This window comes from Tenrec ecaudatus, chromosome 5, assembly GCF_050624435.1.
Source record: "Tenrec ecaudatus isolate mTenEca1 chromosome 5, mTenEca1.hap1, whole genome shotgun sequence".
Lineage (NCBI taxonomy): Eukaryota > Metazoa > Chordata > Mammalia > Afrosoricida > Tenrecidae > Tenrec > Tenrec ecaudatus.
The window spans coordinates 180,456,909-180,601,087 of record NC_134534.1 but is presented as its reverse complement, the minus strand read 5'-3'; the positions used below and the strand labels follow the sequence as shown (position 1 = coordinate 180,601,087).

At 41.7% G+C, this 144,179-nt stretch overlaps 1 protein-coding gene across 7 annotated transcripts; it reads left to right on the top strand.

The window, feature by feature from the left end:
- Nucleotides 1-63,688: 63,688 nt before the first annotated feature.
- Nucleotides 63,689-139,322, top strand: WAC (WW domain containing adaptor with coiled-coil). Of its 7 annotated transcripts, none has more exons than XM_075550371.1 (14): nt 63,689-63,707; nt 64,682-64,718; nt 66,130-66,325; nt 103,055-103,173; nt 112,242-112,357; nt 112,857-112,969; nt 117,103-117,411; nt 127,322-127,567; nt 128,574-128,696; nt 129,644-129,792; nt 131,672-131,790; nt 134,800-134,986; nt 136,274-136,401; nt 137,860-139,322. In XM_075550371.1, exons 3-14 carry the CDS (start codon nt 66,187-66,189, stop codon nt 137,927-137,929), a joined length of 1,818 nt encoding a protein of 605 aa, XP_075406486.1. In that variant the 5' UTR covers nt 63,689-63,707; nt 64,682-64,718; nt 66,130-66,186; the 3' UTR covers nt 137,930-139,322. The 7 variants fall into 7 exon arrangements, with proteins under 7 accessions (XP_075406486.1, XP_075406483.1, XP_075406488.1 ...); XM_075550368.1 differs by lacking the exon at nt 63,689-63,707 and adding an exon at nt 63,869-64,297 and having other exon boundaries at nt 134,803-134,986; XM_075550369.1 differs by lacking the exon at nt 63,689-63,707 and adding an exon at nt 63,870-64,259 and having other exon boundaries at nt 64,682-64,719; nt 66,111-66,325.
- Nucleotides 139,323-144,179: the final 4,857 nt, after the last annotated feature.

The following is a 144,179-nucleotide window of genomic DNA, read 5'->3' as shown; positions in this document are numbered from 1 at the left end:
ACCCATTTGGAGAGAATATTGCCCCTAGACTAACAGGTATGCGATATGCAGTTCTACTGGCACCAGCTAGACAGAGGTAACGGTTTAGAAGCCCCTCCACTGAATCTGTCTCTGGGAACCTCTTAAAGCTACCAGTGTTGATAGCAGTCGGAGCTAATGCAAAGCATAATCTGCGGTTGATCAGAGCTGCACTGGGGTCCAGCTGAGCCTTCTATATTACTGTTAGCAAGGGCAGGTGCGTGGAGGCAGTCCAGAGCCCAGGTCAGAGGAACGTTCTAGGGGCAAGGGGAGAGGTCTGGGTTACATGGCAGTTGTTGCCATGGTAAGCCTGCTCAGTATGAAAAGAACTGCAGCTTCAGACTTTCGGTGTATGTGCTTGGCCAATGGGGGATTATGACGAAGCACTTCTAAGTCAGAATGCCGCCCAGGAGATGTATCAAAGACTCTAGATTCATCGGTGTAACATCTGCATTCAACAGTTTGGAAAAGCAACCCAACAAAATTCAGGCAACCTCCACCTCAGTAAAGAATAAGCTATTGCCTCTGTCCCCTCCCCATAGGACACTTATGAATATAGATAAAATATAGATATGGATATAGATATATATGTAGCATGAAGGAATATAACAGTTAATTAGTCCACACAGCGGTATAGAGGGCTCAGTTCAACTCACTTCCATGGAACAGTTAATATTCTGGAAATCCTTCAACTCACGAGGGCTGCTGGGTCCAAGGTAAAGGAAGCAGACAGCCGAGTCTTCCCTAGGGCAATGCAGGCAGTCCAGACACTGGCAGCAAACAGCAGGGCAGGTCACCAACAGTCAGCTGCTCAGGAGCTTAGCGAAGCAGGCCCTGAGGGGATATCAAACTCAAGCAATGCAAGATGTGCAAGATGACAGGATCCACAAGCCTCAAGCTCAAGCGATGTACACACCAGCAGCGTGGCGAAGCAGGTCTCAAAGGAACCCCAAATCCTAGCAACACGATCCATGCTTGGGTGTTCCACAGACAGTGTAGCTCAGAAGTTTGGGCAGAGAACTAGCTAAAACAGCTGCACCCTGGCCCAATCACCAGAGTGCAAGATAGATAGGGACAGGCCTTGCCAAGCCATTTATCTCTTTGACCTCCAATTAAATTGTTAATTAATACTACCTTGTTAATCCCACAGGTTTGTCTTGACCAGGTTGGCACGATAAACCTACCTATCACAATCATGGAAGAATGATGTGCAAAGGGAAAATTCATTCACTAGACAAGATGGAATTGGGGAAATAGAAAAAGGATGTAGTTTCTGGAAGTGCTGGGGGTGAGATTAGCAAGGGTGGGCCCAGTGAAATGTGGGAAGAAATCAAATAGACATCAAGTTTCCAACGTAGTAAGGACTCAGGCAAAGAAATATCAGTGAAGTTAAATTCCCAGGTGACTGAGTGGAGGATCAGATCCATCTGTAGTCAGAGCCTGACCCAGTGTTGACTTGATGGCCTGCTCTCCTGGAGCTCCTGTTGCACCATTTAGCTGAGGTTCTGAATTATTCCAGATGCTGAGCGGGGATTTTCCCACTTTACAGATAGGAGCTTTAGTCGAGCTTAAATGCTGAGCACCCTGGTGTACAGGAGGCTGACAGTGACAGTCCAAAATCCACTGCAGAATCTGCACATAGATTAAGCCGCCACTGAAATCCTTCGGACAAAGACTGTGGATCATTTTGGCCTCAGGCAGAGTTCATTTGGAAAGTCGATTACCTCCACCTCCTCTAGCCTACCCTAGGAAGGGCTTGCCGTCTCTTTGGGGTGTTCTTGACAGGCAGCACAGGGTTCAGTCATCAGCCATGCCCTTTGACACTTTCTGTTCCTCGTTTTTACTTTCATTATTTCTCCCATTTGCTTTAGCGACTCTACATTCAAATGCAAGTTCCTGAGTCTCTCCTGACACCCACTTTGATATTTTCTTTCTTTCTGTGTTTTTATTTGCTTTTACTTTCTCTGTGTAGGAGATTCTTCATGTCACCACACAGCTCCTCAAGTCTTCGGTCATTAGTGTGCAGCACACCACATCTGTTCTAGAGTTGCTATCTAAGTTCAGGAGAGAAAAGCTCAAGGTTGTATTTGGGCTCTCGTGGATTTCTTTTCATTTTCTTCCACTTTAACCTGAATTTACATATGAGCAATTAATAGTCTGAACCGCAATCAGTCCCTGGTCTCATTTTTTGGCTGCTGATACTGAGCTTTTTCACAATCTATTCTCACAAATGTAGTCAATTGTATCCTGTGCATTCCACGTGGCGGGGGCCATGTGTGCACTCACCATTTATGTTGTTGGGGGCAGAATAAGGGTATTTGCAAGGAGGAAGTCGTTGGCCTTAGAAAATTCTAACATGTGATCTTCCAATTTGTTTCTCTCACCAAGGCCATATTCTCTAACTACTGTTTCTTCCTCTTTGATTCCAACGTTTGCATTCTAATCACCAATAATGATCAATATTTCAATTGTATGTTGGGCCAATATCAGACTGGGAAAGCTGGTTGAATTCTTCAATTTCTTCATCACTAGTTTTAGTGGTTGCTGTGTAAATTAGTAAAATATTAGTAAAATAGTAAATTATACTAAAATAGTAAAAACACTATTAGTAAAATAGTAGTCATGTTAACCGGAAAGTCCTATCACAGACGGCATTACACTTTACAATGGATCTTGAAGTGTTCTTTTTGAGGATGACTGCAATGTCCTTCCTCTTGGATTTGGCATTTGGGGGATAATAAGCCGTAAGATTGACTCAAAGTGGCCAATGGCTCACTAATGCTTAGGGTATTCATCTTTGCATGTTCTATTGCATTTCTGAAGACTTCCAAGTTTTCCAAATTCATACCTTGTCCATTCCACAGTCCGATAATTAATCGGTGTTCGCAACTCCTTCTCCTGTTGAGTGGTGGCCAATCCGCAAGTGACGGTCCTGCAAGCTTGGCTTCATCCTGCCAGCCTGGTGGGCTCCACTTGGAGAAGGCAGCTCTTCCTCGGTCTTTTTTGAGTGCCTTCCAATCTGAGAGTCTCGTCTTCCAGCACTCTCCCTGACAATGCTCGGCTTCTAAGGTTTCTAAGGTTTTCAGTGGCTGATGCCTCCACGCTGGACAGCCTATTTCTCCTTTGTACTCTGTTCATCGTCTGAAACTGGCTCGGCTTAACCTTGTTCACCATGAGTGATTTTATTCATACTGGAAACACTGGTGACATAGCTTCCAGCATCAGAGGGACGTGAAAGCCACCACAATAGGACAAGCTGACAGACAAGGGGTGTCTTCACAGGTAATTAAGCCTCTGATATGTCTCATAGCTGGAGGCAAATCTACATTATTTCTTTAACGGTACTGAGACTTTTATTAAGGGGACTGTGATGCCCAGTGGTTATGCACTTGATTACTAAGCAAAAGGCCAGCGTTGGAAGAAGCATGCAGCATCGTGGAGACCTAGGACCGGCTTCTATAAGGAACACAGTCTAGGACACTGGGGCAGCTGTACTCTGCAGCAGAGAGTCGCTGCAAATCTCAATAGGCATGAAGGCATACAACAACTTCTCATTTGGTAATTCTCATAAATTTGAGGCATTTCGCTCTTATGGGAAACCACGCAGTCTTCCGTTTTATTCACAAAGTCCTCACGTCTTTCCATCTCCTCGCATGGGCAACGTTTCCAGTGCCACAGGGCCAAGGACGGGAGCAGGCTCTTCCCCTGTGGTCCGAGATTGCAAGTGTATTCTGCTCCCAGTGCAGTCCAAAGATTGCAGTTTTGGCTGGATCTCTGGAGTCGACTAGATCTACAGACGACGGGACTCCAAAATTCATGACTCAGTCTTGGCCAAAGTTTAGGTCCACCAGCCATGCCTCCAGGGAAAGCCCCGGTGGTTATCGAACCAGAAACCACCATAGCGACAGGTGACTCTTTGGTCCCTGATACGTAACAGAGGAGAGCTTGATCTGGACTAGACCTCTGCACCACCAGCATTGTCATGAACCCTTAATAATTTATAAATTATTATTATTTTCATATCTTACACTGACTGCTGTCTCTCTTCACCCACGTTTCTGTTGTTTGTCTCCCTGTGGGGTGGGGTGAGGCAGTTATATAGCAATCATTGCGATCTGTTCTCCCTTACTCCCCCTACCCTCATGGTATCACTACTTTCATTATTCCTGAGGGATTTATCTGTCCTGGATTCCATGTGTTGAGAGCTCTTATCTGTACCAGTGTACATGTTCTGGTGTAGCTGGATTTGCAAGGTAGAACTGGGGTCATGATAGTTGGGGGAGGAAGCATTAAAGAACCAGAGGAATGTTGTGTATTTTGTCGGTGCTATACAGCACCATGGCTTGCTCATCGCTTCCTTGTGACCCTTCTATGAGGGGATATCTAATTGTCTACAGATGGGCTTTGGGTCTCCACTCCACTCCCCAACCCCCTTGTTCACATTGATAAGATTGTTTGCTCTGGGTCTTTGGTGCCTGATAACTTGATCCTATAGACACCTCGTGATCACACGGGCTGGTGTGCTTCTTCCATGTGGGCTTTATTGCTTCCCAGTTAGATGACCGCTTGTTTATCTTCAAGTCTTTAAGACCCCAGACGCTATATCTTTTGATAGTCGGCACCATCAAATTTGCCACTCTTAAAATCGCCTGTATTTTCTCATTTGTATATTTTCTCGACTGAGACTTTGGATACTTTTTTAGATTGTCAACTTCCTAGCCAAGATGCTTCTTTATATAGACAAACACATACATTTCAACAAGGAGACTGAGATCATGGATGATAAAATCATGTGGCTACCTTTTCCTTTGTTTCCAAAAATTTTCACTGAGCATCCTTTGGGTGTATTCCTTAAAATGTCATTATTGGTAGTGGAGTAAACAGCTCGGTGAGATAAAGAAAATATTCAGGCTTACTTTGTGCTAATTATAGGTTTGAGACAACATTATTGGAAATTGGTCATACATAAAGTTCAGGTATTGATAAAATATAAGTGGTTGATGTCAAGTAAAATTTCACTCATTATTCATTAGGAAAAAAAACTCAGCACTCAGGAGAATAAAAGAAATCCTCTGATACACAAAAATAAATAAATAAGAACACATGCATCCAGACAGGTAAGCGTACACTTGCAGAGCATTGTGAAAGCATTTGCTGATTTCTGATCAACGAGAGGGGTTACCAAAGAGCTCTGGTGGTGTCTTGGTTACCTGTTGGGCTGCTAACCAGGAGGTCAGCAGTTTGAAACCACTAGCCACTGCATGAAAAGAAGAGTGGGCTTTCTACTCCAGTCAAGAGTTCCAGTCTCAGAAACTCACAGAGCCAGTTCTGTCCTGTCCTGTCCTATGGAGTCACTATGAGTCAGCATCGACTCGATGGCAGGAAGTTGAGTTTGAGAGAGGTATAACAGTTACTGTCTTGGACCCCCAAAGTGAAAAGTTGGGTCAAAACCCCCTGCCACATACATAAAAAGCAGAACCCCTGAAAGGAGCAGCCCCACAAACTTACAGCAAATAAAGTAGAAAATAACCCATATGTAGAGAGAAATGTACTTAAACAAACACACAAAAAAGCTTAGATTGCACACGTGAAATTCACATTTAAGTGGAGCCCTGTACTTTCATTGGTTAAATCTGACAACCCACCCACAGAGCAAGAGACCAATGGAACTTCCTGCTTGGTCTTGGCACAGTCTAGAGAAAAAGAGTTGGGGATAGTTTGCCTGGGAAATCCTTACCATAAGCAGGCCCTTTTCCAGGTATAAGGCGTGAGTTCATCCCCAGGAATATGGAAGGAGCCAGTGGAAATAGGTTCTGAAGGAACTAAATTTAAGCACAGGCCACAAAACATGGCAACAGATTGATTTTCAACAAACATTAACTCAATAAAATGCTTTCTTTTTTAAAGAAGAAGCAAACACAATGAGTAAGAATCAGCAGATATAATAACTAGTAGAACCAGACTTGCAAAAACCAAGTATTTAACATTCCAGATTTGGAATATAAAATAAGTATGCTTAACTTGTATAAATAAATAAAAGCGCTTAACCTAGTTTCAATCCAGCCCTTGGTGGCCCAGGCCCTGTGCCATAGACTACTGGGACTTTAGACTATTCTTTAGAGGTGCATACATCCTTCATAGGCCACACCAGAAGGACTGGATGTGGGAATCCCACTAAGTGAACTGGGCTTTACTTCAAACCCACCTATAACCCTTGGACTTCAGGCTGAAACTTCATAGTGTGAGAAGAAGCAGATGACTGCTGGTCCAAGAGTACAGAACTGGTGGTGTTGGACTTCGGATTACTTGCCTTGAGGGTGTTTGCAGCTACCATAGACTTACTATTTCAATGCCCTCTTTGCTTTATTAAAATGCTTGTTAATCTGGTAGGCCAGGTTCTGTCACTGTGAATGAATATTAGTGAAATGTTTGCCTTATCACCAAGCCCCATTGTTGATGTAAATATTGTCCAGTCATGTAAGAGTTTAATCTGTACAAGTCAATAATTCATGTATTGTGGTTGGTAGCCAGCCTCTGCTCGTATAATCTCCTTTTCTCAACTGTGTTTTAAATTCTATACCATTGGCTAAATTAATTACTCTATCAATAGAATTACCTTACACCAGATGATTAATAAAGTCCTCTAATATAAAATCACAATGATGTCTGTAAGGTGAACTGGAGACATAAATGAACTATGGAAAATTCAATGGATACGGGGCTTCCCCTTCATTTTAGCTCCAATCTGAGAACAATCAGTTCTTATAACTTGACCCTGCTTGATACTTGCCTCATGAAAAGATCCCTGAAGATGTGGGTGCTATAGCAAGTGTGGTGAAGAAAGTAGACAGTGCCCAGCTATCAGAAAGAATAGTGTCTGGGGTCCTAAAGGTTTGATTTTTAAACAAGCAGCCATCGAAGTGAGATATCAAGTAAGTCTACATGGAAGAATCACACTAGCCTGTGTGATCCAAGGATTGTAAATAATATAATCCAAATCGAAAGGAGGCAATAGCACCAGAGCTTCCATTGGGAACACCTGGTTTACAGGCTATGGATGACCGCGGAAGCCCAAAATCAATTTTCAGGGTTCACACATAGATTAGGCCTCTGGTGAATCCCCTCGGGCCATAGTCAAGATACGTGAATAGTCCTGTGATCAAACAGAGAGCATTATCGAGATGATTATAATAGATGTAGCCCAAACCAAACTCATTGCCACTGAGTCTATGCTGATCCACAGAGACTCTGTAGGACAGGGTAGAACTGCCCCTCTGAGTTGCTGAGGCTGTAAGTCTTTATGAGAGTAGGAAGATCTGTCTTTCTGATTCAGAGTGGCTAGTGATATCAAACTCAAGACCTTGGGGTTGCAGCCAACACGTAATCACTAGGTCACCAGGGCGCCTTCATTGTTTTTAATCAGAAACAACTTTTAATGGGTCAAAAGGGAGATTAAAGAAGATATTTACATTTTACCTGATCTTATATTGTAACCGACTGTATATACTCAAGTATAAGCTGACCCGAATTTTAGCTGACGGCACCACAGAAACTGCATTAAAAATGTGCTGAAAAACTTGGCTTATACACAAGTATAAGTGATATTGTATTTATCTATTTTATCTACAATAGGTATAACTCACTTCCATCCAGTCAGTGGGTTTCTGCAACTGTAACTGTTTCCAGGGAGTAGGAAGCTCAGTTTCTCCCCTGTTGCTGCTGGTGGTGGTTTTGAACTATCGATCATGCTGATCGCTTAACCACTGCACCCCTAAAGCTCCAGGGTAGATATAGTGAGATTAAAATGTGCTATCTTATTGGGTCTCCCTTTTGACACATTTAAAAGTTATTTCAGTTTTTGAAAGAAGAAGGGGGTGGGGCATACATGTGGATTCAGGCTCTGGTAGCTCTTCTGACCATAAACTAGGGATGTGAACAGCCTGGCTATCAATTATGGCAGCAGCAGGCGGGTTAAAATTTATCATCTGATCTCTTTATCATCTGATCTCCCGTCTGACCCATTGTAAAGCTGTTCCAGTTTTTAATATTTTCTGCTTTCTTTTCTGTTTTGGTTTTTCTCTATTTTACTCTGTTATTGTTGTTAGGTTTTTCGTTTCTCTCTCTCTCTCTCTCTCTCTCTCTCTCTCTCTCTCTCTCTCTCTCTCTGTATGTGTGTGTGGTTTTGGGCATATGAAACCCAGGACAGGTGAATCTACAGAGACAGCAACCAGACTGACGATTTCTTGGGGGTACGTCAGGGGAGGCTGGGGGGAATGGAGAACTAATAACGATAAGTCCAAGAAAGAAGGGAATGTTCTGAAATGGATTGTAGTAATCATTGTACAACTCTTCCTGATGTGGTTCAACTATTGAGTTGTATGATGTGTGGATTATGTCCCCATAAAACTGTATAAATAAATAAAACAGGGTATCAGGTGCATAATTAAAAAAAAAACCCAAACCAAGCATGCTGACCTCGAGTCTCTGCCAACTCACAGTGACCCTGTGGGAATAGGCAGGACTGCCCCTGTGAGTTTCCAATACTGCAGGGAAACTTAAGGGAGTAGAAAGCCCGTCGTTCTACTGGAAGTGGTCGGGTTGGCCCTGCTGACCTTGGGGTGATCAGTCCAGCGATTAAACATGAAACCCCCAGGACTCCTAAAGAAGAGACAGGAGCTGAAAATATAACCAGGCGTTCAAAGAACTGCATAGAGTATTTAGAAATAAAATGTTTACTTTTTTAAATTAGAGCTAGAGTGGATTGGTTATTCAATAAATTAAAGAGAGATGATGGAATAGGAATTGTGACAGGGAGATGAGGAGACAAGTTAAGCTTGGTAGAGGCACAGTAGAATATGTATGACCAGAGGTCCAAGAGAAAGAGGATGGGGAGGGGGGTGTAAAGTAATTCTTAAATATATAATGACTGAGACTTTCTCAGAATGAAAGACTCAATCGGGTTGAAAGAGAAGAAAAAAATCAAGGCTGCACACACACATACCTCTCTCCTGAATTATCCTTTTGGGGGGGATCATAGAATAGTGACTATATCTGGAGAAATATAGATTTGAGAATTTTTAACAACTCATAGGATTCCTAAACACTATTAACAACTACCTTGATGTTGTAAAACTAATCTAATTTTGCCTTCTGCCCTATTTTAAGTGACTGGTTAATTAATAGCTATCTAAGACTTATAACAATTAATCTTATCTTTATAATGATGTAAAAAGTTTATATATAGACTCAGTATATAAATACACTTCAAGGCAAAGCAAGTTCCTTTGTTATAACTTAATTAAGAGTATGTTTTTCATCACTTATTATTCATATAAAGAACAGTAGCAGTAATTTCATAGTTTCAGATATCTGCTCTTCCATCAAGAGAAAATTATTTCCCACTTACATTTCATGGATCACAGAATGATAAGGATGACAACGTACCATGGTGATGATGAGGCAGCTAACACTTACTGAATTACAATGGTAACCATTAGAACAGGAGTCAGTAAGGTTGTGGGGGGTGCTGTTATTACAGAGAGCAGATATACATATTGGAGACTGTCTGGGTTGTATAATCTTTGCCTCCACTACTCTGGATTCTGCACTGTATATGAAAGCCACAGGCAATATGTAAAGTAAGGAGAAAGGCTTTATTTCAATAAAATTTAATTTATAAAAAATAGATGACCCCAGTAAGGTTTTGGACCTGAGGATTTTATTTATTGATTGTTTTATTCATCATTGCTGTTTTATTTTATTTTTCCTTTTAATCATTTTATTGGGGCTCATACAACTCTTATCACAATCCACAAGTACATCAATTGTGTGAAGCACACTTAGACATTCGTGGCCCTCATCATTCTCAAAACTCTCGCTTTCCGCTTGGGCTCCTGGAATCAGCTCATTTTCCTTCCCACCTCCTCCCTCCCCGCTCCTCCCTCCCTCATGAACCCTTGATAATTTATAAATTATTGTTTTATCATATCATACACTGCCCGGCGTCTCCCTTCACTCACCTTTCTGCTGCCCATCCCCCAGGGAGGAGGTTATATGTAGATCCTTGTAATTGGCTCCCCCTCTCCACCCTCTCTTCCCTCTTCTCTCTGGTATCGCCACTCTCACCACTGGTCCTGAGGAGTTCATCTGTCCTGGATTCCCCGTGTTTCCATTTCCCATCTGCACCGCTATGCTTTGTCTGGTCTAACCAGGTTTGCAAGGCAGAATTGAGATCATGTTAGTGGCAGGGAGAAAGCGTTTAAGAACTAGAGGAAGATTGTGAATTTCATCAATGCTACACTGCACCTGGAGTGACTCATCTCCTCCCCACTACCTCTCTGCATAATTCTTGATATAAAGTTCTCTCTTAGGTATCATCAATGATTTGTTTCTCTAGTCTCCCCAGTCTAACACACCACATGTATCAGGGTTGAATTGCACTCCACAGCATTTTCAGTAGCTGCTCATCAGACTTGCCTTCCAAAGAGCTCTCGGGGTGGATGCCACCATCCTCCTGCCAGTTGGCCACTAGCTGGGATAACTGCTGGCATCTCTCAAGGACTCGAGCAGGTATTGAAATAGGCACCAAACTAAGAGCTGTAGAGGAAAATGAGCAGGGGCAGCTCATAGAGTAGACTGGTTTTGTACCTAACCTGCATTCATGGCCTAAACCAGTGGTTCTCAACCTGTGGGTTGTGACCCCTTTGGGGGTTGAACGACCCTAGGGGTCGCCTGATTCATAACAGCAGCAAACTGACAGTGATGAAGTAGCAACAAAAATAATGTGATGGTTGGGGGTCACCACACATGAGGAACTGTATGAAAGGGTCACGCCATGAGGAAGGTTGAGAACCACTGGCATAAACCTTTGTTGCCAGGGAAGCTCACGGCCTGTTCTTCAGGCGATGCTCTTGGGTCGTTTGTGCTCTCCCATTCCACACCCCACCCCCGGCTCAGCGCTGCAGCCATGGAGACGCACCAACTAGTCCACTCTGTAGTCCAAGCCAATCTTCTTTTCAAGCTATTTACAGGGCAACGTGTGTGGTACTTAAAACCATGGCCCACACGGAACGCCTTTCAAATTGCTTCCACGTTTGATTCCAGGTCACTTACCTCCTCGGACCAGCCAACCCCAGAGCCCTTTATTTATCTAGTTTAGAAATATGCCCTGTCTGCTATGAAAAAGACTCACAGTAGCTTCTAGATCTATTTTCCTCAGTTTCCCTGAGTGTCAGAGAAGCTTATTCCTGTCTGGTTGGGACCCTAAAGCCTGAGTCCTCTTGCTGGCCACATGCACCCCACTCCTGTGTCAGACTGAATCTTAAAAAAGTTTCTTCTTAACTCTACTTCCTTTTGAAGAAACACATTGAGCAAGGCTTATCTCCCTTAAGCGAGTCTAGCTTTCAAACTATCTCCTCCATTCAGTAAAGTGTGGTTTCTCCAAAACGTTTAAAGGGTTTTTGTTCATCTTTTCGGTTTTCCCCAGCCCTTCCCATTGGTGGAGAGCTCACGTTTTGTTGTCCTTAGAAACCATTGTTAAATAGTACCATATGCCTGGTACCCAATTACCAGGCCATTTCCCCAAATCAACACGGATTTCCAAGTAGAATTTACAAACTTACAACTCTCCTTTTAAAAAGTGATTCTAAAAACATTGCAAACTTATTATCAAGAGTGATCCAAATATACTCTCTCCTGTATGGGCCACTGAGTCAGAAACCACTCAATGGCAATGAGTTTGACCTTTATCTGCATTACTGCTCTGGTTTCTCTCTTTAATAAACACTAGGAAAAACAGGAGCCTCAGACAATCTGTTTTAATTCTTCCTCAAATTTCAGTCCTGATAGAACTAGTCTTCTGTTAGTTTCCAAACTCGCTCTTTCTTTCTTTTAGATCATTTTATTGGGGGCTCTTACAATAATCCAGACATCAAATGTATCAAGCATATTTGTACATATGTTACAATCACTATTTTCTAAACATTTACATTCTAGTTGAACCATGGTATCAGTTCCTCTTTTCACCCTCCCTCCTTCCTCTCACCCTTGTGACTCCTTGATAAATTATAAAGTATTATTAATTTCATATCTTACATTGACTGCTGTCTCCCTTCCCCCAAGGGTTCTTCCTCTTTCTCTACCCCCTCCCCTTCTCCCCTCCTGGTATCTCTACTCCCATTTCTGTTCCTGAGGGGTTTATCGGACCTGGATTCCATATGTTGTGAGCTCTTATCTGTATCAGTGCACATGCTCTGGTCTAATCTAGCCCGCAGTGAAAGGCAGGACTGGAGTCAGGATAGTGGGGGGTGAGGCAGCCTCAAGGAACCAGAGAAAGACTGGGTTTCATTGGTGCTAGACTGCACCCTGGTTAACGCATCCCTTCCTTGAGACCCTTCCGTAAGGGGATGTCCCATTGTCTGCAGATGGGTTTGGGGTTTCTGCTCCGACCCTCCTTGTTCTCAACAATATGTTTTTGTGTTTGTTTTGGGCCTTCTGATACCTGCTCCCTGATTCCTTTGACACCCCATGATTGCACAGGCCATTGTGCTTCTGCTGTGTGGGCTTGTTGCTTTTTTGCTAAATAGCCGTTGGTTTAACTTCAAGCCTTTAAGATCCCAGAAGCTGTATCTTTTGGTAGCCAGGCACCAGCAAGCTGACTGTTTCTGATAAGAGGAGATTTATGAAATAAGGGGGAAATCTGGCCATGGTTGAGCTACATTGCTAATAGGGAGCAGGAGTTAATATGGCGACTCCCCAAGAAGAGGAAAACAAAAATCTGCATCAGATAGAATGTAGGATAGGAAGCTTTTAGAATAATCTTTCTTCTTCTTCTTCTCCTCCCCAGTTGTTATTTTTTTATTTTATCACAATTTCAGAGTTACAGACAAAAATATAGGAGCTCATTACTTCTAGACTTTGTCTAATATAGCTATTCATTTTCAGCGTAGACTATAATTGGGGGACTTCTCAGGATCTCAGTAACCCGTGATTATGTTATTCAAGTTGCTGGTCAAGGGCAGTTCCTTTTACTTCAGCTCATGGAAGAAAAATTTGAAAAACAAACAACGAAACCTAAGATTCTGTTTCAGCTGAATTTGAGGAAGAATATGAGAAAGGGTCACAAAGTACTTTTCAACAGGCGGGGCTTGGGGTGGGAGGTAGGAGTGACTTCTGACGTACATGACGGGGCTTCCCCAGGAGTGGCCCTTCCTTCGGGGAAAGCTCTGGATACTAAAGAGGAGAGAGACCATCGGGCCCAGCTCCATGATGTCACCTCTGTCCACCAAGCTTCTCCTGAGCCCTACGCAGTCTGCCTTTGCTACTGCCAGCACCCGCTTTCTGAAGCACCTCATGGGGTGCCCAGGGAACCTGCACTTCATTGGAACTCAGACGGAATCCCCCTGCAGGGGCTTGGAGTCATGCTTGTCTCTGGGCGTGGAGCAGTCCCTGTGACTGCGGCCAAGCAAAGTGAGGGGGGCACATGCGTTTGCAGGAGTGAGGCTGCAGCAGGATGGAATAGCCACAGACTAGGCAGTTTGTCCTGACTCCTCCTCCCTGTCTTTCCTCCTGGTGCTCCTGCTCTTCACACCCTCACTGCTTTGTTTCCCTCCCCCCACCCCCGCTTTTTAACAGTTTTAGTAGCTCTTCATCCACACGGCATATGATTCAATAACTCAATCAGATTGAGAAGAGTTGTCCAATTGGCACCATATTCAATTCTAGAACATTTTCTTCTTCCTTGGACTCATTGTTCTTTGTGCACTTAAAGAAATCATTTTATTGGGGCTCGTATGGCTCTTATCACAATCCATCCATCCATCCCTTGTGTGTCAAGTACCTTTATACATTTGTTGCCACCATCCTTTTCAAAAAAATTTCTTTCTACTTGAACCCTTGGTATCAGCTCCTTATTTTCCTCCCTCCCTTATGAACCCTTGATAATATATAAATCGTTATTTTTTTCATGTCTTATGCAGATTGCTGTCTCCTTTCACCCATTTTTCTGTTGTCCATCCCCTCTGGGGGAGGTTATATGTGGATCATTGTGATCGGTCCCCCTTTTCTCCACCGACCTTCCCCTTCCCCTCCTGGTATTGCTGCTCTCATTGGTCCTGAGGGGTTTATCCACCCTGGATTCCCCGTTGGATTTCCAGCTCTGATCTGTACCAGTGAACATGCTCTGGTCTAGCCAGATTTCTAAGGTAGAAAGCGGGGGGGAGCATTAAAGAGCTAGAGGAAAGTTGTATGTTTCATCGACGATATTCTGTACACTGACTGGCTTGTCTCTTCCCTGGGACCCTTCTTGAAGGGATGTCCAATTGTCTATAGATGGGCTACAGATCCACTCCACCCTCCCCCTCATTCACATAGATAGGATTCTTTGTTCTGGGTCTTGGATGTCTGATACCTGTTCCCATTGACACCTCATAATCACTCAGGCTGATGTGATTCTTCATAATTTTTTTTCTAATGGTGGCAACAATCACAACAAAACAGACTCCAATTTCACAACTTCTATTTGTATAGCTCAATGCCATTGATTATACTCCTCGTGTTGTACACCCAGTATTGATATCCTTTTCCAAATTATGCCACCACCACTGACATAAACAACATGCCCCCTAAGCAACAGCTTTCCCCCCATTACCCAGGGTAACCACTGGTCAAGTTTGGTTTCTTTCTTTTTTTAGTGGTTTTCTTGCTATAGTATTCACATATCATATAATTCCATGGTTAAATAGCTTTTACAACTAGTTGTATATACATCACCACCATCAGTTCTAGTGCTCCCTCCCCTCTCCTGCATTCATTGTTTGCTCCCCAAATCCCCTCACCCTCCTCATTTCCTACCCATTCCCCACATCCCCCAATAAATCCCTTTTTCCCCTTCTATCTACGTCTTATTACTTTTATTACTCACCACTCACTCGCAATTTCTTCTCTGTCTTGCAGCTCCTTGAATATCGTCCATCATGTGCTTGTTAGAGACCTGCCTCTTCTCGGTTTTTGTTGGGGGGTAGGGGGGGCACACACAACAGCAACAGGGGGACCCTGCGCTCAGTGGAGAAGCAGTTGAGCTAACCCCAAAGAGATGGAAAACTTCCCTTTTAGAGCTGCCATGTGCCCTGGAGCCCCTTAGCTTCCTCTCACTCACATCTGGGGACACTTATGGGGCACTTGTGATCAGTCACAGGAGTCCACTCCTGCCAGCAGTTGTCAGAAAGTCTGAGGACTGAGAATGACCACATTACCCGTTCTCCCTGACGGCTATTGGGATAGAAACCGTATTAATTAGGAGCTAAGCAATATTTCTTTCTCTTTTCTGATTAATCATTTTATTGGGGGGGGTTTCTTACAAATTTTATAACAATCCATCATTCAATTGTCTCAAGCACACTTGTACAAACATTTCCAAAACATTCTCTTTCCAAAACAGAGCCTTTGGTATCTGTTCCTCCTTTTCCCCTCTCCCTGACCCACCCTCCCACTCTTGTGAACCTTGATCAATTATATATTATTATTTTATGCAGTCAATATTTCGAAATTAATCTCTTGTTTTATATGTTTCACAACTTAGCATACCTAAGGAAACTAAGAAATGGGGCCAGGATGTAAAATTTTCTTCCTGAACATTATGCGTACACAGAGCCTGTATTGATGATCAGTGAGTGAGGTGGGGGAAGGCTGATTGATTATAATGGGGACAATTATTGCCACTGGCTGTTCTTTGGGCAACCCAATCTCCCTTCTGAAGCCCCACCTTTGTGTGCAATTTTTGGAGGAAGTGTCTGCTTTCTGTTAGGGGCCTGACTTGTGGGGGTGGGGCAGGGGGAGCAAGTCTGGGGAGTCGGAATGAGCAGATGAGTTTGGCCTGGACAACCAGACACTGGCTCTGAGACTTTGAATCTGAAATGAAGGAAGCGCTGTTACAGAAATGGTTACAAGTGCACATGTTGTTACTGTTGCCCGAGTTTGGCCGAGGAACGCTTCCGCAACCTTGAGAGTCACTAGTCTTTGTCCAAGCCCAGCTCCCAGCTTTCCAGGAATCCACCAAGCCCTTCCAAAAGTACCATTTGCCTGACAGACTCAGAGCTGGTTGGGTAACAACAATAACCAGATGCTAGCCGACTGAACAGATAGTGCTTAGGACTCCATAACCGACTGCCCCCCCCCAAAATGTGCTGAGCTCCTGTTGCCAGAAATATTTTATGACAGACTAACCGCTCAGGTAGAAAGATAATGTTTTTAAAATGACAATGGCAACATATGTACAAGTTTGCTTAATATAATTGCTATCATATCTGTAAGAACCTCCCCCAAAACATTTTTTTAAAAGAAATCTTTTAGGACATCGGCTTTACATATATAGGGCTCTCTGGAGTGGCTGAGCAGTCCACTAATTGTCCTGAATACTTTTAGGAAATGTTTCATATTTTTTAATCAATTTTTACATTAAAAATAAACATGTACATCATTCCACTGCCTAGGAGGCAGGGTTGGGTTATCGTACGACCTGAGAGCTGCTTCTCATCTTTGTTTTGGTGTTTTCCTTGTAGTAGTGATCTCATACAATATGTGTCTTTTTGCGATGGGCTAAGGCCACCAAGGTTGTAAAATAAATAAATAAATAAAAATAAACATGTAGGAATAGAATAAAAACACAAGTAAAAAAACTAAAAATAAAATAAATAAGAACTCAAGTAAACCATTGTCTCACCAGCTAAAGACAGCTACTGTGGCCACTATTTCACAAGGTTTCACAAAAGGGGGGAAATTTTAAGAAGACATTTCTTGTGAAGTTCAGCACCGGGCTGTCAACCACAGGGAGAACAGCAAGTTTCAAACCCACGTGGTTTCTTAGGATCCAGAGATAAACTGCACACACACACACACTCACACACACACACACACATCAGCAGCAAAGAGTTAAGCCACAGTTCCATTAGAGCAGAGAGTCACTTCAAAAGAAAAGTCAGACCCTTCTCACGAGTTAGAAAGGGCACCGTAAGCTCCTGGAGAGAAGCGGCCTGGCCTCTCAGCTGTGGGAATGTCGAGTACTTAAATGGCACTTTCTAATAAGAGGGGGTTGCCCCTCGGCAAATGGCCGAGTAACTAGTCACCCAGTTCGTCCTTGCTTCTCGTTCATCTTTCCTTTCTGTTTAATCTGGACTGCTGCCCTGGGGCCAGCATGTCTCAGAATTATCTTCCAGGGTACGGTCCTGTGTCAAGAATTTACTAGCCCCTGGCTTCAAGGTCAAGTTGTTTACCAAGCCAGTTCTCACATAATCTTTTGTTGATAACTTGTTCTCCCCAGGCCCTTAGTGCATTCCCTGAGTGGGTAACGCAGAGTTTCCCCCGCTTGTCCATCTATCTACCCATCCCAGGAAGAATCAGGTAGATTTTTGTTTGTTTGTTTGTTTACTTTTCCTCTTTGCTAGTTGAACTTTTTCCATTTGTAGTCGGTTCCATACGCAGTAGAACGTCACCAGTGTTGCGTTTGTCAACCACAGAAATATCTGTCACCTTATTGAACTTTAAATCTTTACCTTTCTGTTTGTTTGTTTGTTTGTTTGTTCAATTGGCAGGGGCGAAATCATGAACATACTCAAGCCAGATTGTCTTTGACATCTCATTCACAGTGGGCGACAAACATCTACAATTACCCAATGTAATATTGAAATTCCAGTTCCTACATTTACTGGCTGTGTGACGGGGGCTTATGACATGCCTTTTATGCGCCTCACTTCTCTGTATGCACAAAACCCATGGCACCATCTGCATAGGAAATGAATGTGAACACGGAAGAGGTAAGAAACACGTGTAGTGTAATGGCGTAGGAGTCCTCTGTGTGTGGTGTCTCTAACATACTTGCATCTCCCACGGTAGTAGGCTGTCAATGATATTAGACAAGAGTAAATATTTGTAAGGAGGATTTTTCCTCCTTCAACCAGTGTTTTTTGCTTTGGGGTCAAACTCTGCTTGGGGGCCAAAGAAAACTGGAAAATAAACATCACAGGACAGCCCAAATGTTGTATCCAAGTGTTTCCATACAGTTTAGATGAACTTAGAGAAGCAGTTCTGGTCAGAAGGCTGTGCTAGAAAGGACACAGAATACTTTTGTCCTAAACCATTCAGAGCAGGTGTGAGTTCTATTTTCTCGTTCCCATCTGTGGGGCTGGAGACAAAGGACTTTAAGATGGCACAACTTTAAGGTGAAAGCATGTAAGATCCCAGAATCACCCCTGGAGAAGAATCAGCAGAGTCCGGCACACTCCCTTCGGATTCTGGTCTGAGGTACGTTGTTACCTGATGGTGGAATAAACCTCTGTGGTGTTAATACACTGAGAAGTCAGGTGCGTCTGCTAAGGTAACTGGTGTTTGTAGATGCCATACGGAACCTATACACATCCCACTCCCACTCCCGCAGCACCCTCACAATTGTTACTGTGTTTGGATACATTGTTGCAGCCACTGTGTCAATCCCTCTTGTGAGTCTTCCTCTCTTTCACTGCCCCTCAACTTGACCAAGCATGATGTCTTTCTCTAGGGCTTGATTTCTCCTAAAAATATATCCAAAGCACGTGAGACAAAGTATCACCCTCTAGTTCCTAAGGGCATTCTGGCTATACTTCACCCAGGATAGATTTGTTGTTGTTCTTTTGGTGGTCAACGGCACTTTCTTTATTTTTCGCCAGCACCATAATTCAAATGCACCAATTCTTCTTCAGTCTTTCTTATTCCCATTGAAACTAGCCACCTTGGCCCAATTTAATATTCCTTATTCCCACTGAATAAGGAAGAGCTCATTCAATTCTTCCTTATTCAATGGAAATAAGGAATCGTAAATTTGGCTAAGGTACCTAGAGTTGCTTAAACCTAATTCAGTCCCATTAGCCCTGGTAGCATAATGGTTATACATGGGGCTGCTAACATAAGGTTGGCAGTTCAAAACAACCTGCTGTTCCTTGAGAGAAAGGCGAGGCTCTCTACTCCCATAAAAAAATCACACTCTTGGGAACCCACAGGGCAGTTCTACCCTGTTCTGCAGGGTCACTTTGAGTTGGAATTGACTCAATGGTGTTACGTTTTGAGTTTTGGAAGATATAGCTTCCTCCCCCACCCGGCTTAAGTGGAGAGCAAATGCTTCAAAAATGATGAGGGCAAAGAATGCACAGATGTGCTTTATACAATTGATGTATGTATATGTATGGATTGTGATGGGAGTTGTATGAGCCCCTAATTTTAAAAAAAGATATAGCTTCATATAACTTGGATTAATCTGAAACATGGCTTAGCTGGATGTAAGAAAACACATGTTTTAATAACAACAGGTTTATAAAGTACTTTTCAAAGGTCCTTTTCACATATTACTGTATTTTTCAATTTTATGAGGTTAGAATAGGAACTGCCTCAGGTTAGATTCTCTAGAGAAGCAAAATGAGTGAAGCTTATGTCTACATAGAGATGTTTCTATCAAGTTCCAAGTCGATGAGTCAGATGTCAGGAAGAGGCTGCTCCTCCCTTGCATTGCTCTAAGGGCTACGAAGCCCAAGATCAGCAGGAAGATGCCATAGGTGTGGCTGCAGAATCAAATGGATCCAAGGTGGTCAGGTAAGAAGGCCGACTGCTGATGACTCTGAGAATCAGCAGGCAATATGGCAGGCTGTTGGCTCATGTCCATAGAACTGGAGTTCAGTGAGCCAGATGCAGGATCAGACGCGGCAAACCTTTCCACATCATCTGTTCATGTTGAAAGCAGCCCCACCCACACTCATGTGGAGATCTCATCATGGGGGATTCTTGGATCTCAACTGCCAAGTCACTAAGAATCTTACCTCAACCAAGTTGACACAAAACTTTAACTATCACAGATTGTCATAGATGGAGTGAATTAGAGCTTAGAAAAAGGGGGGGAACCAAACCTCCTTTGAGGCAGGCCATCCCTCTTTGTTGATCAGATTGGAGTTGAGGCCATAGATCCAAAGCTAAATAAAAGTTAGCAACAACAACTAACAGGGAAAAGTGTGTGCCTCTTCTGAGCACACATGTGGAAAGCAGAGGTTCTGCGTTTCCTTGTCTTAGAACTTGACTGCAATTTGTAAACCAGATCTACTCATCCATCTATCCTAGCTTTAGTCTGCAGAAGATTTGAGGGGGTTCGATTTCCACTGAGGATCCCTGGTGGCGCAATGCTTAAACACTCGACTGCTAAGTGAAAGGCCTGTGGTTTGAACACACCAGCAGCTCTGAGCGAGACAAGACCCAGTGATTCGCTTCTGTAAAGGCTGGAAGACCTCTGGGGCAGGTCTCCTCCTTCCTGTAAGGCAGATCGTCATTGACCCGGCGGCACAGCACCAGTCCTGTTGAGTTGACTCTGACTCTGAGTGACCTCCTGTGTGTGTGTGTGTGTGTGTGTGTGTGTGTCAGTGTAGAAGTGTGCCCCTCAGGGCTTGTGTTTGCTCATACACGCAGACACTTTTACTTCTGTTGTTGTTGAGCGTTCACAGCACCTCCCAGGTCAGGAAGCAAACCTTTACAACATTCCACAGACTGTTCCCTTGGGGACAAAACTCACTGTTAATTGAGCACTTGGTCTTGTGAACGAATCAGAACACAAATCACCCATGATACTGAGTTTTTTGTGCACAACTGCATGAGACACAAGAATTGATAATGAACATTGAAAAATTTAAGTTTAATGTATGCACATGTGCAGACATGTGCATTCCCTCAAAGGAAGCGAGCATCGTGCTGAAGATGCTGACTTCCTCAGGAAGAGAAATTGGGAGAGTGCTTGACGATGAGGACGATGACGGGTGATGTCTGCCAGACTTGAATTCGCTCATGAAGAAGAGATGTCGCAGTTAGAGTAGCCAAAACCTACAGAACTACAGCACAGTGTAGTGCCTTCTCAAAAGGAAATATTTTCTCTCCCTATTTGAGAATTTGTCCATTTCAATTAGGTGTACACATAAGTAACAGAAAATCCAGAATTGCTGTGGTTTGACAAAACAAAAGATTATTTTATCTCTCACATAAAAAGCAAACAAACCTGGGGCAGTCTCTAGACCTGGGGTGTCCTTCCGCAGGGTCAGAAAACAAAGGTCCTATCTTTCCATTCTTGTTGCCATTAACAAGTAGCTTTCAAGGAGCCCCCCCGGTGCAGTGGGTAAATGCTCGGCAGCTCACGGGAAGGTCAGTGGTTCAAACCCTCCAGCCACTTTGTAGGAAAGAAGTAGCAGTCTGGTGTCCTGCAGATTTACAGCCTTGGACACCCGGGCAGCTCTCCCGGGTCGTGTATGGTTGCCATGCGTTTGGAAGTGACACCGCAGGAGTGGTTTTAAATTGTCAGACATGGCTCTCATCTTACACGGCAAGATAGCTACCTGGTCACATTCGCCTCATAGCCAGAAAGTAGGGCCAAAGTCTAACATCTCCTTGCCCTGTAAGCACATTTCTTGGAAGTGGCACATACTACTATCACTAGTGTGTTATTAGCCAGCATTTGGTCACATGACCTCATCAAGCTACACAGGAGGTTTGGAGAAAACCATTTTCTTCGGGTGGAGATGTGTTTAAAACCTGCTTAAAATCCTGTTAAAAGTCAGGGATTTTACTAAGAAAAGAAAAAGGAAAAAAGAACAGATGTTGGGGTGCAGGGGGAGGGAGCCTCTTTGTCACAGAGGACTTGTGTGTTTGCAGTATTCCAGATGGCAGTGGCTTCAGCATATAAGCAGGGCACGGATGGGGGGAGAGGGAGGGAGGAAATGATACCAAGGGCTCAAGTAGAAAGTAAATGTTTTGAAAATGATGATGGCAACAAATGTACAAATGTGCTTGACACAATGGGTGGATGGATGGATTGTGAAAGAGTTGTACGAGCCCCTAATAAATGATTATATATATATTATATATATGCTAAATGCAAAAGAATAGAAAAGGAACTCTATTTTAGCAAGCCCTTTATGAGGGGAGCTTCAGAGAGGTCATGAAGATATTCCATTATCATGTCATTCCCTTTACTATGAACTTTTTTCCCGTATCCTCTGAAAAATGAATGGACAAGGAATCAGTAGATGTTGGCTTTAGTTCTACGAGTTGGGTAAATCACTTACCATATGGATAAGGCATATATGATTACCGCAAAGAAATGTTTGAGGAAGAATTATCTTTATAGGTTGCATTTGCAGGTTATAAAAGCAATTTTAAGTGATTTGGCAAAATATAAAATTATTCGTATAACTATGATATGCTAAGCAGTAAAATTCTATTAATAAAAGAATATAAAAACATGGCTAAAACAAAACAGGTCACTGTTCCTTTAACATGAAAGTAGCTTTTATTCAGAAAAAATATTGTCATTGTTGTTTATTAGAAATTGTGCAACTAAATTTCATTTTGTAATATGCTGATTGAAGTGGCCTGTTTTTGATATGGCTGGCGGGGGTTCCTTTTTCAGAAGTAAAGCATGTGATAAAGAAAGGGTGGAAGGCACATTTCAAAGGACAATAGCCCATCACCTGCAGAGGGAGTCAGGGCCATGCTGGGCCGGGCTGTGAGGACCAACGCCTGGCCTGCACGTGCCAGCGGGGCTCCCTGCGGCAAGGAGCTTCACGTTAGTACAGCGAGCAAAGAACAGGATGCAAACCTGGGGTGAGCTGACACAAACAGTCCTACATAAGTCACATCATCCCAAAATGATAGCGAGACTTGATTAATTCGGAAATATTGAGCATTGACATGAGTGGACTTATCATCATCTTTCCTCAAAAATTGGGCACCTGGTAAACCTTACTTGGATTAAATTACAGCCTTCCTGGCTCTCTTGCTCTACCGCCCAGGAATTGAAAATCCCTGACCGTGCATGTTTGCAGGGTTTTGCAGAAGTGGGTCCTAGGATGTCCTGATGGAGCATTGGAGGCTATGAGGAGAAAGTGCTGACAGGTCAGTGATGGCTAGCTGCAGGATCCAGCGAAATCCCACTTTAAGGAGAGACCACCACAGTATTAGAACACACTAAGGTTCTACATCCCACTTGCAAGCAAGGTTTGCTTTAGGTAAAAATTATGTCATCTAAACTTGTCACCTCGGTAATATGCAGAATAAAAAGGCTGCAAGAAGCCACGTGCGCCAAGCAGTCCTTCCACTTTAAAGAAAGACAGATCATCGCTGAAAGTTAACAGACGTCTTTGAGACAGAGTTAGGCAATGAGACAGAGAAGAACCGCGGGCCGCCTGCCTGTGACACCACCACTAACAAACCAGTTTCAAGAATAAGAAACGGAAGTAGAAGGTCATCATATTCATTCCTTTGCCTTCACAGCTGCCTGTGAGCCTTCCTGCTGCTACCCTGGTCTAGGGACGTGGCCTGCTGCCCCAGGACTCAGGCCAGGGCCACGCCTTCCGCAGTGATGGCAGCCTTTAATAAGGAGTAAGAAGAGACATCACACGCAGGGGAGACTAAAGACTGACAGCCATTCCTACACTCACCCTTTCTTTCTTAGATGAGTGGAGAATGTTGGGGAAAGATTGCTAGGCTATATGATTCTCCAAGGTCCCTGTGTGGCACAAGTGGTTTGGATTCATTCACAGAACTAAAGGTTGGCAGTCTGGATCCATCCCTGGCACCATGGCAGAAAGGCCTGGCAATCTGTCAAGATCACTCGCTGAGGGTCTCCCTCCCTCCCTATGAGCTCTTGCAAGGACTGGTCTCTCCTGACAGTATATCCTAAGTACACGAGATGAAGCCTCATCATCTTCATGTCTAAGAAGCACTCCATAGTACTTCCTCCAAGATGGATTTGTGTCTTCTCCTGGCAGTTGTTCAATATTCATTGCTGATCACATCATTCACATGGAGCGGCTCTTCTGTGTCTTCCGGTTCACCGTCGCTCTTTCAAGTGCAGCTTTGGTGCTGTGGTGACTAAGCCACCAGCATTTCAAATGCCAGAACAGTTTTCAGTGAGTTTCCAGACTGAAATGAAGGGATGGGCTGTCTACGTCTAAGGGATTCGCCACTGAAAACCCCATGAACAACAGCAGGCCATTGTCTGATAGCGTGTCAGAAGAGGAGCCCCTTAGGGTGCAAGGGGTTATAACACCACAGGGGAAGACATGTCTCTTCAAGCAGAGTTAGGATTTTTATTTCCAACAGGTTTATTGGCACGTAGCTCACCTATCTTACAATTCACTCGTCCAGTCCCATCAAGAAGACCTGTGCAGTCTTCACCACAGGTCGTTCTAGAACATTCTCTCCAATCTGGTACTCGTGGTTGTTAGCCCCCGCCCAACCTTTCTCCCCAACACCTCCTGCCATATTACCAAGGATCCATTCATCCCATTGCTGTCTCTGTAGATTTCGCTGTCCTGGACTTTGCATACAGAGAAACATTACAATAAAAAATAAACCCAAGAGTAGCAAAGGAACAGCTATGTAAACCTCAATCGAAACGGACGCAGAACCAACTTAAAACTAGAGCATTCTTAAATGGACCGTAAGCAGAGCTGCTCTTCCTGGTGTGGATGGAGCAAAGCTTCCAAGGCCTTCTCCAAAGGAGAAGGAGCGCCAGCAAGGAGCGGAGCATCCTTGTGAGCAGACCATCGTCCCATAGAAATGACACCGAACGAGGGGCACCTGCATGCATGAACGGGCCCCACGAGACCCCAGGCCACATGGTTTCGACGGCATCTGCAGCTGCACGACGGAGGGTTTTCACGGATGTCAGTGAAAGCCCACGCCCCCACGTGGATGAGGCCTCCCTCTGACGAGAGGCCGGGGGTGGGATGGCCTTGGTATCGGGCAGAGTGCCGTGCAGGGTGGAGGACAGCGGATGCAGTTGGTTAACATGTGACGCCTTTGCAGCGTGGATCCCTTTGGATCCAATGCATATTCGCTCGAGTCCTTAATATTTTTTGCTTTCTTTTCAACCGAGGCTTCTCTGTTTTATTCCACCGTTGTGGATGGGTTGGGTTTTGTTCTGACGTTGTGTGTGTTTCTGAATAGAAAATTCAGGAAGGGTCAATCTATAGAGCCAGCAACGGGATGAATTGCTTCCTAGGGGCAGGGCAGGGGAAGTTGGCAGACAATGAGGAGTTAGCAACAATGAGCACAAGGAAGAGGAACGAAGGGTCCTAACATCGAGTGCGGCCACGGTTCTACAACTCTTTGGAATTAATGAAACATGTGATGTGCGACTTGTGTCAACAAAATTATTATATGTTTTCAAAGCTCACATTGGGTTTCCATGTGGCATTCAGTCAGCCACAGTGACTATCAGAGGGAGACACATGGGCCTGGAGCCCGCTTTGTGGTGGTGAATGAAGCACGCTGATAAGCAGGCTCCCCGAGGGTGGGGGGGGCGGGGTGGGGGGGTGGAGAACAAGTAGAAAGTAGCAATCGCCCACAACTGCCGATGTTCGGCGTTTCGTGCCTGTGTGCCCTTGCCTTAATCTGTGCCCTTGCCCTCTTCTTATTCCCAGTGGGCAGCTGCATGCCTTCCAGTTCTCCCAGGTGCTCCCAGGCCATAGGGACGACACCCGACACCCCCCCCGCCCCCCAGCCAGACGGATCAATGATTTGCTTTAGAGAGTGTTTGGCAAACTTCCCTCACGTATCAATATTGGCCGTGCTAGCCTAATACCTAAGATTTTTCTTAAATCAAGTCTGTTTTGAAATTAAATTGATTTCCAACCGAAACTAAGTGTAGTGTTCTCTGTGGCCAATTGGTCGGCCTTCTGTGTCCGTCCTGCCAAGGCAGATAAGAAACGGCAGTTACGCCTTTGTCATCCAGGGCCCAGCCCCTCACTGTTGGCTGCAGATACACCCGTCTTCTCCTTGCAGGGAGCCCAGTGTCATCCACCAGAATGCTGGGCTGCACCCATTGAATGGGCAGTTTGCCCCTGTGCACAGGGCTGATGGTGGCATGGCACCATCTACAGGCCCATTCCACACCCGGTGGTGTCCCACTGCTTCTAAGGGATTAGCCACTGGAAAACTCATGAATGACAGCAGACCGTGGTTTAGTAGCGTGCCAAGAGAGGCGCCCCTCAGGGTGGGAGAAGTACTGCTCAAGAAGAGAGAACAATTTTCAAGATTTTTTTCTTGGGGCGAAGGTCACAGATCCCCACCGGGTATGCTCTGTTCAAGGAGGGAAAAGAAAAAGGTGAGACAGAAGCTCAACGGAATTCTGTAATTTATTCCTGCGAAGAATGGCTTGAGGGTCGGGGTGGGGGCGAGTTACATAATTTCAGATCAACTTGGTAAATAAGTGTAGGGGTGGAGTCTAGCCTGTCCATCAGGCCTTCTCATGAGGATTCTGGCAATTTCCTCTCTTTCTCCCAGGCATATCTCTCTCTCTCTCTCTCTCTCTCTCTCTCTCTCTCTCTCTCTCTCTCTCTCTCTCTCTCTCTCTCTCTCTCTCTCTCTCTCTGCCTTCCTCTTCCTGTTGACAAGCCACAAGGAGCCACACTGAGACCCACGAGAGACCTGGAGATGCTTCCACCACCACTGGATCCACAAGACTTTTCACCCACCGGCCTGGGATCTTCCTGCATTCTGCAACATAGTATATGTTGCATGAGCCAAAGAGGGATTCCTGTACCAGTATCAGACTTATGGACTAATGCTGGACTTATGGACTTGATCTGGACTGGGCTGGGACGTTTTCCTAATATACAATTACTCTTTGATATAACGCTTTTTTTTTATACATATATGAGTGACTCTGGATCTGTTTCTCTAGTCCACCTGGACTAACACAGAGTGGCATCTACCTTCCTCAAATTCCACGGAGGAAGAGCGAGAATCGTTGTGGGCATCAGCCACCCATGGCTTATTCCTCTGCAGTGGAGGTCAGCTCTGCTTGCCCCTCCAACAGCCTTCAAGCCCTGCGCATTTGCAGAGTCCCATTCAGTCACTGGGTCGTTAAAGGAAGGTCAGCAGTTCAAAGCCACCAGCCGTTCCTCGAGAGAAAAAGTGAGACTTTCTGCTCTTAAATATTTACAGTCCCAGAATCCTACAGGGGCAGTTCCACTCTGTCCTGCAGGTTCTGCATGAGCCAGAAGCAGTGTGATGGCAGCGAGGGTCAGTGTTTACTGGAAGTCCTAGTACAGTAGTCAGCCATTCAGTGGGAGTGGCCAAGCCTGTGGGAGAAGAGTTACAGTAAGTGATTCACTGCAGCACAATTAGTTCCCAGACTTGGTGGTCCCAAGACTCTGCATTCTGAAAATTTATTGCAGTCTCCAAAAGCTTTTACCTATTCATATTTATGAGTTTTATCCATTCATATTTGCCAGATTACACATTCAAACTGAGGAAAATTAAATAGATTAATGACGTTAAAAGATAACACTAAATCAACTACATGGTCGCCAATATACTTAATGAAAAAAGAAAACTGTTTTCCATAAGGGAAGATTTTAATGAGTTGGTTTGCTTATATTTCTGCAAATCTTCTATAGCTGGCTTAACAGAATTCTCCTGGATTCTTCTGTCAGCCCCTGGCATGCATTTATTTGTTCGTTTATCTATTTATCTATCGCTGGACTTCTTTCCCACTGCATTTATTCTTGTGCAAGATCGCACATCATGAAACCTCTGGCAAGGAATGAAAATGACAAATAGTTGTCCTGACAGTATTATAAAAAGGAGACTCAGTGGTCATGGTTATGGGCTCAGCAGCTAAGCAAGAAGTTGGAGGTTCAATCCCCCCAGCCTCTAGGTGGGAGAAGGTGTGGCAGTCTGTTTCTGTACACGTTCAGCTTTAGAGCCTCCACAGAGCACCCACTAGGTTGTGTGCACGCGTGTTTTTGTATAAAGTTTTGATGTCATAGATCTACCAAAAGGATCCTGACTACCCCCAGAGTTCGGGGACTCAGTTTTCATTCAGTTAGGAGGCAGCATCATGTAGTGACGTTGGGTTGTGTTGATTAGATTGTATATCCACTTGCTATACCTGTCCAAATGTAGGGGTGATAGACTGGTAACATCTCATTGGGGGTGTGGCCCTTGTGTAAGAAAGATCCTGAGGGGAACTGATCCCTCTTTTGCTCTTTGCCCTCCTGCCTGCCTGGATTCTGCATCTGGCTCCAGGGGCAACACATGTGACCAGCCATCCCTAAGAGCTGCGGGCATCCAGCCATGTTCCTGCCGACCTTGGATCCCCGTGACTCTGCACCCACTAGCCTGGGATCTCCCAGCTTCCCACTTTGCCTTTCTGTTCTGTCTCCCAGCAGGGCCACGTGTATGAGAGTCTTCAGGTAGCGCCTGCTGACCCATGGACTTGAGTTGGACTGGGCTGGGCCGCTTTCTCGCTGTAAAACTCTCTCGATACAAAGTTCTTTCACATACATATTTGGTGTCACTGGTTTTGTTTCTCTTGAAAACGCAGCCTAACATGACATGGGGCCAGATTCTATGGAGAGTCTCCAAGTTCATATGCCAACCCTGTCACTTTTTAAAAGTAATGTCATCACTTTGTGCCATAGTTTTCTTATTGAAAAATGAAGACTATGGGGAGTATATTACTTTCAATTATTTTTAAAATACAATGGGACTGTGGATGGGAGTAAGGTGCAGGTGCTCAGTTCAGTTGTAAATTAGAACCTCATTGTTATTTTTACTTAATATTTATAGGTGGAGGTTGAATAATTTTAATCTTTAATAACCACTCATATTTATTCTGATATATTTAACCACTTTTTGCTTGTGTTGGTGGGCTTTTCCTACTGAGCTTAGGTGATCTTTATATACCATACATACCATATATACTTGAATATAAGCCGATCCGAGTATAAGCCGAGGTACCTGATTATTACCTGGGAAACCAGAAAAACTGATTGACTTGAGTATAAGCCTAGGGTGGGAAATGCAGGATGTGAATTAACACAGAGACCAGAGGGGAGAGACAGAACGCAGCCAGAGACATCCTTACCAGTTCAGCTGCCGGCATAAGTGAATCACTACGGGCGCTTTTGAGAATTGGAGCCGTCCATGTCATAGGACGGCTCTGATTGGTTAGATGTGAGTAAACAAACATTCAAAGCCCTGAAGTGTCAGGGGTCTTTTAATGAACAGCGGAGGAATGGCCATCACCCGCAAGATGTTACACCTCACTGGGGTACCACTGACCCGTGTATAAGCCAAACCCCAGTTTTTCAGCACATTTTTTGTGCTGAAAAACTCGGCTTATACATGAGTATATATGGTATTTATTTCTTGTGTCTTTTATGTGCTGCAACTTTTTAATCCAAATCTATCATGTATTTGCCAGTGTTTTATTGATGGTATGTTTTTCCATCAAAAAGAAGTTGGAAATTTGTATGTGTCCAATTTATCAGCCCTTGTAAATATGTACAATCATTTTGGAAAGCAATATGGTGCTACCTGAAACAACTGTGACAAGACATACAACTCAGAAATTCCTTTGCTTGGCATATACCCCAAAGAAACAAGAGGCCGAACACCTTATAGACCTATGATCTCCCATGTTCTTTGCAGCACAGTTCACAATAGCAAGAAGCTGGAAACAGCCCAAATGCCCATCAGCAGAAGAATGGATAAAGAAACTCTGGTCCATTTACACAATGCAATACTATGCATTCCTAAGAAATACCAATGAAACACCTCATGGCAGGGATGGACCATTGTGCTGAGTGAAGCTAGTCAATCACAAAAGGACAAATATTGCTGAGTCTTCTCCTGGAAGGATCAACACCAAGAGGAAGGCAGGCTTCTGCTCTCAGGTCTTGTCATCTTCTAATCAGGTCTCCCAAGCAACAAGGTAGAGAGCCTGCCTCATGCCCATGAACCCTGCATCCTCCCTTTTGAGGTACATCTTAAAACCCACTTCGTGATGAATGGATTGTAATAAGCATTGTAAGAGCTCTCAATAAAATGATTTCAGTAATAACAAAAAAAACCAAAAACATTTCGACAGTTGAAAGAGGAGATCTTGCCTTAGCTGGGGTCAGTTTTCCTAGATGTGGGAAGAGGGAGATGACCATTCAGTTGCTCTCATGCAAAATTGTGTTACGGTCACCCCAGAGTGTTAAGCAAAGCTTACTGGAAATTCATGACAAGATGGGGGGAGGAAGGCATGTATGTCTTGGAGAAGGTAATTACATTACTGTTGGTGGGTAAGCCAGGAGGACTAACTTCCCATCAAGGGAACAAATGCTTAATAATATTTATGTAGATCCCAAGAGGAGAATATACTTGGTACTATATTTGGGTAATCTCCTTTTTTCAAATAGTGTCTTAAATTCTATACTATTGGCTAAATCGGTGGTTCTCAACCGCTGTAATGCCATAATCCTTTAATACAGTTCCTCATGTTGTGGTGACCCCCCTCCAACATAAAATTATTTTTGTTGCTACTTCATAACTGTCATTTTGCTACTGTAATGAATCAGACAAACCCTGTGAAAGGGTTGTCAGACCCCCCAAAGGGGTCGCAACCCACAGATTGAGAAATGTTGGGCTAAATGAATGACACCATCAATAGAAATACCATATGCCCCAGGGGGATGATTGATAATTTTCTCTATCGTAAAATGATAATTATGTCTCTAAAGTGAACCAGAGCATATGTAAACCAAAGATATAGAAATGGAGTTGGGACTTACACTGAATTCTAGCCCCAATCTAAGAACAAATAGTTCTTATGACTAGATACTTGATGCTAGCCCTCATGAAGAGATCACTGAAGATATACTGTATATTCTCGTGTATAAGCTGAAAAACTGGGGTTCGGCTTATACACGGGCCAGTGGTATCCCAGAGAGGTGTAACATCTCGCTGGGTCCCCTCCACCCCCCACCCCCCACCCTGAGGTAACTGGTTGAGCGCCCACTGACAGACACTGCAGGGCTTTGAATGTTTGTTTACTCACATCTAACCAATCAGAGTCGTCCTATGACGTGGACGGCTCCAATTCGCAGAAGCACCCTAAGTTGGCAGCTGAACTGGTAAGGATGTGTCTGTGGCTGTGCTCTGTCTCTCCCCTCTGGTCTCTGTGTTAATTCACATCCTGCATCCCCGGCCCGCATGGACTCACCCCCTCCTCGCGGGGAGGGGGGGGGGCGGGGGATTATCATGAAAGTTCTTTTACAAAGTCTTGGTTTTTTATCCTATTAGAAATGGATACTCTTGAACCAAAATAAAAATGCCGGTCATATGAGGCTGGTTTCAAAATGAAGGTTGTGTCAAGAGCAGAAGAGAGCAATAACAGTATTGCAAGTAGGGAATTCTGTGTTGACGAAAAGCAAGTGAGGGAGTGGCAGAAAATGAAGGCTGACTTGGAACAGATTCCAAAAGCTAAAAAAAGCTCATCGTGGTTTAATGTCTTTTTATGGGGCTCTAGAGAGTGAATTGCATAAATGGGTTATGGAGAGTCGTCAAAATGGTTACTGCGTAACACGCATGGGAATCCGCATACATGCTCTACAAATGGCTAAGGATGACAAATATAAAGCACCAGGCATTGAAAAATGTGCTGTATCAGCAGTATGGTGTACCTGCTTCATGAATAGGTTTGGCCTTCTATGTTTGAGACAAAGAACAAAGATTTCCCAGAAATTGCCACAAGACCTTGGAGAAAAAATTATGTCATTCCAGTCATTTATTATAAAACAAAGAAGGATTTATAATTATGACCTGGCAGATATTGGGAATATGGATGAAACTGCCATGACTTTTGATGTTCCAAACAACAGAACCGTGGCAAGTTTAGGAGAAAAAAATTTTTTTCTCAAAACCACAGGAAATTAAAAAAAAACACTTTACAGCTGATCTATCATGTTTGGCTAATGGAACTAAGCTGCGTCCTGTCATTACTTTTAAAAGAAGGACCTTGCCTAAAAAGATAAATTTCCCACCAAGAATTACTGTGTGTGCACATGTTAAAAGCTGGATGGATCAAGACAGAACCAAAAAATGGTTGGAAGAAATTTGGAACCGATGACCAGGAGCAGCCTTAAAGAAAAATCCATCATTACTTGTTTGGGATATGTTCAGAGCCCACCTATCAGATGACATAAAAAAATTGGCAAAATCTAGTAAAGTTACTTTAGCCATTATTCCAGGTGGGCTTACATCTCTACTGCAGCCTCTGGATGTATCTTTGAATAAGCCTTTTAAAGACCATGTGCGGAGGATGTGGCATGAATGGATGTCATCTGGTCAAGCCTGACTAACAAAAGGAGGAAATCTCATGAAGCCTGACTTAGAGTTAATAGCAAAGTGGGTTCGAGATGCATGGGAAGACATTCCAGAAGACATGGTGCGATGTGCCTTCCAGAAATGTAGTATTAGTAATGCTATGGATGGCAGTGAAGACTGCACTTTGTATGAAAATGACAGCAGTGATGGTGATGACGGGGATCTCAGTGAGGACAGCGTCTATGATGTCCTCACACCAGCTGAAGCTCTGCTCTAGGATACGGATGATGATGAGGAATCCAGTTTTGAAGGATTTTAACTCTTTATGTTTTAGCTTGGTTGCTGATTGGGCTCAGGGAATAGTACTCTTAAGGTATCGTTGTTGATACCTTATTGTTTTTGTTGAACCTATTTTCCACTCACTGTGCTGGTTTACTAATGTTAAATGACTGTTGTTCTTTTGTTTGTTTTTTATTTAAAATAAATATTTAAATACATTACCCCACTGATGTCTCAATTTTTAGTAATTTTATTTTCATTTGTTTTGATTATTGAAACTTCTGTATTTTCCACTCTGGGCTTATACTCGAGTCAATCAGTTTTTCTGGTTTCCCAGGTCATAATTAGGTACCTCGGCTTATACTCGGGTCAGCTTATATTCGAGTATATACGGTAGGTGCTACAGCAAAGAGTGGTGAAAAGTCAGATGGTGCCCAGCTATCAGAGAGAATGTGATCTTAAAGGCCTGTCTTCCATGTACATGCAAATATATATAGGAGGATGGGGAAATAGATCTATGTGTCCATATTTATAGGTCAAGTATTAAGGTGGCAGAAGGACCTTGGGCCTCTACTCAAACACTCCCTCAATGCATGAATACCTTCTTTTATTAAATTGGAACTCTATGATGCTCACTCTCCCAACACAACGGCTGGAGCCAAAGTGGGTGAACAAGTAAATGTGGTGAAGAAAGCTGATGGTGCCCGGCTATCAAAAGAGATAGTGACTGGGGTCTTAAAGGCTTGAAGATAAACAAGCGGCCATCTAGCTCAGAAGCAACAAAGTCCACATGGAAGAACACACCAGCCTGTGTGATCGAGTGGTCCCAAAGGGATCAGTTACCAGGCATCAAAGAACAAAAAATCATATCATTGACTGCACACCTCCATGATAGGATCGCTGAAGACAAATGGGTGCATAAGCAAATGTGGTGAAGAAAGCTGATGGTGCCCGGCTATCAAAAGAGATAGTGTCTGGGGTCTTAAAGGCTTGAAGGTGAACAAGCGGCCATCTTGCTCAGAAGCAAATAAGCCCACATGGAAGAAGCACACCGGCCAGTGCGATCACGAGGTGCCCAAGGGACCAGGTATAAGGCATCATGCAAAAAAAAAAAAAGATATAAGTGTGTGTATGTATGTGTATATATGTGTATATGTATATATGTATGTGTATATATGTATATATATATCATATTAAATGAAGGGGGAAGTGCAGAGTGGAGACCCAAGGCCCAAGTGTCGGCCAATGGAGATCCCCTCATAGAGGGGTTTAGGAGAGGAGATGGGTTAATTAGGGTGTGAGGTAGTATCGATGAAGAACACAGCTTTCCCCCAGATCCTGGATGCTTCCTCCCCCCAACTACCATGATCCGAATTCTACCTTGCAGGGCTGGATAGGACAGAGGCTGTACACTGGTACATATGAGGGTTGGAGGTACAGGGAATCCAGGGTGGATGATACCTTCAGGACCAAGGGTGTGAGGGACGATGCTGGGAGAGTGGAGGGTGAGTGGGTTGGAAAGGGGGAACTGATTACAAGGATCCACATGTGACCTCTTCCCTGGGAGAGGGACAGCAGAGAAGGGGGGAAGGGAGACTCCGGATAGGGCAAGATATGACAAAATAACGATGTATAAATTACCAAGGGCATATGAGGGAGGGGGGAATGGGGAGGGAGGTGGGGGGAAAAAGAGGACCTGATGCAAGGGGCTTAAGTGGAGAGCAAATGCCTTGAGAATGATTGGGGCAGGGAATGTATGGATGTGCTTTATACAATTGATGTATGTATATGTATGGATTGTGGTAAGAGTTGTTTGAGTCCCTAATAAAATGTAAAAGAAGAAAAGAGAAAAAAATGATTAGGGCAAAGACTGTACAGATGTGCTTTATACAATTGATGTATGTATATGTATGAACTGTGAAAAGAATTGTATGAGCCCCAATAAATTGTTAAAAAAAAAAAAAAGGCCTGTCTTCAAACAAGCAGCCATGTAAGTGAGGCATCAACTTGAGTCCACATAGAAGCACAGCAGCCTGTGTGATCCCAGGACTGTAAATAATAAAACCCAAATCCAAAGGAGGGAATGGTACCAGAGCTTAAATTTTGAACACCTCATTTGCAGAAGGCTATGGATAATGGTGGAAGGCCAAATCCATTGGCAGGGTCCCCACATAGATTGTGTCCAGCGGGTGAGTCCCCTGTGACCATAGCAGAGGGGTGTGAAGGACCTCACTCTCACACAGAGAGCGCTGTAAAGTTCCTTACAGCAGGCGCAGTTTGCTTAAAACCTATTAACTTATCATCTGATCTCCCCTTTGGCCCATCTTAAAGTTGTTTCCGTTTTTAATATGTCGTGCCTTCTCTTTGACGGTTTTCTATGTTTTTGATTAGTCGTTGTGGTTGGATTCCCTGCTTCCTGGTTGTGTTTTGTATGGTTTTCCGTAGACGAAATCCGGGATAGCTAGCTCGATCGACACATTGCTTGGGTTGATAATTGCCTAGGGGCATGGCAAGGGAGGAGAGAGGAAAATGGAGATGTGACAATGATGAGAGTGAGAAGAAAATATTCCGATATTGATTGTGGTGATGATTGACAAATCTTCTTAGTACAACTGAATATTAAAATATATGATATGTGGTATATATATCAAAACTATTATAAAAATTACCAGCCCTTTTTTCCATGACTCTGGCTTTTATATGCCCTACACCTAGATCAACACTCTTTTCCTACATGTTATTTTAGTCATTTCATACTTTAATTTTAACATTTAGATATTTAGCATACTAAGAATTTATTTGGGGGGTAGGGTTCTTCTGAATGGGTCCTTAGGTCTTTGCAAATTTCATTATAATCTTTTACTTTGTCTTCTGAAGCTGTCTTTGAAAATTTTTGTTTGGCTCTTTGACTAAAGATGTTGGTAGAATTCATTGGTTTCTGCATCACTAGCTGTAGTGGTTGGTGCATAAATTTGCAAAGAGGTTGTAATCACTGGATTGCCTTGTATGGGGACAGACATTACTCTATCACAGATAACACTGAACTTCAAGATAGATCTTGAAATATCCTTTATGACGAAGAATGTCATGCCATTCCTCTTGATTGTTTCCTTCCTAACATAGTAAACCGTATGATTCTCTGATTTGAGGTGGAAAATACTAGCCCACTTCAGTCCACCAGCACCTAGAATATCAATCCTGTGTGTTCCATTTCATTTTAAATGACTTTGAATTCTCCTGGATTCATAATTCATACATTCCAAGTTCCAATTATTAATTTTCTTTCAGTGGATTCTTCTCAGTTTTATTTGCTCATCAAATAAGCATTTGCTGTGCCTCATCAGCAGATGAGGTCTTGAAGGCTTTACTCCATCCACACCGTTATGACAGACTCTACGTTTGAGAAGGCACTGCCTCATCTATTGTATTTTGAGTGCCTTCACCCGGAAGGGCTCACCTGTAGGCATGATCTCGGACAGCGCTGTGCTTCTGTTCATGACGTTTTCGGTGACTGGGACTGTGTCTGTGCTATCCAGAGGGTGATCCTCTAAGTGCACAGCACGATCCTTCTTTGCAGCCTGTTCTTAATTTGGAAGTTCTCTTGAAACCTGTTGACTTTGGGAGACTCTGCTGCCAGTTGAAATACCAGCGACAGAGCTTTCAGCGTCACAATATGACAAACTGACAGACAAAAGGTGTTTTTGGTTTTAAACACGAGTTAATTATCTATTGAAGTTGTCTGATCCATTAAATTTCTCTCCTTAAGCAAGACGCCGTGACCCATCTGTCAGTTTGTTGCATCCTATTCGCTTGCATGCCGCTGGAAACAATGCCACCAGTGTTTGATCCCAGCCCACAGTGAGCAAGTTTTAGTGGACACTCCGTGAAGGCTAACCAGGAAGAAAAGCCTGGCTCTCTACTTCTGAAAAGCCATCAGTGACAATCCTATAACTTCAAAAAAAAGAAAGATAGAAAATCCTATAGCTCACGACAAAACATTGTGTGACTCACCTGTTTTGGATACAGCGACAGGATGGATACATGGTCAGAGGAAAACATATTTGAGAAAGGGCTAGTCAGAGTGTGAGACCTTTGGTAAGATCACTTGGCCCAATAGCCCCAGGATGGACTTCAGCACGTTGGTCACTGTGTAGATGATGCACTGTGTAGAAGGAACCATTTCTTTCTGTTGTGAGCATGAATTGGAGCCAACACCACCACAGGTGACAACAGCCGTCAGCAGCAAGATAAAAGCCAGCAGTTATTAAGCTCTATTCCTTGATGTGGGTCTCGGAAGATGTTAATAAAATGCATGTTCTCTGCTTCTAATTCATTGATTATCAAATTGTATTGTGTATCTGAATCACCTGGAGAGCTTATGACATCAGAAGTTGCATCTCTCACAAGTTTCCAGGAGAAGCCCTAGTCATGTAGCGGCTATGCATTGGGCTATGACTGCAAAGTCAGAAGTTCAATACCACCAGCCACTCTTTGAGAGAGAAATGGAGCTTTCAACTCTCATGAACATTTCGTCCCAGAAACTCACAGGGGGAGTTCTGCCCTGTCCCTATGAATCCCTATGAGTAGGCCGTGATTCAGTAGAAGTGAGTTTGGCTTTCCTTGTTGCAGCACATTTCCAGATCATTCTGATGATGCTACTCCAGGCAGACTTCACTGTTCTAAATCAATGGCCTTGCTGAGAGCTGGAACAGGGACTAGTGGTGCAGAGATGGAATAGTCAGAACTATGAGCACAAATGAGAATGTTTGCTGTGGTAGTTAAACAATTTCATGTCCACTTCATAAATAAGTGTACGGGTGGAGTCTAGCCTGTCAATCAGGTCAGAGCCTGATGATGCCTCCTTGTGGGTGTGGCCTTCTCATGAGGATTCTGGAAACTTCCTCTTGTTTTTGCTTCCTAGACGCGGGCCACATACCTTCTCTCTCTGCTTCAGTCTCCTGCTGTTGAGACACTCAGAGAGCTGGGAGGAGCCACATGGAGACCTGATTCAATGCTGAGATGCTTCCACCACCATCAGATCCACAGGACTTCACCTGCCAGCCTGTGATCTTCCTGCATTCGGCATCATCCGGCACCTGCCAGCCTGTGATCTTCCTGCATTCGGCATCATTGTATGTGCTGTGGGGGTCTGAAGAGGAATGTATGGACTGGTATCAGACTTATGAGCTAATATTGGACTTGGTCTGGACTGGGCTGGGCTGCTTTCTTGATATTACCATTACTCTTTGATATGACGCACTTTCTTAGACATAGATGAGTGTCTCTGGATTTGTTTCTCTAGTCAACCTGGACTAACACCATTGGCATTCTGCTTCTTTAAAAGTATGTCTTTTCCCCAGTGTTCAGGTTTTATTCACACCCCATATGCTTTCTTAGGAAGTGGTTTAGTTCGTCTTCAATTTCCTATCTCAATTTTGACTTCTACTTTGATCCAAGAATTGTTTAGTAGTGTTTTAAAAAGTGTTGTCTTTTTAAAAAGTTAATTTGCCTGTCAATTAATTCAGTATGTATTTGTGGAGCATCAACTAAGAACCATATGTTTGGAATATTGCCTGTGAGCAAAAGAGACAAATGCTTCTTACCCAGTGGAGTGTACATTTGGTTGGCAGGAGATGGACCATAAACAAAATAAGGTATCCAGCATGTTAACAGTTAAATGCTACCAAAAACGGGGGGGAGAAAGAGCAGAGAAAGCAAAAACAAGGGCAGAGTAGAGGGTCTGCAATTATGAATACAACGATAAAGCAGGCCCAGTAATACAGTGAAATCTGAGCAAGGATTTGTAGGATATCAGGGAGTGAGCCAAGTGGAGATGTAGCAGAAGATACAGAGAAAACAGTGTGTAGAAAACCCTAAAGTGCTAGAATGCTCGGATGACTGAAGAACAAGAGGCCATTGATGAAAGCAGCGGTTATTAGAGACGGGGGCAGAGAGGTAGGAAGAACTGCTGGCAGTGGACGTAGGGCTTTGTAAGCCTCACTAACGACTCCAGGTTTCAGAGTGAAATGGGGGGCCAGGTGAGAATTTTGAGATGAGTTGTCCAATCTGGGTTACCTTTTAAAAGTATTCAGATCCTGGATCCATTGCAAAAGTAGAACTACAAGGATTTCTTGACAGGTGGCTATATGATATGAAAGATGTGAGAAATCAAATCCAAAGTAGCCAAAGTAGCCACTTGCTGTCACATGAAGGATGGACTTAGCAGGAGTGACATGAGGATGGCTTGGACCCCCTAGAGTTACACTCCCAGAACCCCACGGGGGTAGTTCTCCGCTGTCATGTAGTGTTGATAGTAGTCGGCATTCATGCGACAGTAGAAAGGTTTTCTTCTTAGTGAACAGGCTTAAGGTTGATGATTAGGAATTCTGTCGGGGCTTGTTGAGTGTGAGGTGTTCATGTGACCCCCATGTAGAGACATTGACTAGGCAGCTGGACTTGGGAGTCTGCATTCCAGGAAAGAAGGATAAACCTGGGAGTTCTCAGGAAATAAATGGGTTGAAAGGAATGAAAGTGGGTAAAATCACGAAGATGCTTAGGTGGAGAAGAGTCCTAGGACTTACCCTTGGGGCACTCCAACACAACGGTATCGAGGAGACTGAGAGACACCATTGACGTGGAGAGAAACCCGAGGGTGTGGTGTCTTGGAAGAAAGTCTATGAGCAAGAGGGGGGTAATCCACTGTGTCTACTGTTGCTACTAGATCAAATATAAGTGGACTTCAAAAAGTTTGTGAAAAAAAAATATTCTTTTTTAACTTCATTCTCCACAAACTTTTCGAAATCTCCCTTGCAGTAGGATTGGAGATTGGTGACTTTGACAAGAGTAGTTCTGGTAATAAGAGTGCAAGTCTTATGGGAGGGGGTTCGAGGGAGAATAAGAAGGGAGGAATTTGAGACAAAAAAAAAGACGCTTATTTCAAAGAGCTAGGTTACAAAGGGGAGCAAAGAAATGAGATTGTAAACAGCAAAGGATGGGGGTCAGGAGTTCTTGTCCTCCCTCCTTTTTTAAAGACAGGAGAAGTGACAGACATTTTGAATGATGGTGTAAACGATCACATGAGCAAAAACAATTGCTAATATGGGAAGAGAGGGGAGAAAGGCTATATCCATGTCCATCCTCATTAGAAGGATAGGGGAGAAGAAATGGGACTGTACATAGGCATTGGCAAACTCTTTCTGAAATATTTTAGGGCGGTGAATAGTTTGTGCTTTGTGGGACTCACATGTTACTGCTCTATGTCTTCCCCTTTCCACTCCCAAACATTAAACACAGACATGCATGCAGACACAGATGTGTGTTTGCGTGCACGCGCACACACGAGAAGGCTTCAAGACTTAGGGGCCAATCTCTTTAAATTCCATTTCCCGTGAACGTCTCAGATAAGCATATGGGGGAACCCTGGTGGCCAGGTGGTTTCAGTTCTCAGTGGTGAATCAGAGGGTCAGTGGTTTGAACGGCCAAGCCACTCCGCAGTAGGAGCTGGGCAGCCTACTTCTATCACGCCTGACAGGCCTAAACTGGTCCACAGAGACAACGCTCTTTTTGTGAGAAGTAACGGAGGCCTTCAAAGCTTGTAAGCTGACACAACTGTCAGTCTCTTCCTGTCTGGAGGCAAGAACAGAAGACACGTGGAAATAATTATTGGAAGGGACCCCCCGGGCCAGAAGGACTGGGTCAACTTCTCTGAAAGGCATCACAGAAGGTCCTGCATAAAGTAGAAGGAAGATGTGAAGCAAAATTCAAACTCATAAAAGAGATCAGGTTTACTGGTCAGACAGAGACTGGAAAAACCCCAAGACTAAGGGCCTTAGTCTTCCTTCAGGGGTGGAAATGAGCACATCCCATCTCTCGCTTTCAGCCAAACGACAAGTCTATTAAGGGGAACAAGGACACAGGGAGGCGTGCACACCTTAGAATAACCAGCCACTTGAGATCCAAAGGGTAGCATTTACTTAGAGACAAGGTCCTGAAGGATTAGGAAAGAAGGAATGGAAATAGGAACCACCAGGAGGAAGTGGGTTAAGGGAAACTGCGTTGTGAAAATTCCAATCAATGAGATGAAACAAAATGTGTATGCATTTTTAAATGGACAACTGATCTGCCCTATAAACTTCATCCAATTCAAATGAAAGTGGACATAAAGTCAAGTCTTACTTACAGAGTATATGATATTAACAAGATAGTTAACTCTATGTTTTTCTGTATGCACACAAAAAAGCAGAAAATAATACCTGAAGTTCTTGTGATGATTAAATGAGCTAATAGAGGCTAAAACAACAACAAAACATGTTAGTATTGGCACACGCTAATGACCCCTCTGTGACAGTGAGCTGTTTTATTTGTTTTTGACACAGAATACATTAAAACATGTCCAAGCTTGAAAGGCAAAATAATGAACTCAGTTATGCATGTTTCAAGGATGTGTGTGAAGCATGCATGTGGAAGTGTTAGGTAAAAAAGTGATTGGATATTAAGCCTCAAAGTCATAAACAAATATCTGAGCTGGAGATATGAACTAGTGAGTTCTCTAGGCACGGTGGTAGCTGTGCATAGAAGCCAGGGGAGTGGACAAGAAGGCCTGGGAAGAAAATGGCGAGATGAGAAAAATGATTTGTTTATTGAGGTACAGGTCTCAAAACATCATACTCACCATTTTAAAGTTTACAATTCAGGGACTCCCAGTATTCCACATTGCCTTGTAAGCATCATCATCTCATTCCAGAACTTTCCCATGACTCCAAAGCATACCCCGTGCCCATTAAACAACCTTTCTTCTTCCCCTCTCCCCACCCCCTGGAAAGCCCTAATTTCCAAGGATTTGCCGACTCCATTAATACGGAAATTTCATACTAATGGAGTCATACAGCATGTGGACATTTATGTGTGGTCTTTAACTTAATGTAATGCTTTCAAGGTTCATCCCATGTTGTGGCATGTATGAGGGCTCTTCCCATCCATGGCTGAATCATATTCTATAATACAGGGACGCCACATTCTTAGTAGCTATTCATTAGCTGATGGACACTCAAGCCGTTTTCCTTTCTGGCTCCTGTGAATAAGTGTTCTATCACATTTATGGACAACAGTATATGGGGACATATGCTCACACTAATGTAAATGAAATTCAGAAAGCAATTCTATTCATATACCATCACAAAGAACGGACTCATCAGGCCTAGTCTTTAACAAAGCACGACATTATCTAACATCATAGGAAAGCGCACACACAAAAGTTATATTAGGAACTCATGAATATTCAAACCTTTTTATTTTTACCGACAGATAATCTATTTATTAAAATAGTGGTTTTCCGTCTCCTCCAGGCTCAGCACTGATGGAAGGGATCTGTTTGACTCAATAGAGGACCGTGCAAGTCAATGAGGCACCTGTGCATTTTCTCGCCTGGAAATGATCCCAGGGCCTAGAGCCTGCACACAGGAGGTGTTCCTGGTGGTGAGTCTCAGAGTCTTGGTAGGCATCCACATTTGTCCCTTCACTTTCAGGTTCTTCGCCTTTGCCCCTTTAAGCAAGTCAGCAAACACTTTCTCCAGGGAGTTTACAATGCAGCTAGTTAGAGTAATTCTAATAAGGCAAGGCCACCTCTGGTTCCACAGGTATCTTTACAGTGTCTTTAAATGCCCTGGGGGGGGGGGGGGACAGGGGGGACTTCCTGACCAACTCGTTCCTGGACAAGAGTAAACAGCAGTGGATCAGGAACAGGGGCAGGGGCAGGTAGCACTGTGAAACAGCGGCCATGTCTTCCTCAAAGGGCTAACAACTTTTTTTTCATCCAAAGATTTTACCAAAAAAGTAAAAAGACTGGGAAAACATCTTCAAAAACCGTCTCCGATAATGCGTGTGCACATACACATGTAAGCGTATAATTTAAACAACTTAACAAAAAGACAAATGACCGAATCATAAATGAGTAAAGGGCGTGAATGGACATTTCACTGATGAGCACATTCAAATGGCCACCAAGCCCAGGAAAAGATGCCGATCCGAACGCACGGCTCGCGGCAATGAGAACACCCATGCTCGCGGCAGCACAGTTCGCCATAGCCAGGACGTGGAAATAACCGAAATGTCCAGGAACAGATGAATGGGCAAACAGATGAGGTGGGCACATACAACAGAATATGATTCCTCCAGGAGAAAGGAAGTCTTGATACTTGCCACAATACGGATGGAGCGTAAAGACGGTATGCTGAGTGAATTAGTCAATATTCTACTCTCTCACTTATATAAAAAGACAAAACAGAGCAAAAACCCTACAGACCATAGTTTGTTAGTCGTCAGTTACCAGGCGTGGGGGGAAGTAGAAAGTGCAGGACAGGGGAAGAGGGAGGGAAAAATCACGTCCACAAGGGTGGAATCGCACCGCGGATCACAGGCTGTCTACTGGTTACAAGTGAGGTCGGTGCCTTTGTGGGGATTTTAAATCAGCCAGAACGGGTGCATCAGGGCTTATTGGATTTTGCTGTAGTGCGAGAACAGGCTCAAAGCCTTCTCTGTTTTAAATATGCCCTCGCTGCACACGAAGGTAAGGGCGGCTAAGCACTTTTTGTGAATGGGGTTGGTTCAGCCATTTTAAAGCAGAACTTTCAACCAATTCTTCCTGGTTCAGACACGGTGCGGGAAACCAGCTCAGACACAGTGGCTCACCACAGGCCTCCTGATAATCCAATCTCACACATCAGGGAGGACCCAGTACATTTCACCTGAGCATCTCATTTCAGGGCTTCCATCTGCCATTATAACCACCTAACTTGTAAGCATTCAGGTCTGTTCCTGCTTTGCTTCTTGTTGGTCCTAGCAGAACCACTTCAGAACCCTGAATTAGAGGGCAAGTAGGAGATGCCTATATATCTGAAAATTATCATCAGGGCACACACAGGGTAAAAATGTCCAGTTTCATTGTGAATGGGGGGGGGGGTGCAGCGTGGAGACCCAAAGCCCATTTGTAGGCAATTGGACATCCCCTTACAGAAGGGTCACAAGGAAGAGACGGGCCAGTGAGGATGCAGTATAGCACTGACGAAACATACAACTTTCCTATGGTTCTTTAATGCTTCCCCCCACCCTCACCCCCACCCCCGCCACTATCATGAGCCTAATTCTATTTTACAAATCTGCCTAGACCAGAACATGTATTCTGGTTCAGATAAGAGCTGGAAACACAGGGAATCCAGGACAGATAAACTCCTCAGGACCAATAATGAGAGTAGCCATACCAAGAGAGGAAGGGGAAGGTGGGGGAGAAAGAGGGAACTGATCACAATGGTCTACCCATAACCCCCTCTGAGGGGGATGGACAACAGAAAAGTGGGTGAAGGGAAACATCAGTCAGTGTAAGATATGAAAAAATAATAAGAATGTATAAATTATCAAGGGTTCATGAGGGGAGGATGGAGAGGGAGGGAGGGAGGGGGGAAAATGAGAAGCTGCTACCAAGGACTCAAGTAGAAAGAAAATGTTTTGAGAATGATGATGACAACAAATGTACAAATGTGCGTGACACAGTGGATGGGTTGTGATACAAACTGTACGAGTCCCCAATAAAATGATTTTTAATGCCCAATTTACAGACAATTCATACTTTCCCTTTAAGGTTATATAAATTTGCCCTCATTTGGAAATGATTAATCCGACTCCTGCATGCAGTGAATTCTTCAGCACAACGGCCTTTATTTGCTGCACGTGAACCTTGTATTTCCATGCAGTCTTCCACTTTTCATGGTGAATGAGGTGAAGGTGGGCGGAGCAGATCAACAGCCGACATTCAACAGTTTATGCACATTGGTTTCAGCTGGTTGCAGCCCTTCAGCGTCCCCTCACATATCCCACTTCCTCCCTGTGCTTCCTGTTGCCATGGCGTCTTCTTTCCTAACCCTCTGAACTTTGTCCTCGGTTAAAGGCGCCCGTGTGTATGCTAAATGGTTCGCTATTGTAAGACAGGGTGAGTTCAGCTGGGGATCTCACCACTCTGTCCAACCAATAAGCCTCGTCTCTGTTTATGATTTTGAGTTCTGTCCAGTTCCATATCCTTCTCCCATTTTATCCAGGACTTCTTAACGTGATCCTCCTCCAAGCACTTGGTGCCATCTAGTTTTTCTGGCCTCAGGGTTGGAGAGCAGGCTGTCTGTGGGATCCATTAAGCCATCGGGCAAATTGTTTCCATCTATCTTTCCGATTCCTTATTCTTCTTTCGGCCAGATGAGGAGAGGCCACCAGTTGCACCTTAGACGGCTACTTACAGACTTCGAAGACCCTGGGCATGTGCAGCTTTTAAATCATCCAAGAGCCTTTGAGCCCTTTCTTTCACTGAAAAGCAAACAACACAAGAAAACAAAACCCATTGCTATGGATGAGCAGCAGGGGAGGGGGCTTTGAACCACCGAGCTTGTGGTTGGCAGTTCAATGTCTACCCCACACCGTCACCATGGCTCCTTTCTTTCACTAGGGTAGCTTCGATTTACCTGCAAATCCTTAAGGATACAGAAACAAATCCTGCTGGAAACCCAGGGGACAGCAAGCACTGTAATCACTCACTGCCACTGAGTCAGTCTGACGCCCTGCGGGACAGGGTAGAACTGCCCCTGCGGGTTTCCAAGTCTGTCACTCTTTCCAGAAGTAGCAAGCCTGCTCTTTCTCGAGTGGAGTGGCTGGAGGTTTTGACCTGTGGTGTAGCAGCCTGATGCATCACCCGCTGTGCCACCAGGGCTATCAACAAGCTGTACATTTGTAAAAAGTCGGACTGACAAAAGCGTGATAGAAATATTTGCATCAACCATCACAAGGGGAAGAAACAAACTAAAGAGTTGCTCCTTTGACTGCTTCTGACTAATCAAACATCTTACGGAGTTTCGTTCCTTGCTTTGGAAGTTTAGGCTCATGGTTTCATGAAGCTAGACTGAGTATTTCTGTTTACCTCCTAGTTTGTTACAGAGCACCTTGGATTGAAACGTTGCAAGCAGTCATCTGAGGCTCAAAATGTGGTCTCTCGTCACGAGAAGCAACAGAGCAAGGCGAGCCAGCCACAGAGGGGGAGCTAGAACACACAAGTGCGTCCATGAGCAACTGCCTCCTCTGCTGGGAGCGGAAGAGCCACATGGTGCCTGGCTGCCACTGATGAACACTGGCAGAAAGTTCTAGGAGCAGGTGAAGATGACGGAAAGAGCTTCAAAGTCTCACGAACTCCCGACTTTCTGGAGCTAAGGAGGCTGGATAAACCCATGGACCTCTTGCCTTGAGATGACCTTTAAGCTTTAAGCCAAAAATAATAATTCCTTGAAGTCATATTAAAACCAAACAGAAGTTTAGTTTTACCTACTAGATTAAAAAAATGTCTGCTTTGTGCAGGATGCTATTTTAAGCATCGTCTGGATGGGCTGCAAGTGACGCCAGCGGCTGGGAAGGATAGGAGACATCTGGGGTCGCCAGTGGATCTCAAGGGGGGAAGACCCACTTGACAGGAAGGTGAGGGTGGACGCACCACTAGGAGAATCTAAGCAAGGTCACTGGACAGGACCTGCAGAAACCGTGGGATGACTGTGTCTTGCTGGGTATATTCCCAACAGCAACAAAGCAAAAACATGAAAATGAGATAAAAGTAAACAAAAAAGAAGACTACGATACTTAGGAATGATTTTTTTTGAAATAATGCAAAAGTTAGCACCTTGAAACCTACAGATCATTTTGGAAAGAAATGAAAGATATAAATAGCTGGAAAAATCTCATTCATTGGTAACATATATGAATTTTTTGTATGTTAAGCTTATATCTAGAATTTTGGCTGAGCTAATAGGTTAGCTCTAGCAGGGGGAAAAACACAGGATTTTCTATACGTAAGGTTGGTCTGGGTTGAAAAATATCCCTTAAAAATTCATGTCTACTTAGAACCTGAGAATGTAACATTATCTGTAAACAGGATCTTTGCAGATGTAATCAAAATGAGATTAAATTAGATTAGGCTGGGCCTCCATCAATACTGAAATTATAAAAGTGAAATTGAACGCAGACGTACAAAAGGAAGAGGAACATGAGAACACAAAGCCTGATATCGGAATTGTTGCTGAGGAATCCAAGACTTGCCAAGGAAAGGCAAAAAGTGCCAGGAACCACCAGAAGCTAGAAAATGCGAGACTCTGCCCTAGCGACGTTGGAGAGGGTATAGACCTCAATTTCAGACTTCTTCTCTTCAGGACTGTGACAGTTGACTTCTGTTTGTATTAATCCAATCCATATGCTACAGTAGTCCTACAAATTAAGTACAAAGCCCACAGTATCTATGAATAAGGATTTGCTTCTAACTTTCCAATTTGTGTTCCTTTTTATTCCCTCTTGCTTAAGTGCCCTGGGTTAGAATTCCCTGTGCAGCGATGAAGAGAAATGATGACAGTAGATGTTCTTGTTTCTGATCTTAGGAGAGTGCTTTAATGATGGGGACTTATGTTGACCTCGTTATTTGTTATGGACTTCTGACATGGGAGTGTGTAAGAGGAGACCTACTGTACAGGGTCTTCGGGGGAAGCACATCACCAGGCCTGTTTCTTTATGGTGTCACTGGATTGCTTTGAAGCACTGATCTGTTGGTTACCAGACCAATGCCAGGGTAAACTGTTTATGCCACCCAAGGATCTTGCCATGCTGTGTTACACTGGGTTCTCTAGAGACCCCAAAGCAGTGGTAAATAGATTAAATTTGTAGTTAGGTAGATTAACAAATGAATGAATGTTATTAGGTGTTGTTGAGTTGGTTGGTTTCTAACTCATAGCAACCCTATGTACAGCAAAAGGAGAGAGAGAGAGAGAGAGAGATTTGAATCAGGACAATGGCTCACACAGTTGTAGAAGTAGGTAAATGCAGTTTGGTTAAGCTGGAGGATTCTCCCGACTCATGTAGCATAGGGAGCCGACAACCCAGCAGGAACAAAGATGAACCAGGAGTCAGGAATAGGAAGCACGAAGAACGCTGGCTGCTGGCTGCCAGCAGGCCAGGCCTGTGGTTGCAGACCTAAATGAATGCTGTGTCGGCATGTCAGATGGTAGTAGGTCAGAAGACCGGCACGGGTGGCTTCCGGGTTCGGCAGGCCATATGACAGACCACTGGCTCAATTCCAAAGAACTTGAGGTCAACAAACCAGAAGCAGGAGACAGACCCAGCAGAAAATGTGAAGCAGCTCTCCACATCGTCTACTTATGGATCGAGGAGGTCACCCCCCAAGGAAACATCATCACAGGCCTGTGGTCTAAAGGAAGGGTGGCATTCCATCCTAAATAATCTTCCCACCACTGCATGGCTGCTCCCAGCATATCCCAGCATGGAGTTTACACTATGTTAGATCCCACCATGGGGGAGACCTAAACTGCCGGACAGCTGAGAATCCTGGCCCAGCCACCTTGATAGCAAACCTAACTACCACAAATGTATTTTCATGAATGCCCTCTATCGGGTTGAGGAAACTCTCTTCTAGGTCTAATTCAAAGAAAGAGTGAGGAAGTGATGTTCGCCTAATATTGGTTTGATTTTGATGGTTTGGGGAGTGAGGGTGTTGGTTAAAGTGTTTTTTTTTCTAAAGCATTTTTATTGGTGGCTCTTACAGCTCTTATAACAATCAATACATCAATTGTATCAATCATATTTGTGCATATGTTGCCATCATCATTTTCAAAGCATTTCCTTTCTACTTGAGACCTCAATATCAGCTCCTCTTTTTCCCCCTCCCTCCCACTGGAGCCCTTGATGTGTTATAAATTATCATTATTTTCATATCTTATACCATCCACTGCCTCTTTCACCCATATTGCTGTTGTTTGTGCCCCTCAGGGGTTAAAATGTTTTAAATGTTTGAGAGAATTTACCAGGGAAGCCATGTGGTCCTGTGCTTTTCGGTATTGGGGAAAAAAAAAGGAAAAAGTTGTTTATTATTGCTGAGCCAATTTCATGTTGTAGGTCTATTCAGCTTTTCGGTTTCTTCTTGAGTCACTTTTGGTAATATGTTTTTCTTGGAATTTGTCCATTTTATCAACAAAACCTAATTTGTCGACATACATGCAATTCTTTTTTTTTCCCTGTCAGGTTGTTAGAAATATTCCCATTTTGTTCCCGGTTTTAGTCATTTGAGCAAAGGTATTTGACTGTGTGGACCGTAACAAACTATGGATAGCCTTGAGAAGAAGAATTCCAGGACACCTCATTGTGCTCATGTGGGACCTGGACATGAGTCAAGATGCAGTTGAGAGGATACAACGAGGGAATGATGAGTGGGTTGAAATCAAGAAAGGTGTGGGTCAGGGTTGTATCTGCTCACCACACTTACTCAATCGGTATGCCAAGCAAACAATCACAGTAGAAGAACATGGTATCAACAATCTGTGGTACGCAGACGGCACAATCTTGCTTGCTGGAAGTGAGGAGGATTTGAAGCATTTGCTGACGAAGATCTAGGATTGTAGCCTGCAGAATAGATGACAACTCAAGGGAAAGAAAACCAAAATTCTCACAACTGGGACCCCTCATGATAAATGGAGAAATGACTGAAGCTGCCAAGGTTTGTATCTTGCTGGATCCACAATCAGTGCTCATGGCAGGCACCAGTCAAGAGATCGAAAGATGCATTCCGTTGGATAAGTCTGCTGTATAAGACCTCTTTAAAGTGGTGAAAAGCAAGGCTGTCACTTTGAGGACTAAGATATGCCTGACTAAAGCCATGATATTTTCTTTCTTTTTTAAAAAAACAAAATCATTTTATTGGGGGTTCTTACAGCCCTAATCACAGACCGCCATCCATTGTACGAATGTTATCATTTTCAAAATATTTTCATTCTATTGAGCCCTTGGTACCAGCTCATCTTTTTTCCCTCCTTCCCTCATGAACTCTTGATAAATAAATCATTATTTTCATATCTTACATTGTCTGCTGTCTCCCTTCAACCACTTTTCTGTTGTTCGTCCCCCTAGGGAGATGGGGTGTGTGTTATATGTTGATGATTGTGATTAGTTCCCCCTTTCTCCTTCCCTCTCCCCACTACCCTCCTGGTATTGCTACTCTCATTATTGGTTATATTTTCAATTGCCTTATATGCACTTGAAAACTGGACACTGAATGAGAAATCTGCGCATTTGAATTATGGTGCTGGCGAGGACTATCAAAGGGCACTTTAGACTTGCAAAAGAACACACAAATCTGTTTTGGAAGAAGCGCAACCAGAATGGCCCTTAGAAGCAAACAGGCAAGACGGCATCCCAAATGGCCAGGTTATCAGGAGAGACCGGTCCCTGCAAAAGGACATATTTGGTAAAGCAGCGAGGAAGACCCTCGACCACAGAGACTGACTGACTGCAACAATAGCTCAAGCATGAGGACAATTGTGAGGATGGCCCGGGAGCAGGGGGGGGGTTCCTTCCATTGTGGATGGGCTCCCATGAGTCCGAACCAACTCGGCAGTACCTGACAGCAAGAACACGTAGGAAAACGTAGGAATCCGTGCCATCGAAGCTGAAGAGTGTAATCCGTGTGTTGAAAGGTGCCTGTAGAACTGGTGAGCATTTTGTTGCGTATGTTTGCATCACAATTTGTATAAAGAAATCTTTGTTGCACGAGTAAAGGCATGCACTCGGGGGTTTCAAAGAATAAAAGGCACCTTGCAGGTCTTGCGTATGTGTGTGTTACAGGGGCATGTCTTCTTACTCAGCAGGTAGTTTACCTGAGCCTTCACTTACTGCTTGTGTAGAGCCTGAAGATCACGTAAAGATGAGCGGCCAAGCATGCATCCACCCTGGGCATGACAGTGGAGCCCGTGAGAGCCTTGCTTTTCCGGGGCTGGCACGTTCCCCACCTCTGACAGAGTGCAGTCTTAAAACTATTCTATTGCTCGCCCTGTTTGTGGAAAATATTTGACTTTTCCTCCTCTGACGGGTCTCTGCCTTACAGTTTCTGGCTTCTGCAGGTTTTACCGTACATGGATTTTTAGATTTCCATGAATACGTGGGAGGTTTCCAAAGCCCTCATTCCTGAAAGATCTCTCTGCCTAGCTTTTCCTTCCAGGCTTTCTGGTGTGTCTCTTAAGTGTCAGCTGTTATTCCTTGCTCTACGCAGTGAGCCTTTAAATGTCCCTGGTTAATGTCCTCCCCTCTCCCCGTGGGAGGTGAAATAAAGGTGATCAGGGTGAAATAAAAGCCTGTCTTATGTGTAAGTGCTTCAGGGCGTCAGATAGAAACAAACTACGTCTTTGAGAACCAGCTCCTTTGGTCCCAGGAGCTCACACTGGGAATGAAGCCCTCTGCTGAGGATGGACTGACGGACAGGAGGGTGTGGGGTCAGGTCTGAGCTATCCTATCAGGATCCCGCCACCTCTGCCTAGTGTTTGCTGAGGGCTGTCTACCTTAGACAGCTTTTCAGAGTTCACAGGAAGTTGGTTCTGACAGTCGGTTGGAAATTGGTTTGCTCTTTCTGGGGCGGGGTGGGGTCTTTGGAGAGCCTCTGTTGGCATCTTCCCTGCCGTCCTCCAAACCATTTTATAGGGAGCAGAACAGGGGAGGTGTGTGCAGGTGGGAAGAGAGAACGGGCAGAGAAGCAGGAAGAAAATAAGAAACACGTTGTATCCCAGAAGCTGTGGGAGGTGGGCAATGCAAAGAGAGTAGCTATCATCTTCAAAAAAAATTTCCCCCACTGTTTAAGATTTCTCTTTCTTTTCTTTAAAAAATCATTTTATTGGGGGACTCATACAACTCATCACAATCCATCCATCCATCCATCCATTGTGTCGAGCACATTTGTACATTTGTTGCCATCATCATTCTTAAAACATTTGCTTTCTGCTTGAACCCTGAGTATCAGCTCCTCATCAAATAGTTTTGAGACCAAGTATAAAGACCTCGAGATACGGATGCCATTGAAAATCTTGACTGTTTCTGTTTGGGTCACCTTCGTCTCTTGAGCTGGGTAAGTCTTAAAGTGAGGGACCGCAGGGAGCAGTCGGCAAGTGGATTCTGACCCACAGGGAGCCTACATAAGGTTCCCGAGACTGCAACTCTTTCCCAAAGCAGAGCAGCTGGCGATTTTGAACTGTGGACCTTGCAGTTAGCAGCTCAATGCCTCACCCAGAGCGTCACCATGCTTCCTTAAAGTACGAATAGGGGCTGGAGAAAGAATCCAGCGGAGAGTCACAGACGCATCTTAAGTGAAGTCTAGCTTGGAGGTGGAGGTGATCAAGCGGTACTGGTGGGAAATAAAGGGCCCAAACCAAAGAACCCAGTCACTGGCATTGAGGTGTTTCTGTCTCATAGCAACCCTATAGACCAGGGAAACTGCCTGTGGGTTTCCTAGACTGCAGTTCTTTATGGGTGGAAGACTTCATCTCTCTCCCTCAGAGTGGCGGCTGGTTTCCAATTGCCAGCATGTAACCCACTAGGCCACCAGAGCGCCTATAATAGCAGTTCTCAACCTGTGGGTCGAGACCCCTTTGAGGGTCAAAGGACCCTTTCACAGGGGTCGCCTAAGACCATCGGAAAACACAGAGGTATGTCTGATGGTCTCAGGAACTGAGACACTGCTCCTCTATCCGTCTCCCACATGCAGATACGCCCGCCTACAAGTAAGTACCTGGTGTGAGGGCTGTTACCCATGTTACACCATGCTTCAAGACAACATTTCATTTATTTGTAATTCGAAATAAATATTTCACAATAAATAACTACATATTGTTTTTGTGATTAATTACCATGCCTTTTTGTGATTACCATTACCATGATTATGTTCAATTTGTAGCAATGAAAATATATCCTGCATATCAGATATTTACATTATGATTCATAGCAGTAGCAAAATTAGTTATGAAATAGCAACAAAAATCATGTTATGGTTGGGGTCACCACAACATGAGGAACTGCATATACTAAAGGGTTGTGGCATGAGGAAGCTTGGGAACCACTGTTCTCTCTGAAGCCAAAGGAAGGTTTTTTTAAAGATAGAACCAGACATGTTTACAAAGTCAGTGGGAATGATCCAGGTAAGAGGAGGAGTTTGAATATACAGAAGATGGTACAATCCATAGCATAAGCTTGGCTACTGAGGGCTGGAGGATTGGCCTTCAATAAGTTTCAACTCTGCTTGGAAAGTGATCTGGTTAGGTTAGGATGACCTAGTAACGTCCTTAACTAGTCTCTGCTTCCCTCCCTGCCAAGTGGATTATTCTTAACCCAAATGTCAACGTCACTCATTCCAATGGCTCCCCACTGTTCCATAAGTCAATGCTTTTACAGAGGCCTATCTAGCTTTCTCTGCTCCCTCACTCCTTGAAATGATTTTATTTCTTCTCCACTCACTACCCCTTTCCATCCACACTCGACTCCTTGGTTATTTCTGAACACATCGGACCCACTGCTGCCTCAGGACCTTTGCTTTCACTATTACCCTTGCTGGAAGGCTCCTCTCCAGACGGCCATCCTATTAGGTGCCTGCGGTGGTGTAACTCCGCTCTTGCTTCACAAGGCTCAACGTATTCATGTTTATAAATCCAAGCAACTTTATGAAGGGAAGGAAAGTTTCCAGTATTATCGTCTCCAAAAGGGACACACTGCTTCTGGAAAAATGAACAAGGTCACACTGGGCAAGAGCTCCCAACTGAAATCCCAAGCGAGTGGTCCAAGAGGAATCTCACCCTCCACTTGCAAGAGCGCAACTGAGAGAAGAGAGAAGGCCAAGTCCTCAGCCTATGATGTGTGTCCCCCTGGCTAGGGGGCAGGGTTGAGTAGTGGCCTATCTTATTGGCTGAGGTTAAGCACTCCTGGGTGATGTCATGTGGCTGGTGCCTAGCAATGTGTTGGGCCAGGCTGGGTTTTCCCAGAGGTGTCTGAATGCACCTGATTTCTTTCCAGCCCTTTTATTGTGGGACACACAGCGAATTTTCGTTTAGCGCTGGCATTCGGTGGTGTGACCCACCTTTGTCCCTAATCTAGGAACCTGTCAGTACTACTTGCTCCTTCATCACCTTTAAGTCTTTGTGTAAAAATGTCACCTGCTTGATGATGGTGCCATATAAAATATTGCTCCTTAATCTGGCACTCCTAAATAGGTTCTTCTCTAGAGCACATACTACTTTCCAATGTACTATTTGTTGTTATTGGAGCAGTGACTGTTGATTCTGACCCATAACACAGTGTGGTCAGAGAATTGCTCCATGGGGGGTTGCGTCCCCGCCCCCCCCACACAGGGTGTTTTTAAGGTTGTGAAACTGAGAGCAGACCACCAGGCCAGTCTGAAGAGGTGTCTCTGGGCAGGTTGGCACTACCAAATTTTTGGCAACAAGCTTGTAACACCCAGGAGGGATTGCTTATATTTTCCCATTAGAAAATAGACTACAGGAAGGCAGAGATTTCTAGCTGTAGGGTAGAACCCTGGACCTCGACGCTAATGTGGTCTAGAAGGAGCGTGGGAATGCAATGCAGCCAAGTTCCGAATCAATTTTTCCCATAAGAAATAACTGTAAACGGATTAATCCCTTCTCAACCACCAAGTTGTTACCCTAAGCTTGCCTTTTTATATAAAACATTATACAGAAATTTCAATGTAAATATGTTCAGAGTTAAATAATATAATTTAGATAAGAAACACAACATTTAAAAAGTTTTTAACAACTACAAGATGGCCCATCCCTTAAGATGGATGAGGATCTGGATCTGTGGACACCGATGTGGAGAGGAGGGATGGGGAGAGAGTCATTGTTTGGAAGGGGAATCCCCGTCCATCAAATCAACTGGTAGCTGCTTTTCAGGAGGTCCCCCCCCCCCTTTTTGCTTATTTTCCACTAGGACCTCGCTGGCTCTCTCTTAAAAAAAAAACAAACAAAAAACTAATGTGGTCTGTTGTTGGAGTTTCCGTAACTGTTTCCTAAAAGGGTTTACTAAATTATCGTCAACAATATCAATAACATAGTGAACCAGTTCCTTATTGAGATGATTCTTTTAAATAAAACTCTTTCTTGGGACCCATGATTTTAAAATCTAAAAACAGTACAAAAAGCCCCAAAAACCAATATTAGAGCAAAATGCTTGGAACACACAGCTGCAAACGATTTAAATAACTCCTACTAACAATGCCAACTAACGCCGAGCGACCGAGACACGAACTGCTTTTGTTTACAAAACCCACATAGGTCGGGTTGGATTCCAATGTTTTGTTCGAGCTCCGATGCAACACTTTCTCAACATTTCGCGCCGAAATCAGATTATGTCCAGTGCTGCTGTGCTGTGTGCACTGTTCTGTTCACGGATGCAGTGCCAGGAGGGAGGGGGACAGGGACTGGCACCATAGTAGGCGATCCCGAAATGTCTGTTGACTAAGAAGGGGAAAGATAGTTATAGGTAGGTTTGCATACTTGGGAAAACGCCCCTTTGCTCATTTCAGTCTGGAAGGTGGCAAGACTAGCTGCTGATGGTGCTGCAGAGGTAGGGCTTCATCTGCAAGGGAGGCTAGGAGATGATCTTCTGAGGATGGAGGGGGTAAAAGGTGAGGAAGACAGGTTTGAAAATGAAAATCTAAAAAAGTGGAGTGAGTGAGAAAACTTAAGAGAGAAATATAAGACTTCCTGGTGAGACTGAGGGTCCATTTGACTTTGGAGATCTTAAGTTTTAGTGGAACGAAGCTCTTTCTTCTCTGTTTAACTGTCTTTAACGCTGCGCGGCTGCTACGGTGGATAAAGCGGATGGTTGGATTAAGTCAGAGTAAAGCTTTGACAGACAGGCAAAGATTTAGAGTAAGGTTCTCCATCTAGGCCGCAACTCAGAATCTTTAAAAACAACCCTGTCAGTTTAGTAAACCTAGAACTTCTACTACTAACGCATACATGAATGAATGATGCTTCAGAGGATGTTGATCACATTCCCCCTCCTAAAAAAAAATAAAATAAAGACACCTCCCCCACTCCCAAACCTCACTCCACCAAGTTGATCCCAACGCCTATTGATTGTAAACTCCTGTGGGTGTCCAAGAGGAAATCCTGATGGGCGCAGACCATCTCACCTTTCTCCTGCAGGCCTCGGGAGTTCGAGCCGCTGACCTGTGCTTGGCAGCTCAACAAGGCGCCCTACGAAGTGAGCAGAGCCCATCTTGTGTTTGTCCCTGTGGGTCGTGTTAGGCTGCTCCTAATCTGGTCAAGCGGGCGAACCCGCCAGGCGCTCTGTGGCAGACGGAGGAGGTGGTCTGCTCTGACAACGATTTCCAGTGTCAGAGACCCGACAGAAAGGCACTAGGTGCCAGGACCCATGTGTGGTGCGTGGGTGTTGATTACATGGTGCACAGACTTGTCTAGGGGACAACATAGACTCTAGAGAGGTGACCAAGTGATGGTGCTGTCTTGTAGGTGTTCCATCAAAATACCTTTTGTTGTAATTTTCCTGTTTGTTCCCTTGAATGAAAAAAATCACAAATTCAGGAACACAAAGGCTCTTTTATTTCTTTACCTTTTGAATTAGAGAAGGGTTTACAGAGCAGATGTTTTACATCCCACAACTCTGTACACTTTGTTCTAAATCCTCTGCGGTATACTTCCCCTCAGGGTCCCACTCCCTACCCTTCCTTCTCCCTGTTCCTCCTCCTCTTCTCTCTGGACTTTTCCTTTGGGTAGAAATTGCACTTCTGATCTTAAATGGCTGACTTTTCTAGCATGGGGGGGGGGGGGGGAGGTTCAGTTTGACCTCAAGGGTGTGATTGAGGGTCTTAGTCTCCAGGGTCTCAGCAACCAGTAAATCTGGTCCCTTATGAGTATTGTTACATGTTCCTCCCACTCTACCCAGGGCATCCGAACAGCAATTCCCGTCAGCAGTTGGTAAAGGTAGCACCAACGAATTCTCCTGAGATCAAGGGTGTGGACACCAATGCACCTTAGCCCACGCACCCTACTCGCCCAAGTATGAGGCAGACCGTTGTCTGTCTGTTATGCCAAATGGTGTCCTTTGAGACTATGGTTCTGAGCCTCCAGGAGCAGCAACTTCGTTCTTTTGAGTTCAGGTGTGTCTTAGACGTTTTCAGAACTTAGAAGGGTTCTCCTTTTGGTTGTGTATTTATAGTTTATTAAAATACAATTCCGTAAGACTAGAGACCAAGAAGGTGATTTTGCATATCACTATGTTCCTATTCCTGATAGATAGCAGTTTAATAATACTATTGTAGAGAATGACTGAATAAAGACCATTAGTGGAGCATGCATGTTTTGTTATGAAATGTATATATATACATATATATACATACATATTTTTTTAACAACAGCTCTATCTAAATTTTGAGAGGAGGCCCAATTGTTGAGATTAATCATCTGCCTCAGGCCTTATACCCCAGGGAGATCATAAAATGGTAAGTCCACTAAAGTCATCCAGAGGCTCACATAACCCACGGGCAATCAGATGGATTCTGGGCTTCCACTTCCTTCAAGCCCCAATTCAAGAATGAGTGGTTTTTATGGCCCTGTTCAACTCTCACCTTCATGAAGAGGTCACCGAAGACAGGTGCTACCACAGAATGTGGTGAAAAAAGCAGATGGTGCCCCACTACCAATTGGAATAGTGTCTTTTTTCTTTGGGGGGGGGGGGGAGTGTCTTAAAATAGGGTCTTAAAGGCTTGTATTCAAGCTGTCTTAAGCGAGGCGTCAAGAACCACACTGGCCTGTGTGATCCAAAGATGACAAATAACCAAATATGGTGACGGGAAATGTGAACACCCGATGTGTAGATGGCTGTGGGGGGCAGCGGGAGCCCCAAATCCACCTATTCCCATCAAGCCTTTGGCAGACCCCCTCTGGCCACTGTTGAGGGAGGTGGGCAGCTTTACTCTCAGGCAGAGATGATTGTGAAGTTGATTATCCTGGTGGATGGAACTACGGCATAATGACATACCTGGTCTGCTGACCTCCCTTGTTGACATCCTGAATTTGCTCTAGGTTGAACTATTTCTCACTTGTTCCACACAGACATTTTCTCTGGTTTATTTTGTTGCTGGTGGTCTCTTTGTTTTTGTTTCTGCCATTTAAAAAATTTTCTCTCACGTTTCCCAGTTTATGAAGCACAGGAGCAGATGCATAAGGATATTGACTGGCTGAGGTGATATCTTAACAGGGATGGTGGGGGAGAGGAGCAAATAATGGGTACTGGAGGGGGGAAGGTGCACTAGAGCTGATTGCGATGATGTATATATCTCTTTTTAAAAGAAACAACTGTGGAAGCATATGTGAATGTTAAATCATTAAAACTATTGAAAAAAGATGGAGTTTTTTCACACTCCCAATGATTGTAGTCAGCTCTTAAACTGCCACGAATTGTAAAGCTTTTAATGACTACCCGCTGACTCCGAGAGGAAGAAGGTGGAGGGTTAAATCAAAAAGTTGGTAAAAATTTCAGGAAACACAATAGTATTTTATAACTCTTTAGAAATACCAGCGCAGCCTTTTAAAATCCCTTTCACAGCTCAGACATGCAGACTTTCTTATTCTTTCTTCACCAATCGGATTACATTAAACTCTTAGGACGTAGTAGTTCCTCCTCTCCTGGTTGGTGTGTTAATGTACAGGTCTTTGGTTCATTTGTAAATGTGAGATCACATTAGAAAAGGGGAACAGTATCACAGGTAGATAAACCAAAAAACTCAAAATTCAAGTGCCGACTCCTATCGACTCTATAGGACAGGGTAGAACTGCTCTTGTGTTTCAGAGACTGTAACTGTTCATGGAATAGTCCCATCTCCCAAGGAGCAGCTGGTGATTTTGAACTGCTGGCTTGTTATCAGCAGCTCAACAGTGACCACTGGGCCACCAGGGCTTCTTAGGGCAGGTAAACAGTAAGGCAAAAGTCCTGGCTCCTAGGCTTGGCATGTTGGAGGAACCAGGAGTGGTAGGACGACCAAGTGAAAGTCAGAAGTGTTGGAAGACACAGGTAATGTGGGTGGGGACAATTAACATAGGACCTTGTAAGAACTTTTATCTTAGAGGTCACCAGTGGGATTCAAGATATCTTAAGAGATCAAGAAGGTCATATGAAGCAAGATAAACCGAAACAAAACAAATTTGCTGCCATCTAGTCGATGCTGACGCAGTGACTCTATAGGGCAGCATAGAATTGCCCCTGTGGGTTTCCAAGAATGTAACTCTTTAGACTCTAGTTTAGACTAGCAAGCCCTTTCTCCTGAAGAGCACCTGGTACTTTTGAACTGCTGCCTTGTGGATCACAGCCCAATTAGTAACCATTATGGCAGCAGGGCTTCATATATGTAGTCAAAATAGGAAATCAATTAGGAGGCCCTGCTGTGGTCCAGGTGTAAGAGGATGGTGCTCTGGATTAGACTAACTCCTGGATTTTTAAAGGCAATGTGGCAGGATTTGTGGAAGGAACAGATTTCAGATACATAAGAAATAAGAATGACTCAACAGTTTTGACCCTCAAGGGCAGTAGTAGAGAATTGAACAGGCCTGGTTTTGTGGGGAAAAGATTTACTTTTACATGAGATTGTTGTTGGATGCTGTTGAATCTAACTCAATGATCCCTTGTGAAAGAGTAGAACTGAGGTGAGTGAACACATTTTTAATCAAAATGCTAGAAACAGAACAAAGATTTCGCTTAAAAATTCAAAACATAAACCTCCTCCCTTGCAGTAAAAATTCCCTTTAAGTTTTAATCAGTAAGGATGAACTAACTCAAAGAAGCCAACAAGGCCTTTAAAATAAGCCAGGCATGCATCACCATTCAGAAGCCTCTCAGTGGTGGTCTGGTAAGGCCATGCACAGAAGCATCACCCCAATTTAGATGAACAAGGAGGCATGAAGCTTCAAGGGATGGCGGTCTAATGGCGCGTAGAGAAACTCACCTCACTGCCATCCAGTCAATAACTCATAGTGACCACCCCCCACCACTCCTGTGGTTTTCCAACACTAACAGTTTAGGGGCATAGGAAGCCCCTTCTTCCTCCCCAAGAGCTGCTGGTGGTTTTGAACTCCCAACCCTGCAGATCCGACTCTAACACCTAACCACATCACCAAGGCTCCATCCTGGAGAAAAGTAGGTGTAAGTTCCTAATCACTGTTACTTGCCTTCTGAGAGTATCAATTGTGTCCTGTGACGTTGTAAACACGTTAGGTCTTTCCCTGCATCATTGTAAAAACTCATAGTTTAAGGGATATAACCTGCTTGACTTTCACTGGATCTATGAAGACGTTTGGATGTAGCAAATCCCATTTTTCCTTCTGTCCAGAGTTTGGAAGTGACTCTGGTGTGGTCTCTTACCTTTTACCATTGTTTCAGTGTATGAGAATTGCCCCAGCGGCTTTTCTAGGTTATGACCCTTTGAGAGCGGATGACCATGTCTCCTGTGGAGTCACTGGGTGGGTTCAAAATGCCCAGTGACTAGTAGCTGAGCTCTTCCATCATGTGCCACCAGGGCTCCTAATAATCGAGCAGTCACGTCAGTCGGCAGTTTATGTGTGAGACGAATGTTTAGGGGAAAGGGCTGAGCTAGAGACACAAGGTGGGCTTCACCCCAGCACTGATCTGGATGGGCCAGGGAACAAGTATAGGAATGAAAAGTGGACTCAGAGGAAAAAAAAAAAGTGTCCAAGTTCTGAGAAACGAACCCTGGGAAACTCCCAGGATTTTGTGGTCAGAAAATGAATAATGTGCAAGTATACTAAGGAAGTCATTTACGAAGAGGCACAAGGTACAATTGCTATCTTGGTGGGTAAGGAGTTTGTAAAACAGATACTCCATCAGCTGTAGCAAATCTATCAGCTGCTGGAAGGTCAAGCAAGACAATGACATGTTGGGTATTGAGTGTGAAGGACGGCTCAACTACCTAGTGCTGGTATAACAGGAATAACACAAATTGATGGCCTTACAAACACAAATTTCTCTCATACTATAAATCTGAATGCAAAGCAGCAGGTGTAGGGAATGCTTTATTGATCTGGTGGAAGGTCCTTCCTCGTCTGTTTCATGGGGGATCTCCATGTGTCTGGATTTCTAGCTTCCTCCATCCTCTCCTTAGTTCGTTTCTAATCTTTTATATTTTAAGAGACCGACTTAAACACACCCATCATTAGTCCTACATCATTAGCAAAGACAATCCGTGCCAAATGAGACTACAATCATTGACAAAGAGGCTAGGATTTACGACACATAGTTGGACACGTTTCAATCCTTATGAGGCTACTGATGAACCTGAAGTTTCAGTGGACTATGGGGATACATTCTCATTGGTGTGTGTTCAAGAGTACAAAAGAGAAAACTTTTGTAAAGTATTTAAAGGGAGACAGGAGTCAATCGTGGCTTTATTCTTAGGGTGGGAGCAATTAGACCATGTTTATAAATTGACAGCAGGGGTTTAGTTGAAAAATCCGTATAGGGGAGCGAACAATTGCAAAGGTAAAATAATTCAATGCCTTAGACAGGGATTCTGACAATATCGCCTGAGACACTGAAGGTAGAATGCAGTAATGTATACTGACTCTGGATGTAGGTAAGTTGATGGACTAGTGAGAGGGGGCGCTGTTACTGTGTTCTGATGTGAAACAGTTGTGTAAGGAGCAAGGGAGAGGATTAGGGAGACTTGGCCAAACTGTGTTTTCCTCTCAAAACCACTCCCAATACCGTCAGTCCTGATTCACAGCGAACCGTGCAGGGCTGGTGAGAACCGCTCCTTTAGGATTCTGAGAATTTCCATACTGAGCGGAGCAGCAGTGAAGCAGCTGGTGGGTTCGAACCGCTGACTACAAAATGAGGGTTATCAGCTCAACGTGGAACTAGGGCTCATGATTTCCTCTAGTAAAGTTCAATTGTTTTATTAAAGCCACACAATCATATAAGAAATCAGTAATAAAATTTGCTGCCAGATGTCGACAGCTTCTCCTGAGAGACTTATACATTAGTTTTTACGCTGCTATAAGTCTGGCATCTTTAATATATTAGTTATGAAAGTATTAGAAACTACACAGAAGGTCCTGTCTTTTCCTTGATTTTAGCCACTGGGTAGTCTTGGATTACTGATAGCTGAGGCGGAATAAGGAGCCCTGGTGGCACAGGTTAAGTGGTGGTTTGCTCCCCACGTGGTTGGTGGTTCAAACCCACTGGGACTTCTCAGGACAAAGAGGAGACCGTGTGCTTCAGACATGATTTAGTCTCAGAAACCCTATGGAGCAGTTCTACCCTGTCCTAGGTTACTGTGACCAGCAACTGGCACGACAGATTTGGTAAGTGGGAATAGAGTTCTATCAATCTTTATAAACTGGGATCTTAACATTTACAAACAGATGTTTAGTTAATTCCAACTCCGTGACCCTAGTGAATAGAGTAGAACTGCCCCGTAAGGTTTGAGTCGAAATCATGACTGAAGCAGTCTCATCTCTACGTCTGTAATCTCTAAGGAAGCAGGCTGCCACATGTTTCTCTCTTGGCGGCTGGAGGCCCTCTTCTGATCAGAAGTTCTGTGTCAGGTGCTTTTGCCTCCAATCACTTGTCATTTCACCACTCTTTTCCTCCTTCCCACAATCCCACCTTTCCCTTAAAGCCAGCAATACTATAATTTGCTGGATACATAAATCTAGAGAAACCTTTTACTTTTTGATACTGATTTTTGGGAGGCCTCTGTTTTCTTCAGATTTGTTTTCCTTTAAGATTAAATTTACTTGGTTTAACAATCATTTTCATTGTCGTCTTAGAACAGGAACACACACACACACCCCACCACCTGAATACCACTGCCCCAGGGTAAAATTTAGGTGGTATCTGAAGGTCCCCCTAATGCCAATGCTGCTGTGCCCACAGCATTTAATTTGTAGCAAGTTGATTTAGAATGCCCTGGTGGTGCTGTGGGTTTGGCTTTGAGCTGCCAACCACCAGGTGAACGGCTCGGTGCCCCGGGGAGAAAGATGGGCACGTCTCCATACTCATTCGGTTTCAGAAACCTTAGAAAAGGTGGCTCGAAGTTCTCACTCCTGGGACCCGGTAGGAGCCACTTGGGGGGCAGTAGGTTTTCCTGGTTTAATAGCCCACGGAAAGGAGCCTGGGTGGCACAGTGGTTAAGCGCTGGTGACAAAGAAAAAACGGGATGGATTTACCATAGCAAGATATGCAGGGGCCACTTTCTCTTCAATCGTAGTGAACCATTACACCCAGCCATGCCCCGCGCCCCACAACACCAGAACTGTGACCTACCGACTGTTTGGTAAACACACAAGCGCGTGTACCTCGTTCACTGTGGGCTGCGGCAGTCCGTGCACACCGGTTAGCCAGTGTGCAACCCTACCGGGTACATCCCACCGCATCCTACGGGGTACCCATTCATGGCAATGGAACCCACCCTGAGGATCCAGATAAATTCTCTTGCACCAGAAGGCCTCATGGAGGAAGAGGAGACAGGGGGGAGACCAACGGGAAAGGCGGAAGGGAAGGGGGCACGGCAGGCAAGTTTCCCAAGCTGGGGAAGGAAAGCACGGAGAGGCCGCGACGGCCCACCGATCTCAGTCTCCCATCTACGCCCACGTCGCCATCTGCGGCCCCCGGGCGGCGCTGCCCCCTCGAACCGCTTCGGAACAGGACCCGCGAGGCGGTCGCGTCGGGCGGTTCGGGTGGAGCAAGCGTGCCTTCCTCTCCGCGTCCCGGGGCGACTTACATCCAACCGGCCGCACGGCGGGCGCGCTCGGCGCAGGCCCTGGCCCGCGGGAGGCCGGCGGACTCGGGGCAGGTGCGCAGGCCCGGCTTCCGGCCCCGAAGGCGCAGCGGTGGGCGCCCGGCTTCCCGGCGGGCAGCTTCAGCGAGCTGCAGCCCGAAAGCTACCCGGTCCCCGCCCGCGGGTCGCTTCGCTTCGCTGGGGGTGGGGGTGGGGGGTTTCCGACCAGCGCCGGCTCAGGCCCCGGAGGGGAAGGGAGGGGAGAGGAGGGGGCGGGCGGCCGGAGAGCTCGCCGAAGGGCACCCCCCCACCCCGCCCCTGGGCGCACGCGCAGCCGCCGCAGTCGCCTGCATTTCGTCCGCGATGGCTTCCTTCGCGCCCCACCGTCCTGGTCCCGAAGGCGGCTCCGGCGTACTCCGGAGCCACCGGGACCGGCCTCGAACAGGCCCCTGAGCAGAACAGCCCCTAAGCAGGAAGAGGGGTGGCCGGACGTGCGCGCGAGGAAAAGGAGCGGCAACCGGAAAGAGCTGACGGGTCGTGCGGAGGCGAGCCAGGCCTCAGAGGAAGGGGAAGGCCGGAGCGAGCCGAGGTTTGCCGAAGGCGGCGTTCGGCAGCTGCGCGGGGCGGAGAGGAGCGTGGGAGGGGAGGGGCGCGGCGGAAACTGCCGATGTGTTCCGAAGGCGGCTGCATCCGAGTTGCCCGGATGTAGTTGGTGGAGCGGCAGCGGCGGCACCAGCGGCGGCGGCGGCGGCGGCGGCGGGAGGAGGAGGAGAAGAAGGACCCAGCAGCAGCGGCGGCGGCGGCGGCGGGGGGAGGAGGAGGAGGAGGGGAGGCGGCGGCGGAGCGGGAGGACAAGGCGGAGCAGGCGCTCGCTCTCCGCGGGGCTAGCCGGACGCGTCTTCTGGCCCCCCCTCCCCCCGGTTCGCCGCTGCCGCCGTGTAGTTGGCGCCGTTGCCCCGGCTGAGGGGGAGCGTGGTGTCGGCGGAGGGGGAGATGGGCCGGGAGCGTCGGCGCCAGTAACGGGGAGGCGCTGAGACTCGCCGAGGGCGCGCCGGGCCCTGGTGCCGGCGCCGCCGCCGCCCGCCTCTCGCGGCCGCTCTCCCCCCGCCCCCGACACACGCTCACAGGCCGGGCATTGATGGTAATGTATGCGAGGAAACAGCAGAGACTCAGTGATGGGTAAATTGTCTTTTCCTCTCGGGCCGGGCCGCAGCGGGGGCGGGGGGCGGGGGGCGGCGGCGGGCGCGGGGGGGGCTGTTCCTCCTTATCTGGTGCTGGCCAAGCCGCCATTTTTGTTGTTAACCCTGCTCCGGCTCGGGCTGGGGAGGAGGAGGAGCAGCCGCGGGAGCAGGCGGGCAAGGAGCGAGTGCGGGCGGGCGGAGGGCCGGGTGCGCCGCGTCGGGCTCGGTTACCGCCTCCTTGACGCTGGGTTGTGTGTGTGCATCGCGGTGTACGCTTGGTAGGTCTCCCCGCGGGGGGAGGGTGGCGGAAGGAGGGGGCCCCGTTTTTTTCCTTCCTTCTCCCGTGATGTCTCACGGCGCTCTTGCTCTTCCTGTTTTTCAGCTGTCACGACCGGAGGGGGGACTCGCAGCCTTACCAGGTACCAGCCGAGGCCGGGGCGGAGGGTGGGAGGGGGCCCGGGGGGAGGGGAGGATCTGCTACTCGAGCGCAGGCTTCAGGAGTCGCTGCAGGCCCTTCGGGGCCGCACACCCGAAACTAGCCCCGGCGGGCGGCTCAAAACCTTGTGTCCGGTCGCCTCGCACCCTCCCCACCAGCTTTAGGGACTTATTTTGACAGGTGACGGGCGGGAGTTCAGGTTTTTGAGAGCAGGGAGAAACAAATCATTTGCAGCCCGGAAGACCTGGCTCGATTACAGGGGTGGTGGAGGAATTGGTGATTGGAAGCATCTTTATTTATTCCTGATCGGGAAGTTTATGCGTAGTTATTAAAATGGGATGGAAGGCCTGGAAAGAGACAGCTCATTGGCTTTTCTTAAATAAAGGCTGAAGCCTGTTGTTAGCTACCGTTCCCCCTTGTTTTTGTTGCCCTTACTCTGGTGACCGATAAATTGCTCTTTTTTTGCATGCAAGATTTGAGATCTTTGGGTGCTTGAATATTTTACTCTAAGGTGGAGGGTTCTTGCTAAATAAACTCCCCAAATGTCCCACACTATTTGGGGGAGAAATTGGACGAATGGTTGACAACTGTCAGATGACTCTAAAACTTGTGTAAATACTTTCAGTCTAACCACATAATGGATAAAAGTCAATTTCTGAGTTAGAATTTGTTACTGGCTAGGAAGCATTGTTAAAAAACACTAGGGCACCAGTGATATAGAAACATTCTCTTTTCAATGTGGATGTGACAAAGATTAAACCCTAGGGAAGTTGCCCCCCCCCCCAAAAAAAATCAAACAATTTTAGTCACCCAGAGTGCCATGTATTAAAGGAAATTAGGCTGTTACATGGAGAGTTCCACTATGCTTTTTAAGAAATATTGCCCAAATGCCAGTTTATCTTGGCCAATGTTTTTGCCCATTTTAATGGTTTTCCACACCTGCAGAAAGTCTGAACACGCGTCACCTGGATCCAGCTTTAAAATCCGCATTCACCCCGTCTTCGTTATGGAAGCTTTGTGCAAACAAACCACTGTATGTTTGTTTATACACGTGACTTACGAATGTTAGCTGGAGAGCTGAAGTGGAGTGCAGTGGTGCTTAGATTTTAGGTTCCCGTAGACTAAACCTTCAGAAAGAGTTTTCAGATATTTCCAGGAAAATTTATATGGAATGATTGTGCCAAAGTGTTTGATTTAATGGAGTGATTAGGACGTGTAGTAGGGGCCCTTACACTAAATAATCATTTGGTTCTTTGTGTAACCTAAGGTATAGTTGATACTGTAAATTTCAATTTTGGTGTTAAAAATACTTTAAATGGCAAAAGTGCTATATTTAAGGGGTTAAGTTTAACGTTTCAATTTTCTCTTTTTTGGGGGTGTGTGATGTTTTACAGGCACTTAAATATTCATCGAAGAGTCACCCCAGTAGTGGTGATCACAGACATGAAAAGATGCGAGACGCCGCAGATCCTTCACCACCAAATAAAATGTTGCGAAGATCTGATAGTCCTGAAAACAAATATAGTGACAGCACAGGTCACAGTAAGGCCAAAAACGTGCATGCTCACAGAGTTAGAGAGAGGGATGGTGGTGAGTAGCTTTCCTGTTGAAACTTTTACACATGTTTATCTTCTAACAATCGCTCTACATGAAACAATAGGTCGGAATATTTCAAGTTTGAGGACATTCCCATGTGGTTCTGTCATTCAAGTATTTTATTTCTGTCAACTCTATAGGACTCACTAGTAAGTTGTAGAAATAAGATGCTGACCTGAGCTTTTAAAAATTGTACTATTGATAGTTGATAAAAAGAGAATGGATTTATGAGTATAGGTTTCCACATACTTTATTAATGATGGGTGAAATACAGAACATTTCCCCAAGAAAGTAACATAAAGTTAAACTTCTAAATTCAAAGTGTTAGTTTGTTTGGTTTAGTTTAATATCTTTGGTTCTTGACTTATTTTTTAAGAGTTCAAGTATTTCCTAATTAGACATTTTAAAATTTGATGTTTTTCAAAGCAGTTTCGAGGTTGAAACAAACATTTGTGATTCAGAAAATTTGTTGCGTTTCTGTTGTAAACATTTAAAATAGCATTTTCTAGGAGTCTTTTAACTTTGATACAGTTTTCAAATATAAAACTCTTTAAAGATTAGATAAGTCTTTTGTATACTACTTTCAGACTATCAGTGGTTGGAGACAGAATATATAAATAAAATCAACTCTAGATAACTATTTGCAGACTTAATTTGCCACAAATTTACCAAAATATCAGCTTTCATGGCTAAAAAATACATTAAACCGTTTCTTATTCAGGTAATTATCTTCTCCCACACTTAGACCTTATATTGCTTAGTAGGTAGAGTGCTTGAGAGCAGTATATCGATGGTGCTTTTGGAAACTAAAGAAATGCAGCACTGCCCCATGCACTCACTACACCAGCAGCACACTACTTTCTTTTATCCTAGTTGACAAATACTTTCTCAATACTTTGCTTGCTTTGTTTTTTTTTAAATGCCTTGCGTTTTCTGGACCTTTATTTTTGTCTTTAGTCTAGAAATTAGATGATGAGAAACATTAGGTACATGTGGACTAGATTGAGGAAATTGGTATTGTCGGAGACTGCAACGGGATAGAATTAACGGATGAACACTGACTGGGAGGGAAAGACGGTTCTTGTGGGATATAGCTATAGCTCTGTGCTGCTTACACAGATCAACCATATGTTCGTAACAGTACAGGGTAGGCTTGATTGAAAATGTTAGGTCTCTAGCAAAATTACTTTAAACTCTCAGTGTTTACATTTGTGGGTAACTTCCATGGTCCTGTATATAGGTGGAGGTACTAATGTAAAACTCTTTAATTGTGGATTTATATCAAACGTCCTCTCAGAGGGCAGGTAAAGTTTATATTGTGTAAAGTATTATTTTTGTAGTTTTAGTGATTAAAAAGAAGGGTATGGTTCCTCATCTAGTTACAGTAGGATCTCAGGTCCTTTTAGTAACCATGACCCAGTAAAATGATTCATTCCCAAATCCAGAAGTCAGTGAAACTTCCTTAAGTGTTTTCCCACGTTTGGCGTGAACTGTGTCCAACGCATTGATGGAAACCTCAGAACATTCTCTTACATTCATTCAGCAAACATTGGACATACATGCACATCAACACTTGTGTAGTGCTCCTGTAGGTCAGGAAGTCCTTGAGGGTGGTCGTCAAGTCATAGTTGACTCTTAGAACCAGTTATATTTTAGCTGCTTAACCTTTTCTGAACTCCTTTTTTCTTCAGTTTGATTTCAAATTTCCTGGAAAATGCTAGGTACATCTTGATTCATTTATATTTTTATCCAGTTGCTTTGCTTACTTGACTCTGGTGGTCTTATAGCTTAATCATTGTAATAAACTTGTTTATAGCACTTTCTAGGTCAGGCTCTACTGTAATTTACTTTTTAGGTATTCTGTATACACATACAAGTCTCAGTTGTATTCCTCCTTGTTTTTGTTCTAAACACCTCCTGTTTATATCATTTTTAGTAAGTCTGGTTGCCATAGTGGGTGATTCACCCCCTGGGGGGGCACCAGAAAGATCCAGGGGCTCGCAGAAACAGAGAGCCAAGCTTTGACCTGGATTATAGGCTATTGTACAGGAGGGTGGTGCTGAGTCTTTTTTTTTTTTTATGCTGAAAAGGGATTGGTAGGCCAAATAAGTTTGGGAACATAGAGTCTGATTTATACTAAGGAGTAATAGTACAATGCAAAATAGTATTTTCATACATGGTGTGCAGTGTGTCTTTGTTATGTACGTTTTTAAAGATGTAAGATGATTCTTCCCTCAATTGAACTCTTAAAGGATTTAACCTCTTTTTGAGGAAAAGCTGATTTTATCTAATGTCTGCATGACTTTATGACATTGTGAATTCCTTTAGAGTATTAATCTATAAAAGAATAAAAAGCTAAATGCATGTAAAAATCAAAGCCATTACCCAAAATCATAGGAGTTTGTACAATTAGAAGTGTAGTTGACTGAATTTAAATCTTTTTACTTAAATGATTTTGTTTTTAAATCAAAATCAAGTCTTGCTTTTCAAATCGTCTATTGACTTAGAAGACTTTACTGAGATTCAAAACTTTCATTAACAAAGCTAATTAAATAAATATGGGACTTGTAAAGTGCCTCCTCCCCGCCACCCTCCATTGGACCTTGCTAACATTACACTTTTTTCCCCTCCAATTTGTAGATTGATTTCCTTGGAAAGTATCACTTCAGAAGCCATGTATGAAAAGGAATTTAAAATACACTGTTTCAAATAAGCAGAGATTTAGAGGATTTTTTTTATCATGCCTAAATATCCTTAGACTGGTTAAAATTCGAGATGTATTTTCTCCTAGTAGGTCATTTTAAAACGAAGGTTTATCCTCACCTTCTGAGGGAATCGTTGAGTAGGCACCGTTGGGAGGGATCATTGACCGTCAAGTTTGTACAGTGAAATTTCTTAATTGTTAGAACTTTTTTCACACTGGATAATAAGCTTATCGGGTGTATGGCATGGCTTTGTGATTATACACAAATAACTTCACAGTATGAATGAAAAGTGTACTTTGTGTACTTTTAGAAAGTGCATTATGGAAAAATCAAGCTTCCTTTGAGCTCATTGATCCTAAAAGGACCCACATATCTATTTTAGCAGTTTTACCAACTGATAGAACATTTACTTTATAATAAGGTCATATATGTGGACTGTGACAGGACTGAAAATTAGTTCTCCTTACCATGGTGAATTACGCACCTTTGGAGGTAAAGCATTTAGTTAATTGAAAGCATATTCCATGGTATTTATTATAGCATAGGAAGAAATGCTGGCTTATCTACTTCTGAAAAGTCAACCAGTAAAAACCTTAATGAAGCATAGTGGGCCTGATGCCATTGAACATGGGTTTGCTGTGAATTAGAGACTGACTCATTGCAGCTAACAACTACAGACAGCATAAACCAGTTCAAAGGTGATTTTGCTTTTGTATCCTTGTATTCTTAATCACAGGACAGAAAGACTTGATTGGAATTACGCTGTTGTTACATGGCCAAAAGACACCAAGAAAACATAAGTGAGGCTACTGTGTCTTTCTTTGTGCTTTTTATTTTTTAACTTTTTAATTTTGAAACTGGCTTTACAGGAAGTTGCAAAGATAGTAAAGAGGTTCCATCTTTACTCACAGCTTGCCTAATATGTACAATATCAAGTCAAGGGTAAACTTTTGAGGGGTTTGATGAGTAATTTAAACTGTTGAACACAAAGTTGATCTGAAATGTAAACCTTTACCTAATATTCAAAATTATATATGTGTGTGTACATACATACAAACTGTATAGATTGCCACAACCAGGAAATTGATGTTGGTAATATGTGTGTATATTTCTATGCAAATTCTCATATCAGTATTAAAAAAAATAAAATCTAAGGTGAAGGCTTGTCAGATTTCACTAGGGACAAGTCACTGTTCTGACAAACCCCCATACAATATTGAAGAAACTTCAAATAACATCTGAAGTTTACTTGATTTATTGGATTTTTAACAATTCCATCCAGTAGTACTTTTTTTTTTTTGCTTAATGAAAATGAAATAATTATTACCTGTTCTGTTGATCTGTGCTATGTTTTATGGTAGTAAAATAGCCAGACAACAATTTTAAAATTGAGCGTAGGAAGCATGTATTCCACTTTAAGAGAAATAGATAAGGGTGACAGATTAGCTAGATGCTTAAGCTCTTCAGTATTTCTACCTTAATTTCAGAAAACTATAAACATCTGTGCATATTAACTTTGATAGCCAAGGTAATTAAACTTAGAGAAAAGTTCAAGTATGCAGGGTGTGTTTAATGTTCTTGGTGTTACATACTTAGGGTTTTTCGTCTAAAAAATTCATTTTTGGGTTGTCTCTGTTAAGGATGTGTTTATTTTCTTCTCTTGTGCAGGATGTTTTTGGAATTTGTGTCATTGGGTTGTGATGCTGGAAAGTGGGAAGCTAGTAATGAGCTGGAACATCTGGGATCATAGGCTCTGTATTGAAGAGAATCCAAACCTGTTGTCACCAGGTCCCATAATGTCTGTAGGAAGTACTAATGGTCAATTTAGCCATGAAAAATACCAGTTATTTAAAGCTTGACTGTACAAAGGCACTTGAAAAAGTAGGAAAATTCCATTGTCAATCTAATTACATTCTTCAGTGAGCTTTTTGAAGACCCCTGGTTACATCGTATGCCCAGTCTGGGTGCTGGAGGACTCTCCGTCCCGGGTGGCGTGGCAGCTGTATACAGTAGTCATCTGTACTTAGAGGCTGCAGTTGGCAAGGCTGCCACCACTGCCCAAGGTCCCAGCACCTGCAACTCCTGCATGCTCCCTGTGGACACCATGCCTTCCCCACTGTCAGCAGCCCCCCACCTGGCTTGGTTACCCACCTAACAAGACTAGCTTTTTGAATCCACTGGCTGATACAGCTCTCGGATTTTGTCTGGCGGGCTCCCATAAGGTTTTAATATAATAGGCTTTATGGAGATTTAACGGAATTGTGCAGCAACTGCTTGCACAAAGTCCAAATCACACAACGTCCTTCATTAAACGTACTATGCACATTTAGCAACATGTACCTGGAATCGAAAATGGAAAGTAATTCTCTGTATAATACATAGAACCTTGCAAGTATACAACTATAATGACTACTTAATCCCTACTGTAAGCTGCGACCATGGTTGAAATCAACCTGGTGGAAACTGTTATTTTACCCCCAGTCTTACTTGAATTCTGGTTATTTTACCCCCATGCCTTCCCTGAATTCTGCAAGAATCTTGACTAGCCAGATGTGTAAGACACAGACCACCTCAAGACGTTCTTCATACTCTGAGCTCTCGCGTGGCTTAATGTTATTTGTCAGTACCTGTAAGGACTACGATACAGTCTCTGGGTATTACTTTGCCTCTTTTCTTGCCTCTTGTTTATGCAGCTTAATGCAGGATGAAGTTAGTTCCTGTCTCAAGTGTTCTACAGTTTTCATGTCATTTTTCTGGAATGTTCTTTCTGTGGGTTCTTGTGGTGCACTCTTCAGTAATGGGTCTGCTTAAATATACCATCCTCAATCAAGGCCTAGCCTGACCTTTCTGACCACCCCAAAACAGCTGTCCTCCTGATTTTCCCTTTGCACCCTACTTGGACTTCTCGTGACCTGATACTGTTTACTTACAATCATTCTGGTATAATGTGGTAAGTCTTCCTAAATTCTCCCAGCTGTGCAAAATTGCATGATAAAAAAGCAGTGCTTACAGGAAAAATGGGATTGGTACACAGCATTCAAAAAATTTCTCAGTAACACGAAGATAGAAACAATAAAAATAATCGTTTTAGGCATAATGGTCAATAAATACAAAAATGGTACCATAAATATGGCATATTATCTTGATAATCCTTCGCATGTAGAAGTAGGCATCTGGGTTGCAGCTTGTGAGTTGTTAGAAAATAGTGGAAGGTGGGTTATTGAAGTCCCACAGTGTTTATACCTGATGTGGGAGCCTGTGACTCAATATGTCATTTGATGGACTGAGGAGCAGGAAACCTTTGGAGCTCTTTGCCCTGTGTTTTATGCAGCTTGTTTTAGCTGGATGCAGCTTAGTGTCTTTCCTACATAGACTTGCACATAAGCAAGTGGGAAATTCTTATGCTCAAATTGTTTTTTTGATGTACTAATAATGAACCATATGTGTTCTAAGCAGATGTTACAGCAGAGATGGCTACTAATTCTATGCTTAGTTTCTGTGGAACATAAGTGCCACTAGAAGAAGGAGTTGAGTTTGCTTTTCTTAATCTTTATCCTTGTTACCTAGAAAGTGACAAGGCTCCTTGTAGACTTTATGAGAGTATTGGATTGTCAAGACCTTTGGAAAATAAAATTGCAGTTTTTTTTCAAACATTGCTTTTTAAACTTGAAACATATATCCTAATCATTTAGGACAGTGGTTCTCAACGGGACTTGGAAGAAGCTGTCAGGAGGCTCCAGCCTGACAATGGACTGTGGAGCATGGTTACAGATAAAGAATTTGGTTCCTATGAAAGGCATACACGACCTGTATTTTCTAATTGGGAGGTTAATTTTCTAGTGGAGTGTCAACCTTTCATTTTGGTTTGTTCTGGTTTTACCTCACCAGCCGTGACTGAACAGGTTCCAACATCTTCTAATCCAGTAGTTTGGGGGTGGCACCCAAGGGCTTCCCTTTTAACAAGATCCGAGACTAGGCCCGCGCTGCTGGAAACACCGAAACTAGCTTCCAAACCAGCGGTGCCCAGTTGAAATTTGAGAGGTCTTTGAAAAGTTCATTGAAAAATTGTCTTTTAGTAACCTTTTTCCATAAACTTTTTGAATGTTCTGATAATAATGTGAACCACAGAAAAAATCCACATGCATTGATGGGTTTTAGTGGTTATGTTGTAAGTAAAACCTGAGAAATTATTTTTAAACCTAATAATCCAAAATTCTACCTTGTCAGCTCGTAATGTTTTTAACTATTAACACTTTGGTTTTCTTTTTTGTACCAGTTTGAAATCAGTGCTTGTTTCATACAGCTGCTTGTAGTGTTGCGTTGCCATGTGTGGATAGCACAGCACGATTGTAGACAATATCACCTTGTTTGTCTTTATAGATACACCTATTTTTCTAACGTGGATATTTTAAATTAAAAATGTAATACCTTGGATACCATATGCAAAGCAAGTTTGGAGTTAGGTCCTTGAGTTAAAGACAGTGCTTGTGCTAAAATTCCCCTCTAACGTGAGTTCATTGTAGAAAGAAAGTACAGAGAAAAGGGGAAAGAAATATGTCTCAGATCCAGTTGCCCAATTGTTTAGGGAGTAGATTATCACTGCTTTTCAGAGGTTACATCCTTGTGCTGTAAAATGAAAGAACAGTTCTGTATTAGACTTTAGAATTTTCATAAAAATGGTTCCATGCTCTGTTAAATGCTTATATTTCGTATTTACACAGAGGAGTCAACAGATAGTTGGCGCTGAAATACCAATCTGTGAGAACCAAGTATTTTTCAGTTAGTGCTCCGAGAAGCTAATTTATACACCTTTTGAAAATTCACTTAATAACGGAGGTCTTCACTCAGTTTAACAAAGTTACTGAATCTTTCCCCTAGGATAATTGTGGAGTTAAATAAGCTTTTATGTATGTGTATATATACACACATATGTATATGTGTGTGTGTGTATATATAACTAATACACTTTTCTAAGTGCTTGGACTGTTCTCAGAGTACATTATGAGAGTTACTGTTTTGGAGAATAAGATTTACTTTTAGATGAGCAGTCCTTTTCTCAAGCTAAAAGCTTCTTCCTCAGGGTTAGGAAGGAAAATAATATTTTAATGAAGGACCCTACAGGTAGTTCTCCTGGGATGTAGTAGGTTACACTGTTACTTGGGCTGCTACCTGAAAAGTCAGCTTTTGCACACACCGGCCCTCTGAGGGAGAAGGATGAAGCTTTTTCTTTTTTTGGATGAAGCTTTTTGTCATAAAGATTGCAGCCTTGGAAATTCACGAGACCTACTTTGTCCCATGTGGTCATGAGGCAGAAAAAGCAACTGTCCAATTGTGGACTGTGGAGTTGATTCTAATTCACAGCAATCCTATAGGACACAGTAGTAAAACTCATTTAAGTTTTCCAGGGCAGGACACGTGTTTTTGTTTGTTCCGGCTGGAAAGCTTAGGGGAGATGACTGCTACATCGTTCTCCTTAGACTGGTGTCTACTTTAACAACTGTATCAAGAGGGCTACTTTGCCAGGGTACCGTTTTTTTTGTTTTTTTTTTTCCCTTCATCAGTGTATATGTGTTTTCACAGCCAAAACTGTCTCCACTCTTACCCTACCCTTTTTGGCCTTGGCATAGCTCTTCTTTCTAGAAGTCTGAAGACTTCTTGAGTCTGTATTGCAGTGCTTTCCCAATGGATTATAATTGTGTGTGCATGTGTTTTACTTGTTAACACAGTGAATACCATGCAGGCTGGGGCTGTTTTTATTTTCAAGGCCTGGCATATAAATGTAGGTGGTCAGAAAGCGTTAAATTAATGTCTTAATTCCATTCCCCCACACATGTTTGGGAGTCCCCTTGTATTTGACATAGCTAGTGCATATAGAATTGTAGTGAATTTTCAGAGAATGATTTCAGTTACAAGTCTCCCCCTCCCCCCCAGCACTTAAGACCTAGTAAAAAACAATTTACTATTGTAGACTTCCACTTAGGGTTAGAATAAAGTTGCTTTTGTATTGTTTGTGAAGGAAGTGAATAGTTCATTTCAGCGGTACTCAACTTGTGGGTCGTGCATGACCCCTTTGGGGGTCAAATGATCCTTTCACTGGGGTCGCCTACGACCATCAGAAAACATATTTCCGATGGTCTAAGGAACTGAGACACCTCTCTATCTTCCCCCCGGTGTGTCTGCCCACATGCAGATATGCCCACATATGAGTACCCAGCGTGAAGACTGTTACTTACGCTAAGCCATGCTTCAAGACAAAATTTCATTGATTTATCATTAGAAATGTTTCAAAATATAGAATTACACACTTTTTGTGATTAATCACTATGCTTTAATGATGTTCAATATGTATCATTGAAAATATATCCTGCATCTCAGAAATTTACATTATGATTCATAACAGCAGCAAAATTCAGTGATGAAGTAGCAATGGAAATAATTTTATGGTTGGGGGTCACCACAACATGAACTGTTTCAAAGGATTGCGGCATTAGGAAGGTTGAGAACCACTGGCTTATTTATTTAGATATTCAAGAAAATGTATAAACTGTTAACTTTGGAACATGAGAAAAATGTGTACATGTAATTGATAATTCATTCCTAATTAGTGACATCCAATCCTTTAAGTAGCTTTACATTACATGGTAGCCTAGTATCTGTTGCTTTATTATAAGCCTATAAACTGCTGTATGTCATTGAATAACAGTACCATTTAGACTTGCAGCGCACACTTCACGAATCTTTGTTCTTTCCTAAACCATTGTGGCACCAAACCAAAAGCCAAACTCGCCGTTGTCCAGTTAACAACGACGCATGCCAACACTGTACAACAGGGCAGAGCTCCGTCCCTTTCGACTTTCCGAGACTAACTGTTTTATGGAAGCTGGAAAACCCTGCCTTTGCATTACCCACCGCGCCACTGGGTTCTTCCCATTGTAGCACGAAACCTCTTCAATTGATGCCCCACGAGCTGAGGAGCTTTTAATGGTTCTATTTCCTTTAGTTTGTTAGGCAGAATCAAAAGGTTTTATGTTTACTTGTTTGTCTGCTAAATATAACCCTATATTTGAATGCTGAAAAGCTTTCAAGCCACTGAAACATTGTTAGGAATTCTCACAGGTAGTGCTCCATTTTCTTTGTCCTTGAGAATAATTGCTCTAATTATTTTGAGCTTAGTGATTCATTGTGTTGTGATTTTATTCCTGACGGGACTTTAGTGTGAACTGAAGATCATTTTGTATCGGGCACAAACATAATTGGGCACACTCTATCTTGAGCTTGTACATTTTGACAGGAAGAACTATGCTTTTCAAGAGGCAAATAGACTCAATGGCAATGAGTTTGGTTTTGGTTTGGAAACCAGTTAGAATGTAGATTCCTCGAAAGGATATAAGCCATTCTAGTCCCGTGATAGATAGTCTTCATAGAATGCTCTTTGGGGGGTTTGAATTAGTATCTTGTGGTAAAGTTAAGAGCTGCTGCTGTAACAGATTACTGTCTGTTTTTTAGTCTCAAGTTTTTTACTTGAAATGATATTAACTAGCTTTATTTACCTGTATTTTCACTAAATTATACTTTGTTTTTAATAGTTAAGCCCAGTCTTGGTTGATTAAAGAATTCACTTGAAGGTACATGAATGGAGTACACTAGAGCTGCGGTGCTCAACCTGCGGGTTGCAAACCTTTTGGGGGTCGAACGACTGTTTCGCAGGGCTCACATAAGACCATTGGAAAACATAGGTGTACACGTATAAGGCGAGTTTTCCAGCACATTTGTAATGTAATTCTTTGTGGTCAAAGGAGGTGCCGTGGCTGATACACGGGTTGACTAATACTTGAGTATGTGTGGTATTTCCGATGGTCTTAGGAACCGAGACACTGTTCCTCTATCCGGGTCTGCCCACACGCAGATACGCTGACCTGGTGAGAAAGCTGTCTCAACCTTTGCACTGATGTTGGTTTTTTACGCATACTGTGGCAAAATATAGCAATGTAGTTTACTGTTATATTAAAACTTATCCGTGCTACACCATGCTTCAAGACAAAATTTCATTTATTTGTAATTATAAATATTTCACAATATATAATTACATAGTTTTGTGATTGATCACTGCTTTAATTATGTTCAATTTGAAGCAATGAAAATACTTCTGCATATCATGTTTACATTTTGATTCCTCACAGTAGCAAAATTACAGTTATGAAGTAGCAGCGAAAATAATTTTATGTTTGGGGTCAATATAACATGAACTGTAAAAGGTCGCAGCATGAGGAAGGTTGAGAACCCACTGCTCTATACGCTCTAAAGTGGCTTCCCAAAGCAGAGGAATGCATAGTTTGAGAGTTGTTAGGCACTGATGGAGTCAGCCTACTTTTGTCTATGTGTGTAGTTTGGGGGAAAAAGTCATATTTGCATGCTCCTATTTCTCCAATGTGTATTCTTCAAGATAGGTGTTTTTCAAAAGCTGAGAAAGCTCTAGTTAGTTTTTGTAGAATGCTGGATGGTATACTACAGTTGGTCTTCTAAGGGTTCAGGATTGATAGAAATCAGATGGGAAAATGAGACCTTGTGGTCACAGGGTAGTACTTAAATTTTCGATTTCTTGGCCCTGTCATTCTCTAACAACATATTAAATACTACTAGATGGCATAATGGGGTTCATGCTGGTATGCTAATTGCAAGGCCCGCAGTTTGAACCCACCAGCCATCCATAGAAGAAAGATGAAGTTGTCTGCCCTTGTAAAGATTTGCAGCCCCCCAAAGCCTAAGAGAGACTGGGTTAGATTTGACAAAATGGCTTTGAGTTTGGTTTAGGCCATCCTTTCAGTATCAGTGGTGTGCTACCAAGGAAGGAAAAAATGAAAGCATGTCTTCTCAGTTGAAAAGCATTGCTGTAAAATTGCAGAAACCTTTAATAGCAAAAATGTGTAGCTATTGATTCTCAATGTGTTTCATCTAGGTCTATACATTTCTGAAGGTGGTATTTCTACCTTTGGGGGGGTAAGCATTGGCCTAATAGCCACAAGATTAGCCGTTCAAACCTACCTATGCAGCTGTTTGCTAAAGATTCACAGCTTTGTAAACCCTACATAAGGTTGCTATGAGTTGGCAAGGAGTTTCTTATTTTGGTTGGAACTTATCACTGAAGATTTCTCTGCTCTCCAATTTACAACTTAATCAAAGTGACAGTTTGGGCATCCTTGAGGGACTGCAATTGTGTTCCTGGGAAAAGTTTTTCTGAGTTTTGGTGACAAAAAGACTGAAGGGTCAAGGTCAGAGTGTAGGGTTTCCTGATGAGATTCTCTGAGGACAGCCCGTTCTGCCTTTGAAGAATAGGCAGGGGCATGCATCTCTGTGATGGAAAATGAATTTCTTGGCTATACTTCGTTGACATTTTTCTTCCTACCAGTGTAGTTTTCAGTTTTCTTCAAACTTCATAATAGTCAACCCCCTAGAGCCCCCTCCTGGGAACATCTAACATTACCCCCTGGGAATTACAAATGTAAGTTGGTGAATTGGACCGCTGATGACCCTGTTTTGATTGGATCATTATGTGACAGGCATCCGAAGGGAATGAAGACAGTACATCACTTAGAGAACTTGTCTGCAGCTCCTGTCCACTGATCACAGGGACTTGTTAGAACACATTGTGTTTGGATTAACTATGCTTATGTGAACTGGTGTAGCAATACTTTTTTACTTCTATAAAATGACAACATAGGCTTTCCACTCGAGTTTTGTGCCATGTTGTTTCAGCAAACCTTTACTGGATGACCTTCAAGTTGGTTTGATTTGCTTTTCTTTCCAAATGTGTCTCTCTGTTAGTGTGATTTTTAGGTTTTTAATGCACATGTCAAGGCACCAAACTACCAAATATAGAGTTAAAAACTTTAAACAGTAAATTGTGAGTCAGAACTCTGAATACTGACTTGATTCTAGTGTCTTTGATAAAGTTCCATTTTGGGATCAGACCATTTTTATGATAGTATGCTCTTGGAGATAGGTTGTCAATTTAATGAAAATTACGATGAGAAAAAGTAAAGTGGAAAGAGCACTGAACAAGTATGAGATTTAAATAATAGTTAGATTTTTGTGCTAGTTTTGAACATTTTGGCCATGGGTATGTCATACAGCCTTTTGGCTGCCCCTATCTCCTCCCCAGGTTGAATTTGGTATTCCATAAGATCCTTTCCAAGTAAATAGCTTGGGACATGTGCAGAACTTTTTGGTTTTTGTGTTTTGCTCATTCGTGCTTTCAAATCCTTACCTGCCCTGCACAACCCTGCCGTAGGTGTATGGCTTCCTTTGGGTTTTTTTGTGTGGAAATAACTGGAATGTTTCCCACCGATATTTACCTAGTATTTTAATCACTATATAGAAAGGGATATAATAGCAAAGTAATCAGTCATCTAAAGTTATCGTGCTTCACTTGAGAAATAAGGTTGTGCAGTTTTTACTGTATATAATGTTTGAGGCCAAGGTAAAAATATTACTACAAGATCACAGAAATCTTGACTGGGAGTGTTTGTTTAGATAGACAGTGTGCTTCTAATCATTTGTTCTAGGTTTTCAGATTTATTGAAGTGTAGCTCTTGATCATATTCTGTTTTTAAGTTTTGTTGTGCCATGGCCCATTCCATTTTGTATGTTCATGTTTTCCTTGGTAGATTGGGCTGTGGGTTTTTTTTCCCCCCACCAATCATTTCAGAGAACCAACTTGTCTACTGATTCTATTATATTTACTTCTGATCTAATCTGGACCTTTTTTATAGTGATTGTAGGCTTACTTTGCTCTTCTTTTCCTACTTGTTGCAGGTAGTGGGTTAAGGTGTTGATTTTGGTTCTATGCTGATATATGTGTTTATCACAGCAATTTTCCAGCTCAAGAGTTTTGGTATTTTGTGTTACCATTTTCAATTCAAGGAAATTTTTATTAGATCTATTACTCAGAAGTTTTTAAGCAGGGTGTCACACAATTTCATGTATTTCCCTTGTTCTCCACATGTTGATTCATAATTTCATAGTGTTGTGATCTGAGAGGATACTTTGTTGTATTTCGATGTTTTTAAACTTGCGACTTTGTTGATTTGTAATTTCAAAGTGTTGTGACCTGAGAGGATACTTTGTTGTATTTCAATGTTTTTAAATTTGAGACTTTGTAGCCTGTTTGTGGCCTATTCAGAACAGTTTTCCATGTGCACTAAATATTAGATATTAGTAGCCTTTTATTCAACAGAAAAAAATTTTTAATCATTTTATTGGGAGCTTGCACAACGCTTATCACAATCCATACAACCATCCATTGTGTCAAGCACATTTGTTGCCATCGTCATTCTCTAAACATCTGGTTTCCACTTGAGCCCTGGCATCAGTTCATTTTTTTCCCTTCCTTCCCCGTAGCCCCTCCCTCACGAACCCTTGTTAATTTACAAGTCATTATTATTTTGCCATGTCTTACACTGTCCGTCTCCCTGCACCCACTTTTCTGTTGACCAATAAAGTGTGAAGACATACATAATTCTGGAAGGGGTATTAGCAGATCACTAGCTTTTTCCCAAAGAATTTTGTGATCTCTGATTTGCATCATATCAAAATGGTTAGTCTGAAGGAGCAAGTTATGAGGTCAGTGGTATGGGTGAGAGAATATTTCTAAATTTTTGTAGGATAGCCCTTGCTAACGTTGAAAAATTGAGCAGATCTTTTTGCCAATAATTTTCTGACTTCTAATAAGCCCCGTGTTTATCCTGTGCCCTTTGAGGTGAATCTACTTGTATTAGTCCTTGGAATTCCTAAATCCAGTCCTAATAACGTTGACTGTCAGCCAGCAGATCCTCCCACTTCTTAAATTGGTTGTTTCTTCCTGAAGGCGCCCTAATGAGACCAAATGCATCACTAAAAGGACTTGCTGTATCCACTCACTCCCTCAGCACAGAGACGTGTGAAAACATTTGGTCAATATACTTGTTGTTATACCGATACCAGTTTGCTTTGAGATTGGGAAATGTGACTCTTCTTTCTGTTCTGTTTTCAAGACTGCTTTGCAGTTCCATTTAACTTTGAGAATTGGCATTTCCATTTCTGCAGGGAAGTCTTGGCATTTTGATGGGGAATGAGTTGACTCTGCAAAGTGTTTAGGGTAATACTGACATCTTAACAATATTAATCCATGAGCATGGACTTTCCATTTACTGGAAATCATGGTGGGGCTGTTAACTAACTGGTAACATGGGGAGATGAGGCTTTGAACCCCCAGAAAGCTATCTATAGCTTCAGAAACCCAAACAGGCAGTTTGCTGTCCTGTAGTCGCCAGACCCAATGGCAGTGGATTGGAGTTGGTTTCTTTCAGTAATGGTTTATATAGTTAAAAGTACAAGTGTTTTCCCTTGTGTTAAATTTATTCCTAGGTATTTTATTCTTTTAGCTGCTGCTTTGGATTGAATTGGGTCCCTCAAAATTTATTTCCATTTTGTAATCCTATTTGTTGCAAAACATACCCTATTGCTAATGAAGTACAGGGTGAGAGGCCGGGACAATCTGCAGGATTGTGCTTTATCTTGAGTCAATCTCTTGAGCTTTAAGAGATTAAACAAGTGTACAAAGATGGAGAGACCTTACCCTTACTACCATCCAGAAAGAAGAGCTCCTTGTACCCCATGCTGAAAAGTTCTTGTGCTGATAAGACATAATGGAGAGCTCTGAGGGGAGGCTAACTTCACAGTTTGTTGCAAGGAGACAAGAACCTTTACCAGAACTGACAGAAAGCCACTCCCTTCAACTGCTACTCTGAATTTGAACTTCTAGCTTCCTAAACTGAGTAAATTTATTGGATGGAGTGGTCACCAACTTGTGGTATTTCTCGTTCAACAGCACTGAATAAGACAGATGCTATATTGTAACTAGAGTGATTTCCCTGATTGGCTTTTTAGAATTTTCATTGCTGTTCTGTGGAACGCCTGCTGCTGATGTGTGTTGGTCACTAGGAGCTTTTTGTGTGGATTCCTTGTACTTTATATAGTGTCATGCCAACTGCAGTTGGAATACGTCTTTACTAATTTGGAGATCATTCCTTTCTATAGGCTCACCTCCCTTTCTAGCTAGGATTTGGGAGTACAGTATGGAATTAGCAGTGAGAGCAGGCGTCCTTATCTTATTCCAGATCTTCCAAGGAATCGCTCCATCTTTCTCCATCGAGTATGATGCCATTTATGGATATTTAATAAATACTCTAATTGAGACCCTTCCATTCCATTCTCAGCTTGTTGATTATTTTTATCATAAAATTATGTTGAGAAAAAGCGGAGGCTCCGGGGAGCGATATGCCCGGGGGCAAAAAAAAATTATGTTGGATTTTGTCCAGTACCATTTCTCCATGAATTGAGCTGATCGTGTGGTTCTTTTCATTCGATTAATATGAGCTACAATGACTGGTATCTTTGCTGATTTTCTAATGTTGGACTACTCGGACTTCTGAGGTTAGTCTTTTTTATATTAGCAATTTCTTACTCTGGCAGAACTGGAGTGAGGAGAGGCAATGTGCTAGGGGCCCTTATGTAGCCTGAAGTAGCAGGTTAAGACAGTAGTCACTTGTCGCTTCTACTACTGATTTACTTGCTGTGAATGAGTAAGAATCAAGTAGAGAACACCTGGTGCAGTGCCTGTCTCGTTGTGGGAACTCCGCCTTTTGTCTTAAGGTTAAAGTAGAGTGATTCTAGATGCTAAGAAGGTTAGTGAGCCTATCTTGGGATGTGTGGAGTTTAACAGAGCTGGACCATGACCTTGCCATTCCACAGGGATCATGGTCTCCATGCCCAGCTACAGCTTCTGTGACTATTATTTTCCCAACACCACTCAGGCATCCTGTGTAATAACCTCACCTGCCTCCCTGCCTTGTATGGTGTGGTTCTTGCGTTACTGCCCCTCTTCGTCCCTCTCTCTCAAGCTGCTGATGGAAACTGGGGCTGCTTTGGGTTAGGAGGTAGGTGAGATTTTGTTTGGGAGCCACGGGAAGGTGGGTGATGGGTTGCCAGCAACAAGAATGGGAGCGGCTTAAGGTTCAGCTGTGCATAGGGCTCTGCCTCTGGGATGAGGCCTTGCAGCGTCTGGCTACTCCTCTCCTGGAGCTTTTTCATGAGTCAGTTGTGCTGAAAGTCTTTCCAAGTCCTGTAGCTCCCAGGCCCAAGGGCCAAAGAAGCGGGAAGCAGAAGGGTGAGGCGTGGCAAAGCACAGTGTGGTAGCAGGCCCCTGGTAGTACAGTGAGGTTTATAGGGCCCAGTGGGAACTCAGGGTATGGCCTTGTGAGGCGGCCAGGTGAAGTGGTGCAGCAAGGTGAGACCTGGTGGTTACTATGGTGATGTAAGATGGTGGATCGGGCAGCTCACTGTTGCCGACAGGAAGGGAAGAGGGAAGGAAAGACGATTAATCCTTGGTACAGAATTTTTTAATGAGCTTTTTGTAAAAAAAAAAAAAGTTCATTGGAAAATGGAATGAAAAGATACTGGAATTGTTCAGTGAACATTTGAAGCATCTCCATCTATTCAAAAGGGATCTTTGGTCTGTAGTTTTCTATTTCATGGCTTTTGTCAGACTTTTCTAATCTCCTAATATGACTTAGAGGGGGATATTCCCTCTTCTGTGTCTTAGTAAGGTCTCTAGGGTCCTCAATGAAGACAGGTCTGCAGCCTTCCATAGAGGGCTTGCTGGGAGTTGCAGCTCACTCCACGGCACCAACCAACCAACCATAGCACCACGTTACAGCACGTCTCTCTACTTCGGGGCTGGTTGGCACCGTGTATTTCTTCTTGCTTGAATGTAGGATGTCTATTTGTTTCTAGGGAATTTTTGCTGGGAGAACTGCTATATTTCAGAGTGAGAGCACAGACCCTTCCTTGCCAGTGCTCAGAAGAGTCCTATGTTAGTTTGTGGAGTGGAGGCCCTGCGGTGCCTCTGGAGCCCATCTGTCTTTTGGGGGAGGGGGTGGTCATAGTGGCAAAAGTGCTTTCCCTACAATTTCTTGCTGCCGTTCTTTGTCCAGCATTGCTTAGTTCTTACAGGGTGGAATGTAGGTACTGTTGCTATCTGTACACTTGTGGGAAGGAGTGCTTAGATTTGCTCATGCCTCCACATTCCCAGAATAGAAGACACATACTTTTTAAAAAATATCATTTTATTGGGGGCTCTTAAAGTCATATTTTTTAAGTGTGCAAATAACGTGCAGTAACTATGGTGCACTGTGTACTTTTAAGATGTGTACACATAGTGGGAAAATTACTGTTAAGTAGAATGCAAATGCGAATACCAGGTGTTGCAATTTATACTGGTGTAGATGAACTTTTAAAAAATCTATAATGAGTAAAGCTGTCAACTTATGTACCATTGTGATATAATGTGCTGAGGTTCAGATCAGAAGTCCAGGCTTTGCTATTTATGGGCTTTATAGGATCATTCTGAGTCTCCATTCACCCCATGGCAGTGAATTCTGTTTTTATGAGTATAAGTTCTCATGTCTTGTTCTCCCTTCTTGTTCACTTTCAGTGCCATTATGCTTTCCTCCTAACAAGTATCCACCTATGCTGTGTCTTAGATTATACTTTTCCTAACTAATTGGCCTACTGTCTCCCCTCAGCTGCTTCTCTACAATTCAACTAAACTTTCCTTATTCTTTGGGTAAAATTCTTAACAGTGTCTTCTCAATAGACAGCTGAATCTCTTTCTGATTCTCAAACCATAACAAATTTTTCCGTTCTTAACAATAGTGAAAGTTCTCTCTTATTTTCTTTTTAATTATTTTATTAGGGGCTTATACAACTCATCACAATCCATACATACATCCATTGTATAAAGCACCTTTGTACATTCGTTACCCTCATCATTCTCAAAACATTCGTTCTCCACGTAATCCCCTGGGATCAGCTCCTCCTTTTTTCCCCTCCTGCCCTGCTCCCCTCTCCCTCATGAACCCTTGATAATTTTTAAATTATTGTCATCTTAGAGTGTCTGACGTCTTCCTTCACCCACTTTTCTGTTGTCCATCCCTCAGGGAGGGAAAGTTCTCTTTTGCCTTGGGTCTTCACACCTTTTTCTGGGATACTTTTCATTTAGCCCGTTTTGCCTGGTCAACTTGCCTTTTTAAAAGTCATTACTTCTTCTAACCCATAGATTCCAGACTTCCTTGTCCCTTTTCAGGGAGGAAAAAAAAAATGACCACCCTCCACGCCCCTATCCCAGGAAAAAGAAAAGAAACGTTCGGGTGCTGCCGCATCCCTACGCCCAGGGGCTTGGAGGTTGGTTATCGTTCACTTTGGATAGCTGCTCTAGTCCCCTAATCTAGGTTGTCACAAAAGATCCCTACGAGTTAGAATCCACTCCATGACAGCTGCCTACATCTATCCTGGAAAATGGGCTATCTTAACAAACGTTTTTAATCACCTAGGAGGTGCTGAGGTTTTGTTTGGATTTTCTGTAAAGGAGGCCGTAGGCCAACAAGTCTGAGAACTACGCCCTAGTCCATAACTCCCACTGTCCCCTCCTCTCAAGCACCAGCTAGTATCGAGAAGAAACCCTTGTCTCTCAACTTTGCATTTTATTAAATTTGTATAGATTCTACAAATCTTCGTCCTTTTGCAACTGATTTCACTTTGTCTGTTTCCATAATTCATGCTTCCATTTGTAGCATGTATGAAAATCCCATTTCTCTTTATGGCAAAATAATCCATTGTATGTGTAGACCACATTGGTTCAGCTATCTGTTGAACACTTTGGCCCTTTTTACCTTGTGTCTAGTATCACTGGTGCTGCAGTCATTGAGGAATCCAATTCTTGATTGCTGAATGTAGATAAAGACTATGATTACTTTAAGCTTTCCAGGTTTGAAATTTCAAAACAAAGATTTGTGGAAGAATCAGTACTGGGCAACTTAAGTACTCAAATCTTAGCCTTTAAAGATAAATTATTGCTGTATTTTTTTTCTAAATAACAATGTCTCCCCCCCTTTTAAACGACAGAATCCTCTTGATTGTTAGCTTCCTATAGTTGTTACATACAGGGACCTGTTATGCGCTATATATGTGAAAGATACAGTGAATGTAGCTACAAAGGGATGTCCAAAAGTTTTTGGGAAAAAATAGAACTGTGTGTGTGAGAGAGAGAGAGAATATCATGTTAAAGGCCATTGAGCTGAATTTGACTCATAGCTACTTTAAAGAATAGAGTAGAACTGCCCTTGAGGGTTTCCTGGACTGAGATGTTAAAGGATTAGATTGTGAAGTCCAAACAACGCATCCTCCCAATGCTTAGGGCAAAAAGTCCTTGCTGGGCTTTCTGCTTTTCTGCCTTCCAGCCCACTTTTCAGTCTGTTCTCAGTGTAGCCATCAGATCATGTTATTAAGCTCAGATCCTTTCCAGATGTCCTTACAGTGGCCAGAAAAGCCCTATAAGATCTGTTGCCCGACCCCCCTATTGTTAAGGCTTTGACCTCTTGACTCTTGTTCTCCCCATTTGCAGCTCTATAGACACATTCACCTCTGTGCAGTTCTTTGATCACTTTGGGGACATTCCTTTCTTTGTCCCTGTCCTTGTTATTTCAGCAGTTTGACACCGGTATTTAAAATGTGTGATGAAGAGTAATAACTAGGTGTCATTAGCATACTGAATGCAATGACATGAACTAATCTAAAGAATTGCAGTGATACTTGTGGCTCTGGTTCTTATCACAGGGCAGCAGATGACTCAAATGCTTGGATTCTCATTGCTACTTTATCAAGAGGACCTAAGAATCTAGTCTTTAAAGATTAGATCAAGTGAAGGTGGCATTAATCAATTACTTGGGGTCTATGAAGTGGCTTTTGCGGGAGGGATCAAAATAGTGTATATACATGGAAGTTCAAAAGTTTGGAAAGACTCCACTGTTTTTTCTTTCTTTTAATTCCATTGCTTTTAATTCCAAATGCAAATATACTGGCAGTGATCTTATCAAGTCTCGTCACTTTTTTTTTGTTTGTAATTTTGGAAAATAAAACTTACTTGCTTTGGAAAGCATAATGAACAAGCACATTTGAACATTTGTTGCCATTATTTTCAAAACGTTTTCTTTCTACTTGAGCCCTTGGTATCAGCTCCTCATTTTTTCCTCCCTCCTGAACCCTTGATAATTTATACATTTTTTTCCTGTGTTACACTGACCAATGTCTACCTTCACCCACTTTTTTATTGTCATGTCACTTTTATCAGTGTTCTTTGGAACATACTTTAGTGTAATTTAGAGAAACATTGTACCCTTTTTCAAACATAATACTTTTTTGCCTTTTCAAAACCCTGACCCATTGTTTGTCAAAGTGGCCCTCACAGACAAACTTGCCCCAGAATCACTTGAGCTTTTTAAAAATGCCAATCTCATTAAAGACCAACTGATTCATAATTGTGTATCTTGGTTACCTTCCTGAGATGTGTGCTAAATTACGGTTAGGTGAGAATCTTTTCTAACAAAAGCAAGTAATTTGGTGGTCATTCCTGACTTGAGTTCCAGTACCAGTATTTTAGAAATGAAATAGAATAACTTTGTATAATCAACTAAAATTTTCCGTTAGGTATAATTTGCTTTATTTTCAATGCCAGTATAGATCACGCTATTGAGGTGTGTTAGTACTCAGAATTAGAAAGCTGTGTCTATACGCTCAAGTGTTGGAGTAAAACCCGTGTAAGCCCAGCAACTTGTCAGAAGAAAACTCAGATTCACATTACTGTGTTGTACTAACTACCGGGTGATTGCAAAGCAAGGGAGTGGCTGTACCTCCTCAAAGGTGGGAACTTGTGCAGTCCCACCAACCCTTCCCTCTGAAATATTTAGCTGTTTAGCTATAGAAAGCCCGGCCAGTGATGCAATAGTTAAGATGCTTGACTGCCAGCCAAGAAGTTAGTTGGTGGTTTAAACCCACCCTTCGTCTTCATAGGGAAAAATTACCTTCTAGGAAACCCTAAGGGGGTCAGTGCACTTCCACCATAACTTGAATGAAATGATGGCATCTAAAAATAGAAAGTGTGTAAGATTTTCTTCTTAAACTTCTGAAGCCACAAGATAACAAGCAAGGGATTACTTTAAAATGGTAGAATTTGTTGGTAGTTGGCCTGCTGCCTGCCTCTCCCCTTATATTTCTACAAATAAAATCAAGCTTTAGAAAACTGCATCTCTCAGTTTTATTCCTGATGCAGCTTTGTTCTGTGATGTTCTGTGTAGCATTCTATTTGTATAAATTATTGAAAAGATAGTTTTATGTAAATGAGCCAACCTGTATATATTTTTTGACTTCTTTCCTCATTGGACTCTGTAGAGTCACTGACTAAAATTGCTACTAGTAATGAATGTGACCAACATAAAGCTGAGGGTTTTTTGAGAGTTGATAGAATCTGATGTACTCCAGATAATGATAGCTGATTAAAAAGTTTAATACAGAGATGTATGCCTTCTATTAATATATTGGGCACCTGTGTGCCAGTCACTACGAATATGGAAGGGAGAGGGAGCACTAGAACTGAGAGAAAGCGGGCGTAGAGTAGGGTGTGGGCTAAAGGAAAGAATCCTTTTGTGTAATTGAAGACAGGAGCAACCTACTTCGCGTTTTTTGTGTGTGCTGTCAGAACAGTCGAATGCAGTGGAGGGAAATCACAGAATGGGCATTTGGTGCGGCAGTCGAAGGTGTAGTGTGCAGAGTAAATGGATTGGCTTTAGCTTAGTGCTGTACTAGTTCATTGAAATAGTTAGATAATAGAGAGCAGCTTGTTACTATTCTAGGGTACATCGTGATGCTTATTTTTGTTTATAGCTGGAGAACACTGGCACAGTTTTAAAGTGATTTGTGAGATTATTATTTGCTGTCAGGCTGGTGTTACTGACTGCTTTCAGCATGGGCCCTTGGTGCCATTCGTGAGGCCATTCTAAGGGGCAAGGGGAGAGAGATCAGTTCCACTCTCATCTGTTTTTTTCCCTGTGCCTTTTGGGTTGGATTTAATATTGGAGATTTAAAAAATGTTTTGAAAACCCTATTAAAATAGTTTACATTCTATTGCTAAATGACAAATTTCAGAGTTTAAAAAAAAAAACACCCCCCAAATTCTAGGGTGGTAATCTGTTGTAGCTTTCCCACAGCAGTAATTTAAGAAAAAAAGCAAAAAATAATGGAAGTCACACCTTGAGTGCTACCCATCCGCAGTTACACTTAACCTCTGCTCCACCATTTTCCCATGAATGTTCTCATGTTTTCATTCCCATAGATTTGACTTATTTTCTCAGAAATGTACTTTGAAATTACATTTTAAAAATTATAATTTGACCAAAAAAGAAAATGAAAGCAAATTTTAAAAATTGAGGTTTGACTGGCATTCCATAATGCTCACCTTCCCGACACAATCGCCGAAGACAAAACAGGTGCATAAGCAAATGTGGTGAAGAACGCTGATGGTGCCCAGCTACCAAAAGATACAGCATCTGGGGTTTTAAAGGCTTGAAGATAAACAAGGGGCCATCTAGCTCAGAAGCAACGAAGCCCACATAGAAGAAGCACACCAGCCTTTGCAATAACGAGGTGTTGAAGAGATTAGCTATCAGGCATCAAAGAACAAAAAAATCATATTGTGAATGAGGGGGAAGTGCAAGTGGGGGCCCAAAGCACATCTGTGGGCAACTGGACATCCCTGACAGAAAGGTCACGGGAAGGAGACGAGCTAGTCGGTGCAGTGTAGCAACGATGAAACATACAACTTTCCTCTAGTTCCTAAATGCTTTCTCCCCACCACACCATCATGATCCCAATTCTACCTTAAAATCTTGGCTAGACCAGAGGATGTACACTGTTATAGATAGGAACTGGAAACACAGGGATTCCAGGGAGGGTGGGGTGGTAAGGGGGAACCAATTACAAGGATCTACATACAACCACTTCCCTGAGGGATGGACAACAGAAAAGTAGGTGAAGGGAGATGTCGGACCGTGTAAGATATGACAATAATTTACAAATTATCTAGGTTTCATGGGGTGGGAACAGGAGGGAGGGGGAAAATGAGGGGGGAAATTGAAGGTAGAGAAGGGAGGTGTACATTTGAGTGGGAATAGATAATATGAATGTGGAAAGAATAAAATTTCTAGATTATGGTATCAAAGTCTTTAAGAAGGGGAGGTTTCCCTTTTGTTTTAACTATAAGTATTTTCACTACCTCTTTAAAGATATACTTGAATAATAATGTAGCTGAAAGCTTTAACAATTCTTAGCTACTATAATATGATTAATAAGTGTCACTTACCCTCCCTCCCTGTCTGTTAGTGTCCATTTGAGTAAAAATCTATATTTAGAAACAACCGTATTACTCCTAGTATAATTTGACTAATGCGCGGGGCATTTCTAATAATACCGTATTTCATCTATCCTTTATTTGGGTTTATAGGTAGTAAGTGATTAGTGAAAACCAGAGAGGATGTTAAATGTGTTGATTGGCAGCTGTAGTAAAGTTTTCTAAAAACTTACATAATAATTTCCTATGTTTGAAAGGATTTGTTGAAGTTTAATACTCTTTAAAATGGTATACCTGTGACACTGTAGAGCCCCGGTGGGCATAGTGGGTTACAAAGTGGGCTACTCACCCCCAGGTGCATCAGGAGAGAAAGATGTGACTTTCTACTGGCATAAAGCTACTTATGGTTTTGGAAACCCAGAAGGGCAGTATGTATGTCCTGTCCTATAGGGTTGCAATGAGTTGTACTGAGTCGATGGCAATGAGTGAGTGAGTCACTCATTTAAATCTGGGAATTTTACAGTAAATCTTTACAGTATCTTAAAAGCTTTTGGGGGGGAGGGGCTCTTGTTTTAATAACTTTTCTCATTTATATTGATAGCAACACAAGATACCATGTCCTCTATATACAGCATTCCTAAAGGGGATTACAGTAACATCTTAGTAAAATAGAAACTGATTAAAATAAAATTTAGAATTCAAATATTAAAAAGAAAGTGAGACCAATGTGAAAGGAAATTGGCTGTGCTATTACTGTTGTCTCAACAAGGCAAAGATGTGTTTTTTTTTTTTTTAGAGAGTTTCTGATGTCATGGAGACAAAGGAGTCAGTAGAATGGGAGAACAGGCCTTGGTGGTTAGTTAAGGTAGAAGGAGTGATTCTAGTGGAGATAGTGAAGAATATCACCAGTAAGATTGTTGCCATGATGTGAAACAATGAGAGAATGAAACCACCTGTGTGATTGTTAATAGGCAGGACTATAGGAAACACAACCCGTGTTAAAAAATAAAATCCCAACTGGTTAACATTTAAGAAAGTTTTTCTTAGATCATTTGCTGCGGTCGTAAGAATTAGTGCAAAGTGACCCAAATAACCTTCCATCGGACCAGAAGAAAACTACTCCTTAGGGTTTCTAGACTGTAAATCCTTTTGAGAACAACCGTCCCCCTCCCCCACCCCACCTGAGTCAACAGCTCATGGGTTTGAACTAAAGCTTAACCTGCTTTACCAGTCAGAGCTGCTTTAAAGCCTCCTCCAGTTCTCCCTTAAGGACAATTTCATCTAGAACTTCAGTACCCCAAAAAATGAAAGCCAGCTCGGAATTGCAGGAGACACATCTTTTGCAATTTTCACCAGTTCAGATGGTCCTATTTGCGCGTGCAGTTTGTGTCAGTGCAGTGCAATTTTATTACAGGAGACAAAGATTAATATGACTAGTCAAGGCGGGCAGCTTGTGAAATAAGCACGTTTGTATTACTAGTTAGTTTATTGCTGAGTAGTTTTCTTAGTGTGGGTGTATCAGTTTATTTAACCATTCACGCATTGAAGGACAGGTGATTTTTTTTTTTAACTGCTTTTGGGCTAGGATGCATTGACTTAATCTACATAATTTTGTGTGGGCAATTTTTCATATGTCTGGTATGTCAGTAAATTAGTGAACTGCTTAACTTTTCTAAGTAGGGAAGTCTTCACCTAGTGTCATAAATCATCAAATTAGATTGCTGTCCATTTCTACTCGGCCAGAATTTAATCTTCAGCTATTGTTTTCTTTGTAATCAAAGACAAATAACAGCCTTTAACATACTCTTTCACTGGTTGTTAATTTAACATAGTAGCCATGGCAATGGACCGAAGCTTATTGATGATGGCACAAGCTCCTTGACCATTGCTATGAGTTGGTATATATTGAACTGCGACTTACAGCAACAATTTAACTTTTTATTATTTGTATCTAGTTTGTTTTACTCATAAAATAAGCAAATTTTCCTGGATTGCCTATTATTTAGTTAGGTTTACTTAACATTTTATGTATTTATTATTCAGACATGTAATATGTAGCGATGTGTATGTTTTATGTACAAGGGTGTGTTAGGTTAGGTTGACTAGAGCAAGAAATCTAGTGGCACTTACATAGCAAAGGATGCCAACCTAGTCCAGCTCGAGTCCATAGTCTTCCTCAGGCTCACACACCATGGGCAATGATGCAGAAAGTAGGAAGATCACAGGTTGTCAGTGCAAAGTCACTTGGATGCAAGGTTGGCAGTGGTTCTCAACCTTCCTAATGCCACAACCCTTTAATACATTTCCTCCTGTTGTGGTGACCCTCCAACCCTTAAATTCTTTTCAATGCTACTTCATAGCTGTAATTTTGCTACTGTTATGAATTGGGTGCCCCCTGTGAAAGGGTCGTTTGGCCCCCATAGGGGTCATGAACCACAGGTTGAGAACCACTGTATTATAGAACTCAGACAACTCTCGGGGCCAGCAAATATGAGAGGTGAAGGCAGAGAAAAGTGAGGGAGGTACCCTCACTGTTGACAAGGCCAGAAAGCCTCATCTTTCTCCAAAGAAGCTTTCAGAACTGCTGACCCTGCTGTGGATAGCAGCTGAACTTGAAGCCGCTATATCACCAGGGTCACTATAAGTGTGCATCAACTCCATGGCAGTGAGTTAAAGTAGAAGAGATATATAAACCTTGGATACATGAATAGATTTTGTTTTTTAATCATTTTATTGAGGGCTCGTCCCGTCCAACTCATCGCCATCCGTCCATTGTGTCAAGCACATTTGTACATTTGCTGCCATCATCCTTAAAACTTTTTCTTTCTACTTGAGCCCTTGGTAGTAGCTCCTCATTTTCCCCCCTGCCTCCCTTCCTCCTTCCCCTCACAAACCTTTCATCATTAATAAATTATTTTTTCCATGACTTACACTGTCCGATGTGTCCCTTCACCGACTTTTCTGTTGTCCGCCCCCAAGGAGGAGGGGGTTATATGTAGATCATTGTGATCGGTTCCCCTTCTCCCCCACCTTCCCCTTCCCCTCCTGGTATCACTACTCTCATGATTGCACCTGAGGGGTTTATCTGTTCTGGATTCCCTGTGTTTCCTGCTCTTATATGTATCAGTGTACATGCTCTAGTCTAGCCGGGTCTGTAAGGTAGAATGGGGATCATGATAGTGGGGGGGGACTAGAGATAACTGGGGGGAATTAGAGAACTAGAGGAAAGTTGTAGGTTTCATTGTTGCTATACTGCATCCTGGCTGGCCCTTCTTCTCCCTGTGACCCTTCTGTAAGGCGATGTCCAGTTGCCGACAGATTAGCTTTGGGTCTCCAGTCTGCCCGCTCGCTCCCTCATTCACAGTGATAAGATTTTTGTTCTTGGATGTCTGATACCTGATCCTATCAACACCTTGTGATCACACAGACTGGTGTGCTTCTTCCATGTGGGCTTTGTTGCTTCTCAGCTAGATGGCCGCTTGTTTGTCTTAAAGCCTTTAAGATCCCAGATGCTGTATCTTTTGATAGCTGGGCACTATCAGCTTTCTTCACCACCTTTACTTGTGTGCCTGCCATTGCGTCGGGAAAGTGAGCATCATGGAAAGCCAGTTTAATAGAACAAAGTATTCTAGCATTGAGGGAGTGCTTGAGTAGAGGCCCAATGTCCATCTGCTACCTTAAGACTAGACCTATAAAAATATACACATAGATCTATTTCCTCATTGTCATATGTAAATATATTTACATGTGTGCGTGTTTGTATTTAGACCTGTAAATGCCCTTTGCCTCCTAGTTTCTTCCTCTATTTCCTTTTACTTTCCTCTTGTCCCATTATCATGTCAGCCTTCATTTGGGTTTCAGTAATTCCTCTTGTTTACATAGCGCTTGATCATTGATCAAGCCCTACCAGACCTCCTCACCATCAATTTTGCATCACTTGTTGTTCCCTTGTCCCTGGCTTTAACACCCACTTCCTTTCCCCTGACTCCCCCTCTCCCATGTCCCCCTGGAACGTTGGTTCCATTGTTTTCTCCAGATTTTATTGATGGACCTGGAGAGAGAATAATTTGAACAAAAAAAAAAAACAGAGCAAAGCAACAAAAGAAAAGAAAACAACAAAAAGACCAGCAACAACAGAAAAAAGAAAACCTTGTAAATAGTTCAAGGTCTGTTTGTTGACCGTTAAGAGTGGTTTCCAGTTGAGTCTGATGGGGTCCCACACCCTGGCCCCAAAGTCTATTTTTGGTCTTCCCTGGGGACTTCATTGTTCTGTTCCCCTTTTCTATTGCACACCAATCCTTATGACACACCCCTGCATAATTACCCTCATGAAGGAATCATCGAAGATCTGGATGCTGTATCAAAAGTGAAGAAAGCAGATGGTGACCTGCTATGAGAATAGCGGCTGGTGTTTTATAAGCTTATCTTAAACAACCAGCCAAACCCACACGGAAGAAGCTTATCAGCCTGTGTGATCCAAGGATTGTAAATAACATCAAAGATCAGAGGAGGGAGTCTATTAGAATTTATATGCTGAACATCTGGTGGCAGAAGAGAGTGAGAGCCTAAAATCATTTTCAGAGTCCCTACCGGGATTAAGCCTTCATTGAATTCTCTCCGTTGACCAGGAATAGCTTTGTCCTCAGAGTGCACCAAAGTGAATTATGCAGCTATGGTTAGTATTCCCTCTTGACAACATTTGTAATTTGTTAATCGTTTTTCTTTTATTTGCTTCCTTTTGAAGTTTGTTTTTTTTTGTTAGGGTGCTTTGTACAGCTTCCTTTACATGAGATCCTAGGGTAGGTAAATCCATAGAGATAAACAGTAGTTCATAGAGTTATGGTAGGGAACGTAATGAATATTAAAATGAAAATGTTACAAAATTGATAGCGGTGATGATTGTCTATCTAAGATATATTTAATCAATGAACTATTGTCACAAGGGTGCCAGTTCATGAATGCATGGTGGTGGATCAGAGATTTAATTTGCTAGTATTCCATATTCTCCTGTTCCTGGTTTTCCTTCTTTTGCTCCAGGCAAATTAGAGACAAATAATTGGGATTTCGGCAGCTCCTCAAAAGCCTTTGAAACCCCAAGTTACTGCACAAAATACTGAAAGATAAAACAGAAGCAAAACACAGTGAAATCATGATGCTAAATCTCCAAATCAAGGAAACAAATGCCTTTCGTTGTTTGGGGGTATATAGGCAGGCTTAAGTACTTTTGAGAATTCGTTGTCCAGAAAATGAAATCTATTTTTTTCCCTTAGGTTGGTACCTAAATATTCCCCTATGGTCTCACCTTCAGAAGCCGCCTATTTCTGAATAGCTAAGTTTACCCCCAGTTCTCTGAACTCTTGTCATCCTGTTCTTACTTTATCTATTGCTTATAATCGTTTCCTTGACCTGCAGTGTCCTTTCTACTTGGTTCACTCGTCTTAGATTATCTTTGTTGTTTATAGCACTGGTTTTTAATGTATCTGACAGTTTGTCCGGCAGATATAGGGCATAAAACATACTTGTAGGATTTATTTTCCTCTAGATTTTTTTTGCTTTTTCAGATTGAGTTACATGTGAATTTCTATGTTAAAATCAGCTCTGTCTTGCTTGCTTGATTATTCAGTAAGTACATAGGCACGCTGTGCCCTGGTTACCGTTTTGTACTATAAAGATTAAAAGCATTACCTTGGGAAAACTTGATAGCCCGTTTTCAACCATATCTTTTACCTTTTTTTTTTATTGAGTCTTAGGATAATTTGGTCGATTTTCCTAAGATTGTCTTTCTTGACTATTTTTAATTCTAACCTTTATTCCTTCCCTCTCGCAAAGATATTCTTTCTTCTCTTAGACTAGCCATAACCACTTAGCTAATTTAAAAAATAAGAACACAGGGAGCAAATTGGGGGGAAGATTATGCTGAGCAAAGTGAATCTATTAAGAGGGCTACTGTGGTAGGCAGTACATTTTAACTTGAGAAGTCAAGGAGAACATCCATGAGGGTGTGGCATATTAACTACGACCTGAAGAATTATCCAGAATATAGACAAAGAGTTAGGCCCAGTGTTCCAAGAAGAGACAATAAATGTGAAGTGTCTAGGCAGGAAATGACTTCGCATGTTAAAGAACTGAAAGAGGCCAGCGGGGTGAGAGTGTAGTGAGCAAAGGTGGTGAATGTTGCATCCTGGAAAAGCAAATTGGGCCCAGGTGGTATAAAGAAGTTTGGCTTTCCTTTGTTCTCATTAAAAATTCAAAAGACATGTTATGGCCTGAGCTAAAAACACTTCAAAGCTTACTTTGACAGTCTTGTTGAATGTTCTGAAATGGAGGCAAAATAGAAATGAAAATGGAAGAACAACTTGAAGAACCCAGTGAATTTTGAAATGGTTCCAGTTAGGAAGTGGAGATCCTTACCAGGATAAATTCTACATAGCCCTGTCCTTAGGCATGTGTTTTTCTCTGTGGGTGGTATTTACTTAAGCAGTTCTAATCACTAGAGGATTCAGGTCATGAGCTGATGAATTTTCTAAGTAAATAAAAGTATAAGATGGAGTATAGGGAATTAGAAGAGACAGATTTTAGTATTAATAAAACCCATACTAAGATTTAATACTGAGAAATATTTATGTCCATACCCAAGAAAGATCCAACGCAATGCAGAATTTCAAATATTAGTTTCACACACCAGGTAAATTTTATGCTGAGAATACTTTAAAGGGGGCTGCAGCTAGGCATTGGCTGAGACCTTCTAGACATCCAAGCCAGATTCAAAGGGTCTGCGGAGGTAGTATCATTGCTAGCATATTGATTTTAGCTGAAAGCCGAGAATGCCAGAAACATGTTTAACTGCTTTATTGAATAAGGGAAGGCATTTGGTTGTCTGGATTATGACCAATTAGAGATAGCATAAAAGGAATTCTAGAACACTTAATGGTGCTCACTTAATCTATAAATAGACCACGAAGCAGTCTTTTGCACAGAACAAGGAGAAGAACTTTGTGGTCTAAAACCAGATGCATGTCAGGGCTGTATCCTTTCATCACACTTAGCAAATCTGTGTGCTGCGCAAAGATCTTGAAGCTAGACCACGGGAAGTATGTGACTTCAAGATTAGAGGAAGATTCAATAACACCTACAATACCTTACTTGGATGAAAGTGGAGAGGACCAGATGTGCACTTGATAAACTAAAGATCGGGGACTGCAGCCTTCAGTATGGCTTAAAATCAGTTTAAAGAAATCAAAGATCCTTAAAACTGATCCAATAAGCAACATAACAATGGAGGAAAAAAGTTGTCGGGGATTTCAATGCCCTTGTAAGCAGCAATCAAGAAATCAAACATTGGCAGATCTACTGCAAAAGATCTGGTTCAAGTGTTAAAAGTAAAAGTATCACGTTGAAGACGAAGGTGCATCTAACCCAAACAATGATGTTTTCAGTTGCCTCGTATGCATGTGAAATCTGGACATTTTTATAAGGAAGACTGGAGAAGAAAATAAAACCTTTATAATGTTGGTGAGAAATACTGAATACCATGGAGTACCCGAAGAATGAACAAAACGGTCTTGGAAATAGTGTAGCTAAGAATGCTCCTTGATTGTAAGAATGGTGGCCGTTGATATTTATTTAGACACGTCACTAGGAGACACCAAACGCTCAACAACAGTGCCACCAATTTGATTTCCAACTTACAGTAAAACCACCTGTGGGTTTCCAAGGCTCAATCTTTATGGAAGTAGAAAGTGCCATCTTTCGTGGAACTGATGGCTGGTTTTAAACTGCTGGCCTTGTGGTTAGGCTTCCAACAATAGCTCATTGTGCCCCCAGGGTAGGCTCGGTCCCTGGAAGAGTACAGCAGGCACCCTAAGGTTGAAGGTCGGCAAAATAGAAGACCTCAGGGAGATGGATTGATACAGTGACTACAAAAGTAAACTCAGGCTTGGGAACAAATGTGAGGATGGTGCAAGACTGGGCATTGTCTTATTCTGTTGTGCATAGAGTCACTATTGGAGCCAACCTAACGGTACCGAAGAGACGTTAGAGGCGAAAGATTGTACTATTTTGAAAATGCAGATAAAGCATAGCATTTCCGACTTGATGTGATCTATACTATCCCTGTACACCGACCATTACCTATTTGACAAGCGACGAGACTAGATGGCCGACTTGGTAAAAAGCCCCTGGAGCTGCTGCTGGTTTCAAACTACCTGCCCTGCAGTTAGCAGCCCAACCCATAACCAGTTATGGCCATAGCAAAATATAGATCAAAGTCATTAGTGCCTTCCCAATGATTGATCTTTCATTAGGACTGGTCCTTGACATGGTTACTGACCCAATTTGTGGGTCAGGTGGAACAAGTGCTATGAGTTCTTATTAGTCATACTTAAGTATAAGAATGGAGCCCTGGTCACGTAGTGGTTGTTACACATAGGTCTACTATCTTCTGTATGGGGTTGATATGAGTCGGAAGCAGTTAGCATATACGTTTTATATAGGATGATAGTATTTATTTTAAATCGATCTTTATTAATGAACTTCGGTGAGAACTTTGTAATTTTTGTGAGCTTGCTATGTTTGGTTCATCTAGCGGACTCCTTGGTATTTGTGACATGTATTTTTGCAGTTTGTCAGTGTTCATCTAAGTGGTAAGCATCTTTTTCAAAGTTTACCTTAAAAGAAAGTGTTAAACAATTAACAAAACCAAACACCGCTGTACAGTGACTGTTGAACAGATTGGAACTACGTGAATTTTTGAGGCTGTAAATAATCGTGGGGGCAGAAAGCCCCATGAACTGCTAACTTTGTGGTTAGCAGCCCAACTCAGAATCACTATGCCACCAGGGTTCCTTTAGTAGCCCAGATGCACTGCTGTTCGGTTGATTCTGATGTAGAGTAACCCTCTAGAACAGAGTAGAACTGTGCTCTGGGTTTTCCAAGTCTGTCAATCAGTTTTGTTTGCTTTTTTGTTTTATTTTGTTTTTTTTGGCTGTCAATCTTTATGACAGCAAGAATGCCTTATCTTGGCTGGTGGGTTTGAGACAACCAACCTTTTTTTTGGGTGGGGGGTAAAGTAAGGAGAGAGTACTAGGAATAACTAAGATGCTTGACTATACTGTTAGTGTTTTCTAAGTTCTGTGTTTATAAAAGTACATAATTTTAAGTGGGTAACCCCTACTCTGTTTTCCCCCATAGGCCTTATATTTTTAGTGTGCAATTTTGCACAATTAAAAGCTGGCATTAATTATATTCATAGTATTTGCAATCATCAGCACTCTGTTTTCAACACCCCAAACAAACTACCCATTATGCAGTAATTCCCCCCTCCCTCAAACCGCTGGTTGGTTGCTTCTAGTCTATGCAGTTTTTCTGTGTTTGCCTATTCTAAATATTTCTTGGAGTCCGTGGGTGGCACAATCAGTTAATAGACTTGAACTGCTGACCGAAATGTCGGCAGTTTGAGTCCAACCAGAGACATCTTGGAAGGAAAACCTGGAGATTAAAAAAAAACAACTGAAGGACGCCCATGGTGCAACAGAATCAACTCAGTAGTAATTGTGGGCTTGGGGGGAGAAGAGGGAGGTGCAGATTTTAAATAAAGGTAATTATAACATTTTGTGACTGGCTTGTTTCCCTAAAGAGTAATGTTTTTGATTCATTTAGCATGCAGCAGATTTTTACTCCTTTGTTTTGGAGTAATACCACGTTGTATGGATACACCACTTTTAAATCCATTAATCTGTTAACGCTTAGGTAATTTTGAATGATGCTTCAGTGAACACTGGTATAAATGATGAGTTGTGTTCTTTATTTCATTATTACTGCCGTTTGTGATCTTTAGAAATCTAGAATCTATTTTTTTTTTTAGATCATGTAAATTCTGTTATATTCCTTTTGGGATGGGAAATAGAACATGTAAGTTTACAGATTTGGGGCACTACCAAATTGCATGTCTGCAGTCGTGTAGTACATTCTATTACTCACAATAAGCAGCACCGACCCCCAGACTTGAGGTTACTTAGAGTGGCTCTTTGTAGCTTGACTTTGTCGTAAGCTGGAAATTACCTGTATCTCGGTGAGTCTCTTTTTCCAAGTCTTAGCTGTATACCTGGTATGTTGAACTGAGTGGACTAGAAAAAGAAATCCAGAGATATCTCCTGTATAAGAAAGAGCTTTATATTAAGTAATTATATATCCAGAAAAGATCCCAGCCTAGTCCAACTCAAATCAATAAACCCCTCTTTGGACTCACATACAGCGATGCAGAATGCAGGAATATCACAGGTTGGGTGCAAAGTCGTATGGATCCTGTGGTGGTGGGTGCATCTCCAAGGCTCTGGCAATAGACAGTATCAGCCAGAAAGCATGAAGGTGAATGGCAGAGAAGGGAAGGTTTCCAGGACCCTCTTTATGAAAAGGCTGTGACCTGATTAAATGGCTAAAGTTCACCTTTACACTTTTATATATCTTCAGGTCGATGTGATTTTATGTAACACAATCAGCCCACGGTGGAATTGCAGTTTTATGATAATTAGTTCTGTGTGCAACTGTCGAGGAACCACTAAACTTGCCCACACCAGTTACCATATATACTCATGTATAAGCCGAGTTTTCGGCACATTTAAATGCCATTTTTGTGATAAAATTAGGTGCCTTGCTGATATTTGGTACAGCTTATACTCAAGTATCTATGGTATATAGTTTGCTCGAGAGCTTAAATTTCTACACATTCTGGAGAAATTGAATACTTACTTTCTAATATTTTTTAACTTATTTAATTATTTCCCTGGGGACTCGTATAATGCTTATCACAACCCGTACATATTTCTAATATTTTTATAATGGTTAACCTGAGTGAGTATAAAAGTTTTATCTGAGTTTTGTTTTGAATTGCATTTACCTACTAACAGTGGTAAGAATATTTGATTGTGTTTAGTGGCAACTTGGGTATTTTCTTTGGAGAAAAGTATGCACATCCTTGGCTCAGTCTTTTTAGTGGTTTGTCATCTTATGTTTAGTTCTGAAGTGCCTATGATTTGGTTCGGGTCGTGAGAGCTGGGACAAAGACAGTGAAAGGCAAAACAATATTTATAGAAAGTTGTAAGGCAGTTCAGGTTGTGTGGTGGTTACAAGTTGGGCCGTGGGCTGCTAACTGCAAGGTCAGGCTTTCTAGGCGCGTAAAAAGCTGTAGTCTGGGAAACCCACAGGGACAGTTCTACCCTGGCCGATAGGACCTCTGAATCGGAATTTACTCCATGACAGTGAGTGAATCATTTCTGACTTAAATCAGCCGCCTTTTAGTTTTCCAATGAAAGCCTGCTGGGACAACCTTTGTGACCCTGGGAACAATGAAACAGGTGCATAATTGGGGGTGGGGGGTGATGGAGCAGGAGGCCTGGTGTAACTTTTCCTGGGGCATTTTATTTTCTATCTTGGAAAAGCTAGAGTTTTCCTTTAAAATAATAATGTCTTCATCCTGTTGGTTTTTCCTGTGTCCTTAGAAAATCAAGATCACCCTTTTTGGAATCCCAAGAAACAGTTGCCTATAACCCTTTGAGTTCACGTTCCATCTTGAATTGAACTGGGCTTACAGAATACTTTTTAGATTGGACCTTTCGTGGGGGAAGTGGCACCCTAAGGAGATGGAGACAAGTGTAATTACTAAAAGAATTTGTGTGCCGCCGTATAAGTGTACAGTAGACATTTAAAAACACATTTTGTTTGACTAAGAATACTTTTTTACTTAACTCATAGGCATCCACTGCCTAGCACTTAAAATTCTAGACTTTCAGAAGGAAAGTGGTATTCAGCATAAGCTATATTTTTGTCATGGTTTAAGCTTCATAAGTGGGACCTTTTGTAATTCAGCTTCTCACAAACTAACCAAGGTAGCAGGCCTTTTTCTAAGGATAGCATTCTCAGACCAGACTAGACATTGTATCCTTACAGCATTGTTATCTCATGTATTAAAAAAGGGATTTTGTATTTTACATAAAAACATCATACAGCAAAGTAAAATTATAAACACGGAGATATGCTTACCACCAGGCATTTCCAGCATAAGTATTGTAATACGTTCCTAGGAGATCTGTTAATATTGCCTACGTTGGACTAGGTTAAGTGACACTCTCTTCCTATATATCTTGTCACCTCACTAGCTTCCTTTGGTCTTTATTGAATCCGGTTCTAGCTTCCCTAATGAGTGACCACTAACTGAAAAGTCAAACGCATTGCCATTGAGCTGATTCTCACTGGGCAACCTGATAGGACAGTACAGAGCTGCCCCTTGGGTTCCCGAGGCTTTGCAAGAATCGTCACAGGGACAGACCACCTCATGGAAAGGTGGTTGCAGAAAGATCGATTAGTTGTGTAGAAGAATTTTATACCAGTTTCCTTCTGAGTACCTAGTGGTTATAGTTTTCTCAGTAAAGTATTTTTAAAGGACACCAAAAAATGAATGATTACTAGTAATTAGTACAGATAGAATTTTGCTTAAGTAACAATGCTTTTAAAGAACATTGTTATGTAGGCTATCAGCTCTGGTAGTAGTGCATACATAGTTTAAAACCACATCTTTAGCAGACTCATAGGTACTTTATATATTATAGAAAATGTGAGTGTGTGTGAATTCTAAATGCTATACAAAAGTATTAATACACAGATGGTCAGAATATAATAGGGTAGAAACTAGTTTAAATTAAATTTGAACAAAATTGTTAATTCAGTATGCTTTTTCTTTGCCTTTTTAAGGGACCAGTTATTCTCCACAAGAAAATTCACACAACCACAGTGCTCTTCATAGTTCAAATTCACATTCTTCTAACCCAAGCAATAACCCGAGCAATAACCCAAGCAAAACTTCAGATGCAGTAAGTATTGTAAACATGACCAGTTTTATCTTTCAGAATTGGTTGCAAAAAAAAAAAATCCAATCCAATAGCAAGTCTTGCTTAATAATCTCTTTTATTGTTTTGAAATGTCTTAATTAGAATGGATGTTTCTTTCAATTGGTACTGGTGTGTCCCTATTTCTGACTAATGAGTTAAACTTTTAATTTCTTGTAACTGGAGATAGTCAGAAATACCGTTTTGGTTATTTTATCAGCATTCCCTTTAAGAGCAGAATTTTAGCTTTGCTGTATCTGAGATATGAAGAACTTAAACTGTGAAACTACTTTTAGTTTCACTTTAAGTAGTTAAACTTGCGCTTTGCCGTGTTTCCATAATATATAAAAGGGCACAATTTTAGTGGACTCTGCTGGACCAGACCAAAAGCTACCGTTGAGTGAATTCTAATTCATAGTGACATGTAAGACGAGACTAGAACCACCTCGTGAGAATTCTTGGCTGTAAATCGTTACTAAAGCAGACCGCCGCATCTTTCTCCTGCAGAGCAGCTGGTCGTTTCTAACCACTGGCCTTTTGATGGGCAGCTGAGTAATTGTGCTCTACTGAGTGCCTTATTCTGCACAGCAACCCAAAGCAAAAATAAGCACAAATCAATTCACTGCCATCAAGTGCATTCTGACGCGTAGACTTGGTGTAAGGCAGAGTAGAAATGCCCCTTTGATTTTCAGAAATCTTTGCAGGAGAAGAGTGGAATTGCTGGTGGATTCCACTGCTGACCTTATGGTTAGCAACCAGCAACTGAACATGTAGCATATGCCGCTGCCGGCAGGCACGAATTATTTGAATATCTGTATTACTGAAGGCATGAAACGCGATGCAGAATTTCAAATGTTTTTAAAAGTCCCACAAAGTCAAGTTCAGCAGAGATGAAAATGTTTCCACTTGGCATATGGCAGGTTGTAAATACATGAAATTACAAAAATGTGGCCGGTCTTAAGAGTTTCGGACCTGTGGTAGTCTCAGAACATTAAACAGTGAAAACAGTGCACATGTTGCTTTTGGGGGGAGCACTCAAGGGGTCTCGGGTTGGGTGAAGAAGTTTTTGAGAAGTCTGGAATTTGTATGTGAAATATACAGGGAACAGCACTGAGAAAGAAATGTGATACAGCATAGGGTATTAGATGGAATGCAGGGATTTTGTTAGTGTGGAAGAATACCAGGAGCAATAGGAAATCAGTGGGAGATACCTTAAAGACTATATCTTGCATATGAAATGTAGGTTGTGGTATTGGAAAACTATTGAAGGATTTTTATCTGATTGTAATGAAATCATCTTAGTTTGAAGAAGTCTAATTTAATGCCTGCAGAAGTTTGCTACATAGCTATACCCTAGTCAGCATTGAAACACTCTTGAAACCTTGTAGGTAATACTTTCCCTTAGAAATTAGGGTGTTCATAGCAGTATTTGGATCAAATAGATTTTTAATAGCTTTAAATTAATTACCAGTTTAGGAAAGCAGGAATCATTACATAACATGAGGATTTAATATAAGCGAATGAGGAAGCCAGATATATAGAGGTTGGGAAAAACAAGGAACATGAGGTCTGACATCATAATAATCACTACTTGGGGCTGGGGAGAACAGTAGGAAGTGTTACTGCATAGAGAAGGCACCCCACAAAGTTGGTGGTGGTACCTATTTTGGAGGACTGAGAAGCAGCTGTTTCTGGAAAGGGAAAGGGAGAGCTAGAAATTAGAACCGTCTGGCTGTGACTAGGCCAAGGGAACATTGCTAATTGGACAGCAGAACTAAAACTCAGACCTCCCCGCCTGCCATCAAGTTGATGTCAGCGCAAGGTGACCCTGTCAGACAGGGTCGCATGGCCCCTGTGAGTTTCCCAGACTGTAACTCTAGACAAGTAGGTAGCCCCCACAAAGTCTTTCTCCCTGCTGGTAGATGCAAACTGGGGACCTGGTAGACCACAGCCCAACTCGTAACCACTACAGCGCAAGGGCAGGCAAACGGGCTTCTTTTTAAATGTTGTAATGTTTTGTGGTGGCAGAAACAAGCAGGAATGTAAGTTACATAGTACATAGTCTCGAATTTTAGCATCAGAGAACAGTGGTAGCTGGGACAACAAGCTTGATAAAACTGCTATGAGTATTTTTCAATAAAATATATATTCAAAACATAGTATAAGATTTACAGACCATACCACTACCACTGCCAGAAATGACCCAGTAATTTTACAAAGTAACACTAACTCAGAGTTGCATTCATTGGTGAACATGTTTTTTCACTGTTTATTGCAGTTCAAATATTGTATTTGTCTGCAGGTAGGACGCTGACAGCTCATACAGACTTAAAAAAAAACACCAGCAAATCTTACTGAGAGAAAACAGATTCACATTATTTATATTTCCACGAAGTTAGAAATAAATACTGGGCATCAGACAAGTTGGATAGCATAATTCTCAAATTATGTAACATCAGGGAGCTTCATTATGAGTGGAAACTGAAAACTAAACCAGATGTTTCTCCAGAATCAGCAGCATCCTCTTTCTGTAGGTTTTCCCTGTATGTGTATATCTACTTCTGTAGTGACATACAGATTTATGCAGTATATGCACTACACTTGAACTCCACAAAAGATGATCCTATGGTATCTCTAAGTAGTTGTCTATAAAACAGTCAGTACCAATATTATCTAAAGCTATCTATACAAAGACATTTGTGGGTAGTTTTTAATCAAGTTAATGTTTAAAGTTTGTTGAAATTACTACTTTTGGTATGAGATTTAGGTATTAATGTGTACTTTATTGAGTCCAATGACTAGCACTTACTGTCACATTTGAACAGTGACTCACAGGGGCTCAAAAAACTCGAGTGCCCCCTCCTTTGCCCCCTCCCTTCTAACCAAAACCATGCTGGACAGTTACAGTTTAGTTATTCATCTTTGTGATTTCTCAAGTCCTTTATTGGGAGTAAATTTGTGTTGTAACAGGAATCTTCTAAGTTTAGGCTATCAGTTATTTATTGCTTATGGCTTTGCCAGGAGACACACCAAGTTTGGTTCTGCCACAGTCAAGTGTTTCAAGTTCCTCTAAGTCTCTTGAGATTTACTCTCTCTAACCAGTCTTCTTTAAAAGTGTTATATTTATTAAGTAATGATTAGAAGTTTAACTTAAAACAACTTAAAGAATTCAACGAAATGTTTAGTGACAGAAACATTAATGGAATCTTTGAAGAAAAAAATGCCCGATCATGTAGAGAATGATTTATACAGCTTTTTGGTGTACCATCGTAGTGGAAGGGAAATAATGAAGCAAGCTAGAATATGAGCAGAGAGTAAATGATACTGCTTTTGAATCTGGATGAGGTCAACAGCAGTAGGCTTTGTTTTGTTGTTAAGCCTTTGCTGGCCTTTAATTGACCACTTAATTCATCCTTAACTCCACACCTGCAGTATTTTTTCTTTTTTATTTATCTATTTGTCTATCTTATTTATTTATTTGCCTGCAGTATTTTTTCTATTTCTATTGGAGGCTGGTTGAACTTAACAGCCCCGAGGGCAAACTGTATTAACTCTTGGGGCCTGTCCTGTTCACCTTCCCTCAGGAAATATCATCTTTAATACTGTATTTAGTGAACTATTTTGTAAATGCGTGATTTTTTAATAATTATAAAAGTTAATAACAAGATTAACTCAGAAAGTTACTGGTAATTTAGAGAATGAAAAAGGATGTTTGTTTCTGAGAAGAGAAAAACTCTTAAGAAATCAGAAATTGGATTCTAAGGAGAATTGAGGTGTGTGGGTGCCCCCATCAACCATTTAATCCTATTTTAGAGCAACCATTCTCAAACATTGTGGTTTCAAGACCCCTCTCTGCATTTGTGAATTTTGAGCACTTTTGGTTATATGAACTATGTCACCAATTTACTATATTAAAATTATATTAAAATTTGTTTACAGGTGAAAAATGTGTTTTGTTTTAAAATGCTAACCATAGTCATGTAATACTTTCATGAAAAAATAAGATTATGAAAACTATTTTCCAAACAAATACTAAGACACTGCACATCTTATTTATTTTTTCCTTCCCAAATGAACCTACTTTTCTTTTGCAAAAGGGAAGCAACATTGTAGTCACATCAGTTCTGCCCAGAGACTGCACCCCATCTTTATTTTTTCCTTTTGTAACTTAATTTAATTTTTTTTTAAATCACTTTATTGGGGACTATTGAGCTCTTATCACAATCCATTAATACATCCGTGTGTCAAGCACATTTGTACATATGCATCATCGTTTCAAAACTTTTTTTCTACTTGAGTGCTTGATAACGGCTCGTCATTTCCCCCCCACTCTTTCTCCTCCTTGAACCCTGGATAATTTATAAATGATTCTCGTGTCTTATACTGACTGATAGTCTCCCTTCGCCCATTTTTCTGTTGTCTATCCCCAAGGGAGGGGCTTATATGTAGATAATTGTGATCTGTTCCCCTTTTCTCCCCCCACCTTCCCCTCTCAGTATTGTCACTGTCATTGTCGGTCCTGAGGGATACATCTGTCCTGGATTCCCTGTGTTTCCAGCCTCTGGTCTAGCTGGATTTGTAAGGTAGAATTGGTGTCATGACAGTGGGAGGGAGGAAGCATTAAACAATTAGAGGAAAGTTAGATGTTTCATCGTTGCTATACTGTACCCTTACTGGCTCGCTCTTATGACCCTTCTGTAAGGGGATGTCCAATTTTCTACAGATGAACTTGGAGTCTCCACTTCACACACACACAGACACACCCCAGACATACCCCTATTCACATTAATAGGATTGTTTGTTTGGTTCTTTGATGCCTGATACCTGATCCCATCGACACCTCATGATCACACAGGCTGGTGTGCTTTCATGTGGATTTTGTTGCTTCTGAGCTCGATGACTGCTTGTTTATCTTCAAGCTTTTTTAAGACCCTAGGCGCTATATATTTTGATAGCAGGGCACCATCAGCTTTCTTCACCACGTTCAGCGATCATGTTGGGATGGTGAGCATCACAGAAGTAAGGTTATTAGAACAGAATGTTCTTGAATTGAGTAGATGCTCGTCTGCGACCTTAATATATAAATATATGTCCATAGATCTATTTCCATATCGTTATATATCAATATGTTTACATATGTACATGCCTGTATTTAGACCTCTATAAATGTCCTTTGCCTCCTAGTTCTTTCCTCTGTTTCCTTTTACTTTTCTCTTGCCTCTCACTATCCTGTTCGATCTTCAGTCAGGTTTCAGTAATTCCTCTCATTTACATTGCCCTTGATCTTGCACTACCAGGCCTCCTACACCCTCCTTGCCATCGATTTTGTGTCACTTATTCCCTTATCCCTGGTTTGGTTGACACCCCCACATCCTTAACCTTGTCATTTCTGCTCCCGTGTGTGTGCATGCGTGCGTGCACCTCCGCCACCAACCGTTAATCCCGTTGTTTTCAACCTCTGGATTTTTTATCCCACTTATCTAGGTAGACATTCAGAGGCAATAATAAGTTGAAAAACAAGATGGAGCAAAACAACAATGACGGCAAAGAAAAGCCTGTAAATAGTTCCAGGTCTGTTTGTTGACCTATCGGAGAGTTTTCTGGTCAGGTCTGGCCGACTGCCCACCCTGACCCCAAAGTCTATTTGTGGTATTCCCTGGGGACTTCGTTGGTTTGCTTCTCTTGCTGTTCTTTTGCACTCCCTCAGCGTTTCTCCCCGATGTGGGGTCAAATCAGGCACAGTTCCCGCACTGTGTCTCCAGTGTTACCCTTTGTAGTGCTATAGGTCAGTGAGGGACATTGTGTCTTGTGGTGGGGCCGGCCCCTATGGTCCATTCTCTCCATTTGCTGCTCTGAGCAAGGATATCTTCCTCAGGGCTTGGTGGACCAGGATGTCTTCTACCCTCTCCTTTCCTCTTCATTTGCTCCTGTTGCACATCTTCTTAATGCTGTGTTTAATAGAGGATCCCCACCGTTTCACGTCAGCCTCAGCGTTCACTTAGTTGTAACATTGCATCCTATAGCTTCTTGAGTGATTCCAATGTGTCTTTTGATAGAATTAGCATAAAACAGCAAAGTCACCTTGTATTATTATGAAATTAATTCAGATCATTTGTGCCCCCTGGAAGGCTATCAAGTCCCCCAGAGGGCCCTGCAAAACTGGAAAAGTGCTGTTTTAGACACATGATGGTGACCATATCAAAGCCACTGTTTAATTCTTAATTTTAGATTTTATTTTTGTTAAACAGTTTACTTTCTAGAGCTAAATATTAGTATCTAAAAAGGTAATAACTGTGCACCTTGGGTGGCTGTCTCTCCTCCACCACCAACTCCGGTCCCCCACTCTCCCCCACCCCCCAAAAAATCCCTTCTTCCCCTACTTAGCAACTTTCTTTAGGGTGAAAATGGGCTGGAACCCGGGAGCTACGTTTCCCCGTATATTTGTAATACTGCGCTGTGGAACATAGTCTAAGACCTTATTTTGTGCTGATGAGGTTTTGATATCCAGGGAGAAAGAAAGATCAGTGTGGTTTAGCAGATCATTGTGATTCAAGATTCTGAACTCAACACTGAGAGTTCTGGGGGTTGTCTTTAGGTTCAGTGATATCACCCTGGCCCCATAAAACTAGTAATGTAATGTTCAGTGGAGTTTGTTTGTATTGAGGACTAAGGTGTGGCCGACCCAAGCAATGTTACTTTTTGTTGCTTCATAAGCATGTGAACAGTAGACATGGAATAAAGAAGACTGAAGAAAATCAATGCATTTCAACTACGGTACTGGAGAAGAATATTGAAAGTACCATGGGCTGCCGAAATAAACAGATCTGTTTCAGAAGTATAGCCAGAATGCTCTTTAGAGGCAAAGATGGTGAGCCCTGGAGAAGGACATGGTGCTTGGTAGAAGGGCAGCGAAAAAGAGAGGCCCTTGACAAGATTGATTGGCACAGTAGTTACAACAGTGGGCTCGAACATAAGAACACGGGCGAGGATGGCACACGGCTGGGGCCGTTTCACTGTTTGTTGTACACAGGGTCGCTATGAGTCGGAAGCTAGTCAGTGGCACCAAACGGCAACAGCATGTATAGAAACCGCTCTCTCTTCTCCAGGAATTAAACCGTCACTTAGAAAAGCATTGGTCTAGACACCCTTCAATGTCCTGACAGCTAACCTTAAATCTCATTCTCACTGTGATGCCAAACCAGAATTTCCATATAATCCCTTGCTAGAGAAGCCAATCTTCTAGATAGATGATAGCTATGCTCAGTTTGTTTGCATGGTAATTTGGATTATCCAGTGAGAAGAACTTTCTCAATTTGTCTTTCTGTGATTGGATCTCTGCTGCAGCTTGGTGGTTGTAATCGTCTGGAAGCTTGGGATTGAAAATTAGCTCACTGCTGCTTTTCAGAGATTTAGAGACATGAGATGAGATGAGACATAAGCCCAAGAACATAATGGCAGAGTGTGGAACACATCTTCCAAGTACTTACAAATTTTTTGAGCATTTCCAGTATTGGGGTTAATTGCATGGAAAATAGTGGGCATCGGAACTACAGTTTCAGTCGTTTCTCTACCACTGAGTACTTTTGGGATATTTTGATAGCTCTTTTAAGTTCTCTCAACTTGTTTTCTAATTACTACAATAGTGAAGGCACAAGATCAAAAATACAGCAAGTCTTTTTGGTGCTATTTACCACAACTCTTGTCCCTTAATGTCCAAAATTAAATGTGTCACCACTGAAAAATTGAACCACCTGCTTTGCTACAAGTTCATCACAGTTACTTTTACTTGCTTTTAATTCATCTTAAAATGATAAGCTGATTTACACACCACAGCAGCTCTGCCATCAAAGTCGATTATCTATGAATGATAGATACACCCTTTAGGACAGAGTAAAACTGTTTTGAGTTTCTGAGGTTGTAAATGAGAACATCGTCTTTCTCCTGTGAAGTGGCTAGTAGATTTGAACCCCTGACGCTGTGTCCTAAGACATAGCATCCATTCCAACTCACCCAGAGTTTGGACCTGATGATATTCATTACCCAGAGAAAACCTATGATGTCACTACACTGTGGGGAACCCAGAAGAACAGGCTACTACGGTGTAACATTTTCATCTCAAAACAAAAAAATCCCTAGGGGCCAGTGCAAACCCCTTTTTTAGACCAGTACTGTGAAAATGGCATTTCAGGTTTTCCTAATTTTATTATAATTCTATAGTTCCTATAAGTTACCTGCAAGAAGATTTTTGAAAGACCGGTTTTCAGTTAAGGGCAAATGAGCAGTGGTGCCAGTTCCATGTTCCGCGAAGCAGGGTTTAGTTACTCAGTTATCGCATAGATTTTTTTGAAGGTGAGACAAATTTATAACATTGGCTTTGTCTTTTGGATGAGAAAAAATGCCAGAACAATAATATATTATCTTAAGTTTAATTAAGCAGCAAATATATCCATCTGTTATTTTTCATACTATGCAGTTGACATTTTCAGGAAATGTGGAATTGTCTCCTTGTGTGGATTCTGAGGCACTTGCTCTTAAAATAGTATGAGAGAATTAGCGGTACATAAGTTCCTTCCCATCACCGATGTGGGCTTTTGTGACTTTCTTTCTGAGCAGCCAGGCGGTGCTTTGTAGATGCTACATACGATTACTGTTTAGTCTTAAAAGAGTTTCGTGTTATCTCCAAAGCGATTGCATGGTGTAGCATAAGAGCTAAGTCCTGAGGATGCTCCCCTCCATGTGACTGGATTTCAGCCATTAAAACTGTGATAATGAATAGCTTTTATAATGTTTTCCAAAGTTAGGGCATCATTAATTTTACATTTCCCTTCCTGTGTTTAATGACCTCATATTTATTAATCTGTTTAGTTTTGAACTTTTATAGGGGTTTTTTCCATCGTTAACATTTGAAGCATTTGTAATGTTTTCTAAAATATTATATATTATATCCTTTATATATTTTATATTTTATATCCTTTCCCCTGTGACATTCTTGGTATTTCATATCAAGGTAAAGTAGTGTGAACATTTTCTAATTTTAAAACTGTACTTTTAAGCCTTATGATTCTGCAGATGACTGGTCTGAACACATTAGCTCTTCTGGGAAAAAATACTACTACAATTGTCGAACGGAAGTTTCACAGTGGGAAAAACCAAAAGAGTGGCTTGAAAGGTATTTACTCTTAAGCTAAATCAAACAATATCTTACGGCACTAAACATTCTACTTTTATACTTTGCTCACTCCCCTTTTACATTGCATTGTTTAGTTTACTATTTGCTTTCCATAACTTTTCTTTTTAAAAAAATAATCTAGGAATGATAGGTAACTTTCATGGCCCCTGCAAGTAAAAATTTTATATAGCTAATAAAGACATACACATCCTCCTTATGCTCCTGAATAGAGAGCATCTAGGAGTTTTTATAGGACAGTAAGATGTTTGCTTTAAGTGGAATGAATATTGCTGTGTTTTGGTTGGAGGCATAGTGGTATCAATAGTTAACTTAATTTTGCTGTCGGTTAGAAACATGAGTGTACTGTTTACTACTCCCCTTTTCCTGCCAGTTTACGCTATGACCATTTTGCAGTTTCCTGTCCAGGTGTTGTGTGGAGACTTGTAGTTGATATGATGCTTATCGTCTCACCTGGGCGCTTTTCCCCCCGTATTTTTAGAGAGCAGAGACAAAAAGAAGCAAACAAGGTGGCGGTCAATAGCTTCCCAAAAGACAGGGACTACAGAAGAGAGGTGATGCAAGCAGCAGCAGCCGGTGGGTTTGCCAGTGGAAGTAAGTATCCATTTTTCCCTTTCAAACAGTATGTAATGTTTGATTCAGTCTATAATTCATTCACTTTATACAAGCTTAGTGATCTTCATGTGTAAACTCTGAAAATAATACAGCTAAACGACTTCTTTAGTGGAATTGTTTTAAGTATACATCACTACCTACAGTGGATGTAAGGTGCTAATGAAAATGGTAAAAGAAAAAGAACTGGGTCAACTTTTGTAAACAGAAGCCTTTCCTCTGAATTCTGGCCTATTAATGAAAATTGAAATCCTTTCCCAGACTCACTGGGTTGCAGTGTGATAACTGAATCTAACCATAACAAGATTACATCTTCAGAGTACCTATTGGTGTTTTGTGTTACCAGTGAGAAGCTACTTTGCCACCCTATATTTGGAAACAAATCTCACCCTGTTAAAGAATTATGCAACATCCTCTGTATACTAGGTTTTCTAAAAATATTTCAAAATGCATACTGAGATTCTTCCTAAGAAGGTAGCTTTAACTCAAAACCCTTAACCATAGATATATACTTTAATGTTCGTTTGAAGCTATATTTTGTCCACTTGGGATAGTGTGGTCAATATGTTGTTTTAAAATTAACCTCTAAATTCATAGATTTACCCCCTAAAGTTATATTTTTAGTGACCCCTTTAGCCCCGAATCAAAATCAAATATGAATCCATGGGTTTTTTTAAGTAAATTTTGTAAATAATTTTTAATGCTTTGAATCCTCTCCAACTCCAACAAAAAGTGAGGGGTGATTTTTATACATATTGTAAAGGATGTTGATATTTTAAAATAAATATATATATTATTTGAAAAATGGATTGAATGTTTAAAAAATACTTTCTGGGTCATTTAACTTATACACCATTGGTGTAATTGTACATAATTATTAGAATAGAAAATGACTGTAAAATACTAGAGTTAGGAAACTGAGGATAGTATTTTGAGACAGAGGACTTGGGCTCTAATACCTATTTTAGTTAATATGTTAGCAACTTTTGACAATTAAAAATTAATAACAAAGCTTATCTTTTGAGGTAAATAAATGGCACTCAGCTTGTGCATTTCCTGCACACAATTGTGGGTCAGGAGAAGAGTGGCCAATGGAGATGAACAGTGCCTGTGTTTAGTGAGTAAGAGTTCAGTTGGAGGGGGGCAGTGGTTTGTTGAATGTCTTAGGGTCCTGCTAACTTAATCCCAGAATTGGGTAACACTGGATGAGAGTGTAGAGGTCTCCACTTAATGACTGTGAAAGAAGAGAAAGAGCGATGTCTGTTCTATTCTTTACAAAATAATCAGTCATTTAAAATCAGTTCTTCGTTGGGTAGAGCAAATTAAGGGAAAATGACAGATAAAATAGACGTTTAATGGGAAGTAGAGCTATTAAATTTTGTCTCAAAGTCGGAGTTGTCTCCCTGTGTGTTTTCATTGTAGCTGTTTGCATTTTTTCTTCAAAAAATGAAATTATTTTCCCTGATGATTTCTTTAAAAGGCATATTCATTCTAAAAACCAAACTAGAGGAGAGTGTAAGATTTTTATTCCCACAACTCAAGAATATTTTGGATATATACTTTTTCTCGTGTAAACGTTTTTTATAAACGTTATGTGTATCTTTGATGTATTATTTCCAGCCTGCACTTTCGATCAGTGCTGTTTCAGGGACATGTTTCCGTGTCATTGTGTCCAATTGACGGCACAGTATCTCGTTGTTTGGACGTGCTCTCATTTTAAAACAACTATACCCACAGAGGCGACGGGCGTGGTTTTCCACTTGTCTGGTGATTTTCTGAAAATAAATTCCGAAGTGCCCACATGTTTAATCAGTAGTTTTGTTTATCTTGAAATGTAGTTAAATGGAATCCTTTGGGGATGGGGGAATGGGAAGAGGTCAGATATTTTAAGGAATGTTGGAGAATAAGCTAAGCCTTTGTGTATGTATGGTTCTTAATATGTGTCAGCTGAGCTAAATTTGGTGTGATGCTCCTAAAAACCAGTGTTTTAACTTTGCCCATGCAAAAATGTTGGCAGGGTTGTTGGGTTTTTGTTTTTTCTTCTTCCCCCCAGCTCTTTGGTACATTGGAATTAATGTTGCGGAAAGCTTAAAGTTTGGTTCTCAACTACCAGTAAAAGCAGATTGTATGCATGTGGGTGGGGGTTCGGGACAGGACCGGGAAGATTTTACATCTGACGAAATACAGAGGTTGAAAGTAGATTTTGGTGGGATTTTCTTTCTGCAGTGTAGTATAGTTATTTAGGAATTGATGCTGTTACCTGTAACTTGATATTTAAAGTGGTACTCTCTTGATTATTTTTGTCATCTCTAGTCTGTGCCTACTGGACTACTAGAGGGATGGCTTTGTGGTTTGAGAAGCCTTAACTTGGTATTTCTCAACTGTGGCCTGACAGTTCGGACCCGATAATTGTTTGTTGTGGGAGGATATTGAACAGTCTCTGCCCCTGCATTAGAGGCCAGCGTGCAACTTTCCTTTCCCCAGTAATGACCACCAAAGTGGCTTCAAACATGACTAAATGTTCTCTGGGGGCATGGTGCAAATGGGCACCAGTTGAAAGCCACGGTCTTTCTTACCTGTGTTCTTCCTAGAATTGTAATAGTTTTTCAGCTAAAAAGCATGTGTGTAGTTCTTGTAATTTTGGTTTTTCCTAACTGTTAGACACAGTACCTTTAATTTTCATCTGAAGGCATGTATGTGATCTGCACTATGGCCATATAGAATGAGAAACTTTGTCAAGGAAATTGAACGTTCCTAGTTATCAAACGACAGAACGATTGGGGGGAACTAGACAGGGATTTTTATTCTTGTTAAATCATTTACTAAAAGTTTCTAGTGTAGTGACATTCGTTACATGAAGAAAACTGAGAATAAAAAAAATTTAAGTTAAAGGTACCTGCAAATTGATTTATTGACTGATATTATATCTGCATTGACAGATATTTGTTGTATTGCGATAGCGCAATCATTTTACGTTCCTGCATTAATCTTCCATTTTATTACTTCAATTCATTACTAAATCAAAAGATCCCATGTACTGGTATTTGTTGGCAACACCCCAGTATTCTTTGATTTAACATAGACCTGTGGTCGTTGGGTCCAAACAATCTTAAACCTGGCTTGTAGTCTGAGCATGCGCCCTTATTTGTGCCACATGCTCCGTAGTCCTGGAGGAGCCATGATTTTGATGAAAACAACACTGTGTTCACCATAGCATGCTTGAATATGAAGGTGTTTATTGGGAGGTTATTTAAATTATGTAATCATCTGTGGTTTCGGCAAGAGATTTTTGATAAGTAATTGTTCGTGTGTAATTGACATTTTCTTTCTTTGTACTCTTGCAGAAGCATAGTGGTTAAGCTGTTTTCAGTACTTCTGATCTTAAAATACTTCTGGTTTTTTTTTGAAGATGATCTGCTTTTAATATAACTGGTGCTAGCAAATAGATTCCCCCCCTTCCTCTAACAGTACTGCCATTACAAAACTTGTTTGTCTTAGTAGGAAATATGAATTGAAAAGAAAAACAGGTTTTTATTTTCCATTTAAAAACTATTCAACCCTCCTCACGTGAGGTCCTTTAATTCTTAGCACAAATCACTTTAGATTCCATCGATTAGCAACCTAGTATACGAGGGTGGGGTGGGAAATCGGGCTTAATGTAGCTAATATTCCTTTGCAATTGAACCACTATGGGTAATTCACTAACTTACTGGAACCGATAATCCAGATTTAAATGTATGGATCAGTTGCTTTGTCTGTTTTTAAAATGTTTCTAATTTGAATAAAATGTAATTCCAAATACTGACGTAAATTTTTGTTTGTTTGAGCTGTGGTGTGATTCTCAAGAATCCAACAAATGAGTGGCCCATCTTTGAGCTCAGTGAAATCTGGATATATACATATTAATAATTGAGTGAAAACTCCTAGTATTTGATTATTTACATACGATAGTAAAACTGCAGACATTTAACTAGGCTTGCAGTTTTATAAAAAAACCTATCTTAAGTACATTGTGTTGCTACATTAGCTGTTGTTACAGACAGGATTCTAACGTAATCTTTTTTCTTCCCCCTTCCATTATTCCAACATCTCTTTTTACGAACTGTGAACTAAAGTGGAAGACAAGCATTCCAGTGATGCCAGTAGTTTGCTCCCACAGAATATTTTGTCTCAAACAAGCAGACACAATGACAGAGACTACAGACTGCCAAGAGCAGAGACTCACAGTAGTTCTACGCCAGTACAGCACCCCATCAAACCAGTGGTTCATCCAACTGCTACCCCAAGCACTGTTCCTTCTAGTCCATTTACGCTACAGTCTGATCACCAGCCAAAGAAACCATTTGATGCTAATGGAGCATCTACTTTATCAAAACTGCCTACACCCACATCTTCTGTCCCTGCACAGAAAACAGAAAGAAAAGGTATGCCATTATTACTAGATGCTGCACGTTAAACTAGTTTCTGATTATACTACATTATTATTTTTAGCTTAAATAAGTCTCTAATATAATCTTTTGTGAGCCTTTTAACATGTTACTGTGTATCTTTAGGCCTAAAGTTGGCTATATTTAGCTTTTCCATTTAACTTATAATTATTGAGCCTTGGGACTATTTTGCCTTTTGACACTTTGAAGTCACATGCTTAATTTCTAACAGTTACCAGTGGTTTAAATAACTTGTGAAAGTCAAGTGGCTGTCCTTTTGTGTTTGTGTAATTTTCTGCTCTTTTAATTGTTTTGATGGCTTAGTGTAGAAATTGTCTTAATTTTTCACTGGTCAATGGAATGTCTGTCATTTCTACATAGCATGCAGTTATTGGTTTCAACTTGTGATTTTTGAGAACTAAGATAATGGTAAAAGATTAAGGGATGTTATTGTCTGAATAAGAATTTAAGCTTGAAGGGCTCTCTCTGATATTGAAACCTAGATTGTATTTATTCAACTCTGTTAATAGCCCTTGTTCAAAAACGTAGAGAAAAATTGTAACACTTAATTGCTACTGGGGAAGTGACATGATACAAGCAAGATAATGAGATAAAGCATTAATGCACAGGCTTCCTACAAGCCCAAACTCAGCCTTCCTATTATGTGTAAAGAAGTTGAAACAGTACGTCAGCTATCTTATGTCGACTATACAGACCACTTGTAAGTGCTGAGGAACTTTTAAATGTCCTGTGGGTTGAGGAGCTGTTGTTCACAGACCTCATAATTCTTTGAGTCTTTAAGCCTTTAATGACCCACTATTTCACATTGATTTAATTTACTCACAGAGGTGTAAAAAATAATTGGATTTACTTTGTTTCTGCCGGCCTCTCCTTTTATGCATCTGATCTGAATTTCCCTTGTACTGTGGCAGTTTTGTTTACATATAACTGAACCATATAATTTTATCATAGTGCATAATGAATGTATTAAATAGTTGAATTTGGTGGTTCTTTAAAGATGGCTTGTACCAGAATTTACATCTGTGTATCACATTTACCTAAATGCAAAATAAGATTTCGGGGAAAAAAATCTTGGGAGATCAAGGCTCAGAGATTACAGTGCTTAAAAATAACAAACACTGTACCACTTTTTAAAGGATGCCTTGGTTGTTCAGATTTTGGAATTTTATTTGAATGTTTGGTCACAGGAAATCTTGCTTTAAAACCCCCTGGGTATTGTTTGCTTGCTTGTTTTAGTGCCTCAGTCCTTATTTCATGTTCTTTTTTCCCCCTTTTAGGAAATTCTTTCCTGGCTTCTATTCTACTAAACTCTTTTGCAGTTGACCCCATTCACGGCAATCCTATCTGTTTGAAAAGGCCCTGAAGGATTTCAGGGTCTCGGCGCTTTCCTAGAAGTGAATCACTTCTTGAAGGGAGTTGCCCTGCATGAATTTCAACTGCCAAGCCTTTTTGATTAGTAGCAGCACATTAACTGTGATATTATTCTCCTTCAGTTTCTTTATTCCTATGCCTTAAATATTTTCTCCAGCCCATTACCCTTTGTTTTTAGTTTGTTTTCTTACTTAGAAGCTAAGTCCCCAGGCTTAGTTTCTCATATTCCCATTTTCCACAGTTACCATGACTGGATAAGTAACTCCAAATCTTTGTCTAGCTCAGGCCCTTGGAGTGACTTTTCACAAACTTTGTGTTTTATAGCTCTTTAAATACTGTGTCCCAGATTCCTCCTACGTTTCTAGTAATAGCACTCTCCACTTCAACCATCATTCTTGCCTTTTAAAAATCTACTCCGCTTTTTTCCTTCTTCACCAGGCTAGGCCATCAGCCTTCCTCTGCAGCTGCAGCCTGCCCCGACAAGTCCTGGGCTCTTCCTTGTTTCCGTTTAGATCCTTTCTGCTCCAAACCGAATCTGCTGTCAAGGCAGTTCTAAGACCGTCTCTTTTGAAATAACCTATTGCCCTTCCTTGCACTCAGTCTGCCTATGGCTCATTATAAAATTGGGATTGAATTTTGCCACTTTCTTGTTTGAAAGCTTTAAATAGTTTCCCATTATCAAAAAATAAAATGTGTACTTCTTTTTAAAGCCCTAGGAAATTCTTATACTTGACAGTGTAGTCGTATTCTGTTTTACTAGCTTGATCTCTAAATCATTCCACTCTTTCACCTTCTATAATTCACCTGCTACACACTTGTTAGGGTTCTTAGAATGCATGTGGATAAATAAAGTATCACTGTTAGATTTTCAGTTCACACATGCACAGACCTATCTCAAACAAAACACGTTGAAACCTAACTCTGCAGTCAGTGTTACGACTTCTACAGACCAGTACTTTGGCAAGGGCGGGCGTGGGGTTGGGGGGAGAACCCCAAACAATTTTGAGGTCAAGGATAGTACCAATTATTTTTTACATACCAAATTTTAATAAAACCCCAGCGAACATCTTCCTGAATCTTTGCAGCAAGTGTGTGGGAATGCTGCCCACACAAAACACACGTTTTTATAGATGGAACAAGTGTTTGGGGAGGATCTCAAAGCTCACTCACAAGGCAGAGGTCAGCTCGGGGTTGTGGTGACACCCAGCAATGCACCTGCTTATTCAGTTCAAGCTTACATTTTCCGAGTTGTATTGGGTAATTAAACATACACACATGATTTTATATGTAATAGTGTTAAACTTACAAGGTGCTTGATTCTTTTAAAAACTGCCTGTTATTGTGAAAAGGGCATGCTAAGTTTGTATTTCTTGCATATGAATTGAAGATAGTTCATTTCCTTAAATATATTGCAAACCTGAGATATATAAGTCTTTACATAAGTCTCTAGTTTATTTCAATTAATTGGAATTTTTTTTTTCTCCAAAAGATGGCTTCCATGCTATTTCAATTACCTCTCTCATCAAGATAGTGTTTTGTCTTGTGTGACTTCTTTACAGTTAAATAAATGACATTAGGGGTCAACCATTCAAATCATGTTCATATTAGTGCTATGTGTAATATAACCAATCTGTATCAAGAGCAGACTGATGTTAACTGACTTAAAAACCAGCATCTGTCTATCCACAATCCACTGCTATATCTCTATTACTGACAGTAACAGACAATTAAGTTTTTGTTGTAGATGGATAAGTGACTGAAAGAATGGTGGTGATTGTGTTGAATTGGGGAAGGATTTACCTTAGCTCTCTGTACCTGTGTTGTACATTTAATAGAAAGAATCAAGTTGTTGGTTTGTATCGGTTCCATTCATTCCAGTGTGTCTGTCATCAGAAAAAAATGCACCTGAGATAAACTTGGTGTTGCCTGCAGGGCAGAAATGGGGACAAGCCATCAAGCTTTTGGGTTTTCTGAGAATGATTCTGGTGTTAGTAAAACACGGGTTAGTATACTTTTACCGTACCTACACGTGTATAAGCTGAATTTTTCAGCACATTTTTAATGCAGTTTTGTGGTAAAATTAGGTGACCTGGTTGATGTTCAAGTTGGCTTATACTCGAGTACATACAGTACTTTAAGATCTTTGCTGTAACTTGAACAAATCTGTGGTAAGATATCCTTCTTGACACCCATATAACAGCTTAATAGAGAAATGGTGATGAAAACATCTATGACATTTTTTCAGTTGACATACTCTAGTAACCATTCTGTGTGAGCTCTAGCATTTTTCCCTTTCAGTTTTGTGAAATGGAAAAATAGGCAGGAGAAATAGGTCCTTTTTCTTTCTTTGCTTTGCCTAATGAATGATGGAAGAGTTTAATAAGCTTCATCAGCAAGTTCCTAATAATTTGCTTATTTTATGCAGTGAGAATTTATTAGCATGGGTGTGAAAGCAAAAAGTACCCACAGCTGTGACTTCCAGCTCCAGCCCCCATGGTGTAACATGTTAACATTTCTGGTTCTATAATCTGAGGGGTGGGGCAGGAACCTCGGGCCTACTGGTCACCCGTGGGACAGCTCAGTGCAAGGTCAGCAGTTAGAATCCACAGGGTTGCAATGACTGCATCAATTCAGTGTCAGTGAGTTTGGTTTTATGAAGTATAAACCAGTAACTTGGAATAATCTTCCCTTGTATATTTTGATGCATCTCTGCTTGAAATTTGGATACACCTTAAGATTTTTATACATGTACTATGTTAGTAGTATCCTTTTACAGCCTATGCAGGTCATTGTGTAGACCACCTGCAATCACAGTGTGTTTGCTATGAAATAAATCTTGAGTATAAGTGGATAAATTTTATCTGTAATAAAGACAACATTTTTAACAGTAAAACAAAAACAATTATTAGGAAAATTCTAGAAACATTCAGAATTCATACATATCAATATGATTTGGCAATGTGTTAGCAAAAGTAGCAATTGATATGAAAAAGAAAGAAGTTAATGCATACCACAAATGCACATTGAAAGGAGATCATTGTTTTACCCTTGTGTTAGTAAAAAATGGAAATGTGCAGTGCATGAATGGGAAGAAGCTGCTGTTATGTTTGTGTGAGGATCATTTTAGTGATTAAAAGTTTAAAAATAGGCTTTTTATTTCAAAAGAGATTTCATGTATCTTAGAGATTAACTGTAATGTCATACATATGCATTGTCTTTGTAGTATTATTTGTCATGCAAAATTGGAAATCAAATGTTCTTCTAAAGGGAAATAGTTAAACGAGAATTCATCTGTACTTTGGGATACTGCACAGGAATTAGAGACAAGACAGTATTATTAAAAGTATTATTATAAAGTTTTTCTCAGATAAGTACAAAAATCAAGTATTAAACATTGTACTGTCTGTATGTCATAAGATGCCAGTACCATAATTATGTACTCGAAGTAGTGGAACATTAACGTCTACTTGATAAGAAATGCAATTGTTAACATTTTACTCTTAAAGTAGAACCCTACAAAGTTTATTTTGCCACACCTGAAAAGTAGGTCAGGAATAGATTTTGACTTGGGCTGATATCCCCCCGTCTCCCTATTCCACCCCCAAAGGTTATTTCTAATAAGGTTCCGTAAAAATCTTTGGGTGGCTTACTCCCCCTACTGGTAAAATGTGGTAACATAATAATTATAAGTTTATAGGGAAGGAAAGTAATTTTACCTCTTAAAAGTGAACATACATCATTTAAATGAATATCAACGGCAACATGCTTATGGCTTGTATCAAAGAAATGGCTGGAGAAGATGGAGAAAGTGCGCTTAGTTCATTTAAGTTTAAAATCGCTTAGGAAATAATCTATCCTCAAAAAGATTGTAGAACAAAGTGGGAAAAGTATATATTTTAGTATAGAAAGCACTTTTTTTTTTTTTTTTTTTGCTAAAGAGTGATTTCGAAAAAGCAAGTATATGGTTTCCCGAAAGAAATGAGATGAGAAACCTGAGGAGCATAAAGACCCATTGCAGTTCAAGAGCTTTGCCTCACAAAACACTGCATGTTATTTATACTCTGTTAACTGCCGTATATATTCGAGTATGAGCCGACGTGATTGTAGCACAAAAACTGCATTAAAAATGTGCTGGAAAAACTCGGTGTGTTAGGGTTCTCTAGATAGACAAAACCAGACTGGTGATAATTTTATATAAAGAGAGATATATAACACAAGAAATGAACTGTTAAATTATAAAGCAGTACAAATGGCTCAGTGCAACTCACTCTCCCCTGAGAGAGTTGTGAGACACTGGCAGTCCTTCAAGTCCTGAGGGCCACCAGGTAGTCCTCTGTAGAGAGATTTTAGGCTATCCTGGCACAGGCAGCAAACAGCAAGGCAGGTCACCAACTGTCAGACCCAACTCCAGAGATGTACATTCCGATTCTCTGGCGAGGCAGGTCTTAAGGGGCCTCAAGTTACAGCGACACAGTCCATAGGTTAGGTGTCCCACAGGTAGTGTAGCTTGCAAATTGAGGTACAGAACAAGCAAGGCAGCCACACACTGGCCAGATGATTAAAGAGCAAGAGACAAGAAAGGCGAGGCTTGCCAAGCCATTTATCTCTCCGCCCTATTAATCCCACGTGTGTTTTTCGGCCAGGCTGGCACAATAAACTAACTTATACTCTAGTATTTAGGTACCGTATATACTCAAATGTAATCCGACTCGAGTATAAGCCGAGGTACCTAATTATTACCTGGAAAACCAGAAAAATGGATTGATTCGAGTATAAGCCTAGGGTGGAAAATACAGAAGCTATTGGTGAGTTTCAATAATCAAAACAACTTAAGAGTACTATTCCCTGAGCCCAATCAGCAACCAAGCTAAAATATAAAGAGTTAAAATCCTTCAAAACTGGATTCATCGTCATCATCATCCGTATCCCAGAGCAGAGCTTCAGCTGGTGTGAGGTCATCATAGACGCTGTTCTCACTGAGATCGCCATCAACACCATCACTGCTGTCATTTTCATACAAAGCGCAGTCTTCACTGCCATCCACAGCATTACTGATACTACATTTCTGGAAGGCACGTCGCACCATGTCTTCTGGAATGTCTTCCCATGCATCTCAAACCCACTTTGCTATTAACTCTATGTCAGGCTTCATGAGACTTCCTCCTTTTGTTAGTTGGGCTTGACCAGATGATGTCCATTCATGCCACATCCTTCACACACGGTTTTTAAAAGGCTTATTCAAAGATACACGTCATAGAACGACTCTGGTTAGATGTGAGTAAACAAACATTCAAAGCCCTGCAGTGTCAGTGGGGCTTTGAATGAACAGCGGAGAAAGCAAGATAGCTCGTCCTGATACGGGGGTGGGGGTGGGGGGACAGCGAGATGTTACACCTCGCTGGGGTACCACTGACCCGTGTATAAGCCAAACCCCAGTTTTCAGCACATTTTTTGTACTGAAAAACTTGGCTTATAAACGAGTATGTACGGTAATCTAACATTTTCCTGTGTTTCCATTTTCTATCTGTACCAGTGTACATCCCCTGGTCTAGCCAAATTTGTCAAGTAGAATTGGGATCATGATAGTGGGCGGGGGAGGAAGCCTTTAAGAACTAGAGGATAGTTGTATGTTTCATCATTCCTACATTGCACCCTGATTGGCTCATCTCCTCCCCGAGACCCTTTTTTCTGTAATGGGATATCCAATTGCCTACAGATGGGCTTTGGGTCTCCACTCCGCTTTCCTCCTAATTCACAATATAGGATTTTTTTGTTCTGATGCTGCCTGATAACTGATTGGGCACCTTGTGATCACACAGGTTGGTGTGCTTCTTCCATGTGGGCTTTGTTGCTTCTCAGCTAGATGGCTGCTTGTTGACCTTCAATCCTTTAAAATCCCAGATGCTATATCTTTGGATAGCTGGACACCATCAGCTTTCTTCCCCACATTTGCGTATGCACCCACTGTCTTCAGCCATTGTTTCAGGAAGGTGAGCATCATGGAATGCCCATTTAATAGAACAAAGTATTCTTGTATTGAGGGAGTATTTGAGTGGAGGCCCAATGTCCACCTGCTAGAAGGTAGAATCATAAGGACATTTTATCGATGTAGTGTTATGCTTTGATATGAGTCCAAAGCAGCACAGCTGAAGAGAATCGTCTCCTAGGGTTTCTGAGCTGTGTGATTACTCAAAGGAAAACACAAAATAAAAATCAAATTCTTGAAATGTATTAACACCTTCTCTTAAGTTAGAGAGCTATTATCCTTAGTTTAAATGACCATTATAATGAAAAACTAATACAGGAGGAGTCTGTGCTCAGAAAGTTAATTATTCCTGAGCTTTGTGGATTCATGAAGATTAATGAATTGTGTAGTTCCTACCCACTTGGAGGTGAAGATTTGTAATTAGTATATTAGAAGTATAATAATCAAGTCCAGTGTTCTTTTATCTGTGATTCTGTTGGTTCATAGATGTATGGATTGATTCCAAACAAGGTGTTTAAGCATATCTCCACATACCCGCATATCTCTGTGACCAGTGAATGGCTACAGACTCCTTCTCTAGTTTGTCCTAGTCTCATCTGGGTACCTTTAAAATAAAAATAAAAAAAACTTATGTGAGCAGTGTCTTTCAAAAGAACTCTGCTGTGATTCAGTTCAGAAGCCTTAACATTGTATTTTGGAATTTCAGAGGGGGATCAACATAACATGTTTTCAAAGGGCATACATAGGGCAATCTCCAGGACCTTCAGACGTTTTAAGAACACAGAAAACTTGACATCGGTAAGAAAGAAGCCGGAAAAGTTTGCTGTTTGCTGAGATTTTTTTCCCCCCATCACGATTATGCACCTGCTCATTCCACAGTGGTAGCAGCAGGAGAATTTCTTTGCAAAACCTCTTACCGTATTTACCATGTCCCTTCTGGCTTCTTTCTTTCCTGCAAGCTCCCATGTTTAAAAGAAAAGCAATTTGAGCTCTTCAAATATGTCAAGATAGCTCTGTTGGTATGGTCTGCATCTTAATAGCACAACACTGTTCAGGAAAGGGTTAGAGAACTGGAAACCTTCAGAGAAATGCAGACCGAGGTGAAAACTGTGTCAGGAAACAGTGACGCATGTTTCAGTGTTTTGCTTAATAAAGATTTCTGTGATTTTATGCTATACTTAAAAAAAAACTTGCCTAAAATATGAGTTGAAGATGCTTGATTGAATGTGTGTGAACATCTGGAATAGTTTGCTTGAATATTGTTACTCTTAAATGTTCTGGGGTTTTTTCCCTTCCTTAGAAGTCACTGATTTCGTAAAATTTCTTGGTATAAAAATTGCCAATTTCCTCCTTATTGATAGACATTTATTTGGTTTCTGTCTAGTTTGAGATAAAGTAAAACAAGTGCTATGTTAGTATGAAAATTGTTGGCTACTTCTCTCATTTATAAATGTTATTAGAGTTTTTCTAGGTCATTTATATAAAGAGCATCAGCTCTTGTAGATAATGCTGAATTATTTTCCAGTTTTATCACTATTAAAATTTTTTCTGCATTCCCATGTCTCCTTGCCAACATTTGGTTTTATCAGACTTTATTCTTAACTATATGGCGAGTATATACTTGTTCTAAATTATATTTTCTTGATATTATTGAAATTTAGCATCTTTTTCATGCCTGTGCTGAGGTTTCTGTTTTACTTTGTATACGGTGGTTTTTACTCTTAGTAATTTTTGGTTTATTTGTCTTAAGTGGGTGTTTTGTATGTTTTTGGTATAACAGAGATTCCTTTTAAATGCTGATGTTTAGTTATACAACTGGAAACTAACCCATTGTGCCTTACTTATATTAAATGCACAAGGGGAAGAGTTGGATAGTTTTAATCAATTATTAATGTGTGAAAGTGTAAAGTAGAAGTTTCGGGTCACCGTGGTAACCACCGGCACACTTTCCCTACTTTATTTAGCCCTGTCAGGATTGCCTTGTGGCATAGTGGGTACAACATCCCAGCCGAGATAGAGGAGGCAATCTGCTTCCGTAGGCTTTAGAGAAGCAGGGACCACTGCCCTGCAGACTGAAGAGTCAGGACCGGCTTGAAGGAAGGGGATTTTTAGTTTTTGTATTTTTTCATCTTGTTTTATTGGACACACCTGTCCACGCCCTGTAGAATTGCATTGCATTGTGCCTTTGTCTGAATCAAAAGCCTATCTGAAAGACGTAATTATGTTAGAGACTGCCTCACTGGTGGGAAGAGAGCACAGTACTTTTGGGATCTTTCGTGTGTGTGTGTGTGTGTGTGTGTTTTAATTTAAAAAAAAAACAAATCCTTATCCATTTCTTTGCCTGTGAAATAGGGATAAAAGGCTTAGTCTTTCAGACTTAAACTAGAAACTTAGAATGATTTCTGGTCACGTAGCTGTTTATGGAGCCTCCCTCTAAATGAGTGGGGAATATTCATGTTGGTTCCGGTTCCCTATTCTTACTCTATTTCAGCCATGTTTTTCAGCTTTTTAAATTTCCTTCTTATTTAGAGTCTACATCAGGAGATAAATCTGTATCCCATTCTTGCACAACACCTTCTACATCTTCTGCCTCTGGACTGAATGCCACATCCGCACCTCCAACCACTGCTTCGGCAGTCCCCGTCTCACCTGTTCCACAGTCACCAATACCTCCATTACTGCAGGACCCAAATCTTCTTAGACAGTTACTTCCTGCTTTGCAAGCTACACTGCAGCTTAATAATTCTAATGTGGATATATCCAAAATCAATGAAGGTAAGTATATATAGTAATAATTTCAAAGAATTCATGTGTATTGTCTAAAATTTTGAGTATAAAAAACTCTTCTGCTTTAGGAATAGTACTTGCTTTGAATCCCATATTTGCACTTCATCCTCTTAACGTTGCGATTTTGTATTCCCCTTAGCTTGAGACCTTTGGTAAGGTCAGTGAGCTGGTGGTACGTGGATCGCTCTGTGCCTGCAGAGGATAGGCCATTCTGTGTGCTTATGTGCATTTTTTAAAATTACAAAACAAAGACCGCTTGCTAAAAACATTAAAATCTCATTTCCAATGTATTTTTTAATCTATATACAGTTTAAATAACTGTAGAATATTAAAGACATGCTAATTACTTGAAGACACTAGGAACCCCCAATATTTTCTTCTCACAATATTTGGGGGGGAATTATGGAAAGAGAGACACCAGGCGACTCTTTGCTGCTTTTCTTGGTTAATCGCATTTGGTTCTTTCCAGCACTGCTTTTGAACATGGTACTGAAGTAGCTAGCCACCTCAGAGAAGAGATTTGAGGAAGAGTGGGTGGATTTAATGTGCGAAAACTTTTTCTGACCCTAAGACTATATTTGTGTCACAAAATCTTAGTTTGGAAAAGTTTGTTTCCATTTATGTACCTTTTCTGAAGTGCTACCATTTTTTGTGTTGTTTCCACAATGAAGCACTTCCCTGTGGATAAAAACTTGACTGAGTTCAGGTTCTACTGAACCTTCTTCAGGGTCTTTAAAATTGTTCATAGGGAAGGGTTTTGCTGAACGGAGCATCTGCTGTGCTCCTTTATTATAAAATGTTGCTTTTTCTCTGTCTCACAGCAAAGTCATCTCAGATTCTGACAACCGTGATAGTAAGCCTATTCTCTGGATTAATAAGAGACTCCTGGTTTAAAACATTTAATGTTTCTCATTTCTTTTGAGACTTTTTGTAGTTGTTACTAGTGTCACATAAACCTGTTTGTATTTGAATTTAGGAAATAATATGTTTTCAGTTCTTACAGCAGCTGTGACACAAGCCTCACTGCAGTCTATAATTCATAAGTTTCTTACTGCTGGACCATCTGCTTTCAACATCACTTCTCTCATCTCTCAAGCTGCTCAACTCTCTACACAAGGTACTTTTTTATGTTCTTGGGTATCTCTAAGCTTATGTCTTTATATCATTTTGAATTAATAGCAATATTTTTATTACTCCCTTTTTATTTACAAAATTTTATTACTCTTAGAGATTAGCTATAGTTAATGTTTGCTTGTAGCACTAAAAACGTTCATTACTGTAATGAATCAAAACTGTGACATTTAAGATGTTGCCATTAAAGCCCTGTTTAATTTAGAATTTAAATGCTTAATTGCATATTTTGTTTCAATACTGAAAGTAAATTCTGATACTGTCCTAAGTCATTGTGAAAATTGCATGTATTTTAGATGAGTTGATATTCAGGTCAGTTTACTATCAAATGGCATTTGGTTAGAAACTATTAAAATGGGGAGGGGGAAAGAAAATATTAAAATGCCCAAATTTTGCTATGAATTAGCCATGCTTCCTCTGCATGAAGGTATCCTATGAAGGACTATTATATGTGGGAATAGATAGCAAGTGGAAGGAGGATCAGCTTTAGGAAGGCTTGTCTCTCAACTTCAGTTTAGAATGCAAATAGATTGAGGGTGGGATATTGGGTCTAAAATTGAAACAGTAAAAGTATTCACACTACCCACTAGCTGGCTTTATTCGATATGAAGCTGAGGGGGATAGTAGTTTAGATGTAAAAATAAGAAACAAGAAATAATGGTGAGAATTTCTTCATGTGAGAGTAGGTTCCTGCTTAGCTTCCTATTTATACTCCCATAAAGAAAGCAGGCCACATTGGATGTGCTTGTCTTTAACACACAGGGGCAGCTCCAGCTGATTTCGTAAGTGTTGTCAAGTCTTCATTGTAGAGGCTGATTTATTCACAGAAGTCTTCTCTTGGAGAAACCGTGAAGGGAGTCTGGCAAGATGTGAAGAGTTCCACCCACCCCCCCACCCCACGTGTATTTGACTTAACTGCTTGCTCTCTTCCAGCCCAGCCATCTAACCAGTCTCCAATGTCTTTAACATCCGATGCATCATCCCCAAGATCTTACGTGTCTCCAAGAATAAGCACACCTCAGACTAACACAGTTCCTGTCAAACCTTTGATTAGTACTCCTCCTGTTTCATCACAGCCAAAGGTATGTTACCTTTGAGGGAAATTTGGACTATAAACTGCTTATCGAGTTTGGGAAAATTCGTTTACCCGTGCTTTAGAATCTGTATGCTAGGCGATGCATGTTCTTTATACAAAATGAGATGTAGTGCTGAGGTGAAGGAGAGGTGGGTGGTGGTAGATGTGGTTGAGAGGGCTTTTTTCCATCTGCGATATTCACATCCTAAAAAATATCGGGTAAGCCTGGGTCTAGTAATTGACTTGAAATTTGAACCTGTATTTTCCTGATTTCTTGTTGAACCCTGGTGGAGTCGTAATGACTACACTGAGCTCCTGTGCTGCTGACTGCAAAGTCAGCAGTTTGAAACCACCAACCTTGCTCAGTGGGAGAAAGGCGGAGCTTTGTGCTCCCATTAAGGGTTATAGCCGCAGAAACTCACAGGGCAGTTTTACCCTGACTTACAGCATTGCTAAGTGTGGACATCAACTCTATGGCAGTGCGTTTCGGTTTTGGTTTTTCAGAACCCGTTTTACCAAAAGCTATGTTGCCTGCGTGTCTGAGTGAAAGCTTATATGGCAATAACTCTCCACAGCAATTTGGTTATCTTTCCTGAATTATAGACTGAGACTGACTGACTACTGTCAAATTTTGGGCCACGTCACTTATTTTTGAGTCTTGTCCAGCTTTCCTGCTCTTTCACATCTTCTAGTTTAAAAAGGTTTAGCATTTACTGTATACCAACTGGAAATACAAAGATCTATTTAAACAAGTTTGAAATTGATGCTGGGCCAGGTTTCAGATCTTTTTATCGGCTCATCCCTTACCTTAGAGTCTTATCTTTAGGAAGATTGATTAAAAACATGTTAGATTGGTTCGTTTATTGAGGAATTGCTAGTTGTTCTAGTGCAGTGGTTCTCAACCTTCCTCTTTCTTTATTTGATGCTCCACCTTCCTAATGCTGCGACATACAGTACCTCATATTGTGGTGACCCCCCCCCCGCCATAAAATAATTTTTGTTGCTACTTCATAACTGTAATTTTGTTACCCACAAATCATTAAATGTGAGCTCCAGCAAACATGTTTAGAGCGTCCATCGAAAACTGGCCACTGCAGTGGTATTTGTAGAGTGAAATAAATGATGACTAAAAGGGGCAGTAAATGGTGATGGTTTTGCAACCAATATGTCATAGCCCTGAGCAGATGGACCCACCAGCCTTTCATAGTCAAACTACTATGGAACTGCTTTTCAGAACAATTGGGCTTGCAATCTTAAAAACAAACAAAGCCTTCAAACTCATTGCCATTGACTCAGGGCTGACCCACAGCAACCCTTATAGGACAAGGGAGCACTGCCGCTGTGAGTTTCCTAGACTGCTTTACGGAAGTAGAAAGCACACTTTTCTCCAGCCCTGTCTTTATCTGCAACCATTGGTTTCAAACTACTGACCTTAAACAGTTAGTAGCCTAGCAGGTCAATGCGTGGTCACTACACCACGCGGGCTCTGTCCCATCGTCTGTAGAAGTTGTAAGTGCGATCTTTCACAATGGTTGTTGAAGAGCTGTTAGTGTTCAGCACTGTCGAGATTGTCCAGATTAGTTAGAACAAAAAAGTCTGTTGCTTGAATTGATTTGCTGCTGTGGCTTAATCGGAAATGCTTCCATCTGCTTTTTTGCCTTCAGTTTGGAGATTGCATTTAACCCTCCTAATCTCTCCATGAACTTCTGACGTACCACTATAGAATAACAGCTCTTTAAAGACATTCTGTATGGTCTCTGCATATTCTGTGATACCTTAATCCACTCTCCTCCATATTTTGTTAAATCTAAACGACTCTTTGTATGATGTGGTAACATTAGATAATATTTTTTGATAGAAGTAACAATCAGATTTTCAAATTACAGGTTAGTACTCCAGTAGTTAAACAAGGACCAGTTTCACAATCAGCCACTCAGCAGCCTGCACCTGTTGAGAAACAGCAAGGTCACGAACCTGTTTCTCCTCGAAGTCTTCAGCGCTCAAGGTATGTTGATGTTGATGTTTGAGACTCTATACGTTCACTTATTTTCCCTATAATATAATTATTGGCATTGTTTGAATATTATAAATGTAATAGAATGGAATCGGGAAGGAGCAATAAACGAATTTACTTACTATGAATTATACATTTTTAAAAGATGAATCTTATATAAAACACAAGTCAGTTGTTGGCACTTATACCATTTTTGCTTTTAATCATTTATTGGGGGCTCGTACAACTCATCACAATCCAAACATCCATCCATTGTGTCAAGCATATTTGTACATTTGTTTCCATCATCGTTCCCAAAACATTTTCTTTCTACTTGAGCCCTTATTTTATTATCAGCTCCTCATTTTTCCCCTCCCTTCCGCCTCGCTCCCTCATGAACCCTTGATAATTTATAAATTACTATTTTGTCATGTCTCACACTGTCCGATGTGTCCCTTCACCCACTTTTTTGTTGTCTGTCCCCCAGGGACGGGGATATATGTAGATCCTTGTGATCATTCCCCCTTCCCTTGACACTCCCACTCTCCCCACTGGTCCTGAAGGGATCATCTGTCCCGGATTCCCTGTGTTTCCAGTTCCTATGTCTACCTGTGTACATGCTCTGGTTTAGGTGGATTTGTAAAGTAGAACTGGGATCATGATAGGGGGGGGATGTAAAACAGTATAATTGGGATCATGATGGGGGGGGATGTAAAACAGCTACAGGAAAGTTGTATGTTTCATCTGTGCTATACTGCAGCCTAACTGGCTCGTCTCTTCTTTGTGACCCTTCTGTAAGGGGATGTCCAATTGCCTACAGATGGGCTTTGGGTCTCCACTCTTCATTCCCCCTCATTCACAATGATATGATTTTTTGTTCTTTGATGCCTGATACCCGATTCCATGGATACCTCGTGATCACACAGGCTGGTGTGCTTCTTCTATGTGGGCTTTGTTGCTTCTCAGGTAGATGACCGCTTGTTTACCTTCAAGCCTTTAAACCCCCAGATGCTATATTGATAGCTGGGCACCATCTGCTTTCTTCACCACATTTGCTTATGCACCCGCTTTGTCTTCAGTGATCGTGTCGGGAAGGTGATTTGCTTTGTTTTTAAAATGACTTCTCTAGCATTTTATTTAGTGGAATATTACAGGAGTAAAATTATAAGATATACCAAAAAAGTATATATATTTACAATATTTTGTTGGGAATTAATGGTTTTTAACCTCATTTTAGCAGTTTTAGATTTGAGTCTCGGTGGAAATAAAATTTTTGATGTCTAAAATTTGGACACCATTTCCCAACTGGTGGGTGTCGTGTCAGCCTTTTCTAGTAACTAGCTATGGTCCAATACATATGCTTATGCACAGTGCTGTATTGTGGTGTCATTTAATCTTTGATGGTTAATAATACACTTGACCCCTGAACAACATGGGCTTCAGCTACATGGGTCCACTTACGCCCTAGATTTTCTTTTAAAATACAGCGTGGAGCTGATCTTTCTGTGAGCAGTTTGTCTCATTAGCCTGTGTGCTACCGTGAAAAGTGATGATGTCTCAGTTCTCATACTTGTCATGTTGAATGCAGAACCACAGACCATGAATGGCCGCATAGGATTCTGGAAAGTGATGCTGGAAATTCCCACCCCCCCTCCCAGAATAGGCCAAAGTCATGACATTATAAGAAAAGTTCAATTGCCTGCTCATGACGTAGGTTGGTGACTGCAGTTGCCCATCATTTCGAGATAAATGAACCCAGTGTTAAGGGAGCATTGCCAGAAGTTGGCACGATAGCGCGCGCGCGTTCTCATGTGCGTGCATGTACACACACACAGACAACGTCATCTTGGCAGAATCCTTTATTGTATTTAAAATGGGATCTTTAAATGTAGGCTCAGCATATAGCATATGTGACTGTTCACCTCTTCTGTAAGGCCTCCAGTCAACAGTAGGCTACTAGTAAAGTTTTTGAGGAATCTAAAGTTATATGTCGTTATCAGCCACAAGAGCCTGAGGAATTGCATGCGGCCCCCCTCCCTATGTTGTTCAGTGGTCAACTGTACAACTTCAAAAGACACTAGTGAATGGTTGGTTTTCATTTTATTGTTCCTATTTTTAATCTCATGCTGAAGTGGCAAAATAATTCAACTGTTGTTTTTATTGTTGTTTTCTGAACAACCATTTCAGAACTCATACATCCAAATGAGAATTGTTCCCTTCAAAGTAATCACCTTGGGAAGCTGTCTACTTACCCCGGCAATGTTGCCGTTGCTCAGAACATTTTTGGGAAATTCTTCTTTTAAATTATCTTTAGAGGCTGCAGTGTTATTTTAAATATCCTCAGTGATGAACGCTCTTCATCCTTTGGGAGATTTAGTTTTTGGAAATTACTGAAATTCACTCAGAGCCAAGTCTGGTGAAGCAGGTAGGAAATCAACTTGGGTGATGTCATTTTCGTTGTCAGCACCACATCCTCATCCTCCAGCCCGGCTCACACCCTAGCAGGTTTAAAAGAAGGTACTCCTTCTTAAGAGCACTTCTGTCTTTGGTCTTATTTTGCCACTATGCTCAAACAGTGCTGCCCATAAGATGCTTGTATTACCGACCAAGGGCTTCAAGGAGTTTGGGATGGGGGGAGTGGGAATCCCATTATCTTGCGTTTTCCTACAATCTTGAAGTATTTAAATAACAATCTTCAGGTGCCCTATAGCTATAGTTGTTCCCATGGGGGCTATTTCTTACTTACACTCTCACTACTGTTTGTGGTTTTACAATGTCACCAAGTCTGCTGTCAAATTTGAGAATGACATTTGATTCTAATGTTAGTGTTTAAAGGACTCTCTTTCCTCTGAAAAGTGTATAGGAAAGACATAATGTAAACATACGGTGAATTTTAAATTTCTGTTTTAGAAGTTTAATACATTTTTCATAAGAGTTTGGATTCCTAAGTATTCACAGACACCTTAGGATATTGGAAACTATTTGAAACCTACCACACATTCCATTTTGTTTTCTCTTTAGTAGCCAGAGAAGTCCGTCGCCTGGCCCAAATCATACATCTAGTAGTAATGCACCAAACGCAACCGTTGTACCACCGAATTCATCTGCCCGGCCGACGTGTTCATTGACACCCACGCTAGCAGCTCACTTCAATGAAAATCTCATAAAGCATGTTCAAGGATGGCCTGCAGATCATGCAGAGAAGCAGGTGTGCTACGTGGATGAAATGTGGACCGATGAAGACTTTTGGGATGGACTAGCAAATTTCATTTTGCTTTCAGGAAAATCTGATCTCTATGTTCTAGATGTATTTGTAACTAACTTATCATTACACTACTACTGCTAATTATAAGATTTTTATTTGTACATCTAAACTGGCAGTCACTGGGTCTCGACCAAGATCCGTGCCTGTGTCTTTACGACAGTGTAGGTCAGTTGTATATATGCACATGGTTCTTTGATTAGTCTTTCTTCAATGATTGAAAAAGCATACACGCAGCAAGTAAAAGTGATTGTGTTGAAGGATTTGTTGTAATTTAGGGTTTGGGCCACGGTTTCAAACAGCAGGGCTTTACACTTTGGTTCTTCCCTCTCAGCCATAGCCAAGGAAGTGGCAGCTTCAGCACTCACAGATGCTTACTGACCAGACCACTTTGATTAGGTCTCTCCACAGCCCCGCCCACAGTCCAGTGTTAAGCATCAGGCTCTTGGAGAAGGGCTCACTCACTACACCTCTTAGGCTTCAGCCATACTTTTTTTGTATCTGGTGACCATGATGAACCACCCAAACTACAACATTTCGGTGGGTCTGGGTCTGCCATGAGAGAAGCAGTTCAAATGTTCCTGTCTGGGGCTCTGTATAAAAGTGTGAAAGACCATTTGTGGGTCACATTAACGTACTTAACGTTAATCAAGTGCTCATTGATTTTGTCCTATTTTTTTTCTCTATTTAAAACTGATAACAAAGCATTTTAGGTAATGATTTTTCCAATTTTGTCTTAAGGCCAAATAATTATTCCCAGGTCAGTTAGTACCATGACATGGCTCAAGGCTTGGTGTGCTTTTTGTCAGTCTACCTCACACAAGTGTTTGCCGGGCTGTCCCACTGGGCTGACAAAGAGGGATCGTTTTTGCTTTGCTACAAGGGACAGACAGAACATTCCACTCACAGCTGTTGTCGATGTTCTGACAGTTAACACGTCTCACGATACAGAATAAGGCAGGGCCCATTTATCATATACTTGATCTCCTAGCATTTTTACATTAACCCAAATTCATGCGATTCTAGTACTGTTTTTCCAGGAACCCTTGATGGAAATTTTCAGTACAAAACATTAGAGACTTCCTAAGGGAAAAGAGCACCCACCCCCCCACCCTCCAGGATTTGCTAGCGTGGCTTTGGATACAAGGAAAAGGATTAGATTAATTATGTACTCTTGGTACACAATTCTTGGGGAGATTAAATATTTTAATTTGTATTTATATTTCTCTATAGGCATCAAGATTGCGTGAAGAAGCCCATAACATGGGAAGTGTCCACATGTCAGAAATATGTACTGAATTAAAAAACTTAAGATCTTTAGTTCGAGTATGTGAAATTCAAGCAACTTTGCGAGAGCAAAGGTAAGTTTTTGCCTGAATGAAACTGTTTTTAGAATTATAGTAAATTTGAAGAATATAATTTATATCATTAGATGTTTTCCTTATAAGTAGCTACATTTTTTAAAAAAGTAAAATGCTGGTGGCTCTTGATTTGAGAGCCACCACTATTGTTGAAGGTGCTTATTTCAGTTGAAATTTCAGTTTTATTTTATTTACATCCTAATGCCCTTGGACATCGTAAGATTTTAGCTACGCAGAAAGTTCAACGTAATACAATATTTGTCATCTTAAGTTTTTGAAATAGCTACTACAACATCCATTGCTGTTTCTGAGACTAACTCTTGAGGGGATTTAGAAAAACCTGTCTTTCTCCCTCGGAGCTGGGTGGCGTCGTGTGAACTGCTGGTCCATGGAGTTAACATTCCAACACATAACCATGACACCACCTTGGCTGATCCCCAGTGTAATGAATGGCCGGAGCGGTTTCTCTTTGGTGAAGCATGTGATGTTGACCGGGATTAGTGATTCTGTGGGTTTATATGGCCTGTGGGCCAGATGTTTCCACTCCTCCTATATACCATAAGTGTGGACAGGAGAATAGGTCAGAATAGAATAGTTGATGAAATATATAGGAATCCTCCGGATAGGGCAAGATATGACAAAATAACAATCTGTGGATTATCAAGGGCTCATGAGGGAGGAGGGAACGGGGAGGGAGGGAAAAATAAAAAGAGGACCTGATGCAGAGGGCTTAAGTGGAGAGCAAATGCTTTGAGAGTGATTAGGGCAAAGAATGTATGGACGTGCTTTGTACAATTGATGTATGTATATGTGTGGATTGTGATAAGAGTTGTATGAGCCCCTAATAAAATGTAAAAAAAGAAATAATAGAGGAATCTAGTTAGTGTGGGGTAGGTGTTTTACTTGTTCTAAATTTACAACATACCACTTGGGCTTTGGATTCACTTTTTAATGAAATTACATCAACACGGAAGTGGGGTGGGAAGCCCTGGTAGCGCTGTTAGCTGACTGCAAGGTCAGTCATTCAAGCCCAACCTCTGTTCTTGGGGGGAGAAAGATGAGGCTCTTGATTCCAGTAAAGACTCACAGTGGGTGAGTCAGAATTTATTTTTGTTGTTTATGTCTTGAGAATTGCACTTTTAAATTAGTAGCCTCTTAAAATTAATTGTAGTCTTATACTATATTGTGGCCCAGAAAGCATGTATTATTAAAGAATGGGTGAATCCTCATATGTAATACATACTACCTGTTACTGTGTTGTTAGTATATGGAACAACTCAATTCAGTTTTGATGTTCAAGTAAACTATTGTGAAAATGTTAGAAAACTAAGACGTTGTAAAATTTCTCACACTAATACTTCAATGTAGTCAACATATTCCATGATTTTTTCTCATAATTTTCAGTTATTTAGTAAAAATAGTGTTTTTAATCTTAAAATGCCCTGTTTTATTTTTCAGGATACTATTTTTGAGACAACAGATTAAGGAACTCGAAAAACTAAAAAACCAGAATTCCTTCATGGTGTGAAGAAGTGAATGATGGCGCGTGGTTTGCGAGCGGGAACTGCCCGTCTGTTGCCCATCTTCACACGTGGGCGCTGCGTTTAAAGTAGACTTTGGACCGTTACGCTGGGCAAAAGAAATGACAAGGGGACGGGTCTTTGAGAGGCATTCAGGGGAAAGATACAAGACGGAGTTGTAAAACCCTTGAACTGTAGATTTCTTGTAGATGTATTCTTCACGTTGTAAATATGTTTTGTAGAGTGAAGCCATGGGAAGCCATGTGTAACAGAGCTTAGACATCCACAACTAATCAATGCTGAGGTGGCTAAATACCTAGCCTTTTACATGTCAACCTGTCTGCAAAATTAGCTTTTTTTAAAAAGAAAAAAAAGAATGAAAATCGGGGGATTAATTTATCATTCAGAAATCTTGCATTTTCAGAAATTCAGTGCAAGCGCCAGGCGATCTGTGTCTGAGGGGGTGATTTGAACCATATGGGCAGTGTACAAAATATCATGAAACAACTGTTTCCACACTTGCACCTGATCAAGAGCAGTGCTTCTCCATTTGTTTTGCAGAGAAATGTTTTTCATTTCCCGTGTGTTCCATTTCCCTCCGAAATCCTCGATCTGATTTTATCCATTTTTCCAAGGCTCCTCCTTTTCTCCTTCTGAAGGCACTGTTGCTGTGGAACTTTTCTCAACCCTTTCATTCCTGTGTACAGTAGCTTACAATTGCAGTGATTGAGCACAACCCACTGGTTTGTATAAATTATTGAACTCCATTTGCACCCTGTAAGAATGGACTTAAAAATACTGCTGTGTGCTGAAAGTACACGGGTTGCTCAAATGCAAAGGAAATAGCCCAATGAACCTGCTTGTGGGAGGGGACAGAGGAGACAAAGCTAGTCAGGTGTGAATTGTATCTGTTGTAATAAACATGTTAAAACAAACAAAAATTGTTAATTTTCATTTCCTTCGGTCAATGCATATTAGAATTTGAACTACCTGGGGATTCTTTATCAGAACTATTCTTGTTGAATATTTATACTTGATTCAAATAATTCCTTAAGGGAAGTTTTGTTTAAGGCATTTTAACAGAAAATTGTGTATAAAATATTTAATGAAATACAAAATTCAACAAGAATGATTGAGTCTCACTTCCCAAGTGGTTGTCACTTGTTAAACCCTGGTTGACCTGTCTTGCTCTATTATGACATTTCATTTGGAAGGATGTTTGTGTTGTAGCTAACTGTTCAAGTCTGGTGCTGACTGCTGTTCTTAGCCATCACAAAACGCTAAATTTGTGTAATTGGAGCTTCCTGCTGTTAGCTGGAAATGGTGGGAAAGCTCGGCTTTGTATATTGTTTCCTAAAGTATATTAAAATAAAAAAAGAAACTATTGCTACTATAAAACTACCTTGGCTTTTCTTTCCTTTGTTAAAGTATTAGTCGCATGGCCTTAGCCTGCCACTGCCAGCTCTGTGCGAAGTCACAGGGTTTCTGCATGCCGTAAAAAAAAATCGTTGAAAAGATCTCGCCTGATTTTGAGTGTCTTTCTGTTGCTGGGCAAATGCATTGCATTCGTGTGCTGTCAGCACTGCCAGCACCCAGGGCTTGTTTTGTTGTCTTAGGTGTGAATGTAATTGCATTATGGGTTGATACCTTAAATTTGAGAGTTGGTCTTGTGTTCCAAGCATATCGTAAGCATATTTTTCATATAGAGGTAAAACGCTCAAAAGATTTTTCAGTAAATGAACCTTGTAAACAACAGTGTGGATGATATGTTCTAAAAAACATTAAGAAAAATGTTCCAGTGTCGATAGGAAGAATTAAAGTTTTATACTGGGCAGATTCCTCTCACCTCCACCACCACCACACACATGAGAACACATTTTAACGTAAGAACTATTCTTAGGGAATGTTCCTCCTTGTGAGAAGGCTAGCATTGGTGGCGTGTCCACCACACCCTGCAGAGAGCCGGGTCAAGCGCGAACCCACAGTCGCACAAGCCTGGGCCTTCCTGTGGGAAAACACCGTGAGTGATGTGCAGGAAGCCAATGTCTCCTGAGCAGATGCAACTTGGACGATGTGGGTTAAGGTAATCTTGTTGAATTTGATTTGCTAATGGAATTTATTGATCTCTGGTTCACTCTCACCCATATGTTTAAAAATGCTTACCTCTGCAAGTGATAAAAGGGGGCTTCAAAAAGTTTCTGGAAAAATAGAAAGATTAAAGGAATTTTCTCACAAACTCTTTGTATTTCTGTGTATAGGAGGAGATAACCTAATTTGAGGTTTCTTACGGTGAATTTTTAGAGACAAAATTAAAAATCTTTTATGGAAATATTTTTATAATGTTTGATCAGTTATTTTGTAATTGTTTTAAATATTGCACTTTGATACAGATAATACAGTTACTAACCTTTTTGAGATCAACCAAGGATCTCTTACTATTAAAGTAGACATCCTAGAATACTCTATCTAATTCTTTTGAATACATAACTCATTTTGGTGGGCAACTTGAAAGAAAATTCCTGAGTAGTCTCTTAAGACGCTTCCGGTGGTTTTTGTTTTATGTCTGGAAGGACGTTAATAGCCCGTATTCAAACACAGAGCACCGTGATGTAACAAACACATTGTCTCTTGTGAGGAAGGCTGCTGGAAGTACTGGGGAGCAAGTGCCCCTTTCTGCGTTTGATGGCTTGATTTAATTTGATTAAGGCAGGACTGTGACTTCCCCGATTTTAATCACTGCTGCTGTTTTTTTCCCAAGGCATGCTGCTTTTAGTAGCCTGAATGAGAGTTTATTTTCTTAATTCTAAACTTGGAATATTTCACTTTTGACACATTGGACACAAATTTTGTTTGCAAAAAAAAAAAAAAAAAACCTCATTGCCCCACTTCAAATGCAGTTTCTTGTTCTGTTGAAAACAACCCTAAATGTAAGGACATATTTCAGAGCTGGAGGAGGGGGGGGTGGCGGTGGCAAAGTAACCCACTCCATCCCAGCAGAACCGTTGTAGTAGTGGGACAAAAAGATTTCCTGTATGTAGCTGTAGGGTTTGACTCGATTAAAAAAACAAAACAAAAAAATACCCCTGTAAATATGCCTTTCTTGTATATGTTCTGAAGTGTAAAAATGACACTAAAAATAAATATCTTTTGACAATTCTGTGCAGTTATTTCAGAACAGTCTTTTGAAACTGCCTTAGAGTACATAATTCACATTTGCGTAAGGAAGCGTTGCTTAACTTTTAATAGCCATGTGTTTCAGTCGTCTACTTATTTTTTAGTTGCCCCTTGAAAACATTAATCTCCAGCTGGGATACTTTAGGCCTTGTTCTCGTTCGCGGGACTCTCCTGACTTCTCCTTGGAGAAACACAGGCCCCCCACTCTGCCCAGGTGATCTTATCCACACCCATGGCTTTGCAGTTAGTTCACTGTCACAGCCTGGGTCTCCATCACTCCCACCTCGCTGCCTTTGGTTAAGTTGGTTTCTGCTCCTGGTCAGGGTGGTGGGAAGGCTGCCACTGCGTTACCCTCAGAGCCAGCCAGTGGGCTCAAGCAGGAGGACTCTTGAATAGCAACCAATAGCTTTACCCATATTGTCTCCAGGGCCCCTCAAGTTTAGATGACTCTCGCAGGGTGCCCTGCTGTGTGCAGTCCCCTGAAGAGCCTCACTAGCCACCCATTCCTCTCTCCCGCTCCTTCACTCTGCTTTTTTTGAGAAGTGCCTGAGGTGGACTGACTTGACAGCCAACATTTGAAATTAATTGAAAGGCATTGGACTGGCCAGATTTAAGAATATATATAAAGTGAAAATTTTCTTAGGGATACTGTTTTTCATAAGTTAATGGTTGGTATCAAAAGCTCTGAGACTGGATTGTTACCTTTTGAACTGTGGGGTCAGCAAAGTGAGCTTGGTTCTTCATGTGTAATAAGCTGATGAGAAGGGAGGCACTGCCTCCCTAGTGAGCTTGGGCAAGTGGGCCATCAGGAACTGACCTGTGCTGAAGGGCAGGAGTGGATGCCTGGGTGATTGCAGTCCTCTGGGTCTTAAGGGTATAGGAATGCTTTGATTGGCCCATCCCTTCACATCAGGGGGTGACACCCAGCCATACCATTCTGCCTTTGGGAGACAGGTGTAGGTGGTGATAGGACACTGGAGTCACATTCTATGCCGTGTTAGAACATTTGTACTGGATATGACCTTCCTGTAGGAAAGTGGCTGGGATGAAAGAATTCTGTATATTGGGCCAGAGGTAGTAAGATCAGGATTGACTTGACGGCAGCATTATATCCCACAGACAGGTTATCTTTAAACATGTAGCTGTTGCCTAATTGGATCAGCTTGTACTAAAACATTGGAGCCCACTGGCTGCTCTCTGCAGAAGAATGCAGGCTTGTGTACAGGCTTGGGAACCCTGTAGGATCACTATGAGGCATTTGACTTGGCAACAGGTTTGTGTTTCGTGTAGGACAAGCAGTTTCTCACTCGTTTCAGAGCAGTGGTTCTCAACCTGTCTAGTGCCACAACCCTTTAATGGTTCCTCATGTGGTGGCTCCCAAACCATAAAATTATTGTTGCTACTTCATCACTAATTGTGCCACTGTTCTGAATCGGGTGACCCCTGTGAAGGGTCGTGACCCCCAGGTTGAGAACTGCCGTTTTAGAGTGTCCTGGGCTTGTACCATGAATGAAAGAGGCAGCATATAAGACAGACTTGGGTCTCGAGTATTTGGCGTGTGTCCCCAACACCCAGAAGAATCAGTACCTGGTGAATCATCAGTAAATATTTTTGCATGACCTTTTTCCATCTTAATGTTGTCTGTAAGGATGTACCCTTTTAAATCGAGGGAAGAATGAGACAAAGGACATGTATAGAGGTCTAAATACAGGCATGTACATAGGAAAGCATACAATAGGGAAATAGATCTATGGACATATGCTTGTGTTGAGTATTAAGGCAGCAGACATTGGGCTCGACTCAAGCACTCCCTCAACACAAGAACGCTTTGTTCTAATAATCCAGCATTCTGCGATGCTCCCCTCCCCGATGACTGAAGAAAAATGGGTGCATAAGCAAATGTGAAGAAAGCTGACAGTGCCCGGCTCTCAAAAGAAATAGCGCCTGGAGTCTTAATAAAGGCTTGAAGGTAAACAAGTGGCCATCTAGCTCAGAAACAACAAAGCCCACATGGAAGAAGCACACCAGCCTGTGATCACGAGGTGTTGAAAGGATCAGGTATCAGGCATCATCAGAGCAAAAAAATGATATTGTGAATGGGGTGGGGGGAGTGTGGAGTGGAGACCTAAAGCCCATCTGTAAGCAATTGGACATCCCCTTACGGAAGAGACGAGCCAGTCAGTGCAGGATAGCAATGATGAAACAACATACAACTTTAATCTAGTTCCTTAAGACTTCCTTCCTACCATCATCCCAGTTCTACCCTTACTGATATAGATAGGAACTGGAAATGGAATTCAGGGAGGAGGATCCCGTCAGGACCAGTGGTAAGAGGCGATACTGGGAGAGAGTAGGGATCGTGGGGTGAAAGGGGGAACCAATCACAAGGATCTACGTATAACCTCCTCCCTGGGGGATAGCAAAAATGTGGGTGAGGGGAGACGTCGGACAGTGTAAGATGTGACAAAATATAAATTATCGAGGGTTCTTGAGGGAGGAGGGAAAATGTGCTGATGGCAGGGGTCTAAGTGGAGAGCACGTGTTTGAGAATGAGGGCAATGAATGTACAAATGTGCTTGACGATTGATTGTGATGAGTTGTATGTGCCCCTAATAAAATGATTTTTTTAAAGGCTATCTAGATGAGAAGCAGCAAAGCCCACATGGAAGCACACCAGCCTGTGTGATCATGAGGTGTCAATGGCTAAGTCATCGGGCATCAAAAATTCATCTATGTGAATGAGGGGAAGTGCAGAGTGGAGACCCAAAGCCAATCTGTAGACAATTGGACTTCCCCTCACAGAGGGTCACAGGGAGGAGCCAAGCCAGTCAGGGTGGGTGCAGCATAGCACCAACGAAACATTTGCTCTAATTAATGCTTCCTCTTCTCCACTATCATGACCCCAGATCTACCTTACAGATCTCACTAGACCAGAGGATGTACACTAGTACAGATAAGAGCTTGGAACACAGGGAATCCAGGACAGATAAAACCCTCAGGACCGATAATGAGAGTAGAGATACCAGAAGAGTTGGGGTGGGGACTGATCACAATGATTGTCATATAACCCCCTTCCAGGGGGGG

Excerpts from the sequence above, each read along its gene's own strand:
- WAC (XM_075550367.1), top strand. The coding sequence starts at position 64,257 with ATGGTAATGTATGCGAGGAAACAGCAGAGACTCAGTGATGG. Across the intron at positions 127,568-128,573 it reads TATATCCAAAATCAATGAAG|TTCTTACAGCAGCTGTGACA; the intron begins GTAAGTATATAT and ends ATATGTTTTCAG. Across the intron at positions 136,402-137,859 it reads GCAACTTTGCGAGAGCAAAG|GATACTATTTTTGAGACAAC; the intron begins GTAAGTTTTTGC and ends TTTATTTTTCAG.